The sequence below is a fragment of the Vulpes vulpes genome, chromosome 12 (assembly GCF_048418805.1).
Source record: "Vulpes vulpes isolate BD-2025 chromosome 12, VulVul3, whole genome shotgun sequence".
NCBI lineage: Eukaryota > Metazoa > Chordata > Mammalia > Carnivora > Canidae > Vulpes > Vulpes vulpes.
In genome coordinates, this window is record NC_132791.1 from 51,715,199 (window position 1) to 51,833,550 (window position 118,352).

The following is a 118,352-nucleotide window of genomic DNA, read 5'->3' on the forward strand; positions in this document are numbered from 1 at the left end:
AAAAAGTATCAGAAACAGCATCGCAGAGCTAAACAAGTCAGGTGCCTATGGGGCTGCAGGTCCAGAGGCAGGCAACAGTAGCACGTTCTAGGGGCTAAAAGCCACTGAAAGTCCTCCACACAACACACAGAGACAAACAGGTTGAACTCACTTCTTGAGGCCTTCCCTCCCTCCAAAAATATTCAAAGTATCATTCACTATTGACCCACAAAGCTTTGGACTTCAACTTTTAATCTGGGAGGCAGAAGAGGGCAACAACTAGTCTTCCCTCTGCTGGTGACTGAAATGGTGATTTCAGTAAAACCACTGCAGAACAGGAGCCCTAAACCACCACTATGAGCCCTAGTTTTGGGGAAAGGGCTAGAAAATATGACTAAAAACACCCATAGATAGGTGAAGGGGCTTGGATAGAGACAAGCTAAAACAAAAACAAAAATTCTCCCACTCAGGGCAGCCCGGGTGGCTCAGCGCTTTAGCGCCATCTTCCGTCCAGGGCATGATCCTGGAGACCAGGGATTGAGTCCAATGTTGGGCTCCCTGCATGGAGCCTGCTTCTCCCTCTGCCTGTCTCTCTCTCTCTCTCTCTCTCTCTCTCTCTCTCTCTCTCGGTGTCTCCATTAATAAATAAATACATCTTTTTAAGAAAAAATTGTATTCTTAAAAAAAAATTCTCATTCTCCCACTCCAATGAGTCTACAAACTCAAATTTTGAAAAACATGGATATTTAAATTGCCAGCCAAATTAAAAATTGGAATTCGTGGGGGGTGAGGGTATAGGTCAAATAGGGGATTAAAGAATGGGGGATGGGGATTAAAGAATGCAGTTGTTGAGGGGTACCTGGCTGGGTCAATTGAAAGAGCATGCAATTCTTGATTTTAGCATCCCGAGTTCAAACCCCACAGGGTGGGGTAGAGATGAAATTAAAAAAAAAAAAAAAAAGAGGAAGAAGTGTACTTGTGATGAGCACCAGGTGATGTATGTAAGCGCTGAATTATAGTATTGTACACCTGAAACTAATATAACACTGTTAACTAAATAGAATTAAAATAAAAACTTTAAAAATTACAATTTGCTCCAGAAAGAAATAATTTTATGAAAAGGCCTTTATAATGTTTTAATTATAAGCCTCTCTCTTTTTATTAATCCCTTTACAAAATCGGGGATTAATCAATCAAAACTACACGGATATTTTTTAAAAAATAAATCTTGAAAATGAAAAATAGTTATATAAATATAAAACTCATTAGATGAAATTAAAACTGCAACCTGGACACAGTTACAAGATGAATTAGTGGAAATATTCATCTAATAGGAACTCTGAGAGTAAAAAAGAAAATGACAAATTTTTTAAAACGACAAATTTTTAAAAGAAAATAGCCTTATGTCAATCATCTCTCACTTAAAAAAATAAACAGCTGAGAATTTTCCAGATATCAAGATACATGAGGATTTTCAGATTAAAATGTGCTCTGAAAAACAAGCACTATAAACTATAAACTCAAAGTAGCCAAACTATAGAATATTAAGGAAAAAAGAAAAATCTTGAAAGCTAACAGATTATCTTCAAAATAACAATCAGGTTGACAGTAGGCATCTTATCAATAACCAAAGGGTCCAGAAGACAACGGAGTAGTATCTTAAACATGTCAAGAATTTTAAAAAACAAAAACAACCCCTTTCAATCTAGAATTTTAAACCCAGCAATCCTTGAGGAGTGAGCATCCAAGAATTTGGTTTATGACATCCCAGACACCAGCTTAGATTCAAAGTGCTTTCCGCAATAGCCTTCCGTTGACTTGAATGTAAAACATGGCACAATTCAGTGACTAGCAGGTATTCATATCCCTTTAAAAAATTAGTCACTATATGTAAGCTCTTTCAATAACTTTATTGAATAGCCAAATTGATAAGTTAGCACAGTTCAAACGATTATTTGCATGGGTTACAAATGACTGTTTCTTTTTACAGGAATAAAACAGTGAAAATTACAAACTGTAAAAAGGAAGACAAATCTTGTCTCTAATAGTTAAGAGAAGCAAGATTTAACACAGCACATTGAAGATCAATACATATTTGAATTTGAGAACAAGAATTTAATGTTACAATATTATACACTACTTTACAAAATTAAAATTTCTATATAAGGATTATATTTGAAATAGTTAACAAAATCTTGAAATCACATTTGATGGTCCCCTAGATAATAGCTGTTACGCATCTTTGATTAGAAGAAATAAATCTTTTGTTCTAATTATTGTGAAACAGTCTGTTAGACTCAATACATTAAATTAAAACAATGAAATATATGCAAACTAAAAGGTACACAGCTTGAGTGAATATTAATATGTCAGACATACAGAAATGTTATTTTAAAAATCCTAGAAATTAGAAAAATAGAGTACTTTTTATGGTAGAATTGCCATGCTCAGATTTAAATACCAAGATTGCCCTTGTCTGTACTTTAGTAGTTGTAGATCTGTAGAAAATTCAAGGATCTTTCATAATTTACAACTACAATAAAAAAAAATATGGCATAGTGTAAATATTAGTTGCTTTACATTAAAAAGTAATACAAGATGAGATAGCAGGTAGTGCCCTACTGCAAAACAACAAAAAAAACTAAAAAAAAAACATTCAATATTACAAAAAATAATTACTTACTATCAATATCTCCAAAAGGTTCATTCATTCCCTCATTATCCAGAGAACAAATATTACGAATCTTAACTAAAATTGTGTTTATGACCTATTATAAAATTATTCTAGATTGCACATGTTATACACTATCGAAAATCATTTTTAAAGTGAAATTTTAAAAGTAAATTTGTGAACTATACTAAAAAAGCATGTGTGGCAATAACAAGAGTCCTACCCACTCGGGGATGAAGTGAGGCACAAGGAAGGTTATTGTCCCTAGAAGCACAAACTTTTCCCTCTGGAAGATTCTTCACTACTATTAAGAAAGGACCTACAAATAACAACATTTACAATTCACATTAAGAAGAGAATTTTAGTTATTTTAAGAAACATCAATCAGTGCACAAGGATGACTGTTTCTTTAAAAGAGGGGAAAATAGAAATTTATTTTAATTTGCTACGATGTGAAAATTGCTTCCTAATCAATGAAGCAGCTTTCAAGAAAATTTCCAGTTCAATGCACCACTCACATACTGAAGAGAAATCTTAACACTGCTTAAAGGAGATGATATTCCTAAAAAACCCAGTTAGTCTGATCCAGCAGGCAGGTAGTAGTGTATACTCCAATGGGACCTGCTTCTTCCATATCCCCCAACAACTCAGTTAAAGTCAGCTCATACTGATGTAAACTTGAAAGTTACTATTTCATTGGTGATCGTATGAGACCAAGATTGTAAACACATTTTTCTAACCCATTGAAACAAAGAAACAAAAATCTTTTCATCAAGTATTACACACTGAACAACTTGTACTTTAAGAAGTTTATACAAGACAAGGTGAATCTGTGAAAAATGAGCCAAACTCTTTTAAAGATATCCTACCACAGCACTTTAAATATACAAATGTTTAATTTATCTATTTGTAAACAAAATCCACTCAATGGTTTTGACTATAATATTTCTCTGGCTCAATCAAAAAAGCAGTCTCTTGAGCATGTTCAGAAATCAAGTTTCTACCATAACTTCAATATATTGGATTTGTGTAATCTTAATATCCACCAAATCAAAAGCAGCATTCATGCTTTAATAAGTTTTAATATCCAAGAATAAATAGCTTATGAGTGGCTTTCAATTATTAAACTCCTTAGAAAAATGTTACTGATGCATGAGACAGAATTTTAAAAACCTTTAATTCATCAATTCACCAATAATATAACACTTTTATTGTACATCACAGAGCAGAAATGAACCAAAGCCCATTTCAAGAATCAAGATAATCAGTTTCTCATCTCCCTATTATCATTGCCAGTCCCAATATATTTATGAAGACAGCTGATTCTTTTCACTGAAGAACATGATAGTGTGTCCAAACAAGTCTTCTGCAGTCACATCACATCAGAAAACCACTTAGTTTTCACTTCAAATCAAAGTGACTTTGTTCTTCAAGTATAGAGAATACTGATAGATTTTAAAGCTTGACTGTATTATTTCATATTTTTCTTCTCAAACTAGAGTGAGTTTACTCTAGCTTTAGTTAACATGATCCTTTTTCTTCCTTATATAAAAAAAACAATACAGGTATGGGGGATGGGTTCTAGTTTTCTACATACTATTTACTTCTGAAACTTTTTGATTTTAAAAAGATCATTATCAATGAATTGGTAACATCCCTGCAACACTAAGTCTTGTGAGGTTTTAAATGTAGCAGCCAAAATTTCAGGAAAAAATGAGAAATATACATTTGAAACACAGAAGTCTTTATTTTACAAAATTTACTTTGCCTCTGCAATATTGTCTCATCCTATTTAAATCCATAACAACTCAAACATTATTGGCAGCAAAGGAAAAAAAAGTATCCAATCAATTGTATGTAGATCTATTTTGATTTGAAAAATACAGTATTTCAGAGTTGCATGTTTGATTCTCTGTTGTGGTCCTTTATTTGCTATAGTTTGTTGCAATCACAGTGAGAACATATAATCATCACATTAGTCCACAAACCTAACAGAAAAGGAAGGTATTACACATTCTCAGGTGTTCTGCATTATCATGACTTTAAGTCAAATATCTTCATTTATTCATTTGTTCACTTGTTGTTGTATATGCAAAAGGAATTCATAATATGATAATGCAGATTCTGTTCTGTCTTCTACCATGTTTTGAAGGAAGTTTGCTTTCATTGGACTGTCATCCCTGTGGAATAAGACAAAAATATATACATTACATAAAATGCAATAGTAAAATAAACAGTGGATTTGTCCATTGTCATGATGCTTTTAACATACTCTTTGCTAGTAACTGAACAGAAAGCATAATTGAGTAATATTTACTGAACATTCTCTTTCTTTCTTTTCTAAAGGGTTTCCTTAAGCAATATGTCATGGGTAACTATAACTCAAAATAGGTCCTTGTAAAACTAAATAAATTATTTTCCAATTAGCAAACAAAAAATACAACTTACCTTATTACATAAAGTATGGGGAAAAATGGTCTCTGCTCTCTAAGCCAAGAGATGAATGCTATTATTCTGGCAGATTCTGGTGTATCAAGTTCTGGAAGATCTGTCTATTAAACAAAAACCAGCAATATCCAACTTACTTGAATCACATAGTTAATGCATCATTTACAGTGCTTCTCAAACTTTATCATGTATATTATTCACCTGGAGATCTTGCTGAACTGCAAGATTGACTTAGGAGGTCTTAGGGAAAGGGGCCTGGGAGTATGTATATCACAGTTTTCTAGTAAGGGGTAGGCAAACTTCTGAAAAGGCCAAACAACAGAAATACTTTAGGCTTGCACGTCATTTGGTCTCTGCTGCAATACACAACTCTGCCAATGTTCCACTACAGAGCCATAGACAATACATAAGTGAATGGACACAGCTATGTTCCAATAAAACTTTATTGACAAAAACTTTGGCACACTTTACTGAGCCCTGATCCAGAAGAAATCCAACCTCTTCATTTTATTATGACATCTAAAATTAACTGATTCATTCAGGCAGTTATTACAAATATGACAATTATTTACTTCATTACCTAAAATGCCTTGTCAACCAAGCCAATAGTTTTATTTACAGCTTTAAAGATAGTGCTTATTCCAGCTATACTCCTGACACAAACATCTTTTAAATACATGATTTCCTAATGACTTCTGTGAATGGAGTTAAACCCATAAATATGAAAAAGCACTAACATAAAATACATATTCCAATGTTGGGGACAAATTGATAGTAGGGTCTAAAATATATGATACTAAATAATACCATGTTATAATCAATTCTAATTTTAATATTATACCTTTTTATTTATTTTTTTTAAAGATTTTATTTATTTACTTATGAGGGACACAGAGAGAGAGAGGCAGAGACAAAGGCAGAGGGAGAAGCAGGCTCCATGCAAGGAGCCTGACGTGGGACTTGATCCCCGGTTCCCAGTATCAGGCCCTGGGCTGAAGGCGGCGCTAAACCGCTGAGCCACCTGGGCTACCCATATTATACCTTTAAAAAAAAAGATAGATAGACAGACAGACAGATAGATAATGAGAGAGGGAAGAGAGAAGCAGATTATCCACTGAGCACGCAGACTGACCCTGAAATCATGAACTGAGTTGAAACCAAGAGTCAGATGCTTAACCAAATGAGCTACCTAGGCACCCCTAATTCTAACTTTAAAAGTGAAAATTAGGGGTATCTTGGTGGTTCAGTGGTTGAGCATCTGCCTTTGGCTTAGGTCATGATCCTGGGGTTCTGGGATCAAGTCCCGAATCGGGCTCCCCGCAGGGAGCCTGCTTCTCCCTCTACCTATGTTTCTGCCTCTCTCTCTGTATCTCTCATGGATAAGTAAATAAAATCTTAAAAAAAAAAAAAGTCTACCACAATCACTATAATAAAAAGTCTTACCATAGTCTGTGGAATTAATGCATAGTTTTGAACTCCTAGAACCTGGCTGAGAAAATTTTGTCCACAATTTTTTCCAACCCAAAGCATCAGCACCTGGCAACAGGAAGAAAATTATTTTGAGACACACACAACAGTGAGCTGCTGATTCAACCTTTACCACTGAGTATGTTTTAAAAGATCAAAATGAAGAGTATGTTTAGTAAGATTATACAGATTTCAGCTGAACTAATAATTACTTTTTACCATGATGAGACTTTTATGCTTGGCATGAAAAGAGGTTATAGAGGGAGAAGGTAGCTCATAAAAAATAGATTAAGTAGCAAATAATCTGTTCAGGAAAAGAGATACTAAAGTGAATGAACGTATAATAGTATGTAGAGGGAAGGATCCCGATCAATCAGACTACTCACAGAGCCTGCATCCATGAGGAAAGCTCCATCTCTGCTCAGCTTCTCCACGGAAAGTTGAAGAATAGGTGGCTGAGGTATGGTGCGATCATTGATGTTGAGTGCCCCCTGAGGATTTAAGCAAAAAAATTAAAGCTTTTGGACTTTATTAATTTGAGAGAGAGAGAGAGAGAGAGAGAGAGAGAGAGAGAGAGAGAAAGGGGGGAGGAAAAGAGGGAAAGGGAGCAAAAAAAAAATCTCAAGCAGACTCCCCACTGAGTGTGGAGCCCAATGCAGGACTTGATCTCACAATTGTGAGATCATGACCTGAGGTGAAATCAAGAGTTAGATGCTTAACTGACAGAGCCACCCAGGTGCCCCCCAAAAGTTAAAGCTTTTAGATACAACTGAAGAACAAAATACCCCAATAATTAGACAACAAGAGCTGACAAGATGCATTCCATGTCAAGGGAGAAAAAATAAACTTTCAATCAGGCCAAATGACCATGGAGAACAAAACCAGTCAACAACATAGTCTGAGGTGACAAGCCCACACAAAATTCAGCACAATTTGCTGCCACACATCTTATCAGCTGGAGCTGCTACCATATCTTGAAGCTGCTACCAGAAATACTGAATTATATACAGCTTGTCATTCTGCTCCTGAAGCTATAGTTTGGGACCTCAGTCAGAGGTCCCAAAGGACACAGAACTTGGAGCTTTTGCCTATTTAACCCTGTGGTGACTTTCTCCTTCAGAGCGACTTCCAGTTTGCAAACTCTGACCTTTGCATTCCAAGAATTTTTTGTTGACATAGTTAAAAGCAGTCATAATTGTTTTTTAAGATTTTTATTTATTTATTTATTTATTTATTCATGAGAGACAGAGAGAGAGAAGCAGAGACACAGGTAAGGGAGAAGCAGGCTCCATGCAGGGAGCCCAATGCGGGACTCGATCTCGGGACTCCAGGATCACACCCTGGGCCGAAGGCAGGCGCCCAACTTCTGAGCCACCCAGGCATCCCAAATGCAGTCATAATTTTAATTTTTTAAGATTTTATTTATTTATTCATGAGAGACACAGAGAGAGAGAGGCAGAGACACAGGCAGAGGGAGAAGCAGGCTCCATGCAGGGAGCCTGATGTGGGACTCGATCCCAGGTCTCCAAGATCACGCCCTGGGCTGAAGGTGGCACTAAACCACTGAGCCACCCGGCCTGCCTGAAACCTCATATTTCATAGGTAATTTGTCCTTGATGTATGTAAGACATCTTAAATTCTTTAAATTTTGTAAGGTTTTTAACCAAAATATTACTTCTAATATGTATATCCTAACTTGATCACAATTTTAGAAAAAAAATTATGATTTAACATTTTATGCATGTGACTTTAACTCAGGTTAAATTTCCTAATAAGGGCAAATAATATCTCGGTGGGACCTTCCAAAAAAAAGAAAAGAAAAGAAAGGAAAAAAGGGGGCAAATAATGTTACAACTTAAATATTTTTTTCTTTAATTCAAGAATACTATTAAACTCAATACTGACTTAGGGCTTTCAGATGTAATTCCACTCTCAGGACACTCCAGATCAATTTGTTTAAATAAATAAATCAGGGTCAGTTTGATTATCTATTCATTTACTTAGATCTGCTATAGAGATCTGTCTTAACAAAGTTTATTACTTTTATATCTTAAATAATATTTTAGTAAGAAAGGAGGTTCTATTCTCAGAGCTTCCTCAAACCAAGATTTCCTTACACAGATCTACCAAAGGAATAGAATTAATAGCTTTAAGAAACAAAACTTTACTGGGACGCTTGAGTGGTGCAGTCGGTTGACTGTCCACCTCTTGGTTTCAGGTTAGGTTGTGATCTGCCCTGAAATGGGCTCCACGCTCAGTATGGACTCCGTTTGAGACTCTCTCTCACTCTGGCCACCTCCCACCCCCACACTCACATGCACACGTGCTGTGCTCTCTCTCTGTAAAATGAGTAAAAAAAATAAATCTTTATTATTTTTTTTAAAGATTTACTTATTCATGAGAGACACACAGAGAGAGGTGGAGATACAGGCAGAGGGAGAAGCAGGGTCCCCACAGGCAGCCTGGTGCGGGACTCAATCCTAGATCCTGGGATCAGGCCCTGAACCAAAGGCAGACGCTCAACCGCTGAGCCACCCAGGTGTCCCTAGATAAATCTTTAAAAGCAAAACAAAACTTTCCTCATTTCTACAAGGGACTTAGTATAATTAAGCTTATGAACCTCTAAGAAAAAGTCACTAAAAAAGTAATCTTACCTCATCTGAGAGATTGTCAACTCTATACAAAGTGGGATGAGTTGTGAGCATAAGGTAAACCAAAGGCTGATTTTTCACTTGACACATGGCAAAAATGCGTTCATCCAGACGTGCATTTGTCCCAGTCTGAAACGATTTCTGTAACAGAAAACCACTGCTCATCAAAAAAAAAAGGGTATTTAATAACAAATACAAAGCTTTGCAAATATCAGATGTTAAAACAAAATTTTCAGGCAGAATTAGCAAATTTACTGTTATTCTTTTAATTCGTTCTGTTAAGTATCTTTTAAGAAGTTGCCCATCTATTAAAAATGTGACTATATCCCCACCTGAAAGAAATTAACCACCTGACTATGGCAAAGTCATTAGATCTCTCTAGTGTTTTCTAATCAGTGAAATATATCTAAATACTCTATCTGCCATAGAGGTATAGTGATATAAAAATCTAAATAATAGGGACGCCTGGGTGGCTCAGCAGTTTAGTGCCTGCCTTCGGCTCAGGGTGTAATCGCGGTCTGGGGATTGGGTCCTGCATCGGGCTCCCTGTGAGAAGCCTACTAAGTTATAAATAAGCAAAATATTCATAGGTCAGTGTTAAATGCTACGGAGAAAAATAAGGGCAGGAAGAGAAGTAAGAATGTAGGTTAGGTTGGCTAAAGAACATTGCTCAGAAAAATAAGCCTCAGTGACAGGACAGCTTTTAAGAAAAGACCTAAGGAGGGAAAAGCAGATATTTTTAAATGTTAAAATTTAAGTATATATGTAATTTCTGTACATTAACATCATATTCAGAAGTAGAAATATATAATTTGGGTTAAAGAAACTACAAGTTGATCCTAATAGGATGAGTAGGGTTGCCCTTCTCACCTAGAAGAGATGACATACACCAGACAGGTCAATCCTGGAGTTCAGAAGATTATACAAATTGACAAGATCAGAGTAGTTTTCATCAATTTTAGAATCTAGGATCCTCTCCCAGGTGATTTATTAACATGAACTTTTTAATAAAATTTATAAGGGAAGGTTATCCTAAGTATACAAGCTTGGAAAAATAAGCCTCCTCTACTTGCCTAGTTGCCTTTCTTTTTTGGATGGTGGGGAGAAGGGAGAGCCAGCAGTAGGGGCAAACAGCAGGCAGGGGAGATAAGTAATAAATATCAAATGAAAAACTCTATAAGATCATAGAAAGAAAGGCAACTGCCAGAGAGGAACATTTGAGCTCAAACATAGGAATAGGAAAGTACAATGCAAGTATGGAAATAAGTACACAGATATGAGAAGGCATATCTACGATTAAGTAGTATGTGGCTGAAATACTGTAGAAAGCAGGAAAAAGCTAAAAGAAGAGTTTTATCTGTGACTTTTTGCATAAGCAATAAAATATACAGCTCTTTTTTTTTGGAAAACTGGGAAACTGATCATCATTGGCATCTTTGATTTCTTTCAAGATTTGAATAAAAGTCAAAGTCACTGACTTCAGAAAAGTTAACTGGCTTACAGTTAAACATACAGTGTTTAGTCATTCACAGGATAAAAATTTGAGTTATTTACATTTTTACTGTCTTAGTTTCTGATTTTGATTCTCTTACCTGTTTAAGGAGAGCCAACACAAAGAGTGGGAAAAGCCGCAAAGAAAAGGGAACCATGAGTCCAGGCTGCTGGCTACTTAAGACTGAAGAATGATAAGCTGAAAGAGAGTCTATGACGGCATTCACTAGGGCATCCCGAGCATCACTCAGACTGGCAGTCACAGATCTGTCAACAGCTAACAGAGTTGGAGGTAGGGACAAACAAGAGAAAAGAGAGTTTAGCTATCCCACTGTTAAGGATAGAAGATATATAATTTTTTTTAATTATACAAAATCTCTCACCAATTTATTACATATATAAGGACACAAGTATAGCAGCAGTTAAAAGCCCATAATTTGAAGAATCAAAATGCATCTCTATTTCCTACCTGTATGACAATATGGCAAGGGATCTAATCTTTATGAGTCTGTTTTCCTATCTGTAAAATGGGAAAACTGTATCTTGTTGGATCTAAGATGTTATTAATTATAATCCATTATAACGTTTATAATTATAGATCTTTTATATACCACAGAGAAAGAAAAAATTGCAACTAAAAACACATGCTTTCTTCACAGAGGATTTTATGTTTATTGAAAGACCTCTTAGCTACTTAGATGATTCTTATCACCTGTTACGCTTCTGTTTCTATGCATTTCTGCAAACTTGAAAAAAAATTTTCTAAAAAAAAAAACCTTTTTTAAATACTAAGAGCAATGGGCAGCCCCGGTGGTGCAGCGGTTTGGCGCCTCCTGCAGCCTGGGGTGTGATCCTGGAGACCCGGGATCGGTCCCGCGTCGGGCTTCCTGCGTGGAGCTTGCTTCTCCCTCTGCCTGTGTCTCTGCCTTTCTCCCTCTCTCTCTCTGAGTAAATAAATAAATCTAAATAAATAAATAAATAAATAAATAAATAAATAAATAAATAAATAAATAAAAATAAATACTAAGAGCACTATTATTGTTTTGAAGACTTCTCAAACTACAACTAAACTCAATTCATGTGCTCTCAAAAATACAATCAATAAAGTGAGGTTATTAACTCCTATGACCAAATTTGTGCATAGCAAAGAAAAAAGACCACTGTTACCTGGTCAACAGTAGCACTTTTTTTTTTAAGTAGGCTCCACACTGTATGTGGAGCCCATCACAGGGCTTGAACTCATCATGACTCTGAGATCAAGACCTGTGCTGAGAACAAGAGATGGATGCTTAACAGACTGACCCCACCCAGGTGCCCCAATAGTAACTCTTAAGACTTTAATTGAAGACTTCCTGATTTTCAAGATTTTGATAAAATGTGAAAAAATGTGCATGTTGGGATAAGCCAAATTTAGTAACATAACTAACACCTGTTAAGTAAATTGTCGTGAAAAAATTTTTAATCTACAAATATTAACTGAAACAGTTCTTTTTTTTTTTTTGAAACAGTTCTTATTGATGATAATAATGATCATACAATTACTAAAAAGCATTAGCTCAACAAAATATAAAGGCAGTGACCCTCAAATTCTTAGGTCACATCTTTAAACAGTGTATAAGACTTATATGGAGTTGGATTCCTTTTTTTTTTAATTTCAAGATTTTATTTATTTATTCATGAGAGACACACACACAGAGAGAGAGAGAGAGAGAGAGAGGCAGAGACACAGGCAGAGGGAGAAGCAGGCTCCACGAAGGGAGCCTTGATCCCAGGACTGCAGGATCATGCCTTGGGCCGAAGGCAGGCGCTAAACCGCTGAGCCACCCAGGGATCCCCTGGGGTTGGATTCTTTATCGGGCTTCAATAAAGAAAGAATTTCCCAATAGGAAATTCAAGAAAATGGGTGATTATTCCTACTACAGGCAGGCAGATTTGAGTTTGAAGCAAATGGACCCCAATGGCATCTTTCCTGAAGGAGAAAAAAATAAGAACCAAAATGATGTTGGACACCTGGATGGCTCACTAGTTGAGCATTGCCTTTGGCTTAGGGCATGATCCCGGAGTCCTGGGATCAAGTCCCACATCAAGCTTTCTGCAAGGAGCCTGCTTCTCCCTCTGCCACGTCTCTGTCTCTTTCTTTCTCTCTCTGTCTCTCAATGAATGAATGAATGAATGAATGAATGAATGAATAAAATCTTTAAAAACAAAACAAAAAAACCAAAATGATGTTAAGTTCTATGTATGTAAAAAGGGCCAAAAAAGAAAAAGAGGGATGCCCGAATGGCTCAGTGGTTAAGCATCTGCCTTTGGCTCAGGGCGTGATCCTGGAATCCCAGGATCAGGTCCCACATAGGGCTTCCTGCATAGAGCCTGCTTCTTCCTCTTCCTACGTCTCTGCCTCTCTCATCTTCCTACGTCACTGCCTCTCTCACTCTGTGTCTCTCATGAATAAATAAAATATTTAAAAAAAGAAACTTTCCCTTTAGGGAAAAAAAGGAAAATTTAAGGAGGCAACTCTATCTGATATGGAAATAAAGAGGTGAAGTTTGAAGTTATCAGTAAATTTTCTCTTAGCTCATGTGATCTGACCAAGGCTGCACATTTATGTGTGAGAGTAAACTGATTTTCTATCCTGAATTGCAAGTCTAAAGATCTTTTACAGTTCAAACTCTCTTGTAAATCCAAGTTACAGAGCTCATAAAAAAGCTATTCACTACTAGCATTGAACATTAAGTAAAATATGGTTATTTAAGTCCATCATAGGCAGATTATGAGACAGAAAGTAGTTTAGTAGCTCCCTGAAGTCAGTGAGGGATGGAGGAGGAAGGAGGCCAGTAACTGCTGATGCGCATGAGGTTCTTTTGGGATAATAAAAATGTTCTAAAATCAGATTGAGGTGATAGCCACACAATTCTATAAATATACTATAAATAGTAGGGTCGTATACTTAAAATGGGTTATATGACATGGTAAACTATTTTTCAATAGTTGTTAAAAAATTTTTTTAAATAAGGTTACCGGGCAGCCCGGGTGGCTCAGCGGTTTAGCACGCCGCCTTCAGCCCAGGGCCTGATCCTGGAGACCTGGGATCCAGTCCCATGTCAGGCTTCCTGCATGGAGCCTGCTTCTCCCTCTGTCTTGTGTGTCTGCTTCTCTCTCTGTGTGTGTCTCTCATGAACAAATAAATAAAATATTAAAATAAATATATAAATAAATAAGGTTACCTACAACAGATCCTTTCATTCAAGTAGTTAGTTATTTAAAGCTACATATTTATTTATTTTTAAGATTTATTTATTTATTCATGAGAGACACAGATTGAGAGGAGAGACAGAGACATAGGCAGAGGGAGAAGCAGGCTCCTTGCAGGGAGCCCGATGCAGGACTTGATCTCAGATCCAGGGATCACGACCTGAGCCAAAGGCAGGCACCCAACCAGGGAGCCATCCAGGCGCCCCGTAAAGCTACATATTTTAAGGAAAATAACACTATATGAGTTTTTCTAATGTTATTACTTGTGAAATATTTATAATAGCTGGTAACAATTCTTACCCATATTGGCCAATAACCCTGAAATTGCTTGAACATCAGCTCCCAGAAAGACTTCGTTCAGAGTTGAAACTACAGGCAAACACAAAGTATGAACTCGAATTCTTCTTTCACCTTTGGGGAAAACACATAAATGATAGTAAGGCACAACTCCATTAAAAAAACTCTTTTTTTAAAGATTTTATTTATTTATTCATGAGAGAGAGAGAGAGAGAGAGGCAGAGACACAGGCAGAGGGAGAAGCAGGCTCCATGCAGGGAGCCCGACATGGGACTTGATCCCCAGATCCCTAGACTCCAGGATCATGCCCTGGGCCGAAGGCAGGCATTAAACTGCTGAGCTACCCAGGCGTTCCATTAGAAAACTTATATTAAAGTCCCTTGGAAAAATCACTTCTTTTCAATTTAGAACCAAAAAGGGTTATTCAGTATGCAGAAATAATATCAAATATTTAATGAATAAAACTTTTAAGTTTCATCCCTTTTATTATTTGGCTACAAAATTATTTCTGTTTGGTGCGCCTCAGATCAAGCCCTGCACAGGCATCCACACCTTCTTGCTCAGCAGGGAATCTGCCTCTTCCTCTCCAACTCTGCTCTTACCCAACCCCCACCCCCCCACCCCCCAACTTGAGCACACATGCCCCCTCTCTTTCTCTCAAAAATTCTTTTTGTTCAAGTTATTACTGAAAAGGGATAATTAAATGATGGTAACATACTACCTTCTAATAATCTCTTTTCTGAACCTTTTGGTTACTTTATCTTTTTTCCTAATAAAAACTTTGAATATACATGTTACAACAACACTACTTCCACATGTGTTTTCGAGTCTGATTTGATATTTAAAGCCCAGAGAAATCTTACACTTTCTTCTTTAAACACAGAAAACAATTTTTAAAAGAGATCACTTAATATAGTATTTTCTTTTTGGTAATTACCGACAATAACAAAAACCAATACAGAAACAAAAATGAAAACTTTTTGGCAATCATCAAATATCAAATATTAAGTCAATCTTTTAAAAATTTCTAAGCAGCAAGACCTTGAAAACTACTGAAAAAGAACAAGTAAAAAAACCTAGAAATGATACGCAATATACTCACAACCTACTTGTCTTGAGACATGAAGACTGATGAAAATGTATATATAAGGAGCTCATACATACTTTTTAAAAAATTTTTATTTATTGAGAAAGAAGAGAGAGAGTGTGTACTCAAGCATGAGCAGTAGGAGGGACAGAGATAGAAGCAGACTTCACCCTGAGCAGGAAGCCAGACATAAGGCTCAACCCCAGGACCCCAGAATTATGACCTGAGTGGAAGGTTGAGGCTTAACCAAGTGAGCTACCCAGGCACCCCCAAATTACTTTTATTTTTTTTTAAGTTTTTTAAAATTTATTTATGATAGTGACACAGAGAGAGAGAGAGAGAGAGGCAGAGACATAGGCAGAGGGAGAAGCAGGCTCCATGCACCAGGAGCCCGACGTGGGACTCGATCCCGGGTCTCCAGGATCGCGCCCTGGGCGAAAGGCAGGCGCTAAACCGCTGCGCTACCCAGGGATCCCCCAAATTACTTTTAAAAAGACTAAACAGTATCTGCAAAAAAGAGTAACATTGTTTAGAGTTTCTATTCCAGACAGGAAAGAAAATAGATACAATGTTTAGCCAAAGGGACGCCTGGGTGGCTTGGTTAAAAGTCAGCCTTCAGCTCAGGTCATAATCCCAGCATCCTGAGATGAGTCCCACATTGAGCTCCTTGCTCAGCGGGGTGCTTGCTTCTCTCTCTGAGTGCTATTCCTCCTGCTTGTGTGTACTCTCTGACAAATAAATACAATCTTAAAAAATAAAAGTTTAGCTTATCATAACAGCAACTAAACATAGAGACAGAGAGAGACACAAAGACACACAAAATCAAAGACTGAAATAAAAAGGGCCCTTGATGGGACCACAAAGTGGTACCTTTCTGAAAAACAATCTGGCAATACCAAGATTTTTCTAAACAATCAGTCTGACACTAAGAAGACTCTCAGTAAATATCTGTTAAATACAATGGTTAAGGAAAATAAATATGACACGTTTTAGCTTTACCAGGGAAAGCAACAAAGATTTTAAGATTAGAAATACTCTTTTGGTTTTAATAGACATGAGTATCTCCAAAAGAGGGGGTATTTTTTATAAGGCAAAGAATACATGACCAAATCAAAAAACTTACCTTTGTTGCCACACACTGTATTTATAGTTAACAATACTGGATTGTAAACTCAGAAATCTGTTAAAAGTGTAGACCTCATGTTATCTGTCTTTGCCACGATAAAAACGAAATGATACAAAAAACACACTCACCTTTGCTGGATGTATACAAGAGTGCAGACTGAAAGGAAACCAACTGGGTGTCAGTAAGACTCTCTTCTACAGACATCTGTACTGCATACCCAGCATCTGGGTTTACATTAGGCAAAGACAGTAAGTCTGTTGACCGAACAAAGAAGTTCCCATGGAAAGTATGAATGGAAAGACCTAGAAGAGAAAACTTTATCAAAATGACTTATATAAACCTATATACAGATATGTATATTATATACTTATCAGATTGGCTGAGAGTAAATTTAAAATTTTAGATGTGAGGGACACCTTGGTGGCTTAGTCAGTTAAGCATCCGACTCAATTTCAGCTCAGCTCTTAATGTGAGACTTGTGAGTTCAAGACCCTCACAGGGCTCCACACTAGGTGTGGAGCCTACTTAAAAAAAAGTTTTGGTGTGATATTGTGATTTATAATAAGAAATATGTACTTGATCTTCACTCATTTCTGGCGCAGAGCTCCTAAACTCTTAAAATTTCCTAAGTAACAAAAATCACCACAGTGTCTTTTGCTATGTTGATGGAGTGACTTTGGAAAGCACCTACATAACTAAAGGATAGGGGCTGGTTGGTTACCAGAGGACACAACCATATGAGTAGAAGGTTGGAAATTCCAGTCCAACCTGTTCCCCAACAACAGCCTTCAGGGAGGAGAGATAAACTGGAGGTTCAATCAGTCATTAATGACCAATAATTTAATCAACTATGACTATGTAAAGAAGCCTTCATAAAAACCCAGTAGGTTGGGGACCTTTGGAAAGCTTCCAGATTGGTGAACACATGGAGATATATGAAGAGTAATGCATTCAGAGAGAACATGGAAGCTACACAAGCTCTATGGCTTTCTTTGCCCCTTCTCTGTACCTTGCCTTTTACATCTCCTCTTCAATCTGGATGTTCCTGAATTTTATCCTTTTATTTTTTTAATTAATTTTTTAATTTAAATTCAATTTGCCAACATATAGTAAACACCCAGTGTTCATCCCATCAAGTGCCCACCTTAGTGCCTGTCTGAATTTTATCCTTTTATAATAAACCAGTAACCTAGAAAATAAAATGTATCTCTGAGTTCTGTAAGCTTCTCTAGCAAATTAATTGAACCCAAGAAGGAGGTCGTGGGAACCTCCAATCTATAGCCAGCCAATCAGATCACAAAAAGAAGCAGAAACAGAAAGCTACTGCGGTAACTAATTGGTTATGAGTGACACTACAATCGGAGTTGTTTGGAGATGTGACAACCTTAGAGAAGGGTTTGATACCTTACATAAGATATTACAAATGCTTTATTGTTAGTTGTTTCACTCAAACATTTTTTCTTTTTATTACAGTGATGGATAACAGAGAACTTCATTTGGCACATGGTTTGACCAACAGATTTCAACATCTAGCTAGTGGCCAGGTCTGTGGATCCTTATCGTTGGATATCTTTCTATTGGCTAGCTATTTCATAAAATCTTTCCACTTCAAAAAAAAAATGATTGTTTTGCATCTCTTAAAGAACAACCTTATTTTAAAATCTGAATAAAGGGCAGCCCCGGTGGCGCAGCGGTTTAGAGCGGCCTGCAGCCCAGGGCATGATCCTGGAGACCCTGGATCGAGTCCCACGTCAGGCTCTCTGCGTGGAGCCTGCTTCTCCCTCTGCCTGTATCTCTGCCTCTCTCTCTCTCTCTGTCTCTATGAATAAATAAATAAAATCTTTAAAAAATAAAATAAAATAAAATCTGAATAAAAGAGTAGAACCAGATTGATAATGTAAAGGATTAAAATATCAAGAATTATTTCCCATTTTCCTAAGAAAATAGTTCTCATTTAGCAGCCTTAGGCATCTATCCTGAAAAACAAACTGGATTAAAGCATTCTGAAACTGTCAGACTATTTTCAAAGCAACACTGAGGCAAAGTGTCAGTAGTAGGACAGAATGAGAGAAGCACAAATTAAAAGACCTGCTACTTCTTTTTTTTTTAATTTTTTTTAATTTTTTTATTTATTTATGATAGTCACAGAGAGAGAGAGAGAGGTAGAGACACAGGCGGAGGGAGAAGCAGGCTCCATGCACCGGGAGACTGATGTGGGATTCGATCCCGGGTCTCCAGGATCGCACCCTGAGCCAAAGGCAGGCGCCAAACTGCTGCGCCACCCAGGGATCCCAAAAGACCTGCTACTTCTAAAGATGAATGGTGGGAATGGTTGTACAACAATGAGAATATACCTAATGTCATTCAGTTGCATACTTAAAAATGGCTAACATGGTAAATTTTATATTAGGTGTATTTTACCACAACAAAAAAATAACTTTGAAAAAAAAGACATTTCACTATTACTGGGAATAAATGAAATAAAAATCATGCTTATTTAGTTGTGGGGGTGGAGGGAGATAGGATTTTTAAATGAGATATAATTCACATATCATAAAAAAATCACACATACAGTGTACAGTGCAGTGGCTTTCAGTACATTCAAAATAGTCCCTATTTTCTTTTGTTTCTTCTCTATTCTTTTTTTTTTTTTTTTAAGTAGGCTCCACACCCAACGTGAGACTTGAACTCACAACCGTGAAATCAAGAGTTGCATGCTTTAGCAACTGAGCCAGCCAGGTACCCTGGCTCTATTCTTCTCTATTCTTTTTTTTTTTTAATATTTTATTTTATTTATTCGAGAGAGAGAGAGAGAGAGAGAGGAAGAGACAAAGGCAGAGGGAGAAGCAGGGAGCCTGATGTGGGGACTCGATCCCAGGTCTCCAGGATCATGCCCTAGGCCGAAGGCAGTGCTAAACTGCTGAGCCACCTGGGCTGCCCCTCTATGCCTTTTTTTCCCTCTCTATTCTTTTTTTTTTTTTTTTTTTTTTTTTATGATAGTCACACAGAGAGAGAGAGAGGCAGAAACACAGGCAGAGGGAGAAGCAGGCTCCATGCACCGGGAGCCCGACGTGGGATTCGATCCCGGGTCTCCAGGATCGCGCCCTGGGCCAAAGGCAGGTGCCAAACCGCTGTGCCACCCAGGGATCCCTCCCTCTCTATTCTTAATTGCATATTCCATCAGTTTAAGTAAAATATCTTAGAAGACCAAAACTTATGAAATAAGACTAGATAAAAATGCATATTTACTGGTATCAAAAGTAACATCTAGGTAAATGTAAAAAAAAAAAAAAAATAGTGCCCCCACCTTTTGTGCACCGAATCCTCATGACTGCCTCAAAGCCAATCTTTCGAGTGAGGTATCTCTGTAGTTCCTTCTGTAATTTCTGCACTTGTACTGGGTTCTGCTGATGGTGGTAAGAAGGATAGTAATAGACACTACCTGCTGAATACCGAGAAATACAACCTGGAAGAAACACACACTTCTTAAATTCTGCAATTAACTATTACTGCATGAAAAAACTACTGGTTTTTGAATCCATCTTTCCTTAGCCTCTCAAAGTATAATCAAAAAAAGAATTTTTATTCCTTTAAATAATAGTACAAAAATGTTTCCATTACAAATGTTTAGAAATATATAAACATTTAGAAGAAAAAAAGGTTTTTGTTTTTTTAAAGATTTTATTATTATTATTATTATTATTTATTTATTCATGAGGGACACAGAGAGAGAGAGAGAGAGAGAGAGAGAAAGAGAGAGAGGCAGAGACATAGGCAGAGGGAGAAGCAGGCTCCACACAGGGAGCTGACGTGGGACTCAATCCCGGGACTCCAGGATCACGCCCTGGGCCGAAGGCAGGCACTAAACTGCTGGGCCACCCAGGGATCCCCATAAATAAAGGTTTTTAATAGACTAACTCTCCCAAGGGAATAAAAATTCCTTCACTTTGTCCTTTATTTAGAATATCATCATATAAATATCTTCACATTCATTTGAGAAAAATAGTCATGAGGAAGAACTCACCCAGAGAAGCCAAATCAGAATACTGTCCACTGAGAAGGAATAAGTCCACAGCAACCTGCTGACCAGAACAATCCAAGGCTAATTTCTTATAAAAGTCAGTGGATGGTGTCAAGTGAATTTCCTATTAATGATAAATTACATAAAGGAAAAAAATTTAATTTAATTGTTAAATTGTCATAAAACTTTATTTATTTTTTTTAAGATTTATTTTTATTTATTTATGATAGACATAGAGAGAGAGAGAGAGGCAGAGACACAGGCAGAGGGAGAAGCAGGCTCCATGCCAGAGCCCGATGCGGGACTCGATCCTGGGACTCCAGGATCACGCCCTGGGCCAAAGGCAGGCGTGAAACCGCTGAGCCACCCAGGGATCCCCTTGTCATAAAATTTTAAAACCTATCTATATATACACCAAAATGTTAACAATTATTGTTGGGCATTCTAAAAATCCTTTATTTTATGTTCTTTTGGTTTTCTTAGTAAAAAACATACTACTTAATAATTTTCTATTTTCGGGACACCTGGGTGGCTCAGTGGTTTAGAGTCTACCTTCACCTCAGGGCATGACCCCGGGGTCCGGGATCAAGTTCTGCATTGGGCTCCTTGCGAGGAGTCTGATTCTCCCTCTGCCTATGTCTCTGCCTCTCACAAATAAATAAATTAAATCTTTAAAAAAAAATTAAAGAATTTCTATTTTCTAGTTTTAAAAAGAAATACATCTATTATGCTAATTTCAATAATCTATTAAATAGTTAGAATGCCAGAAACTGTTCTAAATAATTCATGTGTGGGGCAGCCCCAGTGGCTCAGAGGTTTAGCGCCACCTTCATTCAGCCCAGGGTGGGATCCTGGAGACCCGGAATCAAGTCCCATGTCAGGCTCCCTGCATGGAGCCTGCTTCTCCCTCTGCCTGTGTCTGTGCGTGTCTCTCTCTCTCTTCTCTCATGAATAAATAAAACCTTTAAAATTAATTAATTAATCAATCAATTAATTAATTAATTAATTCATGTGTGATATCTATTTAGTCCTTTGAATTACTATAAGAAGCAAGTCCTTTTAACTACTATCATTACTTTCACTTTATAAATAAAACATAAGGAAACAGAAGGGCAAAGAAATTAACTAATTCTTCAAGCTCCTACATCTAAAAAGAAGTAGAATTTAGGCAGACTGACCCCAGGACTGACACTGTCATCATTAGAGCATACAGCAACTCTCATTATCTTTTGAAAAATACAGATCTCAAACTACGTTTATATACACAAGGTACTCAAAAGCAATCGATGGCAATCAATATGGCAGACTACTCATTAATGGTCATCCACATTCTACTTAGTTCCTAACAGGCATATTCTTTAGAATGCCAGGCTTTCTCATCAAAGGCAGGCTGCAATGCTAATGGCTTGCTAAGGTCCAAAAATAAGGTAAGACTGAATCAGGTGCAAAGTGTAATAAAATAAAAAATTTAACATCAGCAAAACATGCTTTATCTATTTCCTTATACTCCCTCCTCTCCACAACTGAAAAATAAATGAAAAACAAGTTTTTTGGTCAAAGCGACAGAGCAGAGCACAAGCATATATGGTAACATACACTTGATGACTTTCTAACCTTAGCAGATGACCTTTGGTTGGGCTCCTCTCGTGGTCTCAGGGCTCCTACTCCAAGAGTAGGAAGTTGTGTTTGAAAGACAGACATTCGACCACCAGTTGGGGACATCAGCTTAAAGGCAGCCTGAAGTGCAGGACCCAAGGCACTCTGGGTTTCCAGGGTCTTGGTGAACATTTGTGGCAAAGTTTTCAGTAAATCTTGAACAAGCTTGTAAAATAAAGCAAGAAAACTCAAAGGTATTAACAATTAAAATTTTTTTCCACAAAAAGTCAGTAACTAATACAGCAGACAAGACACTGAATCATGATGATGGTCAGAAAATCTACAGACAGTACAGTAAACAATGAAGTTGGTCAAATGACAAGAAAGCCATTTTAAGTCAACATCATAAATTGGCAAGCAAGACAAATCAAAATTGGGGCCTTACAGTTCTTGCACATGCAGTAGTCCAGCAAGACTATAAGTCCAAAATGTATCCAAAAGAACCATCACAGTTTAGAGATTTGTTTTCTTTTAATGCCATCAAACATGGCCTTCTCAATCACCTCTACACACTTTATTCTTTTCAGTTCCAAAGTGAGTTTAACTCTTCCCCTATTGAAAAGTCTAAGATAGCCAGTAAATTTGCCAACTAGTAATACCACTACAAATGAAAAACAACTACCTATTCAGGTTAGGTTTTATAAATAAAGAGAGTTAAAGGGAAAAAAAAGTACTTCACACTATTGTGAAGTCACTGTTGCCAACAGCTGAGACCATAGACTTGCTAGTTAAAATGTTACCCCTACGGCATATATGCATGTACAGGGTAGACAACAACCCCCCTTCAGACACATTCTGTTCACCTCTCACTGTATTATGTCATGGCAATTTCCAGGCAGGTAATAAGTTTCTTCTGAACTGACCCCAATGACACTCTGTGAATCAGAAAAGCAAAGGGCACTGAAAGCAGCCTAGCTAAAGTGCTTCTATGTAGTGACCAGAAGCTAATCTGAGCAACCCTCCCAATTTCCCAAATGGCTGGCAAGGCAGGTTTCCTTTATGAAACACGCTTATCTTCTACCCTATTACAAGTATCTTGCTACGTTAGACTTAAAAGCCATCTGTTCAAGGGTAAATTCAAGAGCTATTCATCTGATGAATTTTAACTAACAGCAAATATAAAATGTTACACATCTTAGAAATGTCTCAGAAAGAAACAAAACTTTACTTAAAGTATATTTGGAGAATATTTTCCTTCAGTATTTCAATTAAATATGTCAAATAAGAAAATTAACTTACCTCTTTACTTTCATTTAAATTTACTAATAAATTCTCTGGCATAGGTATAAAAACATCTGAAAAATAAATAAAAAAATTTTAAATAAAACTTAATTGTTAAAGATGCTCCATACACTTAACACTGATGATAATAATTAACCACCCTCATAATTTAAAGAAAAGCAATCTCCTCTATTATATTTGGCACTGTTTAATTATGTTCAAAATGCCACCAAAGGAGCACTGATTTAGGTATTTGTTGCAACTTATATGTTAGCATGTAAAAGGTAAATAGCCTCCTAATCAGAAAATACTGATCTGTAAGCACACAGTATGGATTTACACAAGTGCTCTGCTTCTTAGGTTAAAGACAACAATTTAGAATCCTACCTTCCATTCTTGCTTAGCCTTCAAAGCCAGCACTCTTGGCATTAAAAAAAAAGTGTTGACTAAGATGACACACAAGAATGCTCTGTCTTGGGGCATCTGGGTGGCTCAGTGGGTGAGCATCTGCATTTGGCTCAGGTCGTGATCCTGGAGTCCTGGGATCAAGTCCCACACATCAGGCTCCCTGCCGGGAGCCTGCTTCTCTCTCTGCCTATGTCTCTGCTTCTCTGTGTCTCTCATGAATAAATAAATAAAATCTTTAAAAAAAAAAAAAAAAGAAAAGAATGCTGTCTCTTTATGAAAAAGTAATATAGCCCATGGGGCGCCTGGGTAGCTTAGTCGGTTAAGCCGTTAAGCATCTGTCTTCAGCTCAGGGCAGCCCACGTCAGACTCCCTCCTCAACAGGGAGCCAGCTTCTGCCTCTCCCTCTCCATCTCCCTCTGTGTGCTCATGGTCTCTCTATCATAAATAATTTTTTAAAAAGTCATTAGCCCACCAATACCTCTGTCATTCAAAAAGTACATACTCTCTCATAAAGAAGGCCCCATTAGCCCCTATACTTATGGAACTACAAAATCAAGTAAATCAGAAGATATGCTAACTGACCACTTCATATGAGCTCCTTTGGATTCAAATTTATTCTTACTTAGGAATTAAATTCTCTTCCTTTAAAAGGAACCAAACTATGGGTGGTGGTAAAGGATTACAAGAAGTCTCACTTACTACATCATGGTATTGTTTTTTGTCAAATTGGCTCATTTTAATGTTTGTAAAAAAAAAAAATACCCCCAAAATAAGTTGAAACATTTAATATCTACAGTGATTGTTTAGCTTTCTTCTGTTTCTTTCTTTAAAATTTAGATTTTCTTCTGTTTCTTTAAAATTAAAAATCATTTTGGGCAGCCTGGGTGGCTCAGCAGTTTAGTGCCGCCTTCAGCCCAAGGCATGATCCTGGAGACCAGGGATCTCCCACATTACGCTTCCTGCATGGAGCCTGCTTCTCCCCCTGCCTGTGTGTCTCCCACTCTCTCTGTGTCTCTCATGAATAAATAAATAAAATCTTTTTTAAAAATAATAAAAATAAAAAAGCGTTTTGGGGTAATTTGGGTGGCACAGCTGGTGTATGACTCTTGGTTTCTACTCAAGTCGTGATCTCAGGGTAGTAAGATCAAGCCCCATGTTGGGCTCCACACTTAGCATGGAGTCTGCCTAAGACTTGCTCTCCCCTGCCCCTCCTCCTCCATGCACGAAAGCTCTCTCTCTAAAATAAATCTTTAGGGATGCCTGGGTGGCTCAGCAGTTGAGTGCCTGCCTTTGGCTCAGGGCGTGATCCCAGATTCCTGGATTCGAGTCTCACATCAGACTCCTTGCATGCAGCCTGCTTCTCCCTCTGCCTGTGTCTCTGCCTCTCTCTCTGTCTCTCATGAATAATAAAATAAAATCTTTTAAAAAGTTAAAAAAAAATAAATCTTTAAAAAATTAAAATAAAAAATCTTTAATAAAAGTTTTATTGAGGGATGCCTGGGTGGCTCAGTGGTTTAGCACCTGCCTTCGGCCCAGGGCATGATCCTGGAGACCCGGGATAAAGTCCCACATCAGGCTCCCTGCAAGGAGCCTGCTTCTCCCTCTGCCTATGTCTCTGCCTCTCTCTCTGGGTCTCTCATGAATAAACAAAAATCTTAAAAAAAAAAAAAGTTTTATTGAGATAGAATTCACATACCATAGAATTCACCCTTGTAGAAGATAACAATTCAGTGATTTTTAAAAAAAAATGTATTCACAGAATTGGACAACCATCACCACTAATTCCAGATCCATCTCATTATCCCAAAAAGAAACCCCATGTGAATTAGCAGTCATTCTTCATATCCCTGCCAACTCCCCCACAGCACTAGGCAGCCACCAGTCTATCTCTGGATTTGCCTATGCTGGACATTTCATAATTTTAAAAATATTTTATTTATTTATTTTAGAGAGGAAGGGAGCATACACAATAGGGGTGAGGGGTGGGGAGCAAAGGGAGAGGCAGAGAATCCCAAGCACCCCCAAGATCATTATCTGAGATGAAACCAACAGTCCAACAGCTAATAAATAGACTCGATTTCGGCACAGAATGTAGTCACACGGTCATGATTTTGGAGTCGTGAGATCAATTCCCACATCGAGCTCTGCACTCAGTGAGGAGTCTGCTTAGGATTCTCTCTCCCTCTGCCCTTCCCCCAACCTACCACAGGAGTGCACATACTCTCCCTCTCCGAAAGGAAAAATCTAAAGAGTCACACAGTATGAGGTCCTTTGTGACTGGCTTCTGACATTCAGCATAATGTTTTTAAGATTCATCCATGTTGTGTAGCACCTATCAGTACTTTATTCTTTTTTGTTGACAAATAACATTTCATTGTATGGATACACCTTTTGTTTATCCATTCATCAAATAATGGGCATTAGGGTTTTGGCTATGTTGCTATGAACATTCGAATGCATATTTTCTTTTTTTTTTTTTTTAAATAATACATTAGATTTTTTTAAATAATTATTATTTTAAAAAATATTTTATTTATTTACTCATGAGAGACACAGAGAGAGAGAGGCAGAGACACAGGCAGAGGGAGAAGCAGGCTCCATGCAGGGAGCCCGATGTGGGACTCGATCTGGGGTCTCCAGGATCACACCCTGGGCTGAAGGTGGTGCTAAACTGCTGAGCCACCCGGGCTGCCCTCATATGCATATTTTCTTGAGTATGTTGTACATGCTGAGTAGAATTGCTAGGTCATGTGGTAACCTAACTTCTGGAGGAAGTGGCAGACTATTTTCCATAGTGGCTGCAACATTTCGCATCCCAACTAGCAGTGTATGGGGGTTCCAATTTCTCCACTTTCTTGCAAATACTTCACTTGTTACTGTCTTTTTTTTTTTTTAATATTTTATTTATTTATTCATGAGAGACACAGAGAGAGGGAGAAGCAGGCCCCATGCAGGAAACCCGACATGGGACTCGATCCTGGGTCTCCAGGATCACACCCTGGGCTGAAGGCAGCGCTAAACCGCTGAGCCACCTGGGCTGCCCCTACTGTTTTTTTTTTAAACCGCCACTATGTGACATCCAGGAAGGGACTTTCCATCTATCACCTTATGTATAAAACTGAGAGGATAGACTGCATCAGTGAATTCACAATTTGGCCAATCATCAGAATCACCTGTTCGGTGATTTCATTTTATGCAAAGTAAGTATTTCGGTGAATAGGTTAGAGAATGAATGAGTAACTTAGTGATTTGTTGTGAGATGTAAAATAATCAAGACAGAAGGGGGCTCTCCTCAACTACTGCCCTTTAAAGATGTACATTGAATCCTCACTATTTGTGGATTCCATATTTGCCAGTTTGCCTACTCACAAAAACTTATTTTTAACTCCCAAACCAACACTCGGGCTACTTCCATGGATGTTCAGAAACATGCTCAGGACAGCAAAACAATTTGAGTTTTGAATTTGAGAATTTTCTAATTAGTCTCGTCGTTTTCATTTTTATTTCCCTGGTAACTTAGGATATGGAGTATCTTTTCAAGGCTTATCAGCCAACTGTTTATAGAAAATATTGAACACTGTTCATTGAGTAAAGACATGTCTATTCAAATCATTTACCCACTTTTTAATTAAGTTGTCTTTTTGGTTAGCTAGAGATTTCTTTATATAATCTAGATATAAATTCCTGATCAGATATATGATTTGCAAATATTTTCTCTCATCCTATGGATTGTTTTTACTTTTTTGATGGTGAAACACAAAAGTTTTTAATTTGGGGGCACCTGGGTGGCTTAGTCAGTTAAATGGCCAAGTCTTGATTTCATGAGGGTCATGAGATCAAGCCCCAAGGCGGGCTCTACACTCAGTGCAAAGTCAGCTTGAGATTTTCTCCCTGTCCCTCTGCCCCTCCCTCTGCTTGTGTGCCCTCACTCTCTCTCTAAAATAAATAAATCTTTAAATTATTTTTTTTAATTTTGAAGAAACCTAGTTTATATATTTTCCTTTTTTTAAAGGTAATGCTACATCCAACGTCGGGCTCAAATTCAAGACTGCAAGATCAAGAGTTGGATGCTCTACTGATAGAGCTGGCCAGGTGCAGCTATTTTTTTCTTTTGTTATGCTTTTGGTGTTAGAGCTAAGAAATCACAACCTAATCAAGGTCACAAATATTTTCTTTTACTTTCTTCTAACAGTTTTAATCTCACATTCCAGTCTATGATTCATTTTGAGTTAATTTTTCTTAACTGTGGTAAAACATACTTAATATAGAAAATTTACTGCCTTGTTAATTTTTATCTTTCATTTTTTGAAAAATTGATTTTTTTTTAAATTTTTTATTTATTTATGATAGTCACACAGAGAGAGAACGAGAGAGAGGCAGAGACACAGGCAGAGGGAGGCAGGCTCCATGCAGCGGGAGCCCGATGTGGGATTCGATCCTGGGTCTCCAGGATCGCGCCCTGGGCCAAAGGCAGGCGCCAAACCGCTGCGCCACCCAGGGATCCCGAAAAATTGATTTTTAAATAAGCTCTACACCCAATGTGAGGCCCCAGCCCCAAAGGCCTCCTTGCCTTTTTAATATGCTAAGGGCCCAACTTCATTCTTTTGCAAGTTTACTTTTCCCAGAACCATTTGTTGAAAAGACTGGCTTCTCCCCATTGAATGGTCTTGATATCCTTGTCAAAAATCAAGTCAGCACAGGGACGTCCGGATGGCTCAGTTGGTTAAGTGTCCGACTGTTGATTTTAGTTCCGGTCATGATTTCAGGGTCATGGGATCAAGCCCTGCATCAGGCCTTGCACTGGGCACCAATCCTGCTTGAGATTCTTTTCTCCTTATGGCACCACCACCCCCATCCCCACTCATGTGTGTGTGCTCACTTTCTCTCCCAAAAAAACCAAAATCAGGTTAGCATATATGTGAGGTTTTTTTTTTTGTTTAAAGACTATCTTTATTTGAGAGAGAGACAAAAAAATAGTCACAGACATCGAGAGAGAGCACAAGCTGGGGAGAAGAGGGCGAAGCAGTCTTGATCCCAGCACCCTGGGATCATGACTTGAGCCAAGGCAAATGTTTAATCGAATAAGCCACCCATGCACCCCGTATTCCATTATTCTTAACATCTCTATCCTCAGATATTTTTTGAATGAATGAACGAGAAGGGAAAAAGAAACCTACATTTAATCTGAGTTTGAATATTAACTTGTTTTTGTTTGCCTCAGAATTAACTTTATCTCCATTACTATTTCCTTTTCTGTAAAATGAGGGATTGGAGCAGAGGACTTTTACAATTTCAATAAGCTTATGATTTTATACTCAAGATCTTTTCCCTCAATATATTACAGTCATATCATACACACCATACATACATACATAATGTCAAATACTCATGATACATTTCTAAAACTGAAAATTCCTAAGGCATTTCAATAATTTACGTATATACTACATACCTTCGATATCTGAAACGATTAGCATCTGAGGTTGAGAGAGACCTTCTTGAAGACTGTAGAAGTGGATTGTACTATCAAATGTAATGAAGCCAATTTTTGTCCTAGTGTTGCCAGGAAGCCTACAAACAAATTCAGAGAAGTATTGTATCGAGTTGTTTTGTTTTGTTTTGTTTTTTAAGATTTTATTTATTTATTCATGAGAGACACAAAGAGAGAGCCAGAGACACAGGCAGAGGGGGAAGCAGGCTCCCTATAGGGAGCCTGATGCGGGACTCAATCCCAGGACCCCAGGATCATGACCTGAGCCAAAGGCAGACAATCACTGAGCCACCCAGGCATCCCTGCATCAAGTTTCCCATATACATACATATAAAAAAATATCTGTGAAAAGTTAACATACAAAGAACTACTTTTGTATTATAGAAATTGTCCCAAGTAAATGTTTAATCCACTTTATGTGCATGAAACATACCCTACCCAAAGTGAAAACACTATGCATAAGCCAAACAATCAACAAAACCCTGCAATAATACAGCAATCCCAAACTCGTTACACCTACAGAAAGTTGTATCAGTCACACAGGAAATGGTATATAAGAAAATACTTTGAAATATATACAAACCTTTTCATGTTCTTTTTTTTTTTTAAGATTTTATTTATTTATTCATGAGAGACACACACAGAGAGAGAAAGGGGCAGAGGGAGGAGCAGGCTCCATGCAGGGAGCCCGACGTGGGACTCAAACCAGGAACTCCAGGATCACACCCCGGGCTGAAGGCAGGTGCTAAACCGCTGGGCCATTGGGGCTGCCCCCTTTTCATGTTCTTGTAGTGAAAACTTTGTAGATGATTTTATCAAAAATATTTCCAAAAATTACCATTTAGCAACTCTAAAATATTATCTATCTCTCTGTCTACTTTTTTTTTTTTTTGTCTGTCTATTTTTAAGTGGGCTCCATTCACCACCCTGAGATCAACACCTGAGTTGAGATCAGGGATTGGACACTTAACCAACTGAGCCACCCAGGCACCCCTAAAATAAAATATAAATTAAGGTACTGCACATCTGTTCTTATGTTGTTCATCTTAAGAAGAGCAGCAAAAGTATTTGTCTTAAAGAACTTAAATATGTAGACCTACAGTTTCTTAAGGAGAGAGATAAACTAGTTTTCATTCTTGTTGTACATTAAAAATACAAATGCTGGCAAGAACAAGAAGACTCCTTTCACCCAGGTAAAGGACTTAGTCCATTTCTGGTAAGTTCTGGCTCTTCACATTCTTCCATACCACACAAGAGCACATATTTCATTACAGAAAAGTCATACTAGCTTTTACAGGTTACACTAAGTATCTAAGAACCATTTAAAGTATAAATATTTTGGGACGCCTGGGTGGCTCAGTGGTTGGGCATCTGTCTTTGGCTGAGGGCATGATCCCAGAGTCCCGGGATGGAGTCCTACATCGGGTTCCCCACAAAGAGCCTGCTTCTCCCTCTGCCTATATCTCTGCTTCTCTCTCTGTGTCTCTAATGAATAAATAAAATCTTAGAAAAAAAAAGTATAGATATTTTTAAAACTTAATAGATATGACAATTAAATGCAATGTGTACACACTGCTTGGATTCTTATTTTAACAAATCTGTAATAAAGACATTTCTGACACAAATAAAACCAAAATTGAACCAGGTATTAAGTCATATTATGGAATTATTGCCAATTTTGTTTGGTGTGATACTTGTATTTTTAGGCTTAAAAATAATCATAAGTAAGAGGTATATGCTGACTGAGAATTGAGTTAAAATACTCAAGGGGGAAAAAGTGTGTATGGGAGGGATTAGATGAAACAAAAACAGATGAACACTAAAAATGTTGGAAGTTGAGGGATGGGTACCTGGAAGTCTACTATGTTCTTTCTATTTATTACATGTTTGAAGTTTTTCCCTAATAAAAAGTTAAAATAAATTTGTTTTTCAGAGAATGAGCCCTAAACCAAACCAATTTATTTATTTATTTTTAAAATTTTTATTTATTTATGATAGTCACACAGAAAGAGAGAGAGAGAGAGAGGCAGAGACAGAGGGAGAAGCAGGCTCTATGCACCGGGAGCCCGACGTGGGACTCGATCCTGGGTCTCCAGGATCGCGCCCTGGGCCAAAGGCAGGAGCCAAACCACTGCACCACCCAGGGATCCCCTGAAACAAACCAATTTAAATGGACTTTTATAACACAATATACAGCTGTTTTGTATTTTGAAACTATTTATTCATTTTTGCAAACACTGTTAGTTTCAAATTTAAGCTGAATTAAGATACTTACAAATCCAGATTGTCTAACAAACTCTGGCAAACTGAATTCAAGTATCCTGTTTCAACTGCATTGTGAGATACATCAAATACAAAGAGGTACACTGGAGGTTGAGGTGGTCTTAACTGAAGAAAAGAAAGATCTCATTAAATACATTATCAGGATTAAATCTAAATTTACCATTTCTCCAATCCACCTACAGCAAAACAATAAACATTATTTATAGATTAAATGGAGACAATAATAAACAATAATGGATTCAGAAAATAAAACAGAAATAACAGGAGTTTTTTACAGGCAAAACTATCTTACATTGTTCTCAGATGCAAAGTTAGAAAAAGAAAAGTGAAGATGTGACTGCCTTAAGTCAGAAGAGTTTTTCTCTAGGACATGGAGAGAAAATGTAATCAGAGAGCTTTGGGAAATATTAGCAATGATCAATTTCTGTCCTGCATGGTGCTAACACAGGTGTTTATAATCATTTAGTAACCTACACATTTATGATTTATAGACTTTTCCATATAGTCTAAAATTTTTATAGACTTTTCACATATAGTGTGAAATACACTATATTTCACAATTTAAGGAAACTGCAGTTGTAAAAGTGACAAATCAAGTTAGCCTGGGCTGGTTCCTTAACCAACGCATTTTATACAAGATCCATAAAAATGTACAACTATATTTTAAAATTCTAAACTCAAAGAATTGTTCTCCAATTCAATAAAAAGCATCAAATAACCACAATGAGAACTGGGCATGGACTGTACTAACTTTCTATTTTTTTTTTGCACAGACCACTTGCCAAATTCAGAGCATCTGTCACCTAAGAGATAAATGAAGAAGGAGCAAAATATCTTGAAATAGGCAAGTTTACAAATTTAAAGGAAGTCAGTTCTGCAAAACTTGGGAGACAAGACACCTCAGGAGGCCAATACAAAAGAACAGATGCTTCTGATTTTTTGGCTTTAATTCAACAAAGAGACAGCTACACTAGGAAAAACTATTACCAACCGTTGAAATATCACAAAACTGTGACTACAGTGTCTTCTACATTGAACTTTCTGTGGTGAAAAGAAAATGAACCCTCATAATTTCTATTTCCCATTGCCCAGACAGAGATTACTCCATAAAAACATAATAAGATAAAATAAAATATATAAAGTTGAGGTTATGTCTTATCTTCACATTCCCTCTATTAAGAGGCAACTATGGTTTGGTGAAAGAGTAACCAAACCAAAAGGCATAGATTTTTACCCAAGATCTCCCAATTTGCTTTGTAAAATGTAAAGTGCTAGTTAAACATTATGCATAATTATTTTTTTTTAAATGCAAGGCCTCAGATACTCAACATAAAATTTTGTTAAAGAATGCTACAATGTTTTATTTAAAGCTCAGTGTTAAAATAAATATATAAATAAAGCTCAGTGTTAAATAAATATGTTATATTAAAAAATGAAAGCTTACCATGTATTCTGAAGGAGCCATAAACTCAATTGTAGCATTCTGAACTTCAGGTCTTCTATGAGGTTCTCCATAAACTCTGGTCAAAGGGTTGTACATGAATTCCTCAGGAACTGTAAGTTAACAATATACAATGATAAAACTGAAAGGATTAAGTATTATATTATCTTGCACTTAGCTGTTTTCTTAATTTGAGGATTTATAGATAAGTCAATACAGACTAAATATTAAGGGATAAATATACTTTGTTTTTGAGTTCTGCTTTTATAGCCACAATCACAGTGATTTTTCTTTTTCTATCTTCTAATATGCTATCTTAATTCTTGCTAATACTGCTTTCCTAAAACATCTTGAAAGGATAAAACTCATTAAATACCAATTATTATCTTAAACATGAGACTAAATTTTGTCTTAAATTTCGTAATGGTACACTTGACATGAAATGTATAGACTCTGGCTGCCCCTACACAAAGCAATGGTGAAAATACTTTATAACCTAAAGCTAAAGCCTAACAGTTCTGTGAATTCCATTAATTAATGAGGCCTTTATAGAACATTAGTTGCCTACCACTTATAATACACTAGTGCTCAAAGAATATTTTCTAAATTATCATTACATTTGTCTTCCCACTAACTGTTTAGAAATTCAAATTCCTGTATATGTTGAAGGGTAATCATCCATAGTTCATGAAATGTTCTGGGCTGCATACTAAAGTAGCTTCTATCTTTATTATAATTTTATTTCACATACTGAAGCACATATACATAAGATTTTAAAGGCATACCAAACACCATACATACATTTTCTAAATTATTAGAGAGTAAAAATAATGTTCTTACTCTTCGCTTACTTTACTCCTAAAAAACTTAAGAATGGTTTTTAAAAATCTCTTAAATTTCCCATTTCCCAATGCTTAATGAAATTTCCTTCCAGAGACCCAGTTTTCTTTTTTTTCTTTTTAATTTTTTTAAAAAAAGTAAGTTCTATGTACAACATGGGGCTTGAACTTACTACCGCAAGAACAAGAGTCACATGCTCCACTGACTAAGCCAGCCAGGTACCCAGAAACCTAATTTTCAATATTAATATCAGTATACCCTTTTTCCTCTCTAATCCTGATAAAATGTTATTATTTAGTTGATACTCCTTAAACATAGACTATAAACAGCTCTGAAAGAGATGTCTTCTCCTTCAATTACTGAAAAAAACTACGTTCAACTAACCTTCTAGCACTGCCCACCTCCCTTCATACAGCAGTGAATGAAGCTAATGGCAGCTATTCTGTGGACTTATTTTCTTTTACTCTAGAGAAAAGGCATGGGACAATTTCTAAATAAAAATATTTCTTAAATTATAGGCTTAAATAATACCATGAAATATGCCATTTATTATATACCCAATATAATAATGTGAAAAAGTGGTATCAAATATTACTACATTCTTTGCTCAAAAAGTATAAATGTATACACACACACACACACACACACACAAAGAAAAGTTAACAGAAGTTATATCTGAATGGAAGGACTACAGGTTAAGTAAGACAGAGTATTGTTTGTTTGGATTTTAACTTCACGTTTGTGTTATCTGCTTTTCCCTAAAACGCAAAGTGAAATTTGTAAATATTTAAAAAAAACATACCATCATTGACTCGGTAACATAAGTTACACTTCCATCTCCTTTGATCAAGAAAGTTGACAAAAGGGTTGATATATGTTCTACAGGAGCGGCATCTCACAATTGTACTGGAGGTCACCACAGGCAATTGCTAAAAAAACAAAACTAATTTTTTAAAGGCAGTGATCATCATGTCTAAAGGCCAAACATTAAACCATACCTCCCAAGTAACTTCTGAAATACTGTAATTTAGGAGAAAAAAAACCAAAGGGTAAAAGGATGTGTTCAAATTGTCCCACACAAAAAATTATGTAGCTAAAATGTACTGATTTTAAAAACTACTCTTTTTCTCCAGGAACATTCTCATTTAATCTTGCCTTTTAAAAAGCATTTATTTTCTCCTTAAATATTTATATTATAAAACCAACATAGTAAATATTCAACATATTTTTGAGATGGATGGTAAAGTAAGGACCAACATTCTAAGACCAATGAAATGACCAAGTAAATTATTAGGAATTTTCTTCAAGTTACATTAAGAGGCTTACTAAGTTTGAATAAAAGTCACAAAGTAAGGTAAGGATAAATTATATTTAAATATTGAATTAAACTCTGCTGTTATGCTTCTATTTAAAGTTTATCCTGGGGCACCTGGGTGGCTCAGGTAGTTAAGTGTCTGCCTCTGGCTCAGGTCATGATCTCAGGATCCTAGGATGGGGCCTCACTAGCTCCCTGCTCAGTAGGGGAATCTGCTTCTTCCTCTGCCCCTGCCCCTGCTTGTGTTCTCTCTCTTGTTCACTCTCTCTCAAATAACAAATTAATTAATTAATTAATTAATTAATTAATTAAAGTTTATCCTTCACATTAAAAGTTCTCAAATCTTGGGATCCCTGGGTGGCGCAGCGGTTTGGCGCCTGCCTTTGGCCCAGGGCGTGATCCTGGAGACCCGGGATCGAAGCCCACATCGGGCTCCCGGTGCATGGAACCTGCTTCTCCCTCTGCCTGTGTCTCTGCCTCTCTCTCTCTCTCTCTGTGACTATCATAAATAAATTTTAAAAAATTTAAAATAAAATAAAATAAAAGTTCTCAAATCTTAATATAAATTTGCTTTGGGATAGCCACTTCACTTATGTAATGATCCTCTCAAAAGTAAGTCAAGGTCCCAGAGCCTTATGACAAAAGTAGAAGGGCTTCTTTGTTCTTCCCATGTGAGCAGAGGGAACGGCTTCCCAAAGCAACATACTTAATCCAAGAATGGCAGAAGTGGGAGACTGTGTACAGTATTTCTTTTTAATATTTTATTTAATTTCAGAGACAGAGTGAACGAGAGAGAGAAAATGAGAGAAAGCACACATGAGCAGGGGGAGGTGTAGAGAGATAGGGAAGCAGACCATACTCTCTACCCCTGCAGGGACAGGGAGCCCAAGGCAGGGCTCAATCCTGGGACTCTGCGATCATGACCTGAGCTGAAGGCAAATGCTAAACCAACTGAGCCACCAGGCACCCCCTGGGTAAAGTATTTTATTTTATTTTTAGTTATTTATACATTTATTTTTTAAGATTTTATTCATTATTCATGAAAGAGAGAGAGAGGCAAAGACACAGCCAATGGGAGAAGCAGGTGTCCTGCGGGGAGCCCCACAGCAGCCTTGATCCCAGGCTGCTGGGATCACGACCTGAGCCAAAGGCAGACACTCCACCACTTGAGCTTCCTAGGCACCCTGGGTAAAGTATTTTATTTTATGTTTTAAAAGATTTTATTTTTATTTTATTTTATGTTTTAAAAGATTTTATTTTTATTTTATGTTTTAAAAGATTTTATTTATTCATGAGATATTTTATTTATATTTGAGAGAGAGACAGAGACAGAGATAGCGACAAAAAGCACAAGTGGGGATGAAAAGAAGCAGGCTTCCTGCCAAGCAAGGAGCCCAATACTGGGCTCCATCCCAGAACTCTGGGATTATGACCTGAGCTGAAGGCAGACGCTTAACCATCTAAGCCACCCAGGCACCCCAATTTATAACTTTTTAAAATAGCATGGTTTATTTTTTTTTTTCAGTGCCTTTATTCTATTCAGTACCTCTTGAGTTTTTCAAAAATAGGCTTATTTTACCTAACTTTGAAGTGTTTGGTAATAAAGGTGATGGCCGAATTAGAAATAAAGGAACTTGTCAATGGTCAAATTCCTAAAGATTGCTCAGAAATTCTCTATGTGATTCTTGCACTACTATAGAAAATTCCTCACCATCAAAATAATTTTGCATTAGACATTTACTTTCATTAGTGAAACATACCACTAGGTCTTTGAAAGGATGAAGCAGCAGTCCCAAAGGAAGTTTGGCTTTATTCAGTAAGGCCTGAGTCTGGGGAATGCTAGTCAGCGTGCATCGAAATAACCTATACCAAAGGAAAAATCATGTATCAAAATAAACTTTTTTCTTTTTAAAAATCATGTGTCAGTTGTTGCTATGATTATTTCTGGACCAAAAAAAAATTGTGAAAGGTACACATTTTTACAGTGGATCAAATTACAAAGAAACATTTCAATTATCCCTCTCAAATTTTATCCAATTAAATATTTATGTCCTACTCAGAAAGAGAGGCAGTATAATTAGTTGCAACCCAGTTGTATAATAGAACCAAAATAAAATATCTTCTTGGCTTGGCTTATTCATAAAAGACAATCTGGACTAACATATGACATATTTTTCTTTATATAAATCTAAAATTACGCTGGAATTACAAGGTGATGACAACGTGCAAGTGCAAATTTATTACCAAAAAGATCAGTTTTGTTGAAGGTTCTAAAAAGACTGTTTAAAAATAACAAAATTCAGTATATCAGAGAGTTATCACCACATACATTTATTTTTTTAATTTTTTTTAAAGATTTTTATTTATTCATTCATAGAGACACAGAGAGAGAGAGAGGCAGAGACACAGGCAGAGGGAGAAGCAGGCTCCACGCAGAGAGCCTGACGAGGGACTCGATCCAGGGTCTCCAGGATCACGCCCTGGGCTGTAGGCAGCACTAAACTGCTGTGCCACTGGAGCTGCCCTTACCACATACATTTAAACTAATGATCCACTTTAAGGGCCAAAAATGTATTATGTTTGTTATGAAAAATAATTTAAAATGAGAGCAATAAAGGATTATATAGAATCAAATCCCCATACTTTGGACTTTAAAATATTGTATTCACCGCAATGACAATGAGATGTCATAGTCCCATTAAAGCTTATAATAGCAATTATCAGCTTAGAAGTTACAACCTTATTTCTTGAACTAGAACATTTCAAATATCAAGTAAGCAATTAACAGAGTTCTTTTTTCTACATGAAAAGTTATTTTCATAAATTAAAGTTTGTACAGTTTATTCCTAATACATGAAGCCCCCAAAATCCAAAATTTCTAGGATAAAATATCATACTTAAGAAGAAATGCTATTTGAAGCCTTACTCTGGGTTACAATTGAGTTTCTGGATATCTTCATGCAAATTTGGAACAGGAGGCTGCAAAGGTGTTGATGGAAGCATGTTTCTTTCTTGAAGAAGATTGATAACTCTTAGCCCCTCTGGATGTAGACTTAATCCACTCATGCTTGCAGTTAAATGATTAGCACCTAAGGGAGTCTAAAAATACAAAATTTCAAAGTAACTAGACTTTATAATGTTTTCAGTTGAAAAGAGAAGTATAAGGACTTGGTTACTGGATTTCACTCTAAATAACAAAACCAATATAGATATCCTGGTCAATCTTTTTGGTTCTGGGGATATGTAATAAAACATAAGTCTTATGAAATAACCACTATCCTAATTGGTTAGAAGTATTAATTACGCCTTCCTAAAACTTTTACATCTACATAGTTTAAATCAAAAGATGGAAAATTGGTAAAAAAACAAACAAATCACAACCAAAAAGTTTACCTGAGTAAAGCCCTGTGGCCCACTTGAGTAATTCAAGGAAGAGGGTGGCATTCCAGTTGTACTAGGTGGTGCGGTGTTCTGATAACCAGGTGGTAAGGAGGGATATGAATATCCAACACTTCGGCTCATTGTGGGATTCTTATTAGCATACTGTGGTGTTGCTAGAAACAAGGTAACTTTTAAGTTCTATTTTATACTCCAGAATACTTTAAATAAACACCTAACTCTAAAATCCCTCAGGTAATTTAATACTTACATTTATCACATTTGTAACATAAGACAAATAAACAATACTAACAAAGTAATAGCAATGATTAATAATCCAGTTAATGTAGACTATAGCCATAAACATACAAAAATGAACTTGGTATAAAAAAAGCTTGATACAGTTAATTTACTTTTGTATCATTTACTAAACTTTCTATTCAGACTAAAATTCTAATTCAAAACACTTCAGTGAAAACATATTAATGTTCAACTCGTTAAACAGAATAAATGTATTTATATAGATTTAATTGATAAAAATACTCTGGAGCCGTATCATAATAAAGCCCATAATCCCAATTCTGAAAGGAAAAAAAGAAAACTAAAAAAAAAAATGGAGATAAAAAATGCTACCATAAGGTATTGTTGTATGACATGATTATGAATTTTTCTTCACTGTTTCCTATAATGAACACATACTAAAACAAAGAAAACAGAAAAACAAACAAACAAACAAAAAAAACAGCTTTCATAGCATCTCACCCAAGAAGCCACCGCCTTCAATTTCATCGTAACTATTGTGAACCACCATAGATCCATTATTGGTATTTGATGCAATACCTAAAAAGGAAGTTTATTAATAATATTTAAACTAGAACAATTATAACAATTTCTGAAAATTCTGAACTAATGTCTAAAATTGAACATAACATTCTAAGTACTTTAACCCACAGCCCAGGAAAAGTGTCAAATGTTGAAATAAAAAATTCAAATAATTCAAGTTTTTAAATATAGAAAACATACATTTAAAAAAAAAGAAAACATACATTTTAAATTATTTTATGAACTTCTAAAACAGATGGTCTTTGTGCAGTTTATAAAATTATACACTATCTGAAAGATTTCAGCAGTTGAGAGCAGCATTAAAAACCTTTAAAGAGCAGTACACATTAAATAAAAAAAAAAAAAAAAAAAAAAAAGGATCCCTGGGAGGCACAGCGGTTTAGCACCTGCCTTTGGCCCAGGGCACGATCCTGGAGACCCAGGATCGAATCCCACATCGGGCTCCCGGTGCATGGGGCCTGCTTCTCCCTCTGCCTGTGTCTCTGCCCCTCTCTCTCTCTCTCTCTCTCTCTCTCTCTGTGACTATCATAAATAAATTTAAAAAAAAAAGAGCAGTACACATCAAAAAAAGTTATCAAAATCCATACTATTTAAAAAATAAATTATGAAGATAAAAATACTTTTTTTTTCAAAATATGGAACACAGTGGAATCTAGAATTAATTTGAAGGTGATATAAATAAATCACAATGATTGCTTTCTTCTGGGGAACAGCCACTAAAATAAATAAAAATCTTAACTTTCTTTCCCCTCATTTTAAAGACTTAAAGATAAATGCCAGGGACATCTGATTATGAAGAATTACTATCTATTTCTAGATACCTCTATTACTTATGAGCTCTAACTCGGGTATAGAAGAAACTAAACTTAGTGAACAGCATCAACCTTTTAGCTTCTAAGTACAAAGGTGCCAACTTTTAATAGTCATTCTAACACCAAATAGATTAAGTTTAATAGTTTCAATAAAACCAACTTCTTGGGCAGCCTGGGTGGCACAGCGGTTTAGCGCCGCCTTCAGTCCAGGGATTGAGTCCCATGTGGGGCTCCCTGCATGAAGCCTGCTTCTCCCTCTGCCTGTGTCTCTGCCTCTCTCTCTTTCTCATGAATAAATAAAATAAAATCTTAAAAAAAAAAACAAACCCAACTTCTTTCCAGTTCTCAAGACCACCATGACTTTAACCATGAGTTGATACAGAAAACCTTAGTAAAACTGTTTATAGGGATCCCTGGGGTGGCTCAGCAGTTTAGTGCCTACCTTTGGCCCAGGGCCCGATCCTGGAGACCCAGGATCGAGTCCCGCGTCAGGCTTCTGGCATGGAGCCTGCTTCTCTCTCTGCCTGTGTCTCTGCCTCTCTCTCTCTCTATGTCTATCATGAATAAATAAAATCTTAAAAAAAAAAAGTTTATAAAAGTAAACAAAACCATTGGGTGTATTTTTAGTTGGTTAAAAATGCAAATATTTATTGTAGCTTAATTTTTAAAGTTATAATGTGGCAAACAAGGGGACATTATTATTTTGTTACTCATCATTAACACCATTGTTTTCAAAATATTTACAAGTTGGTCTTTTCTCTACTTAAAATACTTAAAAAAAAGGAAATGCTAGAAGAAAAAATAAAAATAATATTTATTATATTCAGTACTAGGATATGCACAGTTTTTCCACTCCTGCTTTCGTATTTCCACATTTTGCTGCAATGGTTAGGCTAAAATCAAATTTTTTACTTGAAAAAATATATTGTTTAAACTAATAAACTTGTATTTTTTAAGTTATATCTGAAGATAATGCTTTAAAACATGTTACTGAAAGAAAAAAAAACATGTTACTGTTTATATGTAACTTCAAAATACTTGCATATTTTACTTTTTATTTAGGCTCATAAATATTTGTTGACATTTACAATAATAAATGTCATAAGTCAAAATACTGTGGAAAAGAGCCAATATATTAAAAGGATAGTTCTAACACCATGCCTAGAGAAGCAGAAATTCTCCTCTCATCTTCATCTGCCAAAAGGCACCTAACTTTACAGCTAAAATTGTTAAAATCTGCCCAGCAACAAAAAAAGTTAATAGCAGTAGTTCCCAAATACTAGGCCTAGCACAGGGTAGTAGAATCCTAAGGGGCTTTTTTAAAACTCTAAATTTCTGAAGGCCATCCTTAACCAAAACAACCATATTTTCTGGAAAAAGTATTATGTAAATACACATAATTAATATTCATCCTTCTACGAGTCAAAACTTAAGAACTTGGTTTTTGCCTTGTTTACCTTCTTGGTTGACAGCTGAATTAAATGAGGGCTGGGGTACAGCTCTTTGTGATGATTTTTGAGGAGTGAGGGCCCTCACTGGAAGTGGTCCTCCAGTTGGAGGGGGCCCAAGAGGAGCTCCTGGTTGGAAAGTGGTAGGCAGAGGTGGATTCACTAAGGGAGGTGCAGAACCTATAGAAACAGTTTTTCACAAGTCACTTAAAAACTTAAGAAAAAGGGCAAAACAGCCTTTTACCAAATATGAGTAACTTTCAAATTTATATTTTAATTAAAATCACCAACAAAATACCAGAAATATGTTACCTGCCCAGGTTTATGACTTTTTCATTTATATGTATGCTTTACACATTTACAAGTCTCTTTTATATGCTTATTTGCCAATTATTAAAGCAGCATCAAATCACACTTAAAGGGTAGATATAATGTCCTGTTTATTGATTAATTTTTTATTAACTGGTCACAGAGGTTCAACAAGGCCATATTAAATATTCCAATAGAAATTAACATAAATAAAATGTTATCCATGGCCTGTTAATGTATCCATTCAATTAACATCAACATCAACTAGAAAGCTTGACAGCTTTCTAAAACTAAAAACTATTGTGGTTATTCTAAATTCTCCAAGTTTTATTTCATTTTGCTTCATTTTAATTGGGGCACAACCTGTTAAAATGGGATTATAAATTTGTACCTTGTTCCATGTTTACCTAGTTATAATTAAAGGCAGTTTACTTTCAATGATGGTTCAAAGACTGTATTAAGAATAGTCCCTAGAGGCTCCTAGATGCCTCAGTTGAGTGATGGACTCTTCTTGATTTTGGCTCAGGTCATAATCTCAGGGTCGTGGGATAGAGGTCTGTGTGGGAGTCTGCACTGAACATGAAGCCTGCTTAAGGTTCTCTCTCTCTTTCTTCCTCTGTCCCTCTCTCTGCCCCTGCTCAGGAGTGCTCCCTGTCTCAAAAAAAAAAAAAAAAAAAAAGCACCCCCCTCTCTCACTCAAAAAGAAAGAAAGTAAAGAACACTCCCTGGGCTTAAAAATCAGGAAATGAGGGCAGCCTGGGTGGCTCAGTGGTTTAGCGCCGCCTTCAGCCCATGGCCTGATCCTGGGGACCTGGGATCCAGTCCCAAGTCGGGCTCCTTGCATGAGCCTGTTTCTCCCTCTGCCTGTGTCTCTGCCCACCCCCGCCCCCGTGTCTCTCATGAATAAATAAAATCTTAAAAAAAATTTTTTTTAAAATAAAGCAGAAAGCTTTCTAAAAAAGCAGAAAATGATTTAAAGTATATACTTTATGAAACACTGGTATTCAAGAGGTTTAACAGTACTCATCAAACTAAACTAAGAACGACATGATATTTGTCCTTTATATCTATCAGATCTCGCTGCCTTGATTTTACCAGTTTTCTATAGGACAGTAAGTTCTGATGAGTGTAAAAACATCATCAGTTAGTTTCGATAGTTTTGATATATCTCTATGATATCAAAAGTTCTAAAACCCACACCACCTGCTCGTTCAAGTCAACAGTGTTCCCACCTTCTCATTTGCCAAAGAAGAGGAACAAAGTAGACAAAATAGATAAAACACTACTGTTAAGAATGTGATTAATTTTTCATTCCAGGACTTTTTTTAATCCTCTGAATTTGTAAGTGAAATAGATTATTTTTTTTTAAATTTTTATTTATTTATGATAGTCACAGAAAGAGAGAGAGGCAGAGACACAGGCAGAGGGAGAAGCAGGCTCCATGCAGGGAGCCCGACGTGGGATTCGATCCTGGGTCTCCAGGATCACGCCCTGGGCCAAAGGCAGGCGCCAAACCGCTGCACCACCCAGGGATCCCGAAATAGATTATTAATAAATAAAATTTACTTCTATTCTACCCATATTTGTAAAACCTTGTAGTTTTTTAAAATAAGGGAATAGGGATCCCTGGGTGGCGCAGCGGTTTAGCGCCTGTCTTTGGCCCAGGGCACGATCCTGGAGACCCAGGATCGAATCCCACATCGGGCTCCCGGTGCATGGAGCCTGCTTCTCCCTCTGCCTGTGTCTCTGCCTCTCTCTCTCTCTGTGTGTGACTATCATAAATAAATAAAAAAATTTAAAAAAATAAAAAAATAAAAAAAAAATAAAATAAGGGAATAAAGATACCCAGATATGAAAATTTTCAATGTTTCTTCAATACTGTTCAATTCTCCGCGGTCAAACTGAAAAAATGATCATATTACTGAACCTTATAGCTCCCAATAAGATGAACTGGTGCCCTGTTGACAACTGAAGACAAAGATTACTGCCCATATAATTCCCTTATCAAGGAAGCACTGATACATATCCAGGGCAATACAGACAAGTCAAAGGAACAAAAGGACAAGGTACACTACCAACTCAGCAGGAGCAAGAATGTATGATACATCTGACCACAAAGGTGTAACAACCTAATGTTCAACCAAATACAAGTGAGCGTAGAGAGATTTTTCAGAGGTTTAAGGAAAAAAATTTGAAACTACAACATGCTACATTTCATAAAGTACACATTTTTTTTCTAGCTGAATAATTTTTTTCCTTTTCAAGTAGGCTACATACTCAGCATGAAGTCCAACGCAAGGGCTTGAACTCATGACCCTGAGATCAAGCCTGAGCTGAGTCCAAGAGTTGGACGCTTAACCAACTGAGCCACCCAGGTGTCCCTCAAGTTGAATAATTCTTATTTGTAATTAATAGCTAGAGTTTTAGAACCTGCCCTCTGATATCTCTAAAGCTAATGTAAAAAATGTTAAAAGATGGGTTATTAGAAAAAAAAAGTCAGGTGGGTCACCCGGGTAGCTCAGTCAGCTAAGCACCTGCCTCACTCAGCTTAGGTCGTGATCCCAGGATCCTGGGATGGAGCCCTGCTTCGGGCTCTCCTGCTCAGTGGGGATTCTGCTTCCTGCTTTGCTCCTGCCCTGTTGATGCCTGCAAATGCTAGCGTGCGTGCTCTCTATCTGAAATAAATAAATAAAATCTTAAAAAAACAAAAAAGAAAAATAGAGAAATTTGATATGTGGACTCAAAACTTAGGATAACCTACAGTTTTGAGAACAGATAATCAGGCACCTACTATGAATGATGTGTTTTAAAAAAATGAAAGTAAAAAATGAGCAATTTTTTAGAGGTATCTAAGAAAAAAAGAGTAGTCATACATTTATTTAAGGTTCATTTTCTTAGTGCATGTATCTTTCTTTCCTCTTTTATAGGAAACTTCTTAAATTTTTTCACCAGCTTATGTCTCTTTCACCACATCTGTGGTGTTGCCTTCTACCTGATGACTTGTGAAACCCCCTGAAATTTCAGATTATTGATAATGTGCTTTTTAATGAGAAACTATGTCTACCACTAAATAATTTTTAAATAGTAGCTTTACTCATTTTCTTGTGGCTCTGGGCAAAGTATTCAAGCCTTACATTTATCTGTAAAAGAGACTGTTGTGAAGATAAGTAAGATATCACATATAAAAGTTTGGTAAAGGGATCCCTGGGTGGCGCAGTGGTTTAGCGCCTGCCTTTGGCCCAGGGCACGATCCTGGAGACCCGGGATCGAATCCCACATCGGGCTCCCGGTGCATGGAGCCTGCTTCTCCCTCTGCCTGTGTTCTGCCTCTCTCTCTCTCTCTCTCTCTCTCTCTGTGATGACTATCATAAATAAATAAAGAAAATATATTTAAAAAAATAAAAATAAAAAAAATAAAAGTTTGGTAAAGTGCTGGAAAATAAAAATATTCATTAAATGTTACCTATAGTTATCAACAATGACATGAAAATTCATTAATTTCAACTCACTGATGCTCATGGTGCCAAATGACTAAGAATAAAAGTAACCAAAGGATTTCAGTTTGACTACTGCAGAAGATTTCTACAAAGAAACCAATTTCTAGAAGCAGCTTTAACCTTTATAGGCCATAATGCAAAATGAATTCACCAGAACCAATGACTGATCAGAGGCTAAGAAAAATAATTTCAGCAGTTAAAATGTATGTAGTATACAGAAATACATATAAAAGGTAACTATTGACATTATTATTTCATTTGGAAGCTTTTACTAGTTCCTTGACGATGTTGGCTGAACAGAATCAACCTGCATATCTCAATACAGAATTTTAAAAGCTTTTCAAAGTAACACTATTAACTTTGTTAAGTGTACAAGACACTAATTTTAAAGCTAAATAGGAACAGTGAAATGATTAAATGAACTTGTGAACTAGATACAACCAAACATTGATGTACAAGCTGATGTATAAAATCCACACAATCCCAATCAAAATCACAGGTGCCTTCTTTGCAAAAATTGACAAGCTAATCTGAAAATTCTTATGGAAATGCCAATGGACCCAGAACAGCCAAAACGAAGTTGGGAGGATAATACCAGGGTGGCTCAGTCTGGTAAGTGTCTGACTTTGGCTTAGGTCATGATTGTGGGGTCCTGAGATGGAGCCCAAAGTTGAACTTGCTCAGTGGGGAGTCTGCTTCTCCCTCTCCACCCTCTCTGCTTGTGCTCTCTCTCTCTCTCAAATAAATAAAATCTTATAAAAAAGAAAAAAGAAAAAGTTGCAGGAGTCATACTTCCCAAATTCAAAGCTTACTATAAAACCTGCAGTAATCAAAACAAAAGCAAAACACCTACAGTAATCAAGTTGTTTAGTACTAGTATAAAGATAGATATAGATCATTAGAAAAGAATTCAGAGTCCAGAAATAAACCCGTACATTTGTGATCAGTTGATTTTCAGTAAGGGTGCAATACCATTCAACGGAAGAAAGAACAGTCTTTCCATCAAATAATCCTGGGACAAATGTATACCTATATGCACAAGAATGAACACCATACACAAAAATTAACTCCAAATTGATCAAAGACCTAAATATGAAATCTAAAACTATAAAACTCTTACAAGAAAAGATAAACATAACTCTCTGCCCACTACTTTCTGACTGCACTTCTGCTAATAACACTCCTCACTACAGAAGTTACTGTCTGTTCTGACCTGCCCCTCTAGGATCCTACAGTTTCTGGGGACCAAAACTGTCCAAGCCATAACAAAAAGATAACCTAAGCCTCAGATCCAGACCAAAAAGAGACCATAGGGATTGAGCTTCTTAAGATGGAACCATTTAGGGACACCTGGGTGGCTCAGCGGCTGAGCATCTGCCTTCGGCTAAGGGTGTGATCCTGGGTCTGGGGATTGAGTCTCACATCGGGCTCCCTACAGGGTCCCTGCTTCTCCCTCTACCTGTGTCTCTGACTCTCTCTCATGAATAAATAAATAAAATATCTTAAAAAAAAAAAAAAAAAAAGATGGAACCCAGTTAATAAAAGTAATGCAAGTCCTAAGGAAGTGGTTCTGCATACACACCTGATTCCCTGAAATATCATGGGTGACTTAAAAAAATACAGAGGAGGGATGCTTGGGTGGCTCAGCAGTTGAACATCTGCCTGTGGCTCAGAGCCTGATCCTGGATTCCCAGGATCAAGTCCCACATTGGGCTCCTTGCATGAAGGAGCCCTCCCTCCCTCTGCCTGTGTCTCTGCCTCTCTCTCTCTGTGTCTCTCATGAATGAATGAATGAATGAATGAATGAATAAAATCTTTTTAAAAAAATAGAGGATACCTTCAAAGGAAAAAAGCAAACTATTTATTTTTTATTTTTTATTTATTTATGATAGTCAGACAAAGAGAGAGAGAGGCAGAGACACAGGCAGAGGGAGAAGCAGGCTCCATGCACCAGGAGCCCGACGTGGGACTTGATCCCGGGTCTCCAGGATCGCGCCCTGGGCCAAAGGCAGGCGCCAAACCGCTGCGCCACCCAGGGATCCCACTATTTATTTTTTAAAAAATCAAAGTCCTCCATACATTTTAAGGCTTAAAATATTAATTATAACACCTAAACAAGCAAAATTTTCCCATCCCTACATAGTAAATACTCCTTTTGAGAACTCTACCAAAAAAAAAAAAAAAAAAAAAAAAGAACTCTACCTGATTTTGTGAGGTTGTTCTGAAGTGGAGGATCTCCAGAAGAAACATACTGATGACTTGTCAAATTTGTATTCCCAGATATAGTTGGTTGGGATGATGAACGAGGACAATGGTTTATCTGTGATCCTGTGGATGGATAGTTATACTGCCAATTCAAAGGTGGCTGTACGTTGGCTCCAGGAAGAAAGCTACCAGAAGGCATTGGTGTAGCAGCTGGGTTCTGAGAAGCAGGTAGTGGCATTCGGGGAACAGGAACACTGGGAAGTGAAGATGTCACTGGATTAGAAGCCGCAGGTGGTCTATAAAGAGTCTGCCCAGGTCCCTGATAATTACTTAATGGAGAAACAGTCTGAGAACCACCATAGTTAGACTGTCCAGAGACTGGATTCAAAGTCTTTGCTGGTATTAGATGAGGGTAGGATCCTGGAAGCTGGGAATTATATCCTTGGTTCACTGACACTTGTGAAGACATCAGTGCATTTTGGACAGGACCTTCCAATAAGATGGAGAAAAATTAGTCTTGAAAACAAAGCAGTAAAACACATGGTACTCTTACAATTCAACAAGTAAAAGACAATAAACCAATTTTAAAATGAACAAAGGATTCATTCAAATATATTTCCAAAGAGATATACAAATGGCCAATAAGCATATGCAAAAACACCAACATTATTAGTCATTTAGAGAAATGCAAATCAAAACCACGGTGACATAGCACTCACACCAAATAGGATGACCAAAATGAAAAAGACCGTAAACATTTTAGTGTTAACAAGAATGTGGAGAAACTGGAACCCTCACACGTTGCTAGTAGATATGTAGAATGGTGCAACTACAGTGGAAAACAGTTTGGTCGTTCCTCAAAGTATTAAACATAGTTTTCTTTTTTATATATATTTTTATTTATTAATTCATGAGAGACACAGAGAGAGAGAGGCAGAGACACAGGCAGAGGGAGAAGCAGGCTCCATGCAGGGAGCCAATGTGGGACTCAATCCCGGGTCTCCAGGATCATGCCCTGGGCGGAAGGCAGACGCTAAACTGCTGAGCCACCCAGGCTGCCCTAAACAGTTTTCATATAATCTAGCATTTCCACTCTTACCTTGCATAAAAACTCGTGTACAGATGTTCATAACATCATTATTCATAATTGCCAAAAAGTGGAAACAACCTAAATGTCCATCAACTGATGAACAGATAAACAAAAGGGGTATACCTATACAATGGGAATTATTTGGTCATTAAAAAGGAGTGAAATATTTATGACATTTTACAACATAGATAAACCCTGAAAACATTATGCTGGTCACAAAAGAGCACACATTGGGGACACTGGGTTGCTCAGTGGTTGAGCATCTGCCTTCAGCTCAGGACGTGATTCTGGGATCAAGTCTCGCATTAGGCTCCCTGCAGGGAGTTTGTTTCTCCCTCTCCCTCTGCCTGCCTCTGCCTCTCTTTCTGTGTCTCTTGTGAATAAATAAAATCTTAAAAAAAAGAGAGAGAATACATTGTATGATTCATTGATATGAAACATCCAGAACAGCAAAATCCACAGATACAGAGATTTGTGGTTGCAGGGGTTGGGGGAAGGAGGCAGTGGTGAGTACAAATGGAATAGTTTCTTTGCCGGGGGGGGGGGGGGGGGTTATAAAAATATGATAAAATTGATAGTAGTGATGGTTGCAACACCCTGTGAATACACTTAAAAATCACTGAATTGTACATTTTAAAGGTGTTATAAAAAAATCCCTAAAACTATCACTTCTATTCAGGAATATACTGTTATTTCTGTGGCTAAAATTAGACAATAAAAGGAAATAAGATTTTTTTTTTAAGATTTTCTTTTTCTCTTTGAGAGAAAGAGCATGAGCATGAGCAGGGAAGAGGGACAGAGGAAGGAAAAGAAACAGACTCCCTGCTGAGCAGGGAGCCCCACATGAAACTCTATTCCAGGACCCTAGGATCATGACCTGAGCCAAAAGCAAACGCTTAACCCACTGATCCAGCCAGGTGCCCCAAGATAAACATTTTTTAAAAGATAGCACTCAGGGGTGCCTGACTGGTTCAGGTGGTAGGGTGTGCAACTCTTTTTTTAATATTTTATTTACTTAGGGACACCTGGGTGTCTCAGTGGTTGAGCATCTGCCTCCAGTTCAAGGCATGATCTTGGAGTCCGGAGATCAAGTCCCACATCGGGCTCCCTGCATGGAGCCTGCTTCTCTCTCTGCCTATGTCTCTGCCTTTCTCTCTGTGTCTCTCATGAATAAATAAATAAAATCTTAAAAAAAATTTATTTACTGATTTATCTGAGAGGGAAAGAGAGAGGAAGAATGAGGAGGAGCAGGAGACAAGCAGATTCTGTGCTGAGCTTGGAGCTCTACTCAAGGCCTGATCTCATGACCCTAAGATCATGACCTGAGCAGAATTCAAAAGTTGGGGGCACATGGGTGGTTCAGTGGCTTACGCGTCTGCCTTCAGCTCAGGTCATGATCTCATGGTTCAGAGATGAAGCCCTGCCTCAGGCTCCCTGCTCAGCAGAAAGCCTGCTTCTCCCTCTCTCTCTGCCTCCTTCCCCCTGCTCATGCTCTGTCTTGATCTCTCAAATAAACAAACAAAATCTTAAAAAAAAAAAAGGGGGGGGGAGAATTCAAGAGTTGGATGCTGGGGAATCCCTAGGTGGCTTAGTGGTTTAGTGCCTGCCCTTGGCCCAGGGTGTGATCCTGGAGTCCTGGGATCAAGTCCCACATCAGGCTGCCTGCATGGAGCCTGCTTCTCCCTCTGCCTGTGTCTCTGCCTCTCTCTCTCTCTCTCATGAATAAATAAATAAAATCTTTAAAAAAAAAAAGAGTTGGATGCTTAACGCAGTGAACCACCCAAGCACCCCAGCCCCTAATCTTTAAATATGTACCTATAACAAAAATCCTCATCTTTGAGTTTAATAAATGTATATGGTAAAGTCACTGTCAACTGACATCAATTACTCCACTTAATGGTGAAAGACCTCATAAATAAATAAGCTATTTGAAAATTTCCTACTCCTTTTCCTTTTAGCTCCAGCCACACCTACCCTCTTAATGTTCCTTCCACAAGCTTAATATGCTCCCACCATAGGGTTCTTCACTTTTTACTCTGCCAAGAATGCTGTTCCCCTGGATAATCTCACTCAATCTCTTTATTTTGAATAATCTCCTCAAAGAACTACCTGAACACATCTCAAATAGCACCTTTCATTCTTTTCACCTCTGACCCTGATTTATTTTTCTTTCTAGTATTAAAGTGACACCACATTATTTATTTATAGTCTATTTCACTATAACATATGGTCCACGAAGATGGGACTTTATTTGGAGAAATGTGATAACTGTAATAAACACTAGTTTCTTTTTTTTTTTTTAAGATTTTATTTATTTATTCATAGACACACAGAGAGAGAGAGACAGAAAGAGAGAGAGAGAGACAGAGAGACAGAGACACAGGCAGAGGGAGAAGCAGACTCCATGCAGGGAGTCCCATGTCTCCAGGATCAGGCCCTGGGCTGAAGGTGGCGCTAAACCGCTGAGCCACCTGGGCTGCCCAAAGACTAGTTTCAAACGTTATTGTGATCACCTGATGGAATCCGTTAAAAGTAAAAAACTTACTTCATGATATGACACCATGTAAGATATTCTTATAAGCAATACTTTTAAATAAACTTAGGGCACCTGGGTGGCTCAGTCAGTTAACAGCCCACTCTTGATATCCGCTCAGGTCATGATCTCAGGGTTGTGAGATAAAGCCCTACTCAGTGTGGACTTGCTTAAGATTTTCTGTCTCCTTCTGCCCCTACCCCCTTTCATAATTAATTAATTAATTGATTGATTAATTAATTAATTAATTCTAAATAAATAAATAAGCTAAAAGGCAAAGTAGTCCCTTTCCTAAAAAATTCAGTCCTCAAGACACGGAGAGGGGGATGAGGGGTAAGCATCCACACTGGAGGCAAGCTGGTATAGAATGAGGGAGCAACACCAGCAATGGGAGAATGGTTATATACAAGAGAATTGACCAAATAAATACATATAGGAATCCCTGGGTGGCTCAGCGGTTTGGCGCCTGCCTTGGGCTCAGGGCATGATCCTGGGATCCGGGATCAGGTCCCACATCAGGCTCCTTGCAGGGAGCCTGCCTCTCCCTCTGCCTGTGTCTCTGCCTCTCTCTCTTTCTGTCTCTCATGAATAAATAAACAAATCTTAAAAAAAAGAAAAATACTGAGGGACGCCTGGGTGGCTCAGCGGTTGAGCACCGGCCTGCCTTTGGCCCAGGGCGTGATCCTGGGGTCCCAGGATCAAGTCCCGCATTGGGCTCCCCATAGGGAGCCTACTTCTCCCTCTATGTCTCTGCCTCTTTCTGTGTCTCTCATGAATAAATAAATAAATCTTAAAAAAAAAACAAACAATGATAGCCTCCAGCAACTATAAAAGGCAAAACATTCTTTGCTAGAGTTTAGGATAAGGAATGGAGCTCTAACGACCTATTTCAGGCTTCTAACCTCCCCAACTTTAAAATGACAATTTTGTGTTGTTTTAAGCCACCAAATTTATGGCAATTTGTTATAACAGCAATAAAAACTAATACATCGTAGAATATGATTTATATGAAACACAGTGATGCTTCTCACAGAGTTAGTATTCAATAAATGTTTGCTGTCTTCATCGAAGAAACATATTTGTGCCCTTAACACTGCAGCACTCACCTACATCTGTTCATAAACCAAATAATTTCATCTGAACTAAACATTTTTTTAATCTTTCATTTAGTTAAAAACTGATCCTAAAAAAAAAAAAAAAAAAAAAAAACTGATCCTATAATTAGCCTAAATTATTCACCTTATTCCATATTTGGAATTGAAATAAACACATTTATCAATACCATCAGAAAAACAAAGGTCCACTCCAACCCTGCCCTCAAGTAGCTTGTGGTCCAGATTGGAGGACAAAGAACCAGGCAAGGACAATAGAGCATGATGTGACAAGTGGCAACTCAGGACACTGTGAGAGCACCAAGGAAGCAGCACTTAGGTTAAGCTGAAGGCAGAAAGGTAGCAGAGATAATTTCCTAAGAAAGGGAAGTTTCAACTATGATCTTAAGAGACAATCAGATTTAGTTCCAGGAAAAGGAGTATCAAGAATGTTTCCAGAGAAAAGGAGCAAGATGTACAACAGCCTGTGGTCAAAAAAGGGTGTTGTGAAAAAAGTTCAGCATAACAGAACAAAAGTCAAGTGACTGAAGCAAATGTCTGAAGTGAAATATGAGTTCAGAAATATTCCCTTAATGAATCTGTATTTCAGGGGCACCTGCGTGGCTCAGTCAGTTAAGCGTCCAACTCTTGATTTTGGGCTCGGTTTTTTATCTTAGGGTTGTAGGATGGAGACCCCAGTTGGGCTCCATGCTCAGCGCCAAGTCTCCTTGTTCCTCTCCTTCTGCTCCAACCCTGATCACTCACACTCTTTCTTTTTTTCTCTCTCATAAATAAACAAAATCTTAAAAAAAAAAAAAAAAGTCTAGATTTCAGCCTAAGGGCACTAGAAGAACTTTGGAAAGGCTACCTTGGGACATTTTAAATTTGCACAAAAGAGAACTTCTCAGGGATTAGAGGAGAGATTAGAGACTGAAAGGAATCTATTGCTGTAGTCCAGGCAAGAAACCATTGACTAAATAGCAGCAGTGGGAATCCAGAGATGTTTCAATCAATAAAAACATTTGTCAAAAACTAATTCATAAGCATATTGTGGGACATGTGGATAAAAACGGACATCTCGGGCAGCCCGGGTGAGGCAGCCGTTTAGCGCCACCTTCGGCCCAGGGTGTGATCCTGGAGACCAGGGATCGAGTCCCGCATCGGGCTCCCTGCGTGGAGCCTGCTTCTCCCTCTGCCTGTGTCTCTGCTCTCTCTCTCTCTCTGTCTCTCATGAATAAATAAATAAACTCTTAAAAAAAATATTTGTATTTTTATTTATTGTTTTATCATAGGCTAATGCAAAAAAGGCCTTTGAGCCACATGCTGCCAAATGAAAGCTAGGGATCATCAAAATGCACAAAATAGGGGCACATGGATGGTTAAGAGTCCAAGTCTTGGTTTTGGTTCAGTTCATGATCTCAGGGTCCTGGGACTGAGCCCCATATCAGGATCCTTGCTTAGTGCAGAGCCGGCTTATCAAGATTCTGTCTCCCTTTGCCCCTCCCCGCCATATGCGCTCTGTCTTTCAAATAAATAAAATCATTTTTTTAAGTGCACAAAATAACTAGGTGCCTGACTAGCTCTGTCAGTAGAGCATGTGACTTTAAAAAAAAAAAAAAGAGGGCAGCCCGGGTGGCTCAGCGGTTTAGCGCTGCCTTCAGCCCAGGGCTGGATCCTGGAGTCCCGGGATGGAGTCGCATGTCAGGCTCCCTGCATGAAGCCTGCTTCTCCCTCTGCCTGTGTCTCTGTCTCTGTCTCTCTCTCTCTCATTCTGTGTCTCTCATGAAAAATAAATAAAATCTTAAAAAAAAAGAGAGAGAGAAAGAAAAAAAGATTGCTGGGCTTAAAACTTACTTAAGTCATTAATAAATTAATGAGCCCATGAAAATTACAGATTAGAGATTATGAATCAGTCCAGAACACACCTCTGTGGCATGTGAGTTATTCTGACCATAGGGCATGAGTTCCTGAAATCTTTTATCCATCCAAAATAGAGCGTCCCAAAAGAATGCCAAAAATTCAATTATCATAAATCTCTAACCCAGGAACAACCAAAGATAACTGAATCTTATCATCTGAGATGAGAAGTTTCCACACCACACCTAAACGTACACTGTCACAAAACTATCAAATCTCCCATTTATTCTACTAAGACCCTATTTATTTTTCCTAAAAATCGGTTTGTTTCCTCTTACATGCCCTTCTCTTCTTCCCCTTCCCCTATTAAGATTGTACCTAAGTCACAAATTCTATGTGCCTCCTTGAGTCATTTTTGTAAACTCTCATACTACATAAGAAAATGATGTCTTCGGGATCCCTGGGTGGCGCAGCGGTTTGGCGCCTGCCTTTGGCCCAGGGCGCGATCCTGGAGACCCGGGATCGAATCCCACATCAGGCTCCCGGTGCATGGAGCCTGCTTCTCCCTCTGCCTGTGTCTCTGCCTCTCTCTCTCTCTGTGACTATCATAAATAAAAAAAAAAATTAAAAAAAAAAATGATGTCTTCTCTCTTGCTAATCTGTCTCTTGCCAGTTTAATTCACAGGCCCCCAAACACCCAATCTAACAATGTAGAAAAAGTTCTTCCCCAACAACTGAAAACAAGTCTCACCTTTTTTTTTCATTTTGTAAAAGATTTTATTTATTCATTCATGAGAGATACAGAGAGAGAGGTAGAGACATAGGCAGAGGGAGAAGCAGGCTCCATGAGGGGAACATGATGCTGGACTTGATCCCAGGCTGCTGGGATCACGACCTGAGCCAACCTGAGCTCAACCACTTAGCCACCCAGGTACCCCCTTTTTTTCATTTTTTAAGATTTTATTTATAAGAGAGAGAGAGAGAGAATGAACTGGGGGAGTAGAGGGAGAGGGAAAAGAAGACTCCTCATTAAGTGCGAAGCCTGATGTGGGGCTCATCCAGGACCCCAAGATTATAACCTGAACCAAAGTCAGAGGCTTTACTGACAGTCACCTAGGTGCCCCTCATTTTTTTTTTAAGTAGGCTCCATGCCCAGCGTGGAGCCCAATGTGGGGCTCCAACTCATGTCCCTGAGATCAAGATCTGAGCTAGGATCAAGAGTCAGACGCTCAACCCACTGATCCACACAGGTGGCCCTTGTCTTTAAAAAAAAAAAGAAGAAGAACAATGACCATGATAATCACCCAAATGATGTTCCAACATTCAAAATTAAAACAATCCGATCAATTTTGGCTTCAGCCAAACATAATCCATTGGATTAATGTTTTAACTTGAACTGTACTGCTTCTGCAGATGTTTTTTAATGTTTTAGTTTTACCTTGTACAACAGCTATAAACCTATGAAGTTTATGCCTAGGTTTTCTGTTTGCATATACATTTTATAAAAAATAAAATGGGGTTGCAAAGAAATACTTAACATCTAATATAAGTTTCATATAACTGACTGAAGAAATACAACTGATGGGATTTGATGTGGAAGTGATTATGTGAATTCATGTGGAAGTGAACAGAGGAAGCAATCAGGGATAACTCCCCAGATTCTAACCTGAACAACTCAGTGGATGGCAGTACCATTCACTGGATAGAAGGAAAAGAAAAGAATTGGGGAAGGCTGAGAAGAGAAAAGGGAAGAAGGACTGAAGAATTATTTTATTTTTTTTAAGATTTTATTTATTTATGAGAGACACACAGAGGGGGCGGGGCAGAGATACAGGCAGAGGGAGAAATGCAGGGAGCCCGACATGGGACTCGATTGCAGGTCTCCGGAATCAGGCTCTGGGCCGAAGTTGGCGCTAAACCGCTGAGCCACCTGGGCTGCCCTGAAGAATGATTTTAAAGATACTTTCAGGTGCCACCAAGAAATCCAAGTGCAGATGTACAAGAGAAAGAGATTTATCTGCAGCCAAAGATATGGGTTTCTACTTACGATATAACTTTGGCAATCACTGGCATATGTACAACATTTGATACCATGGGGATTAATGATATCGAGGAAATATGTACAGAGTAAGAAACTGTGCCACAGAAATGATGTGAAATAATATTTATAGCTATTTTTTGGAGATTTTTTAAAGGTTTTTTGTTTTGTTTTGTTTTAGTACAATCTCTATAGCCAATGTGGGACTCAAAATCATAAGAGCCCGTGCTCTACTGACTGAGCCAGCCAGATGTCCCTAAATATTTTAAAGTAATCTCTACACCCAACATGGGATCCAAACTCACAACCCTGAGACCAAGAGTCATATGCTGTACTGACTGAGCCACCTAGGCACTCTTATTGTTGTTGTTGTTGTTGTTTTTAAAAGAAAGAAAAAGAAGAGAAACAGGTCAGAATGCTGACGAACATTTAAGAAAAAGAAAAAAAGCAGTCAAAAAAGGTAGAAATATTGAGAATATTGCTATTGAGAAAGAGCAACCAAATCAGAAGGGTCTTAAACCAAAACAAGTAATGGTAAAGGGTATCAGATGTTGCTTGAAAAATAACAATGATGGGCAGACCTGGTGGCGCAGTGGTTTAGCGCCGCCTGCAGCCCAGGGGGTGATCCTGGAGACCCTGGATCGAGTCCCATGTCGGGCTCTCTGCATGGTGCCTGCTTCTCTCTCTGCCTGTGTCTGCGCCTCTCTCTCTCTCTCTCTCTCTCTCTCTGTCTCTATGAATAAATAAAGTCTTTTTAAAAAAAGAAAAATAACAATGAAAAATGAAATATATCTTTTTATTTAATAACCAAAAAGTCATTTGTAGCCTTATTTAGGGCTGTTTTGAGGGAAGAATGGAAATAGAAGCCAAATTCAGAGAAGTTAAAGAGGCAAAGAAGCAAACAAGGAATTAAAATAAAAGAAGATGGGGCACCTTGTGTGGTTCAGTAGGCTGAGGGTCTGACTTGGTTTCTGCTCAGGTCTCAGTCTTCAGGTCCTGAGATCAAGCCTGTGATGTACTCTGTGCTCAGCATGGAGTCTGCTTGTCCCTCTCCCTCTGCTTGTCCCCCTGCTCTCTCGCTCTCACTCTCAAAAAAATATATAAAATCTTTAAAGTAAAAGCAGATGATTGCTTCTCAATTATCCAAACAGCAGCTTTAGAATCAAAAAGATAGGGCAGCCCGGGTGGCTCAGTGGTTTAGCGCCGCCTTCAGTCCAGGGCGTGATCCCGGGGACCCGGGATCGAGTCCCACGTCGGGCTCCCTACATGGAGCCTACTTCTCCCTCTGCCTGTGTCTCTGCCTCTCCCTTCCTCCCTCCCTCCCTCTCCCTCTCTCTCTCTCTCTGTGTGAGAGAGATATTTCATATTTATTTCATATTTATTATAAATATTTAATATTAAATATTTAATATGAAACATAAATATTTCATATTTATTTATGAATAAATAAATAAAATCTTAAAAAAATAGAATCAAAGAGATAGAGGTTCCACCCTTGTAAGTTTCTATTCTGTAGTACTCAATGAGGTCCCAGAATCTCCATTAGTGAAAATTTTATGTACTAGTGGTTCTCATGTACTTCAGAATAAAACTATCAAGTTTAGAAACCATTGATGTGTCAAAATGATTGATATATGATTATTCATGAAAGCTAGCATGCAAAAATTAAAGATACTTCTACATACCACCCCAATGAATATAAAATAAATTTTAATTTTACAAGTTTCTACAAGAAAGCCTACTGAACAGTCACAAAATCACAATCCATAAACTATCCATTTCATGCAAATTTAACACTCAGGGGAAAAGATGTTGCCCAGAATGGTTTCTCCTAAAATTTCAAGAAAGATAAAGACCTACGATCTTCACATTCTTAAGCAATTCATTCATCAATCCATTCAGTAAATACATATGGAGCTACTACTTTCCAGGGACAGTTCACATTTTCCATCTATCATGAATCCAACTGAATAACCAATTCAAATTAATTCAAGGGGGATCCCTGGGTAGCGCAGTGGTTTAGCGCTTGCCTTTGGCCCAGGGCGCGATCCTGGAGGCCCCGGGATCAAATCCCACGTCAGGCTCCCTATATGGAGCCTGCTTCTCCCTCTGCCTATGTCTCTGCCTCTCTTTCTCTCTCTCTCTCTCTGTGTGACTATCATGAATAAATAAATAAAATCTTTAAAAAAAAAAACAAATTAATTCAAGGCTCTCAGAGTATGGGTTCTACTAATTATGGTGTCATACATGGAAGTATAAATAAAAGTTAGAGAAAAGAAACCAAGTATTCAAAAATATAATATTTGAGACAGCAATATGTTCTTTAAACTTTGAAAAGTTCCTTTTTTTTGTCTGTATATGCTTTTAAATACAAGAGGTTTGAAGGACAAATTAACTACCAGGAAAAAATTTTCACCCCACGCATCAAAATATATTCTAATCACTTAGCTAACCAACTTTAAGTGCAACAAATGGATGTCACTGTATAACTTGTGGGTCAGTCACTAAAAATAAGGGCTTTAAGAAAGCAATAGAGGGGTGCTTGGGTGGCTCAGGTGGCTGGGCATCTGACTCTTGATTTCGGCTCAGGTCACGATCTCAGGGTCATGGGACTGAGCCCCACCAATGGCTCTGTGTTCAGTACAGAGTCAGCTTGTCCCTCTCCCTCTGCTCCTCTTATCTCTCTCTCTCAAATAAATAAATTCTATTTAAAAAAAAAAAAAAAAGGAAGCAAGCAAGCAAAGCAAGTAATGGAAGAGAAAAGCAAATGCAAGGATTCTAAGTGGGGGTAGGGGCAATTTCAGGATTTGGAGTACATTTATGAAATGTGATGCTGAAATAACAGAAATTGACTATATACTAAAAAAAAGTGAGGGTCAAGTCATATATTATTTATATAGCTTTCTCTCCAAAAGAGAATAAGCTAGGTGGCAATTTTGAAAACTGTAAGCAAATACTTACTATAATTATATGCATCCACCTACACAAAGAAACCGAAGAGAAGGTTCTGATTCTTGATTCAGGCTCTAATTCAAGGTGCTAGGTCCTTAGATTCAGAGATAACATCCAGATAAACTGAATAACGGTAGCTAGACTGCCTAATTTTGAATCTAGGTTCCACAACTTATTAGCTGTGTGACCCTGAACTAGTCCCTTGCCCACTCATCACATTTTTCTGGTCAGTACCTAGTTTTTTGTTTTTTTAAGATTTATTTATTTACTTATGAGAGACACAGAGAGAGGCAGAGACACAGGCAGAGGGAGAAGCAGGCTGTATGCAGGGAGCCTGATGCGGCACTCGATCCCAGGACCCCAGGATCACCACCTGAGCCAAAGGCAAACGTTCAACCACTGAGCCACCCAGGTGTCCCAGTACTTAACAGTTCTTACCCCACAGTGCTGTTGTGAGGATTAAATGAGATGATGCATATAATGCAACCTAGCACTGGGCATGGAATAAGTAAACAGTAAATGTTAGTTCTTACGATTACTATTTCTGTCTTTCAGGAACTTCCAGTCTATCAGCAGAGACAAACAAGAATCTCAACAGCTTAAGTTCTCATACACATACACAAAAAGTTTATGGAAGTCCACAATTACTGCCCCTACTGAAAACGTGAAAGGACCACAATAATCATTGCTATAGGACCACATGCTAACTTTATTCATAGCATGCTTTGATCACGACTAGAGACTTCCTATATCAAGTACACAATCATAAACATGGTTTATATCATAGTGAAACTAAAAACGATCTACATTTCTGTCATATCTACAATAAAGATAGCACAAGTCTAGCATTTAAATTGATGATCAAACAACACCCCCCAACATATTTTGTTTTGGCTAATATTGTAGAAAAATAAGCTGAAAAATTAATCGGAAAAAAAGGAGTTGGAAATGAGCTCTAATCCTATATGAAGTGAATACACGTTTAGGAACTTAAATTGCAAAATATCCAACTCTAAAACTTTTATTCAATAAAACTGGTAACTCCTAAAATGTGTTAGACACCATGTGAAAAGCTGGAGAGAAGATGATCTGCAATCTAGGTGGGACAGAGAGTGGCAAATATCCTTCTGACCTTTATATAGGACAAAGTGAATATTACATAAATATTACAAAAACAAAATGAGTAAAACTGCAGTTTCTAACTGCCTTGGCAAATTGAATCAAACAGTCAATAAACAAGCTAATTAAAAGTGGGAATCATGGGGTGGCTCAGTGGGCTAAGCAGCCGACTTGATTTTGGCTCTGGTAACGATCTCAGGGTTATGGGATGGAGCCCTGCATTGGGCTCTGCACTCAGTGCAAAGTCTGCTTGTCCCTCTCCCTCTTTTCCTCTCTCCAATCCCCCACCCTGCGTGCATGCACTCTGTAAAAGAAATAACTATGGGACGCCTGGGTGGCTCAGCAGTTGAGCGTCTGCCTTCAGCTCAGGACGTGATCCTGGAGTTCCGGGATCGAGTCCCGCATCAGGTTCCTGCATGGAGCCTGCTTCTCCTCCCTCTGCCTCTCTCTCTCTGTGTCTCTCATAAAATAAAATAAAATAAAAATAATAATAAATAAAATAAAATAAAATAAAATAAAATAAAATAATAAAATAAAATAAAATAAATTAAAATAAAATAAAATAAAATAAATAAAATAAAATAAATAAAATAAAATATAAAATAAAATAAGAAAGAAAGAACAGACTTATAAAAAAAAAAGTGGGAGCCATGAGGAACACCTGGATGGCTGGCTCAGTCAGCAGAGCATGCAACTCTTGATCTTGGGGTTGGGAGTATGAGCCGCACACTGGGTGTAGAGATTACTTTAAAAAACTAAAAATAAAGAAAAAAATAAAATCTTTAATCAAAAAAAAAAAAGTGGGAGTCATGATTTGCCTTTAGCCTTATTACATAACAATAAGATGAAGATATGTCAGTTTAAAGCCTTGAAGTTTTAGGGATGCCTGTGTGGCTCAGCAGTTGGGCACCTACCTTCGGCTCAGGTTGTGATCTTGGGATTCGGGATCGAGTCCCACATCAGGCTCCTTGCATGGAGCCTGCTTCTCCCTCTGCCTGTGTTTTTGCCTCTCAGTCTGTGTCTCTCATGAATAAATAAATCTTAAAAAAATAAATAAAGTAAAATAAAATAAAATAAAAGGGTGACTAGGTGGCTCAGTTGGTTAAGCGTCTGTCTTCAGCTCAGATCATGATCTCCGGGTCCTGGGATGGAGCCCCACATCAGGCTTCCCACTCGGTGGGGAACCTAGGTCTCCCTCTCCCTGCTACTTTCCCTTCTTTCTCTCTGTCAAACAAATAAAATCTTTAAAAAAGAGGGAGAGAGAGGGAGAGAGAGGGAGAGAGGGAGAGAGGGAGAGAGGGAGAGAGAGAGAGAGAGAGAGAGAGAGAGAGATCACAACTCCAGATTGATCTTTTTATAAAAAATAAAACAAAATTAAATTAAATTAAAATAAAAAGCTACATTGAATTTACAGTAAGAGTATTCAAAAGAATATTTAAGCAGCAATAAGTGCCTTGAAAAAGTTAACCAAGAGGGATCCCTGGGTGGCGCAGCGGTTTGGCGCCTGCCTTTGGCCCAGGGCGCAATCCTGGAGACCCGGGATCGAGTCTCACGTCGGGCTCCCGGTGCATGGAGCCTGCTTCTCCCTCTGCCTATGTCTCTGCCTCTCTCTCTCTCTCTGTGTGACTATCATAAATAAATAAAAATTAAAAAAAAAAAAAAAGTTAACCAAGAGAGCTGCCTGGGTGGCTCAGTGGTTGAGCATCTGTCTTTGGCTGAGGTGGTGATCCCGGGATCTGGGATCGAGTCCCACACTGGGCTCCTTGCATGGAGTCTGCTTCTCCTCTACCTCTGTCTCTGCCTCTCTCTCTCTCTCATTCTGTCTCTCATGAATGAATAAATAAATAAATAGGTAAATAAATAAATAAAATCTTAAAAAAAAAAAGTTAGCCAATAAAACCAGATTCCAGGGATCCCTGGGTGGCGCAGCGGTTTGGCGCCTGCCTTTGGCCCGGGACGCGATCCTGGAGACCCAGGATCGAATCCCACGTCGGGCTCCGGGTGCATGGAGCCTGCTTCTCCCTCTGCCTGTGTCTCTGCCTCTCTCTCTCTCTCACTGTGTGCCTATCATAAATAAATAAAAAATTTAAAAAAAAATAAATAAATAAAACCAGATTCCAGGACTGAAGTTTTTTTCACCTAGAGAAATACCCTCTCCAATTTCCCACCACATCCCTACTGTCGTCACTGTTCGCGATATGAAGAAACCCAGTACAAGCCATCAGCCATTTTACTGAGAATAATTCTACAAAAACTTTAGAAATGGGGATTTAAAGACTTTCAAAATTATATTTTAAAAAGGATACATGTATTTGTAACCTTATGATTTCCTTTTCTAAGTGAATCCCCAATTAGCTCTGGGCAACTTGTGTACAGGGACTGTTTCCTTGTTCTCTTTTACATTTCCAAGGACAGAACTTAGAAGGTGTGCAAGAAATATCTCTTGGATAGTATCAAATCAACATAGCAACGAAATCTTTTATACTACATATCACAATGGCTAATTTCCTTTAATACTTCAAAAATACCACAACTACACTTATATATTTGCAGGATGTCTTTTGTTATTGTTGTTAAGATTTCATTTATTTATTCATGAGAGACACACAGAGAGAGAGAGAGAGGCAGAGACACAGGCAGAGGGAGAAGCAGGCTCCATGCAAGGAGCCGGAGGTGGGACTGGATCCTGGGTCTCCAGGATTAGGCCCTGGGCTGAAGGCGGCGCTAAATCACTGAGCCACCCGGGGTGCCCAGGATTTGTCTTCTAAAGCTCATATAAAATTCCAATTTATAGGTTTTAAGAAAAAGCTATAGCTATGTGACATTTTTTTAACATAAAAGTAAAGCCTTAAAATGATCATTCTCAGTATAAATGTTACTAAATAGCTTAGAATAAAATGTAGTTTATATAATCTGTTACCACAAATGAGAAAGAACGATTCATTCAATCTAACGCCATTACAGTGCTTACCACTTATTCTTGCTTCTGCCTACATACCTGCCTACTCACAGACATTTTTAAAAGTCTTTTAGAGCCTTCTTTGTAAAGCAAACAGCAGTCTTCTCTTAAAAACACTGTCAATTAGCTATTTTAGTCTCTGGCTATTTTCCCAAACTTCACGACAATCTTAGGTTCTAGTGGGCGACTGAAGTATATTAGTTTTATACGACTAGTTTTGTTTCAACCAGCCAAAGATTTATAGGTAAATCAGTAACTTGGCAAGATATTAGAAAAAAAAAATCTTTCTCTATTGGGTAATAATTATAGTAAGTTCAGCAAATCACAAGGTAGGACGATGCAAAGAATCCTAGAAGAGGCAGCAAACTATATAACTCTCACACCAAGTGACAAAGTGTAGTGCCACACGTACACTATCGAGGGAGGTTCAACCACTTTCCTAAGTGCGTAAAGAGCCATAGAAATCAAACAGGAGATGGTCCCTTATTATTTGGTCCTTCCAAAGCTGAAAAACTGAACAGGTGGCATAAGTACAATTTGGGTAAGGTTCTGGGAGACATGAGCAGGGCTTCAAGGGGACTCCCAAAAGCACAATCATTCACGTCCACAAATTCAGACTAGGTACCCCACCCCCACCCCCACCGCAGGCCCTGCAGAACTGAAATAAATTAGCATCCCCCTCCCGCCCCCCGCCGGACGAAAACTGCTCTCTGGAAGACAGGGTGAAGTGGCAAGGAGGGGGAAAGCACATAAACAGGCACTAGGAGTCCTGAGGTATGCACCAAGTCTGTATTTCTCACCCATGTATACCCAGCGTTGCTCCATTCAGCTAGCGCTCATTACCTGCTCCCCAGCGGACGAATGAATCCACAGGAGACCCCCTGAGACGAGCCCCGGGCTGCAGCGGCGCACCTCTCCGCCCAGGCGCCCCCCACCCCCAGTTCATTGGCCCGGCCGGGAGGTCACCGTCTCCGGTGGCCACAGGCAGCCGCAGTAACCAAAGGTCAGCCGGAGCCGGAGCCGGAGCCGGAGCCGGAGCCGGAGCCCGGGCCCAGGCCCCGCCGGCCGGCCGCCCCAGGAGGGACTCACCGTTGGTGTAGACAGACCCCGAGGCCGAGGCGGCCCCGTTCTGGGCCTGCAGGCCGGTCAGGGCGCCGCCGGAGGCCGGTATCCCCGGCTGGGACATGACGACAGTGCGTGTCGGGGTTGGAAGGGGATGGTCGGGGTCTGAGACACCGCCGAACGAACAGCTGAACGACGACGGCTGGAAGCGGAGGGCAGGAGCTAACGACTCAGGACGGAGGCGAGGGGGAGAGAGGGCGGTGCGTCAAGCCCTAGGCACGGCGCGGCATTCTTCCCAGCCCGCCAGCGGCCACCGCTTGGCCTGGGAGCTGCGGCTTCGGTGTCGGACCGGACGGGCCGAGAACGCCAGGCTGGAAGGCGGCAGCCTAGCGAGAGAGGAGAGAGGCCCCGGCCGGAAGTGCCTGTCAGCCGCTGGCCGCGCAGGCGCAATCGGGACACGTGGCACTTCCGGCTCCGGGCTCGCAGCCGCCGCCGCCGCGGTCGGGACGCTCTCGTCTCCCCTCGGGGCTGCCCGGAGGCCACCTGACAGCTCCGGGTGTCCCAGCCCGAAGCACCGTGCTCGACCTCGCCTGCCACGTCACGGAGTCTTACCGCCGGCCGGAAGTGGCGTGTGTCACCGCTACGGAAATCCCCGCCGTAGTGAACGTCACCTGGCGGGCAGGGCCAGAATCTGAGCGCTGGCGGGGCTTTCAGTGGCCACTTTCACGGGGTGGGTCTGACAGTTCCTCTCTTGCCGTTTGTGCACATTACCTGGGACGACAGACGTCAAGGATGCCTCTGCTAGCTGAACTGATGAATAGTCCTCGCGGGTTTCATTTCACTGAAATTTCATCATCGTATGCCACGTGTAAATTGTAAGGGAGGGTTTTGTTTGTTTGTTTGTTTTTTAAGGGGGTAGTTAATGATGAACGTGTATTAAAGGTGTAGTCACATCGAGGACTTTGTTTTTTGACTAGACGACGACTCAACTAATTTTTATTCTGAAACTCGCTGATTCATAGCGTAGTCACGCGAAAGTTCATTAACATCATATTCAACAGTCCGTTTAGTGGCAGTTTTTAGTTCCTCTTCTAAGAGTTTATAGTAAGGTAAAATATTCAAACTTCCTTTCTGGGCAAGTGGATCCCTGCCCCGCCCCGCCCCCCAGACTTTTTTTTTTTTTTTTTTTTTTTTTTTAGGCCAAAGGATGGTGGAAACCGAAGTGATAGGATAATAGTTAATTGATGATCTCGGTAGCCATTTTAAAGCTACCTTCATTCTTCTTAGGTTTTTCCTGCTCTGAGCTGATGACAAAGCTGCTCTTTAAACTATAGATTTATGCTGTTGATTAAAATGTCATGCCAAGGGTTTTGCAACCCGTGAAGGGTGAAGTACATCTTGCTTAACTCATTCGATATCAAATGCCTGCTAAGAAATGCTGAATTTATAATATGTTCTATTACGTATGTAATCATGAGAGCAAGAGACCAGAAAAGCAAACAGTATGCATTCAAATAACTAAGGGTAAAATTTTATCCTAACCCTGTTTTTATCCTTTGCCTCAGAATCTTTTTTTTTTTTTTTTTTTTTTTTTTTAAGATTTCATTTACTTATTCATGAGAGACACAGAGACAGAGACAGGCAGGCTCCATGCAGGGAGCCCGATGGGGGACTCGATCCTGGGTCTCCAGGATCACGCCCTGGGCTGCAGGCGCTAAACCGCTGAGCCACGGGGGCTGCCCTTTTGCCTTAGAATCTTACTAAAAATATATTTGCCATGTATGGAGTTAAACAATTAAACTCCTTTGTACAAGATTCAAATATGAAAGTGTCTTTAGGATGAAGATGATACTTTTGGTCAAACTCCATATATCAAAGTCCCAAATCATATATCACAAGAATGCTTTCCTCTCAATGTTTCAAAAAGAAAACAGATCTCAGAGAAACTGTATCTTCCTGAGGTCAGACAGAAAATCAGGGTCAGTCTTCAAAGGGGCAAATGCTTAGATCTGGTCTCAAACTTGCAGGACTTTAATATTGTTTCTTTCTCTTTTTTTTTTTTTTTCTTTCTTTCTTTCTTTTTCTTTCTTGCAACTCCTTAGTTGGTTTATTGACCTTGGCACAGGAGTTTGATTCAGTTAAATCACGCTTCTTTTGGACTTTGTTCTGTTTAAGCAGTATCTGTGTGTTCAGAGGAAAAAAAAAAAAAACCTGACAGAAAGGATTAGCCATTTTAAAACATAAATCACGGTTGGTTAAATAAGGTAAATAAACATAATATGCAAGTAAGTAAACAGTGCTTTTTCTAAAATTTGTTCTCCTCCCTCCATGTTGTTATTATTCCCCAAAAACCTATGGTTAAGTCTCTTGAGAAGTTTTTTTTTACATTTTCAATAGTCAGTTTTGAAATATTTTGAAAAGTAGCTCCACTCTCAGGGACAATATGAAGTTTAAGAATTGAGGCGAAACAGCATACTTAAAAAGGTAACTTTTTAAAAGATTTTATTTATTCATGATAGACACACAGAGAGGCAGAGGCAGAGACACAGGCAGAGGAAGAAGCAGGCTCCATGCAGGGAGCCTGATGTGGGACTCGATCCAGGGTCTCCAGGATCACTCCTTAGGCTAAAAGTGGAGCTAAACCACTGAGCCACCCAGGCTGCCTGGTAATTTTCTTTTTAAGTGTCATCTACACATTGTCACATCCTTCTCTGACTTCTTAAAGTGTGGCTACATAAATATCAAGGAAAAATTGTTAGTGCTATTATCAGTTGTTAAGGGTACTTATTTTTTTTTAATTAACTACCTGTATCTACCCTACAGTACCATACATTTTTCTAAACTGATGTCAAGAATATATTCTACCTTTTTATCCTTGTTTTCCAGAACAACAGGACCCTTCTGCCATAGATATGCCCTTCATATATGTAGGTATCAGATTTTCTGCACATTATTTTCAAAGCCTTCCACTGCAGAAAATGATAAGCAAAAAAATAAGTGACACTGCAGAGTCTCAGCAATGAGACAGAACTATACAAAGAATATTCCATTAAAGTTGATTTTTTAGGGGCTCCTGGGTGGCCCAGTTGGTTGAGAGTCTGCCTGGGTTCAGGCCATGATCCCGGGGTCCTGGGATGGAGCCCTATATCAGGCTCCCTGCAGAGCCCAGAGCCTGCTTCTGCTTCTCCCTCTCCCACTGCCTGCTGCTCCCCCTGCTTCTGCATTCTCTCTCTCTCTAATAAATAAATAAAATCTTTTTTTAAAAAATAAATGAAGTTTATTCTTTATTTTAGACCCAAAAGAGGTAGATAGGCATTCCTAATAAAATTTGCTGACATGCAGAAGTGGAGTCAGGCTCACACACTAGGGCCCCTTTGCCTGCCTGCTCATCACTGTTGAATTGTCAGCTGATAAACAGGTGCAATTCTATTTATTTTTCAGAATAGGGGGAATTATTTTAGGTCCTTTAATTATTTAAAAACATGTTCTATTTCAAACATACCAATAAAATGGTTTCAGTTACAAACAACAGGTTTGTTCTGAAACTCTTGTGACACCATTTTAAGAACAGTTCCTTTGACCTCATTTGCCTGACAGGACATCTGTTTGTATCTAAAGTCAGCGGCTCTGAAGCTATATCCCAAGAACACTCATCTCACACCACGCCAGCAAATCCCATTGTTTTCTCTGAAAACTTTTCATCTTTATGTAGTTCTTGCCATTCTCACTGCCCACTGGTTAATTTTCAACATCTTGCACTGAAAATACTGGCATAGTTTTCTGGTTTCCTTCTCTCCAATCCATCCTACATGTTGAAGTGAGTCCTCAATACTGATTCTGTCTTTATTTTCCTGTACCCCCAACACCTGTAATTGCTCCCTATGCCTGTCCCATAAAGTTCCTCTGTATGGCTTTTCTCATCTCGCACTGAGTAAAATCCAAAGTCCTACTCAGCCTTCAAAGTTGTACGTGACCTGGCCCTGCTACCTCCTGTCTTAGCTTCCATACTCTATCTCAGTCATTCCGCTGCTATTTCTCTAGCTACCCAACCACAAGCCTGCCTTTTACACTTACTTCCATTACCTCAGATGCTCTTCCTCAAGATACACATGTGGCTCAGTCTCTCACCCCTTCAGCCTTTATTCAAATGTTAACTAATTGTTGACCCCTTCTCTGAACATCCCATACAATAGCATACCATTCCTGCTCACTCTATCCCTTTTATACTGCTTATTATTTTTTTTCTTTTTTTTTTTAATGTTTTTTTTTTTAATTTTTGCTATTTTATTTATTTATGATAGTCACAGAGAGAGAGAGAGAGAGAGAGAGAGAGGCAGAGACACAGGCAGAGGGAGAAGCAGGCTCCATGCACCGGGAGCCCGATGTGGGATTCGATCCCAGGTCTCCAGGATCGCGCCCTGGGCCAAAGGCAGGTGCCAACCCGCTGCGCCACCCAGGGATCCCTTATTATTTTTTTTCATAGCACTTCTCATAATTAAATACTTGGGTCTATGTTTGCCTTTCTTCAGTGGAAGAAAATTCTATATATATCCTGCCCATTTTAAGGTAATTATTTTGATTTCATATCTGTCTCCTTGTTTAGACCCTCAGAGAGTAGAGACCAAGGACTGTGTCCTTTTCACATCCGTATTACCAGCACTTGACTTGGGGACTCAACTTTAACAGGTGTTCATTAAATGTTTTTGAATGAATGAATTTAAAGTGTCATTTTTTCCCATCTTCTGACTATTTGGCCCTCATTAATTCACTACTACAAGTTCATGTTTGAAGTATAGCCTAAATTACATTACTAGCACTTGTTTCTGAATTATGTCCTCTTTAATTCTTTTGGGTTCCTACCTATTACTGTACATTGTGTCCCATCTGTTACAGACCTAACAGAGTAACTGGTCAGGCCCCATCTGCCCAGGCAGCACTGGAAGTACAATATCAAGTGTCAATTTATTTTCCTTTTCTAACAAAATAATTCCCTCTGTCCCTATACCCTTTGCAAACACCCTAGCACCACAGTATCAGAGATCTGGGATGCATCTTCCCCTCTAAAACCCATCTTTTTGGGGTGTCTGGGAGGCTCAGTGGTCAAGCATCTGCCTTTGGCTCAGGTTGTGATCCCCAGGGGGCCCTGGGATTGATTCCCCCATCAGGCTCCCCACAGGGAGCCTGCTTCTCCCTCTATGTTTCTGCCTCTCTCTGTGTGTCTCTCATGAATCAATAAATTAAAATGTTTAAAAATAAATAAAAAAACCCATCTTTTCATCGTACTTTCTGCTGAATGATGTCACCAGTTCCTTCATTTGTTGATTATTCTTTTTTAAAATTTTGTATAAGATTTTATTTATTCAGGAGAGAGAGAGAGAGAGAGAGGGGGGCAGAGACACAAGCAGAGGGAGAAGCAGGCTCCATGCAGGGAACCTGACGTGGGACTCAATCCCGGGTCTCCAGGATCACATCCTGGGCTGAAGGCACCACTCAATGCCATCAACCATTGAGCCACCTGGGCTGCCCTGATTAATTTATTCAACAAATATTAAGTGGCTTCCATATGCCAGGTACTTGCTAAGCACCAAGCAAAAACAGAACAGGACAGACAAGATCTCTTCCTACTGTGAATTTTACAGTGGAGGAAGCAAAAGAAAAATGTAGGGGTGCCTGGGTGGCTCATTTGGTTAATCGTCTGCCTTTGGTTCAGATGATGATCCCAGGACATTGGGCTCCCTGCTTCACGGGGAGTCTGCTTCTCCCTCTCATTTTCCCCCTAACCCTCCTCCTGCTTGTGCATGTGCACTCTCTGTCAAATAAATAAATAAAATCTTTAAGAAAAAAAAGAAAACTGTATGTAAGCACATATTTTTAAGTGTAAAATTTGTGCTAGTGAAGTACTGGTACTGAGAGAATAGCTTGTAGGAGCCTGATTTGGTTAGGATGGTCTGGACAAGAGGTGACATTTAAGGTATGATCTGAAGGATGATCTGAAGAAGAAGGGCGCTGGCCAAAGGGAACAGTACCTACAAAAGTGCAGAGACAGGAATGAGCTTGCTGTGGTGAGCAAGACAGAATGGCAAGAGATAAGATTGGAGAAGTAGAGGGGGCCAGAGCAACAAGAGTCTTGTAAGGCATTTTAAGGAGGTAATAAGCCTTGGGAAGCACTTGAAGAGTTGTAAAGAGAGGAGTAATTTGATCCAATTCATGCTTTAAGATGAATTCGTTAAGAAAAAAAAAAAATCCAGGGTGCCTGGCTGGCTCAGTGGGTGGAGCATGCGACTCTTAATCTTGGGGTCGTGACTTTGAGCCCCACATTGGGCCTAAAGCTTACTTAAAAAACAAAACAAAACAAAAAACAACAGCTGTGATGGTCACTGATTGTAGGGAGAAGAATGGAGTTGTTGCAGTAAACCAGACCAGAGATGTCAGTAACCTGAAGTGAGGTTTGTTATAGTGGAAAGAGAAGTAATCCAAGTTAAAATTTTGGACTTTGATATCTCCTTTATTTTTGCTACTAACATGCCATCAATCATGAAATCTTATAGGTTTCAATGTTTACAGTTTCTCACACAGAACTCTGTGTTTCTCAGTTCCCACTGACCCAACCCAGGCCTCTCTTCCCTCTCACCTGCATGAGTGGAGCGGCCTCATTCCTGACCTTGGTTTTCAGGCAAACTGTTCCAGGTCAACCCACATACTGCTGCCATAGCAAACTTTCAAAAACAATACTGAATGTGTTCCTGCTCTACTAGAAACCCATAAAGTGCTCTACAGTTTGGGAGCCAAGGTCCCAAATAGTCCACTTCAAATCTACCCAGTCAAATCATACTTGCCTGGTGCTTTTCAAATCTCTCTTCCTTTTTGAAGTTTTTTTTTTTTTATTTATGATAGTCACAGAGAGAGAAAGAGAGAGAGGCAGAGACATAGGCAGAGGGAGAAGCAAGCTCCATGCACCGGGAGCCTGATGTGGGATTCGATCCCAGGTCTCCAGGATCACGCCCTGGGCCAAAGGCAGGCGCCAAACCACTGCACCACCCAGGGATCCCCTCTCTTCCTTTTTGTATGTTATTCTCTCTTACATCATCCCTCTGGACATTAATCCCCATTTTACATACACAGAAACACTAAGTAGCTGGTGACTTTAGAAGCATAGTCTTATCTTTTATATTCTATTAAAAATGCATCCATTAAAATTCATAGTTTGGGGCACCTGGGTAGCTCAGTGGTTGAGTGTCTGCCTTCAGCTCAGGTTGTGATTCCAGGGTCCTGGGACCAAGTCCTGCATCAAGTTCCTCATGGGGAGCCTGCTTCTTCCTCCGCCTATGTCTCTGCCTCGCTCTGTGTGTCTCTCATTAACAAATAAAATCTTAATAAAAAATCATAGTTTAGAATACTTAATTATATGGTAAATTGTCTGTAATAAATGTTTTTAATTTTAACCATTTTACAAAACTGTGTATAGTCTGATTATAATCTTATAAAAGTGATTTAATCTGTGAGGTAAGACTGGGGGTGATTTTTGTTTGCATGATGTATTTTCTGGATTTTTAGAATTCATATGTATTACTTTTATAACAACAATTACCAAAAAGAATGTGGGGAAATATGCTATGTAGCCTTTAAGACTCTCCTCAAACATGGCATCACCATCCGTTTCACTCCCTCACCGCCACCACCATTTTGTACATTATCATCCCCTCTCTCCCTACCTTCTTTGAGAGTTAGGTGTGACCCAACATACTTCCCTGCCAAATGGAAAGGTCCTTGAGTAAAGACATTCACTGTCTTGCTTATTGTCACACTCCCTCATTGCTAGCCATTTTATAATTTGTTGCTGAAGCCAGCAAGTATTTAGATTTTTTAAAGGCTGATTAAATGCCAGCAATACCAGGAAAGAAAGAGCTACAATTTTTAGGAGTCCAGTGAAGTGCCTTTGATTACTTAAATGTGTTTGTTAAACCCGTTGACCTTAGGGTTGCCTGGGTGGCTCTATTTGTTGAGTATCAAAGTCTTGATTTCTGGTCAGATCCTAATCCCAGAGTCATGGGATTGAGCCCTGCATCAGGCTCCACACTGAGCATGGAGCCTACGGGATTCTCTCTCTCCTTCTCCCTCTGCCCCACCCGACTTATGCACTCTGTCTAAAATTAAAACAAAACAAAACAAAAACTGTTAACCTTAAAAATAAAACTGTAAGTTATCTTACTGGGGAAAAAAAAGTTTATTCTGAAATAGCAGAGAATTGCATTTCCAAAGACACAAGCTAGGGCTTTGAAAGTCTAGAGGATAAAGGAGAGGACCACTCTTTATAGAGGAATGGCAAAGTTGAGAGATATTTGTTATTAACAAAAAGCCCATTGAAACAAACTGAGAGTTTTAATGTAGTAGTTTTTCATTGGCTGAGTTGTGACAGTCTCTCATTGGCTGGGCTGTTGCTGAACAAAGAAATTCTTTCCTCCTGCTACCACAATACAATAGAATCTTTTTCCTACGGGGAATGCAAGGTAAGTCTCTTCCTATTGGGATCTGCCAATAGGAATCTTCCTATGGATGGGAATAGGAATCTTCCTATGGATCTTCCTATGGAGGAAGAGTAGTAGGGTATGAGAGCTCCTACTTCTGGCTCCTGACTCTATTTTACTTTACTTTATATATATATTTTTAAGATATATATATATTTTTAAAATTTTATTTATTCATGAGACACACACACACACACACAGAGAGAGAGAGAGAGAGAGAGAGGCAGAGACACAGGCAGAGGAAGAAGCAGGCTCCATGCAGGGAGCCCGATGTGGGACTCGATCCCGGGTCTCCAGGATCACACCCTGGGCCGAAGGCAGCGCTAAACTGCTGAGCCACCCGGGCTGCCCAATTTATTTATTTATTTAAGTAATCTCTATACCCAACATGGGGCTTCAACACATGATCCGAAGACCAAGAGTCGAGTCCTCCACAGACTGAGCCAGCCAGGCGCTCTTCCTGACTCCATTTTAAATGAGATTTCCTCATCAATTTTAACAAATCGAACTAAACTCAAGAGTAGGTAAGTGGGAAAGGAGAGCAGAGGGGAACCCAGATGGAAAAACAAGTTCCTCTAGCTCAGATCAATGGACTCTAGGGAAATTCTTTAATATCTCTCCTTTTTAAAATATTTTATTTGACACACAGAGAGAGTACAAGCGGGGGAGCTCAGGAAAGGAGAGAGAGGGAGAGGCAGACTCCTCACTGAGTGGAGAGCCCAATGCAGGACTCGATCCTAGGACCCCAGAATCATGACCTGAGCTACAGGCAGACACTTAACTGACTAAGCCACCCAGGGGCCCAATTCTTTAATCTCTTGAGAACAAAAATGTACCTAGGAGTTTTTCATTTATGAATGGATCACTAGTTCATATGAACTGATCACCTATTGTTTACCAAGCACTGGAAACAGGTTTAAGAGAGGAATAAACAGATATGGTTCCTCACCTTAGGAAGCTTACAGAATGTCTGTTGGGGGAGACTTTACACAAATACATATTTACTTGGGCAATTATAAGGTAACTTGAATGATAATAGGCTAATTGTATGGTTGCTGGGAAAACCATTCGGGGAGGCAGGTTGTTTTTGTTCTTTTTTAAAAGATATTATTTATATGACAGAAAGAAAGAGAGACAGAACACAACAGGCAGAGGGAGAGAGAGAAGCAGGTTCCCAGCCAAGCAAGGAGCCCAATGTGAGGCTCCATTCAAGGACCCTGGGATCATGACCTGAGCTGAAGGCAGATGCTTAACTGAGCCACCCAGATGACCTGAGATTTTTTTTTTTTAAGATTTTATTTATTTATTTATTTGAGAGAGAGAGTGGGAGGGGGTGGTTGTGCAAGAGGAATAGAGAGGGAGGGAAAGAATCTCAAGCTGACTCCCGACTAACCATGAAACCCTCTGTGGGGCTGATCTCAAAACACTGAAATTATGACCTGAGGGGAAATCAAGAGTGGGAAGCAAAATGGACTGAGCCACACAGACATCCCTAGGAGGGAGGTTTTGATGAGAGAGGGCTATCTGTGTTGAAATCTGAAGAGTGGGTATGACATAGAGAGATGGAGAGGAGAGGTGTAGAAAATCTGTTCTGGCAGAAGAAATGGCAAATGTGAAGGGAAGACACTAGGCTAAGGCATTTCCTGAGGCTGCAGTAGAAAGGGGGAGATTCAGCTTGAGCAAGTTATATAGGTTTTTATTCTATGGAATAACCTATTCCTTAACCCCCAAACAGCTCCTCCTCTGTCCTCATTACCTAGAAACATGACTTAAAGCAATTTGGAGAGCATCACACTTCCATTCAAGGCACCCAACTATCCTTATTTAAACACATTTAAGGAAGGTAACATGAATCCATTAGTAAAGAACAGCAGAATCAAGACAGTCTTGTTTAGCTCAAAACCTAGCATCTAACACGTTATCTAGCACATAATTACGTTTTGTACGTTGTGAATTCAAGAAACAGGTGTACTTTAAAATATATATATATATTTAAATGTAGTATTTTTAAGAACAGATGTCATGGATAATGTTCCCAAGCTACGGACCCGCGTTCCCTTCTCTGCCCAGGCCCTCGGGCCCCTGCAGGCCTTTCGGGGCGGGGGGGGGGGCAGGGGGACGTGGGGAGACCAGGTTGCGGGAAGGCTGGCTCCAGGCAGCAGCCGCGCTCCGCCGGGGCACTGGCGGCGGAACCGCGAGGAGGCGGAACTTTAGGCTCGTGGAACTGTGGCCCTGCGGACCACTGCGAGGGAGGCACACCCCCGGCCCGGAAGTCGCTGACGCGAGCTGGTGCTTCGGCAGCCATCGCGCTTTGCAGTTCGATCTAGGAGGGTGTAGGGCAGACGCCAGGCGAGGAATTGCGACCTCTCCGTTCGCTGGTGAGTGGTAGTCTCTTCCGTCGGTGGAACCGGCAGGCGGCAGCTGTGGGTCCCCGGGAAGGTGTCTGTTTCGGGCCTGAGCCCATCGGGGCCCCTGCTGGTGGCCAGGCGAAAAGGGGTCTCTGTTTTCGTGTCCGGAATCGGGCGGCACTCCAGCGGAACGGGTTCCTTTCCTGCTCTGCGGTGGTCGCGCTCAGAGTCCTCTGGATAGGACACCTGCTTCTGTCAGACGGTGGCATTGCAGGAAAGGACGGGATGACTTTAAGCTGCACACGAGCCCTTCCTTCCCTTCGTCCTCAGTTTACTCACCTGGTCAGGTGAAGGTGCAGGTGCAGGGGATCACTGACAGCTCGAGAGCCCGTGACGCGGTGTTTTCGGTTCTCCTCATTAGTTTGGGGGCAAAGTGAGCTCCCTGACTAGTACGAGTTAGCGTCCGGCCATAGCCCAAGGCCAGCAGAGTGGGGGAACAGATAAACTGTCGGGGGGAAACTAATGATTCATAAATTTTTCCAAGATTTTTGAACATAGAAATTTGTTTTGACAACGGCTGAAACTCTGACCTCATTGGCCGAAAGAACCAAACTCATTAGGAACGTAAGGTATTTGGTACACTGGGCAAAACAGTGAGGGATTTTTTTTTTTTTTTAAGATTTTATTTAGGGCAGCCCGGGTGGCTCAGCGGTTTAGCGTCGCCTTCAGCCCAGGCAGGGCCTGATCCTGGAGACCTGGGATCGAGTCCCGCGTTGGCTCCCTGCGTGGAGCCTGCTTCTCCCTCTGCCTGGGTCTCTGCCTCTCTCTCTCTCTCTCTCTCTCTCATGAATAGATAAATAAAATCTTAAAAAAAAATTTATTATTTTTTTTCATGAGAGACACAGAGGCAGTGACCTAGGCAGAGGGAGGAGCAGGCTCCCCGCAGGCAACCAGATGTGGGACTCGATTCCAGGACCCCGGGATCACGCCCTGAGCCAAAGGCCGACTCTAAACCACTGAGCCACCCAGGTATCCCTGAGGGAATCCTTTTAACTTGAAAAATTAAACCTAGTATTATTTGCATATTCATCTGTCAAGCTCAGTGTTACCCTGTATCTTACTCTAAATAATATCCTAGGTTCAGTGTTAAAATTCCAGTTAAGAGTATGAAAGTAAACATTTACTGACTGTCTCCTTTCTGTGAGGTACTAGCCATTCGCACAACAATCCACTAAGGAAGGTAATGGTATCCTCTCTATTTTACAGGTGCGGAATAAGGAAAAATTACAATTTGTCAATAATTAGTGGTGCAGACATAACACAGAAGCAGGATTTATATTCACCAAAATATCTTGAACTTTAAAAATTAATGTTATAGTTCAATGGCATTTTCTGAGTTTGCAGAAGAGCAATGTTTTGCTTTTATTTTAGAAATGTTAGAGAAGGGGCACCTGGGTGGCTAACTTGGTTAAGCCTCTGTCTTCCGCTCAGGTCCTGATCCTAGGATCCTGGTATCCAGTCCTGCATCAGCAGCCCCCCACCCCAGCCCTGGAACCTGCTTCTCTCTCTCCCTCTGTCTCCTCCCCCCTCCTCATGCTCTGTTTCCCAAATAAATAAAATCTGAAAGAAAAAAAAGAAATTTTAGAGAAGCATTGTTAGTAATTACAAAGATTAGCAGTTGAAAAAAAGTACATTTTAACTATCCTTTCCTTGCACTTGAAGCAGGAATTGAGACAAGAGATTAGGCTATCAGAAATGAAAATCACTGCCACATTATTTGAAGCTTATAAATCAGAATTCTGTAGTAATGATTCATTAGTTCTCCACCCTCTTCTTTAAGTATACTTGGTTGATACTAATTTAAATGATTTCTCTGCAAAACATTACTAAGCAAATACCTTTAAAATCACGTGTTTGAAAATATTCTCTTGGAAGTGATGAACCACTAAATTCTTCTCCTGAAACCCAGATTGCACTCTGTTAAATACCTAGAATTTAAATAAAAATTTGAAAAGAAAAAGGAAACTTTCTCTCTTGTGTATAGCTTTTAGAACAGTTTCAGTTAGGAGTATTTTAAGGGGGCGCCCTGGCTGGCCCAGTTGGTGGGGTATGCTACTCTTGATCTTGGGGTTATGAGTTCAAGGCCCACACTGGGCCTAGAGCTTTTTTAAAAAAAGTATTTTAAGGATGGAATTTGACACTGCTTATATCTATACATTCATTTTCTTGATTCAGTATAGGCAAATTCAATCCTCAGACTTAAAACTTTATTCATAGTGTTCTTTCCTCGTTTTCTCACTCTTAAAAAAATCCTATATATGTCACAGATTTAACCTTTCTTTTTTTTTTTTAAACCTTTCAACTGAATGTCACTTTTCCCCAAAAGAAACTTGCGTTTGTACTTTTTGTTGATTAAATGGAACCAAAGGTATAATTCCATTACTATGATTGCTATGCATTCAGTCATAAAAATGTTCTTTTGAGTTTTGTATTTGCATCACTGTTTCAAAACTTTAAGGGCTGTAGAAAGAAAATCTAACAGTTCTACTGAAGAGTATTTATAAGGCAGAATTGTCTTGAAACATTCAACATTGTTATTCTCAAAAAAAAAAAAAAAAACATTGTTATTCTCCATCCTTAGTAATGCACAGGGCCTTGCTGAAATTTTATAAAACATGGTCAAGCAGAGCTTGGCATTGTATTTCTAGTACTATTCGAATTTTATATAAATAAAGTTTGGGGTTTGAATTTCAATTTAGTTGGAATGCCACCTTATATTGTGTAGTATTCAAAATGTCTTCAGGTACATTATCATAATTGATCAATCTTAAAACTGTGAGGCCGATAGTATTCCCATTATAAGTAAGAAGAAATTGGAGCTCAGAAAGATTAGTTTTCCCAGAGTAATAGTACCTCAAAAGATGCATATTGAATCCAGATTTTTATTTTTTTTAAGTTTTTTTATTTTCACTTTTTTAAAAGATTATATTTATTTATTCATGAGAGACACAAAGAGAGAGGGAAAGACATAGAGGGAGAAGCAGGCTCCACGCAGGGAGCCCCATGCAGAACTCAATCCTAGGACCTGAGATCACCACCCGAGCTGAAGGCAGACGCTCTGCCACTGAGCTACCCAGGCATCCCTAAATCCAATTTTTTTTTTTTTAAGATTTTATTTATTTATTCATGAGACACAGAGAGGCAGAGAGAGAAGCAGGCTCCATGCACGGAGCCCGATGTGGGACTTGATCCCAAATCCTGGGATCACTCCCTGAGCCAAACTCAACCGCTGAGCCACCCAGGCGTCCCTAGATCCAGTTTTTTAAATTCTTAGGATAAGTACTTACTTTCCCCATAGCTCTACCACCCTTTGCTTCCTGAAGTTAATAATGTATTATTTCTACAGTGCTACTCTGGTATTATATTTGCCTTTTTAGATTATTGGAGCTTTTATTTTTATTTATATTTTAATAATAGCTTTCTTGAAAGATAGTTCACATTCCATAAAATTTATCCTCTTAAAGTATACAATTCAGTGTTTTTGGTATATTCACAATGTTATGCAACCATCACCACTTTCTATTCCAGAACATTTTCGTCACCCAGAAAGAAACCCAGTACCTATTAGCAGTCACTCCCAGTTTCCCCTTACCTCCCGTGTCTGACAACCACTAACTGAGAACTTACATGTTCAGGACATTTCATGTAATGGAATTTCATATAAACTTAAACTTTCATTTGAAAGTTTAATGGAAGAAGACTTTAAGAAGTTATTTGTCATCTGAGAGGTTCTGCTCCATTATAATCTTTTGTACTGATTTTCATGTTACTGGAGTAGATCACTTTTCTAATCTGCATAGGCACTTTTCCTGTTTGTTGTTCATGCAATAAATAAATCTGCTGACGTGTATATGTTTCCTTATTCTTGACCTTTGCTCTTCACATGTCTAATAGTGTATTCATGGTGTTGTGTAACCTGTTCTCAGGGCTCGGATATCTGTTTGTGGCTATGTAACTTTTATTCTTAGTTGGGCATTTTTACTTCTACATTAAAATGATTAATGCTTCCCACCTTGTTTTAAGATTCTTAGAAACCATGGCTTTATAGAAATATAAATATCTCATTATATTCTAAATAAAGTTTCTCTGTATATGTTATTGAATTATTTTTCTAGGGACAAATTTTATAACAGCAAATGTGGACATCTTTATGCAAAAAATCTTTTTTTCTTCAAGGCTCACCCATTCCACTCCTTCAGTCTCACAGCTCTCACCTCCTAAAAATCATCTTCAGTGAGGACTTTTTTTTTTTTTTAAGTAAGTTCTATCCCCAATGTGAGGTTCGAACTTATAACTCCGAGATCAAGAATCACATGCTCCCCTGAATAAACCAGCTAGGTACCCCTCCAATGAGGACTTTGTCACTTGATTCACAGTGTTGCTTCCTCTAGCCCTCCATTCTTCTAGGTAATTCTGCTGTCAACTTGGACAGTAGACCATATAGCCTGGCTTCCCCTTTCACTCCAGTTTCCTTCAGCTCTCTGTGCCAGACCCAGGCCTTGGAATTGTCACTACCCAGACCTGATCCTCTTGAATTTTTGAACCTTACATTCTCCAGTTTGCTGACCCAATTCTGCTCGCCTTTCACTTTTCCCACCCTTTTACTATGACTATGTCTACAGTTGCTTTTCAATAAGATTTTTCCCCCTATTCTCTTCTGTGAGAAGCCTGCCTTTGCTCCCCAGTTTATCCCCACATACTAGCTGCCTTTATACCTTTTTTACACAGCCTGAATTTTTGATCAAATCACTTCAGCCTCTCACTAGTACTCTCAAATTCCTGTTCCCCTTGTCTTTTTTCATTCCTAATCCCTATTCATTCCATGTGCTGTGAAGCAGATCCTCCCTGGGAGGTGAGGGTGGCAGGGAGAAGGGGAAGTTGGAAATCCATGCAGTGCAGATGGGCAGTGCTATGAATGTTTTTCAGCCCTAGCCAAGCACTTGCCTCTTTTTAGCAGTCTTTTAACTTGATCTTTTCCCCACAATAGCTATAGCTATTCAGATCGTCACTCTGCTCCTCTGAAAATTCTCTATACCCCTTCTTCACTTCTAGAGTCTGATTCCTGATACCTCCACTGTACATTCCCCTGCCCTCCTTCGTTCCATTCTTAGAGGAGATGTGTTCTCAGCCCTGGCTTCTCTTGAGACTTTCCCCCTTTTGCTTAATTCCTTCCTTCCCTTTCTTTCTCATCTTTAACCTCTCCATTTCCGCTAGCTCCTTCTTACCAACATATTTAGCCTTCCTTAGGAAGAAAATCCCCTCCATCATACCATTTCAAACTCTTTGAAAGAGGAATCTTGCCTTACTATCTCCACCTATTGACCTTCTGTCCTATTCACTTCTCCATAATAATAGCAACCAGGTATTAAGTACTTATTTTGTGCATTTTATCTCATTTAATCTTTACAACACCCTGAGTTTGCTAAAGAAACTAGCTTGTTCCAAGGTCACATAGTTAATGACTCCTCGAGACCTAGCTCTGCTGTGCTTTAAGTAGTACTGGCTTTAGGCTCTCCTGGACTACTGCTCTACTGTGGGCTTCTCATGCTCTCAGCAGTTGTCTCCTTGTCACTAAGCAAGCTGTGACATCTCTGCAGCAGTACTTGATGGAGAACTTCTTTCCACTTTGCCACTGTCTCTTCTAGTTTTTTTTTTTTTTTTTTTTTAATTGATTTGAGGGAGAGCACAAGTGGATGGAAGGGCAGAGAGGGAGAAGCAAACTCCTTGCTGAGCAGGTAGCCTGATATGGGGATTGATCCAAGGACCCCGGGATCATGACCTAAGCTGAAGGAAGACGCTTAACCAACAGAGCCATACAAATGCCCCTCTTCTAATTCTTCTATCCTTGCTGGGTTCTGTTGGTTCTCCCACCTTTCTGTGTCCCTTAACAACCATCTCAAGTGAAAACTCCTTTCTTCCATACCATTTGACTGGTGCTTAAAGCAGGAGGCCTTTGGGCAGAGTTGGTGGCAGAAATTCTGATGTTGGTTGGGAAGGAGAATGGACACAGATTGTAAGGTGGTAATGTATACGTCACCAGTAGTGAATGGCAAGTGGTTTACTTTGAACCAGGGAAAGCTACAAGTGGAAAAGATTTAAGCTCATAAAGGTGGCCAAAGGTACACAATGGAAGTTCTGGAATACTAGACCAGGAATTGGAATCATTTCTCAGCTCCCTTGGCTCTATCCACAGGTATAGGGTGGCCATATAATGTCACACCTAATCAGCATGCTTTCAACAGTGAAAGGAAGCACTATTAATAATTGTACTGAAATAACTTTGCTGAGACCATCCCCAGCAGGCCAGGAGGTATAGTCACCCTGACTATGCAACAAGTAAACTCTAGATGACATTTTCATGAAACCACTCTGAAGAGGGTCTACAGACTGGTACAAACAAAATTTGAGGTTAAGATATTGGGGAATGTGGTTTAAGGTTCTTCATTTAGTAGCTCCTATAGGAATTAAAGAAAGCTTGAGACTGCAGAAATTGATAGAGCTGGGGAATAACTAACTGGATGTGGGATGTGAGAGAGAAGGAGGAATTACATGTCAGAGTTATAAGCTGGAGTGATTCAAAAAATGGTATGTAACCATTTAAACAAATTTAAGGGCAGCCCAGGTGGCTCAGCGGTTTAGCGCTGTCTTCAGCCCAGGGCCTGATCCTGGAGACCTGGGATTGAGTCCCATGTCAGGCTCCCTGCATGGAGCCTGCTTCTCCCTCTGCCTGTGTCTCTGCCTCTCTCTCTCTCTCTCTCTCTCTCTCTCTCTCTCTGTGTCTCTCTTGAATAAATAAATAAAATCTTTAAAAAATTAAAAAAATAAAAATAAACAAATGTAAGCCTTTAAAACTGTTTGTTATAAAGCTACTACAATGTAAGAGAAAGGGAATGGACCTGGAAGTCAGAAAGACTCGAGTTTGAATTTAGATGTGCCAATAACTAATGCTTCAGTTTTAGTTACTTTAACTTCGGTTTCTTCTGTAAATTGGGAACAGTAATGTATTTACTTTGGGGCCCAGTCAGTAAAGCATGTGATTCAGTAGAGCCACTAAAGCACTCAACTCTTGATTTCAGGACCCACAATGGGCATGGAGCCTACTTAGAAAAAAAATTAATAATAGGTATTCACTTTGAAAGGTTGTTTGGGGGTACCTGGGTGGCTCAAATGGTTAAGCATCTGCCTTCTGCTCAGATCGTGATCTCAGGGTCCTGAGATCAGGCCCCACATTGGGCTGCCTGCTCAGTGGAGAGTCTCCTCCCTCCTCATCTGCCCCTCTCTCCACTCGTGCTCTTATCTTTCTCTGAAATAAATGAAATCTTTTTAATTCTTTTTTTTTTTAATTTTTATTTACTCATGAGAGACATACGAAGAGAGAGAGAGAGAGAGAGAGAGAGGCAGAGACACAGGCAGAGGGAGAAGCAGGCTCCATGCAGGGAGCCTGATGTGGGACTCGATGGCAGACCTCCAGGATCACACCCTAGGCTGAAGGCAGCGCTAAACCGCTGAGCTACCCGGCTGCCCAATAAAATATTTTTTAAAAAAGAAAGAAAAAAAAAAAAGAAAAGAAAAGAAAGAAAGGTTGTTAGGGTGTTTAGTGTGACATACACAAAGTACCTAGTCATGTAGGCTACATGGTAGAAGAAATAACAGCAGCTAACATCGAATGCTTCCTCCACGTCAGATGTTAAGTGTTTTGTCTAGTAATGGATTTAATCTTCACAACCATCTCAGGGAGCTACTGTTATCCCCAGTTTACAGGTAAGGAAATTGAAGTAACTTGCTTAAGGTAGATAATAAGTGGTAAAGTCCTGGTTCCATAGCTCTTGTTTTCAACCTCTTGACAAATCATAATGCTCATAGGGGTAGATGCTAATTTTTGCTTTATTAAATCAAAAGACTGGTTCAGTATTGTTTCTTATGTCTATATGTTATAGGTAGCAAGCATGAAGACCAAATGCCTAAATTTAGTCTCAGATTGGTTTTTCATTCTGACTCATTGCCACCCTTGTGAGCACCTGTGGACTGACTCAAAGTTTGCAGTCCCCTAACCTGTCCCATCATTTCACAGTACCTGACTTTTTGCTGTCCCCACTTAGTTTCACACCTCTGCACAAAGTACAACAGCTACTTAGCAAACTCTTATTGAATCATCAAGATTCAGGCTGAACATCATCCAAAAAATGTTTCCTTAGCTACAGTTTTTGCCTCTGTAGAACTGTGGTAATGGACTCTGGATGTAGAGACAAGGAAGTCTGTTTTTCTCTTTTTCTATACAGAGCATAATGTACATTTGTGAGCATACCATCCCCCTTCCTACTGCTTTACTTCTTATTCTGATTTCATGCTGTTATGATCATTAATCCCCTAATAGCTTCTGATTTACAATATGAGTAGTTCTTTTTCTTTGTGTTTGTATAAGTTTTGAAATTCTAATTCTATAGGGTAAGTTATTACCATCCTAGATAATATCATACTCGGTTTTTTTTTTTTTATCATACTCAGTTTTAACATTTTGTTGAATTACATTTGTGTAGCTTAGTCCTAGACTCTAACCTTTTCAAGAGAAAGAGCCATGTTTATCATCAATGTTTGAATCCCCTGTGGTGTCTAGCTCAGGACCTTGGACATAATATGAACTTGGTAATCATTATTGAATTAAATAAAATGTCTCAGTACACCAGTACTTTATTTGATTATCTACAGTAAAAATTATGATTCTCTTTGAAAAACCTGTATCTTACCTAAAAATCTTCAGAAAAGCCACTTGTATATATTTTCTGTGACTACATGTTTCAATTTCTACATGACCTAGAATAATAATAGAATGAGTTATAATTTTCAACTTGAGTAAAATAAGAACTTCTGAGGTACTGGATTCTTCCATATACATGTGGCTCTTCTAGTTCTCATTCTTGTGATACTAACACATGAAACTTCATAATTTGTGAGTCATTCTCAGTCAGGAATGGACCGGTTCCAAGAGCAAAATTTTGCTCTTGCTAGTTCATGTAAGGGGATGGAAGAGAGGTGAGGCTATTGCCTGGATCCAGGGAATCCCCTAGTAAATACTTCTAAGCCTCCTAAACTGCAGGTAGGTTGTCTCTTTTGTTTCTCAGTCTCAAGGCAATGTAATCTCTTAACACCTTATCCTCTAGCAATTCTGAGTTTGGTGGGCCTGTCTGGATCAAAGTTGGCAGCCCCCTGACAGAGAGGTGGTTAAAGAAAGCAGTGTTGTATGTCACACTTTGTCTAAAGAATGTCAAAGAGAGAAGAACCTCTGAAATTGTTTGACTTGTTTAGGCTCAATTTTTGGGCCTGGGTTCTATCAAGCTCTAGAAAATGAACTTTGTTGATCTGAAAGTGTATTTTTGTATATGTGATTTTTCATTTCTCGAGGATTTTTTCCCTCTTCTTTCCATATTAGCTTTATTAGTTATCAAGCACATATCAAGTAAATGCTAAACTGAATTATACTCTGCATTTTCTACTGTGATTTAAGAAAAATGGTTTTTAACATTCAGTAATATAGTTAAAATTTGAAAAATGCCCAGAAAGTTTACAAACCCAGAAATTTACCTGGTACCATTTTGCTACAAAAGACCAAAAGTAACAGAAAGAGGGTTTTTACTCCACATAGGTATAATCAGACCCAGAAACTTTCTTCATTATCATAAACTTCTTTTTACATCTTTTTGCACTTCTTCCCCTATTCTAAGGTTTTGGTAAATCTGTTATAGGTTGATCACATATATTTCATTTAACTTACTGTTGAATACAGATTATTTCCAAAATTTTTCCTACATAATGCTTTGAATAACATCTTTATACATAAAAAATGTCCCTATTTAGGAGAATTTCTAAAAGTAGATTCTTGGTGGCCACCCGACTCCTCATCTCAGCTCAGGCATGGATCTCAGGGTTGTGAGTTAAAGCCCCACATTAGGCTCCACAGTGGGCGTGGAGCTTACGTAAAATTAATTAATTAACTTTAAAGTAAAATTCTTGGGTCAAACAGTATAACTAACATGTTACTGCTGAATTAATTGTTAAAAAGATTTGTACCAGGATCCCTGGGTGGTGCAGCGGTTTAGCGCCTGCCTTTGGCCCAGGGCACGATCCTGGAGACCCGGGATCGAATCCCACGTCGGGCTCCCGGTGCATGGAGCCTGCTTCTCCCTCTGCCTGTGTCTCTGCCTCTCTCTCTCACTCTCTGTGTGACTATCATAAATTAAAAAAAAAAAAAAAAAAAAAGTTAAAAAAAAAAGATTTGTACCAATTTATACTGCCACTAACTGCTTCTCTTACCACATCTTTTCCAGTTCTGGCTGTTACAATTAATTTTCGTGTTTGCTACTCTGACTGGCAAAGAATGGTCTCTAGTTCCTTTTTTTTTAAATTAAAAAAATTATTTTAGTTTGTTTTCTTAAAAATGGAAAGAAATCTTTTACTTTTTTGTCTTTCTTTTCTTTTTTTATGTAAGCTCCACACCCAACATGAGGATTGAACTGAGAACCCTAAGGTCAAGAGTCACATCTTCTTCCAACCAAGCCAGCCAGGCACCCCACTAGTTTGTATTTTAATGGCATTTTGTTTTTTATGCATCAATCTATGTCCGATTAGATCACCCTGGTTAAAAATGGCTAACTACTTATAGTAAGGTTGTTGTAGGATTTTTTACTCAGAGTTCATGTTTAATATTGTAGGTGTTTAATGTTGACTACTGAATTCAAAACTCTTTCTTTTCCAGACCCTGTAAGATTTGGATATGTCCTTCATATTTGACTGGATTTACAGTGGTTTCAGCAGTGTTCTACAGTTTTTAGGTAATGTTGGCCCTTTTTTCTCTACTGTTATCCCATTTATTCCTACTTAAATAAAGTGCTTATTTGTCTGAAGCTTCTTTATATAGAACCCAATGTGGGCTTTGAAATCATACAAATGTGTTCAGTTACTCGTTGTATCCCTTTTAATTATGTAATCTTGGGTACATTACTTTCTCCGCCTTAGCTTTGTTTCCTTATCTGTAAATTAAAAATAATTCCTACACCTTAAGGTTGTTGATAGGAATATTATTTACAGGAATAGCTACCTTTGATTAGCCAGTTTACCTAAGTGCTTTTAGATACCTTATCTCATTTAATCCTCGCAGGATTCTCTGCATTATTTTTGTTATTATAAAACGCACTTCCATAAAGTGCCTTGCATATCATAACTGGCAGCATATCATCTTCTTTTTTTTTTTTTTAAGATTTTATTTATTCATGAGAGAGAGAGAGAGAGAGAGAGAGAGAGAGAGGCAGAGACACAGAGACACAGGCAGAGGGAGAAACAGGCTCCATGCAGGGAGCCTGACGTGGGACTCGATCCCAGGTCTCCAGGATCACAGCCTGGGCTGAAGGCGGCACTAAACCGCTGAGCCACCCCGGCTGCCCAGCATATCATCTTCTAAATGAGACTTGTATACCCAGCAATTCTGACTAGAGATTTTCCTCTCTTTATAGATTTTGTTTTCTTTATATTTTTAAAGAGGAAAAATCTTAGCATCTCATTCTCTTAATACTCTTCTCACATTTTCCAGTGAAACAAGCTTTTGATTAACTTTTATGTTACAACGTACACAATTTTATTATTGTAGTAGTTAATGAAGATATTTCCAGTCTCCTATTTTCAAATCATGCCCTAAGTTTAGTCTCCATGTAATCATCATCTTGAACTGGAACAAAGAGAAGCATTTCATATAATTACAGAGTTGTCAACATAATTCCTAACTGGCCACAACCGTACTTAGGAATTATTATCTCCTATATAAATAGTTCTTTTTCCACAACATCTTAACAAAGGAAATAAATTTTGCTTGGAAAATACACATTTTGTTTGATTACTACATATTAAAAGGATAAAAATGTAAGATCAAATTTTGTCGATCTATTTTTATATCTTATTTGGACCTCAATGTTTGCACATTTTTAAAAAACAAGGTTTCTTTTTTTTCCTTTTTAAAATTCCTCACATTTTATACTGTCACTCTACCACAGGTCAAATATCAGATCTCTCTACACTACCTCCTCAAGAATTCTTTAATATTTTTATCAGACCAGGGACACCTGGGTGGCTCAGCGGTTTAGCACCTGCCTTTGGCCCAGGCCGTGATCCTGGAGTCCCAGGATTGAGTCCCACGATTGAGTCCCACATCGGGCTCTCTACGTGGAGCCTGCTTCTCTCCCTGCCTGTGTCTCTGCATCTCTCATGAATAAATAAAATCTTTAAAAAATATATATATTTTTTTTTTATCAGACCGAGATATTTTGTTACAATTTGCAACAATTGAGTCAGAAATAAACATTTTCAATTTCATTATACTGGGATAACCTTAGTTGTAACAAGTTGGTATCTATATCTCAGTTTATAGAAATACTAATCTATGCTGAACTATGTTGAAAGAGCAAAATAAATTGCCGCATAAGCAGGAGCAAAAGGTTAATAGGACTAATACTAGGAGGCAGTGTAGAGAAATGAAATAAACCAAAGCTTTGGCATCAGGCATGGTTTTAAATCTCAGATCTAACTTCAGCATTTGAGCAAGTTTAACTCTGAGCCTTTGTTTCCATCTGTAAAAAAGAAGATAATGTTTACTTCAAAGAATTATTTTCAAGATTAAATAATGTGTAGCAGTTTGCTTAACAGTGCCTATCACAAAATAAGAATTTAGTCCAACTCACTTGAAAGATTAAAGTTTAAACGTTCTAGGTGTTCCTTTTGGAATCTTATCTAGTGCACTTTTACTACTTAAAAGGATAGCAAGATTGATTGTGATTGCACTGGTTGAAAACAATCTGTGTAGAAACGTTTTAAGAAATAGAAATGTCAGGGCACCTGGATGGCTCAGTCAGTTAAGTGTCTGCCTTCAGCTCAGGTCATGATTGCAGGGTCCTAGGATTGAACCCCACATGTAGCCACCTACTTAGCAGAGAGCATGCTTTTCCCTCTCCCTCTGCTGCTCCCCCTGGTTGTGCTCTTTCTCTCTCAAATAAATAAATAAAATCTTAAAAAGAAATGTATAAAAAATTATTAGTCACAATTCATGATTAAATAAGAAATGTAGTATCCCAGCTCAAGTAAATATGGAAAACAATCCTGCCCTTAGGATCAAAACTCTTGGTCACTGGGTGATCAAAAGATTAGGACATCCTACAATTTACTTCTTAAGGTTCAATGTGGATAAAGAATTACGTGTTATTTTGGCATGAACTTATTAAAACATAGGTAGCCTGAATTACAACACCTAAAATCTTTAAAAGTTCATTCATTGATTGATTAAATATATTTTGGGCTTGCTATTATGTCCCAGTCCTCATGTAATTCCATGGGTGTTGACAATTAAACACATGAAACATAAAGTTCAGTATTACCACATACCTCTTTTTTTTTTTTTTTTTTTTTAAGATTTTATTTATTTATTCATGAGGCACAGACAGAGAGAGGCAGAGACACAGGCAGAGGGAAAAGCAGTCTTCATGCTGGGAACCCGACTTGGGACTTGATCCTGGTTCTCCAGGATTACACCCTGGGCTGAAGGCGGCGCTAAACCGCTGAGCCACCCAGGTTGCCCTCACATACCTCTTAGAATTTTCAAAAGCTAGGGCAGCCCGGGTGGCTCAGCGGTTTAGCGCCGCCTTCAACCCAGGGCATGATCCTGGAGACCGGGGATCGAGTCCCACGTCGGGCTCCCTGCATGGAGCCTGCTTCTCCCTCTCCCTCTGCCTCTCTCTCTCATTCTGTGTGTGTGTGTGTGTGTGTGTGTGTGTGTGTGTGTGTGTGTCTCATGAATAAATAAATAAAGTTAAAAGAAAAAAAAGAATTTTCAAAAGCTAGATGTTGACAACACCAGAAACTGACAAGGATGTGGAGCAGCAAGAATGTTCATTCACTGCTGGGAATGCAAAATGGTACAGACACTTTGGAAGATTGGGGGATTTCTTACAAAACTAGACATACTCTCACCATATAATCCAGCAGGTGTGCTCCTTGGTAGGTCCACACATGAACCTGCATATTGATGTTTTATAGCAGCTTCATTTATAATTGACAAAACTTGGAAGGAACCAAGATATCCTTCAGTAGGTGAATGGATAAATAAACTGGTTCATCCAGACAGTGGAGCATTATTTAGCACTAAAAAGAAATGAGCTATCAAGCCATGGAGGAAGACATGGAGGAAGCTTAAATGCATATTACTAAGTGAAAGAAGCCAAATCTTACAAGGCTACGTACTGATTACAACTATATGACATTCTGACAAGGCAAAAAGGCAGAAATATGGAGACAGTAAAAAGATGAGTGGATGCTGGGGAGTGGGGACAGGGTGGGAAGAATAGGCGGAGCATACAGGATTTTTAGGGCAATGAAAATACTTTGTATGATAATTATAATGATGGATTTATGTCCTTATATGTGTGTCAAAATACAGAATATACAAACCAAGTGAGCCTTAAGGTAACTGAGTGATTATGATGTATCAGTGTAGATTCATTGCTGGTTAAAAATGTACCATTTTTGTGAGTGATGTTGATAAGGGGGAGGCTATATATGTGTGGGGACAAGGGGTACTTTGGAAATCTCTGTACCATCCTGTCAGTTTTGTTGTAAACCTAAAACTGCTCTGAAAAAAAGCCTTTTAAAAAAAATAGGGATGCCTGGGTGGCTCAGTGGTTGAGTGTCTGCCTTCGACTCAGGGTGTTATCCCAGGGTCCTGGGATCGAGTCCTGCATCAGGCTCCTCTTGAGGAGCCTGCTTCTCGCTCTGCCTGTGTCTCTGCCTCTCTCTCTCTGTGTCTCTCATGAATAAATAAATCTTTAAAAAAATAAAATAAAGCTCAACTTGGAATTTCACAGGAAATTCCAAACTACTATATTGGTCAGTGTTCTTTTTTTCTGTCACTTCCTGTACTAGTACTTGCTTGATACATCCAAAATTATGTGCTTGGTTTCTTTGTTGCTGCTTTAGTTTTATGCAATCCTGTGAATAGTTTAACTGTATTCTCAGGGAAATTTGACAATGACCTAAGCATTTTATTGAAAAAACTCACTATGATTTTTATTGTCAAAACTGCTTAATTTATTTTTGCCTATGGAAAATCTCCTTAATTTTCCTTTTGGTCTAGCTTCATAAATACATGATGTCAAGTATTTTATCAATGTTTCTCTAGTAGAGGACATTGATATTTATCACTAAATTGTAAAGGGAATCAGCATTGTGGTATTGCAGACAAGTTTAGGTAACACATTTAGTGACTGGGACGAAATTTAGTTTTAAAATGATGTAAAAAAAAAGATAAAAAAATAAGATGATGTGAATTAACAAATCATGATATAGAATAACTCTTCAAAACTAAAACTAGAATAGAAATCCAGACTTTTTCAAGCAATTTATAAAATCTTAAAGTTCAAAAGGTGTTTCTTTATTAAAAAAATCTAGAATAATTAGGAAAGGTATCTAAATAACTAACTGTAAATGTTAAATTATTCTTTTATTCAAAGTCTTTTGTTTGGATAATCTCTGTCAGAATTTTGACTAATCATAGCTCTTACTCTACAGGATTATATAAGAAAACCGGTAAATTGGTATTTCTTGGATTGGATAATGCAGGAAAAACAACATTGCTACACATGCTAAAAGATGACAGACTTGGACAACATGTCCCCACGTTACATCCCAGTAAGTATATTCCCACATACAACATATTACATTATCAAGTGATACCACTTCATAGGCACTAACCAAAAACTTTTTGTTTTTTGGTGGGGTTTTTTGGTGAATAAATTATGATTTGACCTAGTCTTCAAATACTATAATAAATCATAGCTGACACACTCCACTCCCTGGGAGTATATATAGATCTTGAAATAATACTCCTATCTTATCAATTAGTACACCCTTCTCCAGCTAGAGGAATTAAAGTTACTGTCTCAGGGATTATAACATGATTGAGGTCTATCCAACCAAATACTACTTAGGCTATAAATAGTCACCATTACCTTGTTCAGATAACTTCAGTTTCTTTCAGGTTTTAAAAGTGTACTTTTAATGTTTATTCAGTGGACAGGTTATATAGTCTTACACTTTGCTGGTAACTCTCAATTTATTAACCAGTTATTTTCTACTCAGAGAAACCTCAACAGTATCTGATACAAAGACTGTAGAATAATTAAAAAAAAAAAAAACGGCACATACTGATACATTTATAGAAAGCTTTAGAACAGGGATGCCTGGGTGGCTCAGCAGTGGAGCATCTGCCTTCGCCTCAGGCTGTGATCCTAGAGTCCCCAGATCAAGTCCCACATCGGGCTCCCTGCATGGAGCCTGCTTCTCCCTCTGCCTGTGTCTCTGCCTCTCCCTGTGTGTGTCTCTTATGAATAAATAAAATCTTAAAAAAAAAAAAAAAAGAAAAGAAAGCTTTAGAACAATTTGAAAGATAATTTACTGTGGTTTCTTTAAGAAAGACTACCTGAGGGGATCCCTGGGTGGCTCAGCAGTTTAGCACCTGCCTTTGGCCCAGGGCATGATCCTAGAGTCCCGGGATCGAGGGGGACTCCCTGCATGGAGCCTGCTTCTCCCTCTGCCTGTATCTCTGTCTCTCTTTCTCTCTCTGTGTGTGTCTCTCATGAATAAATAAAAATCTTTAAAAAAAAAAAAAAAGAAAAGAAAAGAAAAAAGAAAGACTACCTGAAAGACATTAATACTTAATACTGACTCTGTAACTCACTTAATACATACCATCCAGTATATAAAGTTATGTCATAATACTGTTCAAAAAAGTAAATGTTAAAGTGACAAAATTATTAGAACAGAAGCCTAACTTATAAATACCTGTGAAAAATACCTGTGACCTTACTTTCACTTGCAAAGACTATGAATCAAGTAGACTTAAAGTTCTGTTTTGTTTTTTAATTATATATTTTTAGGCATAGAGTTTAAAAACAAGTTAATCCACAAATTAACTGTGAAAAAATGACTGTGGCCTTAATAATGAGTGTAAAATTGAGCACTGGACCAAAAAGTAGATAATATGATAGTTATTTAATTCACTATTCAGAGAACAGGGAAGGAGAACAACAAAAACCATGTATCATTTTATTGATAGAGCTCTTAGTGAAGTTGGAAAGGGAAGATTTCATAAAATTGATAAATTTTTTTTTTATATTAGAAGAATAGGGCTTGGCAAATAAGATTCTGATACAAGAACAATACTATTAAAAAATGATCATGGTGAAATTGAGTATATAAATTGTGTGCCTAAACAATTGGAAGAAACTACAAAGTGGTATTGTATTAGGTGAAATCAATTTAAAAGCATTTTTTTAGGGGTGCCTGGGTGGCTTAGCCTGTTAAGTGGCTGCGTTTGGCTCAGGTCATGATCCCAGAGTCCTGGAATCAAGCCCCACATTGGCTCCCTGCTCAGTGGAGAGTCTGCTTCTCCCTCTTTCTATGCCGCTCACTCTTTCTCTCAAATAAATAAATGAGGATAGCCCGGGTGGCTCAGCGGTTTAGCGCCGCCTTCAGCCCAGGGTGTGATCCTGGAGACGCAGGATCTAGTCCCACGTCAGGCTTCCTGCATGGAGCCTGCTTCTCCCTCTGCCTGTGTCTCTGCCTCGCTCTCTGTGTCTGTCATGAATAAATAAACAAAATCTTAAAAAATAAATATATTTTTATAAATAAATAAATGAAATCCTTAAAAAATTAAAAAAAATTTTTTTCTTAAGATCTTATTTTTAAGTAATGTACACCCAATACAGGGTTCCAGTATACAACCCTGAGATCAAGAGTTGCATGCTCTATGGACTGAGCCAGCCAGGCACCCCCACTTTTAAATTTTTGATGTTGCTCTCCTTTATTTATTCATCAAATATTTATTGAGCACCTACTTTATGTCACACATTGTTTGAAATACTAGGAGTAAAAGCAGTGGCACAAAACAGTTGTCATCTCAACTTTCCTGCATCTCACATTTTATCTTACATTTTTCATTAATCAAAAGCATATGTGAAAAGTTACTATATATCTTCCCTATGATCTGGCAGTTCCATTGCTAAGTATTTATCAAGGAGAAATGAAAAACATATGTTCACCGAAATCCTTGTACAAGAATGTTATACCAGCTTTGTTTGTAATAGCCCCAAACTAGAAACAGCTCAGATACTCATTAAAAAAAAAAAAAAAAAAAAAAGGATAAATAATGAAACACTGTTCAACAAGAAAGAAGAATGACTGTTAAATATAGTATATATTATTATGCTGCTTGGAAGAAGCTGGTCACAAAAAGTTACATATTGTATGGTATCATTTATATGAAATTCTAGAACAGGCACAACAAGCCTGTGGTGATAGAATTCAGATTACTTCTGGGAATGGACAGTGACTGGGAAGGGGCAAACTCCCTGGAATATTAAGTTTTCTGTATCTTAATGAAACTGGACTTTTTATAAAACAGGGAGTATACTAGGGATTTTAACCAAGCATTATATTTTCCTTATGGAAAGGAACACATTTGAACACAAATTGTTTTTAAGATTTTACTTATTTGGGGCAGCCCTGGTGGCGCAGCGGTTTGGCGCCACCTGTGGCCCGGGGTGTGATCCTGGGGACCCAGGATCGAGTCCCACATCGGGCTTCCTGCAGGGAGCCTGCTTCTCCCTCTGCCTGTGTCTCTGCCTCTCTCTTCGCTCTCTCTGGATGAATAAATAAATAAATCTAAAAAAAAAAACAAAAAAACAAGATTTTACTTATTTGGGGCACCTGGGTGGCCCAGTGGTTGAGCATCTGCCTTTGGCTCGGGTCGTGATCCTGGGGTCCTGGGATCGGGTCCTGCTTTGGACTCCCTGTGGGGAGCCAGCTTCTCCCTCTGCCTATGTCTCTGCCTTTCTCTCTGTGTCTCTCATGAATAAATAAATAAAATATGTTTTAAAATATATTTTAAAATATACTTTTAAAAATATTTTATTTATTTATTCAAGTGAGAGAACACGAGGGGGAGGCAGGGAGGGGGGGGAGCGAAATATGGGGCTTGATCCCAGGACCCCAGGATCATGACCTGAGCCAAAGCCAGATGCTTAACTGACTGAGCCACCCAAGCACCCCTACATGAAGAATGTTTTAACAAGAAACTACTCTGGGGCCTCAACAATTGTTATGAATAGTTAAAATTACACTGAACCTTTCATTATAATTGTAGGGGACTTCTGCTTTTGGCTGTGGGGCAGTAAGAGCATCTGGAATTACCCTCCTACTGTAAGCAGCTAGAGAACTGGACAAACATATATACTATTTTCAGAACTGGACAATAGCACAGGACTACAATTCCTGAAAGAAGGAAAACAAACCTTTCTTTATTCAAGTTTTATCACAGAGGAGGTCATCTTCGGACCATGGTGCAGGGAGAAGAAACCCAAACATAAGACAGTGGTCTTGCTGAGTTGAGGAGACAGAGACCAGAATAAAGGGAGACTGAAGTGATGCGAATTTGCTTGGCATAGTACTAAAGAGGAAGAAGCTCGATACACAAAGAACTGCAAAAATGTTCATGGCTAAATACCAATCTATGCAGAGGGTAAAACTCCCCATGGCCAGTTAAGGAATACTTTCTGGAGAAAGAGTAATTGTAGCAGAGTTGTTAACCAAATAATTCTCAGAGCTCACTGGGCCCAGGAATCATTCATGTTCCCACCAGCCAGAAGGGAGAGATCTGGTTGGATACATAAGGCGTTCAATAGAGACTCCAGAAGGATCATACCTTAGTAATGGGGCTGAAGTACCTGTAAAGGCTATTGTAACCTAATGAAACTTAAAAACTGATCTGAAAGCAGTTGAACTGCCTGCCAGAACAAAGTTCACTTTACATCAAAAGACTACAACAAAATCCAGCATCTAGTAAAAAATTAGAAGGCATGCAAAGAAGCAAGATAGTGTGATCCACAGCCAGGAGAAAAATCAGTAGAAACAGACTCAGAAGGGACTAAGATGATGGAATTAGCAGATGAGGATGCCAAAAGAGCTATGATGAATGTGCTCAAGGACTGAAGGAAAACATGAACAGAATGAGGAAAGAAATGGAATATAGAAGACAGAACCAAGTCGAACTTCTAGAAATGAAAAGTATAATGACTGAAATGAGATTTTCATTACATAGGATTAACAGCAAAATAGTGCTAGTACTACAGAAGGAAAGACCAGTGAACTTAAAAGAACAGATACTCAGTGACTTGTGGGACAATACTAAGCAGTCCAGCCAACCTATACTTGAAGTCCTAGAAGAAGAAGGGAGGGAGCAGAAAAAAATTTGAAGAAATCATGGCAAAAAATTTGTATTGCAACTGTGTCACTAAAGACTGTCCCTTGCTAATATGACAGGCATGGGAGAAAATTATTTTCCTGGTATCACCTAAGATGCATTATCAGAAAAATTATTAGATTGCAGCAGTTACTTGAATTCACACCAAATGGTTATCTGAATAGTTAGTATTTTCAGCAGGGGAAATAGAGAAGGAAAAATGAATGTCAGATTTGTGATGGATAGTGAATTCGAGAATATTACCATTATTTGTGTTATGTTGTCAATATAAACTAGAGAATATCTAATTACAACATTCTTTTATCAATTCCTAAATGTTTGATTTGAACTTATTTGCAGTTAAAGTCAGTCAAACATTAAATAGCAGTACATAACCATGAATGGATATCTGATTTTCTTGTTGTAAAAATATTTTATATTATTATTTAGCTTCAGAAGAATTAACCATTGCTGGCATGACCTTTACAACTTTTGATTTGGGTGGACATGTTCAAGGTAAGATACTATTACTCTTATAGTTGCTTTATTTTAATTAGCTTAATAAAAATGTGGTTATTATTTTCCTGTGCGTGAAATCTCATTCTATTAAAGGAAAGCCAGACTAAACTAAAAAAGAATTATTACCACCAGATAAGCTTTAAACCAAAGTGATTTTCATAATACTCCTGAGCAATTTAACTCTGAATTGCTTTTGGTGTAAAGCATGTAAGCAAAATTTAGCCTCTATTTTCTGCTCCAATCCACATCTCACTGATTGTCATAATCATATTATGATGTTACTGTTCTGTATTAAAAACCTTCAATGGCTGACCTACAACATGGAAGCCAAACTCATTGATGTGGCGTTTGGGATCCTTGTAATCTGATCCCACTTTATTTAATTTCCACTCCTCCCTTTCCTATTCTCTGTACTCCAACCAAACCAAACCTTGGTGTGCTCCCCACTCTGTGCTTTTGCTCATGCTATCCCCATCTGCACACAGGTAACCCACCTTCAGGGCCCTATGACAAGGAGTTGAAAAGATTTTGAGTAGTTGTGGTTAGTGAATGCACACTTGAGACATAATCATTCTTTGAAATATATATGAAGTACTTTCCAGAGTTTAATGGTTAGAGAACTGGAACCTAATACAGTTTGTCTGAGACTTAATTTCTGTGTTATATTTAAGATATAAAACTGAAGTCAGAAAAAAGTTGCCTACCCCTAAGGCACCCCTCAAACTTTTCTAAAAATAATGTCTTGGAAAAAAATTACCCTAATGGTTTCATTGACCTTAGTTAATTTCTGTTATAACAGTTTGCTTTTATTTTTAACTTAACAAATCTGTACCCACTAATTTTCTCTTTCACTGACTCCGAATATATCAGTGGCAAAAAAAACTGATAAACTTGAAATGTCAAAAAACAAATACTGCATATAAATAAATAAAATTTTAAAATAGTCATTCAGTGAACTTAATGTGTATCATCGTCCATTGGTAGCAAATAATAATTCCAGTTTGAACTTGGGAGAATTGGGGCAGAGTAAAATATTTGACTTGTTCCCATCAAGGAAAGCCTTCCTTGGTCTTCTGGAAAGATTTGGCAACCCTGGGTTAAAGATTAACTTGAGTATATAGTGAAGTGGTAGCCACTAAGGGATAATTATACTTGATATCTTGTTGGACTCTTCCATCAAACCTTATCTGCTAGGTTTGACCAGCAAATAAAATCTAACTCCTGATTGTTTTTGTTAGCTCGAAGAGTGTGGAAAAACTACCTTCCTGCTATCAATGGCATTGTATTTCTGGTGGATTGTGCAGACCATGAAAGGCTGTTAGAATCAAAAGAAGAACTTGATGTAAGTTAACTAAAACTAAACATAGCTGAATCACTCTGGTAAGCTTGAGGAAATAGGTTGGAGATCTAGGTATCAGAGTGCAGCTTTTGTGCAGTTTCTGATATAACTCCTAGCAATTTATGGAGCTCAGTGATTACTCCACTTAGAATACAAAGACAGTAGCTTGGAGTAGTTGTAGCTATTAAGGACATACTAATACAGACTTTCTTCCTGAAGACCTAAGCTCACTCTGTACGGTGTGCCTTTGTAGTCTATTTCATGTCTGCCGCATACCTGCAATGGCTTGGTCTTGAGTCCCTGGCCATCCTAGATGCTATATTCTTCAGGAGTTGGCCAGAACCTGAAATGATATAACATACTCTCTTTGTCACCACTTCCAAGAGAGTAGGGGCACATGTAGCCACTTCTCATCCCCTCTCCCAGGTCAGATTCTTTGTAAAGAGGCTCTGGATCAACCAGGAAGGCCAGGGCTAGATCTGAGACCACAGCAACAAGCAGTGATTTGATCTGACCATGCCTCTGCCCAGAGCAGGCAAACAAATAATTGTTCATGTGGGAAAGTCCAGGTAGGTTCTGTGGTCATGGAACAAGGTCAGGGAATTCCTAACTACCTACTTTGTGCCAGGCACGTGTATATCAACTCTTTTAATTCTCAAATCAACTCCATAAGGTAGGTGGTACTATACCAAATTATCTTTGAACTTTATTGAGGCTTATCTGTCCAAGATGTGACAATTCATAAGCAGTAGAACTAGAATTGAAACCAGGTCTGCTCACCTTCAAGGTATTTTAGAGTCCCTTAGTGATTCACAGAGTAAGCAGAGTTGAGCATTTACAGGAGCTGTAGGGAAACAGAAAGATTGAGCTTACAGTCTTACAGTTTCCTTGAGCTTTTTTTTTTTTTTTTAACTCCTCTCTATACCCAGCTTGCAGCTCAAACTCCCAGCTGCCAGATGAGGAGTTGCGTACTCTACTGACTGAGCCAGTGAGGTGCTCCTGAGCTTACTTTAAATGTAGGAAAAGTTTGCCAGAGATACTTGGCAAAACTGACATAATGATAGAGAATGAGTCCTTGATACTCATTTGGTATATTGTATTATTGAGCTCTTTAGACAGTTTCATATCAACATCTTGTGTTTTGTTTTGTTTCAGTCACTAATGACAGATGAAACCATTGCTAATGTGCCTATACTGATTCTTGGGAATAAGATTGACAGACCTGAAGCCATCAGTGAAGAGAGGTTACGAGAGATGTTTGGTTTATATGGTCAGACAACAGGAAAGGTAAATAATTTTTTATTTTTAATTTTTTTTTACTACTGTGACTATTTCATTCAATAGCATGAGTCTTTTAATGTCTTACTTATTTTTATCTTCTGAAATAGATTATTCCAATACTAGTGCTAACAGTAATCATGGTGGTTAGTCCAACTGGTGGTCTTCCTTTGTTTTTAATTGAGGTATAACTGACATGTAGCATTAGTTTCCAGTGTACAGCCAAATATCTTTTTATTTATTTATTTATTTTTTTTTTTTTTTCCAAATATCTTTTTAAATTACTATTTTCCAACTACATATGCCCATTATTAGTATTTTTTCTTAAATACTCATTTGTATAGTCTTTGGGTCTTTTAAAATATTTTCATGTTGTTTTCTTTCTGCCACTGAATGAAACCTTTTCTTGGGGATAACAAAAATGTCAAAGCTCATGCTTATGGGAAATCAAATGAAAGCTTTCAAAGTTTTCAGAATTAGCCACCAAATAATATACTTAAATGTTTAAGCATTCCAGTAGTGTATAGGCCCTGAATTCATCAAAGATGTAAATAAAATGTAAATTTGAACATAGGAATGTTTGTAGATTTTCTGAATACTTTTTAAAAAAAGATATTACTTATCTGAGAGAGATAAAAGATAAAAGATATTACTTATCTGAGAGAGTGAGAGCTAGCGCATGAGCAGGGGGAGGGGCAGTGGGAGAGGGAGAAGCAGAGCCGGGAGCCCTACATGGGTCTCAGTCCCGGGCCACTGGGATCATAACCTGAGACGAAGGCAGAGGCTTAACTGAGCCACCCAGGCATCCCTGAACATAATACTTTATGATAAGCTTCAAAATGCATTATTTTTTGCATTCATTTTTACTAGTATTGTTTGGGGGGAGGGACCTTAGTATTGAAAATTTTCAGTTTTCAAACAAAATTTCCTTGGCTTATATATATATATTTTGAGAGTAGAGAAATATACTGCATTCTTTGATAGGAGACTCTGATGTTAGGGTAGACTTTAAGCTATTTTTCTGTGGCTTCTTTTCAGTAAGTCAACTCCCCATTTTTAGAAAATACCTTGTTAATCATAAACCTACTCAGAAAGTTTTGTCTTTAATATTAGTGAAGCTGGGACGCCTGGGTGGCTCTGTGGTTAAGCATCTGCTTTCAGCTCAGGGCGTGATCCTGGAGTCCTGGGATCGAATCCCACATCGGGCTCCCTGCATAGAGCCTGCTTTTCCCTCTGCCTATGTCTCTGCCCCTCTCTCTCTCCCCCACCCCCCGTCTCTCATGAATAAATAAACAAATAAACAAACAAACAAACAAACAAATAAATAAATAAATAAATAAAATATATTTTTAAAAAATAGGGGATCCCTGGGTGGTGCAGCGGTTTGGCGCCTGCCTTTGGCCCAGGGCGCGATCCTGGAGATCCGGGATCGAGTCCCATGTCGGGCTCCCAGTGCTTGGAGCCTGCTTCTCCCTCTGCCTATGTCTCTGCCTCTCTCTCTCTCTCTCTGTGTGACTATCATAAATAAATTAAAAAAAAAAAAAAATATTAGTGAAGCCAGCTTGGGTGACTTAAAATTTTTCCTAAGTCAAAGATTATTTTCATTCTTGTGTGCCTCACAAATTCCCCTCTTTCTACTGAGAGAAGGAGGTTTCCTGTGTGTCTAAGAGACTTGTCTGCCCAACACCCAAGGCTTAGCACAGTTACCCTTTGTTCTGAGATGTAGAAGCTGCATTCGGCTGTAAAGTGGAGCTTTTATTTAAAAAAGGGGTCATCCATCATAATATAATGTCTCTCTTCCTTTCTAGGGCAATGTATCTCTGAAAGAACTGAATGCCCGACCCTTAGAAGTTTTCATGTGCAGCGTGCTCAAAAGGCAAGGTTATGGAGAAGGTTTCCGTTGGATGGCACAGTACATTGATTAACAGCCACTTGCATCGGTTCCAGGTCTCACCATTCAGGCCTACTCAGAGATTTGATCATTCAACATGCATAACTTGAATTCAATAGACTTTTGTTGGTTAGAAAACATGTTTTTTAGATTATTAATATTATATCAACTTAATTTGAGTGGAAATTGAAAACTGATTCAAGTAAGTTTGAATATCACGTTAGCTTTCTAATTCCTTAAAAATAATTAGTTTATACAGTTTAATATCTGACATTTCCCCCAGTGCCATTTATAAAGAACAACTTTCCAGCAGTACATTTGAAGCACTTTTTAACAATGTGAAGCTACAAATATAAACCATGTTTAAAAGCTCATCATGTTAAATTTTTATGTACTATTTTGGAACTAGTTTTTAAATTTTAGATATGTCCACCTATCTTAAGTGTACAGTTAATAATTAGCTTATTGATGATTGCATGATGCCTTACAGTTTTCAATAATATTTTTTCTTATGCAAACGTCATGCAATAAAACACACCCTGATGTTTGGCATCCTTGTTGGGCAGATGTCTCATTTTAATGTGTCTTATCTAGCTAGTGTCCTCTGAAATTTTGAGTATTTAATAACATACATATGAGGGGGTTGTGGGGAAAGGAGACCACTTCAGAATTTTTTAGGATAATGTTTAAGTCTCTAGAGGCTTTTGCATTTACCAGAAGAAAAGTTGCATATGGTTGTACCTTATACCACATTTATCTCTGAATCATGTGTATTTGTAACAGTAATGCTACTATTGTTAGTGCTGATGGGGTCCACATCCTCATTTCTGTGAGATCGGTCTTCTGAAGAAAAGCACATCTTCTGGTACAACACAAAGTTAATCTGGGGTTTGATAGGCCCTGTTCCAGTTGTCAGATTCTGAAGTGTTCCAAACTTTTTGGTGCCTGGTTTGGTCATTTGTGCCTTTTCCCCAAAAGTAGTGACAGGCAGCAGTCTCCTCACATTTAGAGGTACTCCTCAGTTCCTTTTACATAATGGTATTCCCAGGGCAAGCAACAAGTAGCACCTTGTGCATAGTTTCATTGTGGAGGCCTGCATGTGTGAGGAGAAAGGATGCCTGTTCTGCTTCAGTTGTCACTGAGCTGTGTGGGGATTCTGGTCCTGTCCTATAGCTCTTTTGCATTATCTAGCATATTTTATTTCTCAGTAGAAATAAATGAATGCTGTGTTCAATTTTCTTAACTGCTCTCAGCTCTTTATATAGCACCAATGCTTTGGTTTTAGAAATAATACTTACCATGTGATAGTGTGTGCAAGCCTCACTGGTAGACTAACATTTTAGTTAGCTTTTAAAGCACTTTAACCTTCTAAGAAATTGAGTTCTTTTTTTCCCATGAAATTCTGAGATTCCCATGATTACTAAAATAAGCTGAAAGCTAAGTGCCAAGCGTGTATTTTTTTAAAGACTCAAACTTAAGAGTTAGTTCTCTCTTGGTTATAAACCAGGATTTTATAATATATTTAACCAATTCCATTGCAAATAGATTGCTCCAGTTCCATCAAGAATACTTTCAGTATCAGAATTAGTGTTTTCTTTAGCTGTTTTCCAAATCAGTTATTCTAGTTCTTTCCGTCATCAATAATGGAATGTCTGAGATACACAAGGATTGAGGGATATAACTGGAAGGACTTACCAGTTAGCTAAACTAGCAAGGTCATTTCAACGTGACCTTTGGTTTTAGTAATATGGCTCTTCTGTTTCACCTTAAGCTTCCTTTCAAATGAAAATAAGAGCATCTTCCCTGCTTAGAATCATTGGTAGCATCATGGAAAAAGGAGGAAATGACCTATCAACCTTTTGGTTTATTCTGCCACATGGGGTTCAGATACTCACTTCTAGGGGCACCTGACTGGCTCATTTGGTGAAACATGTGACTCTTGATCTTGGGGTTGTGAGTTCAAGCCCCACATTGGGTGTAGAGATTACTTAAATAAAAAAATCAAGTACTTCTAATATCCTGACTAAACAGAACTAGGCTTTATTAAAAGTAACTGCCTCTCGTTGTTGGTATCTGTCTTGAGCTCCTATAAGGACATGCCTTTTCTTCAAGTATTTCCTTATACTATGATATTGAGAAGTTAATTATTTGTGTCATAAATTGGTATAAAGGAAAAATTCTTTGTGATACAAAATACATCACTCCAGAATTCTCATTCTGATTCTGACAGTGAGATCAAAGAAACAAAGTCAGTTGTGTACCACAGCTAAACTGTGGATATTTTCCCAATGATTTAAGATTCTTATGGCCTGAGCATTCAGAAATGAAGCTGCACTTAGCAGCAGCCGGCTTTCCCCACCCCCAGTTCCAGCTCCAGGGAGATGGGCTCTAGATATTGGGCTTACTATCTCACTCTTCCAGCTCCTCCAGGCACATACACTGAGTCACTGTTCCCCTTCCTAGAGAGGCCTATTAAGAAGATGGCAAGAAACAATAGAAACACAGGGAAAATATGTACTCTCTCTGTGCCTGTGCAAGTGGGTGCACCTGTGCAATATTCTGGGGGTAAATGGTAGCATTGCAGACATAGGTTAATTTTCTACCTTCTACCATAAGGTGTGAAAATGTACACAAGGCAAGATTGGATTCCATATAAATCAGGCACTGCTCAAAAGAGGTTTTAGAATCTTTAGTGTAAAACTCTAAAAGACAAGATCTCAGACCACATTTTTCATTTTAATGAAACCTTTAACCCCATACCTCTTTCAGGGCCTGCTATTATATACTTTTGGGTAATGTTTTAAATTGGTTCTGGTTTGTCTTTATCTCAGTGAATTTTTAGGATGGAGAGCATAGCATTTTTTTTTTTTTAATTGGGGCCAGACATTTTCTAAAATACATGAAAAAATATTCTTCACCATTGGCTTGGTTGACCCAGTATCTCTGAGTGCCAAAGATGTATGAGTTCAGATATTGCCTTCGCAGATGTAAAGTTTAGTTTTGTGTGCCTGTGTATATAGACACACTTATTGTGGTTTATAGTAGTGTTTCTTTTCCTTAGTTTTGAACCAGCTCACACTTCCTAGTGCTTTCCAGCACATAAACTACTTGCAAGGTTTACATGTTATGAAACTACTGGTTGTGATTCAGTGTGGCATTTCAGTCTTGATAGTTATGTGAATAAAATTCACAAGGGAATATTGCCAAATAAATTTTGACCAGAGTACAATGAGAAGAGCTAATATGGAGGGAATGCTCTCAAAGTATCTTGTGTTCATTTTAGAGTATATTGCTTAGATCATTTTAAACCTATGTAAAAGTTGAAGCTTCAAAAAATCTCCAAGAAAGCATGAAAACATAGAGATTAACAAATAAAAATTCCTTAATGCAAAATTAATGATAAATTAAAGGTTCTCTATAAACCTTTTAATTTTTTTTGCTATAAATATAAGAGTTCAGAAAACAGTGTATCTTCAATTAATTCCTAACGCTACAAGGGGATGGCTTCCATCATTGTTCTTTTGAAATGCAAATTAGTGCTTTTTAACCAACAAACAAATCTTGGAATATAGGACTGTGCCTCCGTGGAAAGTGGGATTTTGTTAAAACCAAGTTTCCACTTCTGAACCCTGGAACCATCCCCTCTCACACTCCCACACCACCCCTGGATAAAAAGAATGAAGGGAATCTACAGAGTCTATTGAAGATGTAGCTCTGAACCAACTCATTTTTGTCCTCAAAATTTAGAACATTAAATAACATGCATTTAATACCACTGACCAATTGTTCAGGGATTTGACCACACTTTTAAAGAGAATCAAAAGTAATTAGAGTGAGCAAATTTATCCAAAGTAAACTTTGTTTCAGGAGCATCCTTGCTCCAAATAGATTTTAGGGCCATTTTATAGCAAAGCCTTTTTGAGTGGTTTCATGCAGTTATTTTTGGAAAAGCTGCATTGGAGTGGATGAATTCTTCTTCAGCATGCATTTTAAATGAGGGAGGAAGAATTCGATTTAATTTCAGTTTCAAATATTTTGGGGTAAAAGATAGTTCTACAGCTTTTGACATTCAAGAGGTCTTTGGAATTGTTTTATCAAGTGTGGGCACATCAGAATGGCCAACTTCACATGGGTTTCTCTATTCCCTGGTGCTGCTCGTAACCTGAACTCATCATCAGTTGCCATACTGAGGTGAGAGCGCTCAGGGTGAATGTAGTCATGTTTCTTTAAAAGTGATCAAAGTGTTTTCTGTGGTGAGGCCTTCAGTATTTGAACGCAGAGTATGCGGAAGTGGTAAGTCAGTGTAAGTTTTTCGTCATTAACCTTGTTTGCACTTTTGTACACTGCTGCTTGCACTAGCATCTTAGTGTGAATTTTAACAATGGTTTTACAGTGTATACAGATTGTTAAGTATAATTTATATAAAGATGTTTGTTTACCTTTATGTATTTTACAAAGAACAGCTATGATAGATGGTGAAAGGTTCTTGAATTGTGTTTTTATGTTATTTTGATTATGTTCTATTATCATTCACCCCCTATGAATTCGAGTGTCAGGAGTAGAAAAATAAATGCTAACACGGTCTTTGAAAAACTCTAGTGTCAAGTTCCATTTTTATCATCCAACTATAATTTTCATTTTGCTCACTGGAAATTTCTTAGACTTGGAAATTATGAAGGTAATAGAACTTTCCATTTGTACAGAGGTTCTGAACAATCTGCTTAAGTACCAAATCCTCATTTTGCCTGAAAACAACTTAAGGACAAACTGAAGTATGACTGGTACGATGTTGACTCGGCTGAAATGTGAAAAATCAGGCAACCCGTTGCTTTTATCTACATCATAGTTCTCTAGCTTTAGTATGCATCAGAATCTCCTAAGATTTTATTTTTTACAAAAACTCTATATCCAGTGTGAGGCTTGAACTCATGACCCCTGAGATCAAGAGTATCACATGTTCTGACTAAGCCAGCTAGGAGCCCCTCCTGGAAAGGTTTTTCTTACAAAAGAAAAAAGTAATCCTATCAAAGATCATGATTTGGTAGATCTAGGGTGGAGGGCAGGAACCTGAATCATTAACAAGCTTCTCAGGTTTTTCTGATGCGAGAATACGTGGATTTTTCATTTAGCAGAAACAGTGATATAAGAATACTAAATACTAATAACACTAAATGATCATTGGTTCATCAGTGAAGAAAAAAATCATTTTGGTAAGGAATACTGAGCTACTTTTGAGATTCAATCCTTCCTATCTTTAACCTTTCCCACTAACAATGTGCAGAATGACAACAAGCTTTGGGCTAGCTCTTTTAACACAAGCAATCATGATTCTATTACAGTCCATCAAATAGATTTACCTCTGGACTCAAATGATTTGTTGAGTTGAAACTAACAAGAAGATAGAAATAGTGAGCAATGAAGGGACAATGTGAAGTAAATGATATCGTTTATTTAGCTCATTTTCTTGAATTTTGCTATGTCATCTTCAGCTAGACTATCTGATATTTGTACCAAAGGTCCAAGTCCTTCAAGAGTCACAGACCCCTGCAGAACATGAAACACCTTGTTGGGAATAGGGACCCTAACCCCAAGAAACAATGTGAATGTAAATGAAGGCTTTTGGGTGGTGGCCACTGTTTTTAGAAAGGTAGGACACTGCTTAAAAACTTTTTAGAAGTCCTAAAACATGGGCAGCCCTGCTGCCCACCAACAAAGGCCAGGGCCTCTTATCTCGATTTACTTAAAATTAGACATTAAGGGGGTACCTGGCTGGCTCAGTCCGAGGAGCATGTAACTCTTGATCTCAGGCGTTTGTGAGTTTGAGTCCCATGTTGGATAGACTTAAACTTAAAAAAATAAAAATTATGGGCACCTGGGTGGCTCAATCAAACGTCTGGCTTTGGCTCAGTTCATGATCCCAGGGTACTGGAATAGAGCCCTGTGTCAGCTCCACACTCAGCTTCACTGTCTGCCCCTTCCCGCCAACCCCCCCCCCCCCCCCCCGCGCTTGCTTGAGCGCTCTCTCTCTCTCTCAAATAAATAAAAATCTTTAAAAATAAGTAATTGGGGCAGCCTGGGTGGCTCAGCGGTTTAGCGCCTCCTTCAGCCCAGGGCGTGATCCTGGAGCCCTGGGATTGAGTCCCACGTCAGGCTCCCTGTATGGAGCCTGCTTCTTCCTCTGCCTGTGTCTCTGCCTCTCTCTCCTCTCTGTGTATTCTCATGAATAAATAAAATCTTAAAAAAAAAAAAGTAAATGAAAATTACAAAATAAATTTGACATCAGGGTCAATAATTTTCTGGCTATTACTTAGGATATAGAGTAAGCCTTGCTTTGGAATATGGGTTTTTGATTTGAGGAGTTACTTAAGATGTTTATTAAAGTCACTAATTTCAGTGATGGCAACATGCCACTACAAACAAGCTCTTTTATGTTGCAAAAATAAACTCATGAGCTTTCAAGAAGAAATAATTGGAGGTGAGTTACAGGTAACAGGAGTCAAAATGGAGATTTTTGTTCACTGCTTTCTTTTTTTAAGCTGAAGGGGCTGAAGCCAGGCACCAAACCACTGAGCCACCCAGGGATTCCATGTTCACTGCTTTCTTGAGCAAAAAGCAACTAAAGGTGAAATTCAGTAATGGAATTGTACTCCCATTTGATCTGGGATTAGCAAAATTTCAGAAACTAGAGAGATTACAAACATTACCAAGTTACAGCACCACCTTTATGGTTCTCCTAGCACTTGGGTTTGGGTTTAAGTCTGTCTAGATGTAGCTCTTGACTGAGAAGCCATACCAGACTGAATACAGTCTGGAGAAAATCAAGTTGACTTTTGTCTATTCTAAGGACTTAAAAAAAATTTGGGGCACCTACGTGGCTCAGTGGGTGAAGAAACTGACGATTTCGGCTCAGATCATGATCTCAGGTTCCTGGGATCAAGCCCTGCTTTGGGCTCTGTGCTCATCAGGGTGGGTGTTTCAGGATTCTTTCCCTCTGCTCCTCCCCTAGCTTGGAAACACGCACATGTTCCCTCTTTCTCTAAAATAAAAAAATAGGATCCCTGGGTGTCTCGGTCGGTTAAGCATCTGCCTTTGGCTCAGGTCATGATTCTAGAGTCCTGGGATCCAGTCTCACCTTGAGCTCTCTGCTCCGTGGGTGGCTTCTTCCTCTCCCTGTGCCCCTCCCTTCTGCTCATGTGTTCTCTCTCTCTCTCTCTCTCAAAATCTTGAAAAATATAAATATTAATAAAATTTTTAAAAAACTTAAAGTAGCATACAATGTTAGTTTCAGGTGTACAGCATACTGACTTGACAATTCTATACATTACTTAATGCTCGCCACAGTAAATATCGTCACCATCTGTCACCATACGTTATTATGATATTGCCTATATTCCTTATACTGTCCTTTTCATCTCTGTGACTTTGTTATTTTTAAACTAGAAGCTTGTACCTCCTAATCGTCTTTATGCCCTGCACCTGGCCCAATACAAGAGCCCTCTTGCCTTCATTTCTCTCACCTGCAATGCCCCACACCTGCCTTATCCAAACTTTTCACCTTTAAGGCCTGCATCAAGTTCTGCCACCTGAGACACATCTGTGACACCTCCATAAAAACAAATTACTGGACTCAAGGCACTGCCTCTAGCCAACTGTTTTGCTGAACAGATTCTCTAGATTAAGTAAATTAGTATATTTTCCTGGAAAACACACACCCTTTAACTGTAGCCGAGAAACATACTGTTAAGACAGTTTAGCAGAGGAAGGGGTTTGGACATCACAATGGGGTAACAAAACCAGTTCAACTCCATTAGTGCCTTACTTATGAATAACAGTAGGATGGGGGCACCTGGGTGGAGCAGTGGGTTAAGCCTCCAATTCCTGGTTTTGGCTCAGGTCATCATCTCAGGGTCTTGGGATCAGGCTCCACGCTCAGCAGGTAGCTTGCTTCTCTCTCTCTCTCTCTCTCTCTCTCTCTCTCTCTCTGCCTCCCCCTCCCCCCCTTTCTCTCTTGCACCCTGCAGGCGTGCGCTCTAAAATAAATAATCTTTTAAAAAAATAGAGAACTCTCCTGCACCCCGATGTTTCTATCAGCAATGGCCACAATAGCCAAACTGTGGAAGGAGCCTCGGTGTCCATCGAAAGATGAATGGATAAAGAAGATGTGGTCTATGTATACAATGGAATATTACTCAGCCATTAGAAACGACAAATACCCACCATTTGCTTCAACGTGGATGGAACTGGAGGGTATTATGCTGAGTGAAATAAGTCAATCAGAGAAGGACAAACAGTGTATGTTCTCATTCATTTGGGGAATATAAATAATAGTGAAAGGGAATATAAAGGAAGGGAAAAGAAATGTTGGGAAATATCAGGAAGGGAGACAACATAAAGACTCCTAACTCGGGGAAACGAACTAGGGGTGGTGGAAGGGGAGGAGGGCGGGTGTTGGAGGGGAATAGGTGACGGGCACTGAGGTGGACACTTGACGGGATGAGCACTGGGTGTTTTTCTATATGTTGGTAAATTGAACACCAATAAAAATTAAAAAAAAAAAAAAAGGCAAAGCCAAAGAGGAAAAAAAAAAATAGAGAACTCTAAAAAAATAACTGCATGGGGGCACCCAAGTGGCTCAGTGGTTGAGCGCCTGCCTTTGGCTCAGGTTGTGATCCCACCGCCCGATGGGAAGCCTGCTTCTCCCTCTGCCTTTCTCTCTGCCTCTGTTTCTTATGAATGAATAAAATAAAATCTTTTTTTTAATTTATTTTTATTTTTATTTATTTATGATAGTCACAGAGAGAGAGAGGCAGAGACACAGGCAGAGGGAGAAGCAGGCTCCATGCACCGGGAGCCCGACGTGGGATTCGATCCCGGGTCTCCAGGATCACGCCCTGGGCCAAAGGCAGGCGCCAAACCGCTGCGCCACCCAGGGATCCCGAATAAAATAAAATCTTAAAAAAAAAAATTAACTGCATGAGGAACCACTATTAACTTTGGGAGTGGGTCCTAGTCTTCAGATTGAGTGTAGCTGACACACAATGTTACATTTGTTTCAGACGTACAACCCACTGATTCAACAACTCTATACCCATAATTGTAGCTACCATCTGATATCATTTTCAGTCTTATCGCAGGAAAAAAAAAAAGGACGGTCAAACACTGATCATCTCTCAATTTGGGAGGAATGAAAAAGGCCTAAGTTTTATTCGAGGAAGCAATGGCACTCAACAAATGGTAGTCATATATATAACAATATACGTTTATGTACAAAATTTAACGCCTGGATTATGTCTGAATAGGCAAAAGTGTTGGTAGCAGGCTTAGGTCTCAACATGAGATTCCCCGACGTGTCAGAAGTCCTCGATCTCTTGAAATCTGATACAGAACGTCGTGTTCAGTTGTGTGGGTATATTCTACTGCGAAAACGGTTCACAGTTTGCATCACGGTCGCAAATAAGTTCCTGAACCAAAATAGGCGGGGAACCAGAAAGACCGTTAAGGCTTTGATTTAGGGACAAGGAATAGGGGGTGACCTCAGGAAGCGCCTCGGGTCACCTGAGGAGAGTAAAAATCAGCAGTACGGGCCTCGGCCTGCGGCCCCTCCTGCAAACGGTAGGCCCACCCCTGCCTCCCTTTCCTCTGCCTCTTGGGCCCGGCAAGGCCTCCAGATCTCCCTCCGATTACCTCCAGAGCCCCGCGCGGGAGGAGGAAACGCACCAAGCCTCAGCCGCCAGCAGGAAGCACCACTTGCACACCGCGGGGTGACGACTCGTCAAACCGGGCGCGGGGGCGGGGGCGGGGCCGAAGCGCGGGGCGGGGCGCCGGGGGAGCCCCGGCCTATGAGAGAGCGGCGTTCGGATCCCGGGGGCGGGGCGGCGGGGAGAGCCCCGGCCTATGAGAGAGCGGCGTTCGGGTCCCGGGGTCGGGGCGGCGGGGAGAGCCCCGGCCTATGAGAGAGCGGCGTTCGGATCCCGGGGGCGGGGCGGCGGGGAGAGCCCCGGCCTATGAGAGAGCGGCGTTCGGGTCCCGGGGTCGGGGCGGCGGGGAGTGTGCGGATTCCGCGGACGTCACTCCTGAGAACCTCCGCGAGCCCCACTGCGTGCTGCGCGCCGCTGAAGACCTCTTAGCGCTGATGGAAGCCGCTGTGCGCCTAAGGGCCCCACTGCGCATGAACACAGCTCTGACAGCTTCTGGACGGAGCTCGGCAATGCTGCTGTCTCTCCTGACTGCCTGGCAGCAGATGGCAGGGGCACGGAGCTGTTTGGAGAGCAGCGCGAGCTTTGCTCCACCCCCGCTTCTCTGTAGGGCCGGGCTCAGAACCATCAGTCCTCTGGCACTTGGGTGGAGAAGCAGTGTTCCGACCGTTCTGACTACCTGATGACTGGACGGCCTTTGCCTACCACTCCATCTGCTGGGCTGGGCAAAACAGGGAGGAGGTCCCTAGCGGGGCTCTTGCTCTTCTTCTTGCCCTTCTTGCCTTTCTTCTTTCTTCTTCTTCTCCTTCTCCTTCTCCTTCTCCTTCTCCTTCTCCTTCTTTCTTCTTCTCCTTCTCCTTTCTTCTTCTCCTTCTCCTTTCTTCTTCTTCTCCTTCTTCTTTCTTCTTCTTCTTCTCTTCTTCTTCTTCTTCTCCTTCTCCTTCTTCTCCTTCTTCTCCTTCTTTCTTCTTCTCCTTCTCCTTCTTTCTTCTTCTTCTTCTTCTTCTTCTTCTTCTTCTTCTTCTTCTTCTTCTAATTCTTCTTCTTCTCCTTCTCCTTCTTTCTTCTTCTTCTTCTTCTTCTTCTTCTTCTTCTCCTTCTCCTTCTCCTTCTTCTCCCTCTTTCTTCTTCTCCTCCTTTCTTCTTCTTCTCCTTCTTCTTTCTTCTTCTTCTTCTTTTCTTCTTCTTCTTCTTCTCCTTCTCCTTCTTTCTTCTTCTCCTTCTTTCTTCTTCTCCTTCTCCTTCTTTCTTCTTCTTCTTCTTCTTCTTCTTCTTCTCCTTCTCCTTCTTTCTTCTTCTTCTTCTTCTTCTTCTTCTTCTTCTTCTTCTTCTTCTTCTTCTTCTTCTTCTCCTTCTCCTTCTCTCTTCTCTCTCCTTCTCCTTCTCCTCCTTTCTTCTTCTTCTTCTTCTTCTTCTCCTCCTTCTCCTTCTCTCTTCTCTCTCCTTCTCCTTCTCCTCCTTTCTTCTTCTTCTTCTTCTTCTTCTTCTCCTCCTTCTCCTTCTCTCTTCTCTCTCCTTCTCCTTCTCCTCCTTTCTTCTTCTTCTTCTTCTTCTTCTTCTTCTTCTTCTTTCTTCTTCTTCTTCTTCTCCTTCTCCTTCTTTCTTCTTCTTCTTCTTCTTTCTTCTTCTTCTTCTTCTTCTTCTTCTTCTTCTTCTTCTTCTTCTCCTTCTCCTTCTCCTTCTTTCTTCTTCTTCTTCTTCTTCTTCTTCTTCTTCTTTCTTCTTCTTCTTCTTCTTCTTTCTTCTTCTTCTTCTTCTCCTTCTCCTTCTCCTTCTTCTTTCTTCTTCTTCTTCTTCTTCTCCTTCTCCTTCTTTCTTCTTCTTCTTCTTCTCCTTCTCCTTCTTCTTCTTCTTCTTCTTCTTCTTCTTCTTCTTCTTCTTCTTCTCCTTCTCCTCTCTTCTCTCTCTTCCTCCTTTCTTCTTTTTCTTCTCCTTCTTCTTTCTTCTTCTTCTTCTCCTTCTTCTTCTTCTTCTTTCTTCTTCTTCTCCTTCTCCTTCTGTCTTCTTCTCCTTCTCCTCTTTCTTCTTCTCCTCTCCTTTTCTTCTCCGTCTCTCACACACACAGCTTTATATATGGGGAGCTATTACTTATCACCAGGCACTTGCCAAGTATTGTGCTGGTGTTAGATTGGGTTCGGGTGCTTGGCCTCACGTTTTGTCTGCTTTTCCCTTAGTCAACAGGCATTTCCTGAACACACCTGCTGTCAACTGGCATCACATATCAAAAAACGGGTAGATATCCCCAAGATATACCGTGGGAGGTGAGAGGAAGACACGCCTAGGGCAGCCCGGGTGGCTCAGCGGTTTAGCGCGGTCCTCAGCTCCGGGCGTGATCCTGGAGACCCAAGATCGAGTCCCACATCGGGTTCCTGGGCTCCTGGGAACCTATGCTAAAGCAATCCCAAGAAGGGGGAATACTAGCTTCCGGTGGGGTAATATTTACTACAATGCTAATTGCAGGCAATTGTGTATTAGTATTACTGCAACCACGACATTAAAAACTGTAGAGAGAAAAATAAAATAAAAACTGTAGAGACGGGATGCCTGGGTGGCTCAGTGGTTAAGGGTCTGCCTTTGGCTCAGGTCATGATCCTGGAGTCCCAGGATCAAGTCCCGCATCAGGCTCCCTGCATGGAGCCTGCTTCTCCCTCTGCCTGTGTCTCTGCCTCTCTTTCTCTGTGTGTCTCTCATGAATAAAAAAAATATATATTTTTAAAAAGACACACCTAAACATGGCCAAGGAGGTTTCTAGAAACCAGGGACCAGAAGGACTGGTTAGGTGGAGAAGAGGGGATGTGCCAATTAAGTAGCCTGCAAAGACAAAGACTCGGCAGTAAAGACCAGGATGTAATTTGGGGACTGGTAGAGGTCAGTGCCTGAAGAGGACTGTGGGGAGAATGTAGTTGGAGAAGGTAAGAGTGGAGAGAAAGACTGGAGAGCATGTCCCCTCCACCTGGGGATGAAGCGGGAGAAGAGGGGCATTCTTTTCCCATTCTCTGACCTTTTACCTGTAATGATATTTATTTCTTTTTTTTTTAATTTTTATTTATTTATGATAGTCACACAGTGAGAGAGAGAGAGGCAGAGACACAGGCAGAGGGAGAAGCAGGCTCCATGCACCGGGAGCCCGACGTGGGATTCGATCCCGGATCTCCAGGATCGCGCCCTGGGCCAAAGGCAGGCGCCAAACTGCTGCGCCACCCAGGGATCCCCTGATATTTATTTCTAACACTGGTTTCAAAACCAGCATTGTATGATGTATGACCATGTTTTCCAACCCACATCGGAGCTAGTGATCCACAGGATAGGCTGCTCTTGGGACCATCAAATCAGGATCAGGATATGGTATTTGAAGCTGGGACCATCTGGATACATGTGTCCTTCTCAGAATGCCACACTGACTGTTGAGCGTGTGTACCAGAATGTGTGGCATTGACAATGGCCAAGATGCTGATCTGAGGTAAAACTAACAGAAAAGCTTGAAGCTGTTGAGACAGCAAGGATTGCCAACCTATAAAATGCCTGGCTTGAGCCCTGTGGTCAGTTGTGGGTGCTCACTGAGGATGCTGCTGGGAGATGGGGGCTGAGACAGCATCTGTCCCATCTGACCCATCTCTCTGTAGACCTCTGACCTGGGACTGGCTTTACCTGAAAAAATGGGGATTTGGTGGTTCCATCTATGAAGCAAAGCAAGTGTAATTGTAGGGGAAAGGAGGAGCATACATACCCTGCATTCTAATCCCCTAGTAAAGTACCCAACTTGAAGAATCAGATGGGCATATCTTAACTCCTCAGGTAGCCTAAGGGCTGTCCAGGGAACACTGGACTGGACATGATCTATCTCTGTGTCTCATGGGCTCAGGAGGACCTGTGAATAGAAATACCCAGGTTGGGATCCCTGGGTGGTGCAGCAGTTTGGCGCCTGCCTTTGGCCCAGGGGGCGATCCTGGAGACCCGGGATCGAATCCCACGTCGGGCTCCCGGTGCATGGAGCCTGCTTCTCCCTCTGCCTGTGTCTCTGCCTCTCTCTCTCTCACTGTGTGACTATCATAAAGAAAGAAAGAAAGAAAAGAAAAGAAAAGAAAAGAAAAGAAAAGAAAAGAAAAGAAAAGAAAAGAAAAGAAAAGAAAAGAAAGACCCAGGTTTCAAGGAGCCTTTTTTTTTTCTTTTTTTAGCACAAATGACTTAGCACAGGATTGCTTTTAAAATGACAGTCTCTGTGTCATTAAAATTCAGAGGCTGTTCTAAAGAAGTTGGTTTGTAAGACTGAGTAAGAGACAGGCAAGGCTAGAGAGGGAGAGACAGGTGGAGGGCTAGTAACCAGGCTCACAGAAACCCCCATGTGGAGAAATGTTATAGACAAGATATTAAGGAGGAAGGGACCATAACATACCCACCTTGTTTATCTTCAGTGTTACAAATGAGATACTTTTCAAGTTCCCTGGTCAGTTTTCTTTAAAAGACCAACCATAAAAGCCCTCAGTGGCAACCCATTTGGGACCCGTCTCACTCTGTAGAGCTTTGTTACTCTCCTTTCCATGCTCACCTTCACTTAATAAACTCCCACTTCACTTCATCCTTTAGTCGTGAGATTCATTCTTCAACTCCTTGAGACAAGAACCCTGCAACCCTGCAACAAGATGAGGTTTCACACCTCACTACTCCCCTAACTCTGAGGTCCTGTCACCCAGATGCAGCTTCTCAGATGAGGGCCAAACAGGAACCAGGGTGAATGGTGCAAGTTGGTGCCAGTCCCACACTCTTTCTTGCATAGTAGGAAGTGCTCCTGGTGGGGGTGCGGTGGGGGTTGGGGTGGGGCTGAGGTTTGCTTGAGATTTGAGCATCCTTCTAATTCCTGCTGCCTCTTCAGGGCGTATTCCTCCTTTGACATTAACCCATTATTGAGTCTTAAGGCCCACCTGACTCCTTCCCAAATCTCCTAGGCTTCTGTAATTTAATGGGCATCAATGTTGTGGCTGGCATGTGGGAAGCAAGGCTATGAAACTTAGCACCTGTGACCAGAACCAGGCGGTCACCCACAGCCCCGGAATGGGAGTTTGGAGCATCCACAGGTGAAAGCTTATTTTGCTGAGTAACTTTTCTTCCTTGGCTTCTCTTACAAACCCCAGCTGCTCTTCTGAGTTTCATGTTGCTCATAACCTTCAGTCCCTAGCAATGGAACATTCCTTCTTTGCAAAAAGGGGTGGGGGACAGGAGGGACAGTCTATTCAGCTACTCTAGCTCTTGGGTTACAAGGTTTCAAGTGTACAGAATGGCCACCAAGGAACTCAGAATGCCGGTCAGCTGAGTGTTTCTCAGGCCCAGGCAGCTGACTATCACAGGTATCACATAAGCTGCTCCCCTGATGACTGGCAGATATTTACAACCAGCCCCTCTTTCAGCTCCCACCCAGGGAGCAGCCATGCCCTGACCCCAAACCATAGTTGTCCCGGTTGGGGGTAGGGAGGCCCATGAGAACTTGTAAACAACCAGGCTTTACCAGCTCAGATTCCAGGAAGTGAGCGTTAGTAAACAAATCCCTCTGGCCTCCTCACCTCTGGTTAGGTGCCAGCCCTAGAGCAGTCTCTGCCCAAACCTCCTCTTCCCCAACTCTTACACCTTCAGGGACTCCTCGTTTTGCCCACCTCATGTCCATGTCCACGTCTACGTAGCACCTCTCAGCTGCCCTGCATGGGGTGTCCAACAAGAACTGTCATCCTCATATAACAAATGAAGAAATTGAGGCCCAGAAGGACCAAACTACAGGTCCTTAATTCTCCATTACCCCAAGCCCCTAGATTTGAGTTTAAGCTTTGAGTTGGGGGTTCTTGGGGAGTCATGGGTGCTCAGGAAAAGCAGAGGCCCAATATAAACTTTTTTCAAAAAAGTTTTTTAGAATGGCTTCCTTTTGCTTAACATTATATTTGCTGTTGCAACCAAGCAGTTGTACCTTACTGAAAATAGCAGAGATTCCACACTCTGTGAAAAAACACATAGCATAAAATGCACATAGCAACTTTTATGTATATATGTATTTGAGAGAGAAAGAAAGAGCACACAAGTGTGCCGGGGGCAGGGAGGAGCAGAGGAACAGAGAGAAACTGATGCTCTTGCTGAGCAGGGAGCCTGACACTGGGCTCGATCCCAGCACCCTGGGATCATGACCTGAGCCAAAGGCAGACACTCAACTGAGTGAGCTACCCAGGCACCTGCACATACCAGCTTCTACACGTAAAGTATAGTGCTATCAACCATATGCCCACTGCTGTGCACCAGATCCCAGAATCCCCTCTCCTACCTCTGCACCTGCAACTGAATTCAAGAGCTTTCCTGCTTGGGTGTATCAAATGGAACACAACTCAAGGAAGTGTTGAAAGCAAAAAGGTTTTACTACTTGTCACAAGTAAGGAGACAAGGAGGTAGCTCTCAAAGCACTGCCTCTTCTTAGGGTTAGGGGCTTTCATTCTGTGTGCTTCAGAACAAGGCCAGGGAGCTTAACACACAGAACTTACACATATTTTGGGCAGCCCTGGTGGCCCAGTGGTTTGGTGCCACCTGCAGCCTGGGGTGTGATCCTGGAGACCTGGGGTTGAGTCCACAGGAGTAGATTTATGATTCTTGTTAAATATTGCCTAATTGTTTTCCAGGAATGCATCACTTTATACTACCTCTCCTGATCAACCTCATTTGGCTTTCAGGAAAAAAAAAAGAAAGGCTCCTGCATGGAGCCTGCTTCTCCCTCTCCTTCTGCCTGTGTCTCTGCCTCTCTCTGTGTGTCTATGAATAAATAAATAAAATCTTTAAAAAAAAAAAAGAAAGGAACTTGTACATATTTTGACTTAAGCCCTTCCATTCAGCTGCACATGCTCAGTGTGTCAAGGTGCTACATTGTTATGTGAAAAATGACTGAAAATCCCCACCCATGGGAGATTCTAATATTACAATGAGCTTAGGGCAGTTTAGGGGGTTTCTCTGCAAGGCCTCAGCAACTGTCCAGCTCATACTGGCTCATGCGATGGTGTATCTAAAGGAACACCTAGGCCCTAGGTCTCCTGGGTGGGAACAGTTTGTTCTATAAAACAGACACATTCTTTCCCTACTGTCGTCCCTCCTTACAACTGAGAGCTTGCACCCCTCTGATCCAAGTAACTCACCTTTGGGTCCTAGCTCACACACCCACTGAACAATTCCCGCCTCTTCTGCCCCCAATCCCTGACACCTACCACTCTACTTCCTGTTTCTACCAGGTGAACTACTTTAGATACCCCATACAAGTGCTATGGGGATGTATGTGTCTTTTTGTGATTGCTTATTTCGCTTAGCAAAATGTGTATGTAGGTCAGAATTTGCTTCCTTTTCAAGGCTGGTGTGGCTCTAACACCATTTCTTTTCTTTCTTTCTTTTTTTTTTTTTTTAAAAAGATTTTATTTATTTATTCATGAGAGATACAGAGAGAGAGGCAGAGACACAGGCAGAGGGAGAAGCAGGCTCCATGCAGGTAGCCTGACATGGGACTCGATCCTGGGTCTCCAGGATCGCGCCCTGGGCCAAAGGCAAGCTCTTAACCGCTGAGCCACCCAGGTGTCCCCTCTAACACCATTTCTTTATCCATTCATCTACTGATGGACACGTGGGTTCTTCTACATCTTGGCTATGATGAATAGTATTGCAACCAATATAAGCATTTTAGACGCTGACCTGACCCAGTAAATAAATGGCCCATGGGCCTCAAACAGCTCTAGGTGAAAAGGTCCCTTCCAGGTGGAGTTTTATTCAGCTTTGGGTTGGGATGTGAGATGAGATGGGACAGTAGCCCAGTGAGATAGGCACAGCTTGGGTTCTATGTGTCCTGGCTACTGGCTGCTGCCCCCTTTCCATTGCTCTTGAACTTCAGGGGTGAGCATTTTGGGGTTGTGGGGATAGTCTTGGATCTGCTTCAGTTTATACACCATGGTAAATCACTCACCAGCGCCATCCCTCTGCTTGGGGCCATGACATAGTGGAGGACATGAGTCTCCCACTAGGATTGCCAG

General features: G+C 39.3%; 2 protein-coding genes and 1 long non-coding RNA gene across 7 annotated transcripts; 1 reads left to right on the plus strand and 2 right to left on the minus strand.

Moving 5' to 3' along the window:
• Window positions 1–1,870: 1,870 nt before the first annotated feature.
• Window positions 1,871–65,203, minus strand: SEC24A (SEC24 homolog A, COPII coat complex component). Of its 4 annotated transcripts, none has more exons than XM_072728584.1 (23): window positions 64,366–65,203; window positions 47,635–48,126; window positions 41,636–41,806; window positions 39,286–39,363; window positions 38,539–38,699; window positions 38,072–38,244; window positions 36,906–37,008; window positions 34,633–34,759; window positions 32,994–33,103; window positions 31,542–31,654; window positions 29,228–29,346; window positions 23,386–23,441; window positions 22,105–22,311; window positions 20,494–20,614; window positions 19,777–19,935; window positions 16,598–16,771; window positions 14,260–14,370; window positions 10,809–10,984; window positions 9,220–9,357; window positions 6,952–7,056; window positions 6,542–6,634; window positions 5,099–5,202; window positions 1,871–4,830 (listed from the first exon to the last, which is right to left on the minus strand). In XM_072728584.1, the coding sequence occupies exons 1-23, from the start codon at window positions 64,460–64,462 to the stop codon at window positions 4,716–4,718; spliced, it is 3,303 nt and encodes a 1,100-aa protein (XP_072584685.1). In that variant the 5' UTR covers window positions 64,463–65,203; the 3' UTR covers window positions 1,871–4,715. The 4 variants fall into 4 exon arrangements, with proteins under 4 accessions (XP_072584685.1, XP_072584686.1, XP_072584688.1 ...); XM_072728585.1 differs by having other exon boundaries at window positions 65,110–65,195; XM_072728587.1 differs by lacking the exon at window positions 41,636–41,806 and having other exon boundaries at window positions 65,110–65,189.
• A 9,773-nt stretch (window positions 65,204–74,976) lies between these two features.
• SAR1B (secretion associated Ras related GTPase 1B) lies at window positions 74,977–105,217 on the plus strand. The gene is made up of 7 exons (XM_025994889.2): window positions 74,977–75,241; window positions 86,022–86,097; window positions 90,869–90,988; window positions 96,048–96,113; window positions 97,355–97,458; window positions 98,611–98,742; window positions 100,542–105,217. The coding sequence occupies exons 2-7, from the start codon at window positions 86,040–86,042 to the stop codon at window positions 100,656–100,658; spliced, it is 597 nt and encodes a 198-aa protein (XP_025850674.1). The 5' UTR covers window positions 74,977–75,241; window positions 86,022–86,039; the 3' UTR covers window positions 100,659–105,217.
• On the minus strand, window positions 93,830–110,409 carry LOC112917049 (uncharacterized). 2 transcript variants are annotated; one of them, XR_011995580.1, is made up of 5 exons: window positions 110,309–110,396; window positions 107,757–107,846; window positions 98,236–98,299; window positions 97,732–97,798; window positions 93,830–94,021 (listed from the first exon to the last, which is right to left on the minus strand). It is a non-coding gene; the product is annotated as an uncharacterized lncRNA (long non-coding RNA). The 2 variants fall into 2 exon arrangements; XR_011995579.1 differs by lacking the exon at window positions 107,757–107,846 and having other exon boundaries at window positions 110,309–110,409.
• Between the last annotated feature and the right edge of the window lie 7,943 nt (window positions 110,410–118,352).

Coding starts and splice junctions, on each gene's coding strand:
- SEC24A (XM_072728584.1), bottom strand. CDS start 64,462: ATGTCCCAGCCGGGGATACCGGCCTCCGGCGGCGCCCTGACCGGCCTG. Junction 10,985..14,259: donor AGGGTTATTGGCCAATATGG/GTAAGAATTGTT, acceptor CAACTCTGTTAG/CTGTTGACAGATCTGTGACT. Junction 6,635..6,951: donor TCCTCATGGATGCAGGCTCT/GTGAGTAGTCTG, acceptor TCCTGTTGCCAG/GTGCTGATGCTTTGGGTTGG.
- SAR1B (XM_025994889.2), top strand. CDS start 86,040: ATGTCCTTCATATTTGACTGGATTTACAGTGGTTTCAGCAGTGTTCTA. Junction 97,459..98,610: donor AATCAAAAGAAGAACTTGAT/GTAAGTTAACTA, acceptor GTTTTGTTTCAG/TCACTAATGACAGATGAAAC. Junction 98,743..100,541: donor ATGGTCAGACAACAGGAAAG/GTAAATAATTTT, acceptor CTTCCTTTCTAG/GGCAATGTATCTCTGAAAGA.